Here is a 140,413-nt window from a genome sequence, read left to right on the forward strand (position 1 = left end):
ACCCACTTTCAGAATGTTTTCCTAGAAGATGAGGGCAGGAGAGGCAGTTGTAAATAAAACAGAACAACGTTCATCCTGAAAGAAACAAAAGATGAGCACTGAGCTTGTCTGGATTTGATCTGCGATCCTGTACTTAACGATAGAAGAGTCTGTCCTACACAGGCTGCTGACAGCGGAGAGGGGCGCGCCTAAGGTGGAGGAGAAACTCGGAGATCCCTGCTGCGCACGCGCATTTGGTCTCCCGCGAGCGCAAAGCTCCACTAAGTCGGAAACCTTACGTCAAATTCTACGTTGAAAAAACGTAGCGAGGAAAAAAAAGTTGGCTCTCGGATCACGTGATGCAGCCGGCGTGTCGTAGACACCTCCTTCTCCAAGATGGCGTCTCTGCTGCAGTCGGAGCGGGTTCTGTACCTAGTCCAGGGAGAGAAGAAGGTCCGGGCCCCTCTCTCGCAGCTCTACTTCTGCCGCTATTGTAGCGAGCTGCGGTCGCTGGAATGTGTGTCTCACGAGGTAACGCAGTCGTCCCACGAAGAGTATGTGTGTTGGGGGAGGGGAAGAGGAGTTCATACTAGTCACCGCATCGGGCGGGGAGGTTCTGGGAGCATGCTGATTGGCTTCTTTTCCGTCACTCAGTTCTTGCCTGAGCTTTAATTTGCTTGTCGTTTGTCACTTGGAAAGGAGGAGCGGCCTTGGGTGGGGCTGAGCGGATTTTCTGGTTCCAGAGCACCATTTGATTGGACAAACTTGGCTTTAGGACCCTCGCCTTCTCGTGGGGGATTGACAGTAGGGTGGGTAGGAAAGAAAAGGGCGTGGGCATGCTTAGTTCACGCCACTTGAGTGGCGAGATACTGTCTTTCAGGGTTGATTTGCGAGGAGTGGAAGGAGGCTTTGTCACTCATGCCCCTCCCATCTGGGAAGTTCTGCCTCTACTTTGGCCAGAAACTGGGCCCACCTCCGACTCTGTCCGGCGTCAGGCCAAGGCCTGCAGCAGGGAAGAGGTTGGGATGGGGGAGCTGAGCAAAAATCGTTTAGAAAAGGGCAGGTCCTGTAAGAAGCTGAGAGTGTTCTGTTAATGGTGCATTCCCGGAGGCTGGGGTGCTATCGTCGTTCACAACAAATAGACGTTGGTGGTGGGATTTCTCAGAAGGTAAAAGACCCCACCCTGTAAAAGAAATCACCAGATCAATAAACTCAGAACTTCTGCAGCGCTTCACTCATCCCATTTGTTACAGTAAACTTTGGGGATTAAAAGATGAGCAAGACATAAATCCTGTGCTGGAGTAGCTCAAAGTCTCAGGAAGGAAAAGCTGATAGTAATAATAGATACAGTTAATTGAGAACTTTCTACATGCCATATGCTTTACATAATCTCTTTTAATTTTCCCTGCAACCCGATGGAAGAAGAAAAGATACCTTTTTAAAAAAGAAAGTTATTTTACAGGTAAAGAAATGGTTGCCCTAGGTCACAGAGCCAGACATTTGGGGGTCGGAGGGAGAACCAAGATTTGAAAATGAGCTGAGTGACTCAGAACTTGGGTGAAGATCCCTGGACTGTTAAAAATGCATGTGAAAAGCATGTCTGATATTATAAGCCACTTTACATATTATTAATAATTTTTTATTGGGGTATTTTTCACAATATTAAGAATAGTCTGGGAAAGCATTTAAATAATAGAAGAAAGCCCTGCCTGATGTAGCTCAATGAATTAAGCATGGGCCTGAAAACCAAAGGGTCGCTGGTTCGATTCCCGGAGGGGGTACATACATGCGTGGGTTGTGGGCCAGATTTCCAGTAGGGGGTGTGAGGGGCAGCCACACATTGATGTTTCGTTCCCTCTCTTTCTCCTTCTCTTTCCCTCTCTCTAAAGGTAAATAAAATCTTTTAAAAATAGTAGAAGAAAAATAAACGTCTATATGTATAATATGGCACTGATTTTTCATGGATTTTTTTCTCTGATAACACTTTCTGTGTGTGCGTATCTCCTCAGGTCCTTTCTTTTTGAGATGCTTCCCTGTTCCAGCTCCATCCTTACAGTGTACTGGATTAGATTTTCATTTGGCAGTGACTAGGGAGTGCAGTCTTTATGCTGTCTAAGGACGTCTTCAGTTACGCCATTCAGCCTGTAGCTGCACCTTTAACACACCGTTGTGTATCTGTGAGATAGAGGCTGGTAGGGCTTGGGAAAGGATGAGACTGGTGAGGACTGGAGGGTCCGGAAAGTTCCCGCGGAGAACCTGGATTGGAGCTGCATGTGAAGGGATGAGTGTAATTTGGAAAGGGGCCCCAAGGAATGATTTATATTTTGCCTTTTATGATGAGTTAGTGCAAATATGAGTTAGCAATACTGTATTTTATATTTGGGGGGATTTTTAAGCTGCAGTTTTACTAATCTTTCAAAGATGGTCCTGTTCATAGCAGGTGATGAAAAGAAGAAGCCAGTTTTTATCATAGTGTCTCTGTTCAAGGGACTCGTCTTCCCTTCTGCAGACTAGAATTCTAGGATTGTCAAATACGATCAATTTACATTTAACCAAATAATCATTCAGACCTTAAAAATGCAATGAATTTAGTTTTTATACAAATTTTTAGCTGTATTTTAAAACACAGCTAAATCGAGTTAAATACATTAGTAGTTCGGCTTAGTGGTTTAATTTTTCATTTGAGTATCTCTGATTGGCTGACTAGCTGATTTTGTAAATGATCGTTTAGACTGTTCTTCAGTGAACATGTATTGCTTCAGTCATGAGCAAACTTTTTAAGTCTCACAATTTAAATGTGCTCAAACCACTACAATTCAATGAAGCTAAACTAGATAGAAGGAGATTTGAGTACAGTTTTACAAATTAGGTTACTTTATTAATCTGTTCTTTAGATTATTATGGAGTTCTTCTTTTACGTAGAGAGTTCTTAACAAATCTAATTAATAAAATCCTGATGAAAGGGAAAAGGAAAGATCAGAAAGGAAAAATAGAAGGGTTTCCGAAAGTCTGGATGGTTAAAACAAACAGGTGATTGAGGAATAAACCTTAAGCTGAAAACACTTAGGTTCTTCGCCAGATCAGTGGCCTCTCACCTTCTGCTTCAGTGTAATGCACTTTGTTTTACTATTCGGCAGAGATATGTGCGCAAGCTGAATTGAGTTTCTTTTCCTCTGATTTTTTAATTTCTTGTTTCTTTCTAGGTGGACTCCCACTATTGTCCCAGTTGTTTAGAAAATATGCCATCAGCTGAAGCCAAACTAAAAAAGAACAGGTAAGACCAGGATTCATTTTTTTTGTTTTCCTTAACTATTTTTGTACTAGCTGGTAAGAAAACACCTATAATGAACTTTACTTTTTAACTAGCTTTTTTCTTTTTTTTTCTTTTGCATCATGCGTGACAAAGATAAAATGTCCTTTGACCCTTTAAATAAATGTTCCGTTTTAGACTTAAGAATTATTGTGAAGATGAGTCAAAGAATTCCCATGTACCCAGTCTTCCCTATTTTTTAAAATTGATTTTAGAGAGAGGGAGAGAGGGAAAGGGGGAAGGAGAGAGGGAGGGACAATAAAAAGACAAACATCAATTTGTCGTTCCATTTATTTCTGCATTCATTGGTTGACTCTTGTATGTATGCTGACCAGGTATTGAACTCATGACCTTGGAGTATTGGGAGGATACTCTAACCAGCTGAGCTACTTGGCCAGGGCCTCCCTGTTGTTAACATCTTACATTAGTATGGAATGTTTGTCTCATTAATGAACAACACTGGTACATTATTATTAAATAAGCAACACATTTTATTAAGATTTCTTTCGTTTTTTCCTAATTTCCTTTTTCTGTTCCAGGATCCTATTCAGGATATTCACATTTTGTTTAATACTTACGTCTCCTCAGGCTCCTATTGTGGTGACATTCTCTTAGACTTTCCTGGGTTTCGATGACCTTAAAAGTTTTAAGGAGTGATGGTTGGATGTATTGTAGGATGTCCTTCAGGTGGAATTTTTCTGATGTTTTTCTCATCAGCTAGGGGAATGTGTTGGGGCAGGAGGACCACAGAGGTCAAGGGAACACACTCTCAGTGTGACCGTCACTGTTGACACTGAGCTGGAGAATCAGTCTGGCTTTAGCTGGTGCTTGTCGGGTTTCTCCCATGTGAAGTTACTCGGTGGCCCCCCCCCACCCCTCCTCCTTTCTCACGCTGTACTCTTTAGAAGGAAATCACTGTCACAGCCCACACTGAAACAGTGACGAGTTTTGCTCCCTCTCTGTGAGGGCTATTTACATAAATTATTTGGGATTACTTTACATGAAAGCTTTTTCTCCCCCACTTATTTATTTAACCATTGACTTAAAGCAGAATTGGCTCATAGATATTTATTTTACACTTTAGTTTATAATCCAGTGATTTTTTATTTTTTGCTCAAAGTGGTCCACCTTTGGCCATTGACCATTCAGTAGACTCTTGTATCCATTTGACTTACCCCAGTTGTTGTATGAGGGATTGTTTGTTTATTCTTCAGAGAACTTTCTTTGCAGTAGTATAAGATATTCTGGGTTCATTCTGTATATTCTCTGCCTCAACCCTGGAATGAGCCATTTTTCCAGGAAGCCTTGGTTTCTTTTATTGGAAAGTGGTATCAAAAAACCGAGACCTGGGTGGTAGGTGTGCTCATCGTCCCTGGCTGCCATGTGGTGTTTCTCTTGGTGTGAAAGCCCTTTGCCACCAGTCATGCTCCCACCACCCAGCGGATGCAAAACATTATTTGTCTTTCGTATCTCTGAGAAATCCCTCTGGTAAGCCATATAGTTTTGTATACTGTCCACACGTTAATTGTATCATTTAATCCTGAAAATATCTCTGTGAGGTGGATACTATTACGACCCTTATTTGAGCATATTATCCAGATGACAAAATGTCACAGTTAATTGGAGTGATGGAATGGAACTTCAGACCAAGACCAGGACTGCTGGTGAATCTTGGTGATCTCAGGTGTGGGGAACTTTAAAGCAACAGGGTGTCAGGGCCGTGGAAGAGGGAATGTTGGCCGAGCACTCGGAGGGCAGTGCCAGAAAGCCCTGAAAGTGCAGCGCTGCTGAACCGTCCCAGTTCGAGAGCATGGCGCGGTGCCTCCTTCAGCTCTCCAGCACAGCAAGGAAGCAGTTGTCTTCCAGACCAATTTCACAGATCGCGTATTGTTGCCATTATTTTCCCTTGTGCGGGTTGGTCTGCTGCCTCTCAAGGCAGGAGCTCCGACGTTTCTGTTGTCCTCCAAACTCCTTGTGTCCTGGACGAGTGTGAAAGGAGTCTGAAAGTAGTTAACTGCAGATCGTTAGCACTGATTCCCTCTGTGGAGGCTCTAATTCTTCAGAAACTTTGGTGATGATTGCTTTTTCTTTTTTAAATAATGAACATATAATACTTTTGAAATTTTAAAACAAAGTTTGCAAGAGTTGCAAAAATACTTTGTTCTTTGTGTTTAAGAGATATTTCTCCTTTAATTTCTAATAATTTCTAATCTCTCTTGAGTTTCTAACACCTAGAACAATATCTGGTACTAGTAGGTGCTTGGTAATACTTGTTGAGTGAATGAATTATATTTTTTTCTATCACAGGTGTGCCAACTGCTTTGACTGTCCCGGATGCATGCACACGCTCTCCACCCGGGCAACCAGCATCTCCACACAGCTTCCAGATGACCCAGCCAAGACCACCATGAAGAAAGCCTATTACCTGGCCTGTGGGTTTTGTCGCTGGACATCTAGAGACGTGGGCATGGCAGACAAGTCTGTGGGTGAGTGACGAAGACCTCGACCTGAGATGTGAAATTAGCAGTGCTGTAATGGTCCATAGATGATTATTTGTTACCTCGTGGGTAGTAGGAGCTAAATTTAGAGTATATTGTCAGTAAATCTTTTCCATTCCCAAATTCTCATGTTTATGGATAATATTTCATCTAAGACTAGGTTAATTAGTTTTCTTAGAGTTGGTAAAATAGCTTTTATAAATCTGACATTTTCTCAATCTCAAAATATGGATGCTTTTTATAAAAAATAAACGCTCCTGCCCTGGCTGGTGTGGCTCAGTGGATTGAGCGTGGACCTGCGAACCAAAGGGTCTCCAGTTTGATTCCCAGTCAGGGCACATGCCTGGGTTGTAGGCCAGGTCCCCAGTGGGGGTCACATGAGAGACAACCATACATTGACGTTTTTTCTCCCTCTCTTCCTCCCTCCCTTCCCCTCTCTCTAAAAATAAATAAATAAAAATCTTTTTAAAAAATATTCCTGATGACAAAACCAGCCAGGGCTCATTTCTTGCACTTTAGAAAGTAGAAACACTCTTTATACAATCAGTTCAAAATCTTGAGTTGCCATGTAATTTTTATATAAATAGTATCATTGCTAACTCTCTGCTGTCTTCCTTCTTTCTGAATTCCATTTAATTTTCTGAAAACTTTTAGACATTAAAAATTCACCACTTATGAATTTTCATAAAAGATTTTTGTTTATTAAACTATGAGGAAGCTCATAACAAACTCGTTAGGTCATATGATAGAACTAAAATGAAGATGGATAATTCTTACACAATATGAAAGCAAATATGGATGATGTTTCTTTAGATGCAGCACTGTTCTTAAAAATTTAATCCTTGGAGGACTTCCGCCAAGATGGAGGTGCAGGTGGAAACACTTTGCATCCTCTCACAACCAAACCTAAAAACAACAAAGTTTTAACAACAATAAACACAATCAAACCACACAGTAAATCGACAATACGGAGTTCAAAAACAATGAAATGCTCAGCTAAACCAGTGAGGGGCAATGCAGCAGCAGAGTGGGTCGGGCACAAAAGATCCCCCGACCTGGGCGGTGCACAGGCAGCCCAGGGTGCAGATCCCAGGTGCGGGCTGCCTAGGGGCAGACCCAGGGAAGCATTTGCGCGCAGATAAACCAGTGAAGAGGTGAGCATTGAGACTGCACGGTGCAGGGCGGCGGGCTCGCACATTTCTGCTCAGATAAACAGGCGGGGGCGAGTGGTGGGACGGACTGGGCTAGTGGAGAGGACCACCATTGCTCCCTTTCTGACCCCGCCCCCACATACAGCATCACAAACCAGCGACCTGGGTGGCGCGACTTGGGTGGCCCGCCTTGGTGAACACCTAAGACGCCTCTCCTCATACATAACAGGCACAAACAGATAAAAACATGGCTCAAGAAGAACTCAGAGCCCCAGAGCCAATAAATCTAAGCAATGAAGAAATAGCCAAACTTTCAGATGCACAGTTCAAAACACCGGTGATCAGGATGCTCACAGAACTGGGTAATTTTAGTCACAAATTAGAGGAACATATGAAGGCTAAACTAATTGAAATGAATGGTAATGCACAGGAAACCAATAGTAATGGAAAGGAAACTGGGATTTAAATCAAGGGAGTAGACCAGAAGGAAGGAAAAAATGACCGAAGAGAAAAGAATGAAGAAACTAGAATTCAAAAAAATGAGGAGAGGCTTAGGAACCTCCAGGACATCTTTAAACGTTCCAACATTTGAATTATAGGGGTACCAGAAGGGGAAGAGGAACAGTCATAAGTGGAAATCTTATTTAAACAAATAATAAAAGAATTTCCCCATTCTGGCAAAGGAAATAGACTTCCAGGAAATCCAGGAAGCTCAGAGTCTCCCAAAGAAGTTGGACCCAAGAAGGAACACACCAAGGCACATCATAATTATATTAGCCAAGATTAAAATGAAGGAGAGAATCCTAGAAGCAGCAAGACATAAGGGGACAGTCACCTACAAAGGAGTTCCCATCAGACTGTCAGCAGATTTCTCAAAAGAGACCTTACAGGCAAGAAGGGGCTGGAAGGAAGTATTCCAAGTCATGAAATCCAAAGACGTACAACCAAGATTACTCTATTCAGCAAAGCTTTCATTTAGAATGGAAGGACAGATAAAGTGCTTCTCAGATAAGATCAAATTCAAGGAGTTCATCATCACCAAGCCCTTATTATATGAAATGTTAAAGGGACTTACCTAAGAAAAAGAAGATTAAAAAAGATGAACAGTGAAAGGACAGCAAACTCACAGTTATCAACAACCACACCTAAAACAAAAGCAAATTAAGAGGACAGCTAGATCAGGAGTGAACCATAGCAATGAAGATCACATGGAGGGTTAGCAACAGGGGAGTGGAAGGAGGAGAAGGGGGGAGAAGGTACAGAAAATAAGTAGCATAGACAGTAGATAGAAAATAGATGGGGGGAGGGTAAGAATAGTAGGGGAAGTACAGAATCTAAAGAACTTGAGACACGTGTTCATGAACTAAAGGGAGGGGAATGGTGGGGGAGGGGTGTGCAGGGTGGAGGGGAACGGAAGGGGGGAAATAGAACAAATGTAATGGCATAATCAATAAAATAAAAAATATATATTTAAAAAAATTTAATCCTTGGGCCCTGGCTGGTGTAGCTCAGTGGATTGAGCACGGGCCTGTGAAGCAAAGGGTCGCCAGTTCGATTCCCAGTCAGGGCACGTGCCTGGGTTGCAGGCCAGGTCCCCTGTAGGGGACACATGAGAGGCAACCACACAATGATGTTTCTCTCCCTCTCTTTCTCCTTCCCTTTCCCTCTCTCTAAAAATAAATAAATAAAATGTTAAAAAAAAAAATTTAATCCTTGGTCCTGGCTGGCGCGGCTCAGTGGATTGAGCGCCGGCCTGTGAACCAGAGGGTCGCAGGATCTGTTCCCAGTCTGAGTACACGCCTGGGTTGCACTCCAGGTCCCCTGCTGGGGGTGTTTGAGAGGCAACCACACATTGATGTTTCTGTCCCTCTCTTTCTCCTTCTCTTCTCCTCTTTCTAAAAATAAATTTTAAAAATATTTTAAAATTTTTAATCCTTAATTCTGTTTACTTTGCCTCTTGGCTCAGTTGTTCTTTTGACTTTGAACATTAAGTTGATAAAATATTCTTCAAAAACAAAAAAATGTTAACTAAACAAGCATATCTTAGTTCCTTAAAAATGCTGGTTGGTGGGTAGGTATTTCCTGACGTGATTTATTTTTAAATGACTTCATAGCAGCTCTTTAGATTTTGAGTAAATATTTGTACATATATGTTTTAATTTCAATGTAGCAAGTGAGTTGTTTGAATTTATGAATTTAAGTTAAACATTTTTAAAAAACCCTCAAAGTGGCAAGTATAGTATATGCCTCAGTGAGTTAAAGTGTATATTTCCATGTTTGTATTTGTCTCATTTTAGCAAATTAAAGAAACAAAACCCACAAATACAAACGGATTTCTCAGTTTGGTCCTCTGTAAGTGAATATTTATGCCTTTTCGATTTTGAGCCTTTAAGACTGGAGAATTTTTCAGAACTTAAAGTCTTAGTGCTTGCTTCTAGAAAATCTCTTTCTTCTAGGGGACTTGACAATGATATTTGAGTTGGAGCTCTTAAAAGAGCACAGATAATTTTATTTTTTCATGATGTGGTCTGCGTCTAGGAGCTTTAAATCCACTTCAGTGGGTTCCATTTGTTTTTAAGTGAGCCGTTGTGTCAGCAATGCGCAAGGGAAACTTACAGTGGTATCTTTACGTCTCCTTAATGACTTTTCAGAGTTAATCACCAGTTCTACAGAAGCAATTAGGTAGCACATTCAGATTTTTAAAGATACTACAACTAAAACATTTCTTCTGCATAATTATTTTTCCTGGTTGCCTTAAGTAGACAATCTTTAAAATATGAATAATGTACAGAAGGATGTTTTTGCTGCCATTTCTTACAAGTATATTGGCACCTGCAGCAAGAGTCCTTTTTGTTTTGAAAAAAGTTATTTTAACTTACACAGATAATCCACATTCATGTGTTTATCATCCAGCTTAAGAAAGTAAATACAACCAAACAGCTGAAAGCCTTTCTGTTGCCCCTACCGCATCCCCCCACCCCCCCGCCTCCTGGAGAGAGGTGGTCATCACTTCTCGGCGTCCACGTGTGCCTTTACGCTTCTCTACCTGTGTGTTTAGCCACCAGCGAGTAATGTTTTCCAGTGTGCGCCAAATGGAGACTTGCTGTATGTGTCCTGCTGCAGCCCCTCTCCATCAGTGTTGCGCTCATAGTAGTAGTTGGTTTTGTGCGTGACTTACCGCAGTTGACTTACTTAGACCCCCTTAGTGGACATTTAGGTGGCTGTCAGTTTTTCCCTTTCAACAACAGTGCCGTCAAAAATATTCCTGTCTGTGTCTCCTGAATCCCAGGAGTAAGGGTTCTCTGCGTAACTAAAATTGCTGTACACCTTCAGCTCTGTGAAGTTGTTGTGTACACCTTCAGCTCTGTGTACACCTTCAGCTCTGTGTACACCTTCAGCTCTGTGAAATTTAAGTTGCATACACCTTCAGCTCTGTGAAATTGTTTACCAGTTTTTCCCCCACAAGTAATGTGTGAGAACAGACTACCCCTTGCTTTAGGTCCTTGGAGGTCCTTAGTATTGTTTTTCCAGATGGTTGTGAAATGGTATCTCATTATAGTTTATTTTTTTCAGTTTTTTTGATTAGCTTTGTTGAGGTATCGCTCAGCAGTTTTAAGTGTAGGCTTCTGTGGTTTTTGACAGATACGTGTGCTTGCGTAGCCACTGCCACGGTCCTGTTGCAGACCAACCCCAGCACGCCAGAGTTCCCTCGGGCCCCTTTGTAGTCAGTCTCTTCCCTGACTCCCTGGATCCTGGCCCCTGATTCGCTGTCACTGTCATTTTGCCTGTTTTAGAAGTTTATATAATTGGAGTCTTCTAATACGTACTCTTTGGTGTCTAACTTTTTTCACTTAGTCTAATACTTTGGAGGTTCACACACGTTTTTGTTTTTTAGTGTTGAGTAGTATATCTGTTGTGTGGATGTATTGGGTTGGCCAGAAAGTCTCTATAGTACTCCATAAAATAAAAGTCACATTTTTCATTTTCAGATAACTCGATTGATTTGGATATTTTGAGTATGTTGGCTATCTCCTGCATGGTCTAACATTGATTGTTCTCAGTAAATGTCTGGATTTTATGACTCGCAACTTCAGCTGGTCTACTCAACCTTGGAGCAGTGTCCAGTGAGAAATCTCCAGCACGAAACTTCACAAACCACTTTGGACACATTCCATCAGTCACAGAACTTTCTCCATACCCTGCATGAATATGTTTTTGCTTTTTTAACCTTCTTGAAATAAGGAAGCGTGATATGCCAAAAATGTTGCATATTTTCTTCCATCTTCAATATTAAAATGTCTACACAACAATTCACCTATTTTGGTGACTTTTAATACACGCTGGTATGACAGCTGTTATAATACAATCTAACAAAACTTATTTTTTTGGATGAAGTTAAAAACAACTAAGTGCTATGAGAACCATCTTAGGGAAGAAAACGTACAAGCTTTTTAGCCAACCCAATACCACAGTTTCTCCAGTAATGGACATCTGGTTTTTTTCCAGTTTTGGTCTCATGAATATAACTGTTAGGAACCTTTGTCTACAAGTCTTAGTGTGGACATGTTTTCATTTTCCTTGCTCAGATACCCAGGAGTGGAATTGCTGGGTCATAGGGCGAGGGTATGTTCAACTACTAGAAAATGCCAACTGTTTTCTGGAGTGGCTGTCCCTTTTCGGACCCTCAGTGTGCAATGTAAGGAGAATTTCAGTTTGTCAGCGACCCTCAGTGTTGGGATGCTTTTTCACTCTGGCCATACCAGTGGGTGTGTAGTGCTTCACTTTACCATGGTTTTAATGTGCATTTTCTTAATGGGCTTATTTGCTATATATGGATATATATATGTGTATATATGTGTGTGAAATGTTTGTACAAGTTTTTTGCTAATTTTAAAGCTGAGGTTTAAAGCTGAGGTAAAGTCTGTGTCTTTTTATTGAGTTGTAACAGTTGTGTATTCTACATAAAAATCCTTTGTTCATTATATGTTTTGCAGATACTTTCTCTCAGTCTGTGACTTGCTGTTTTATTTTCTCAGCAGTGTCCTTCGAAGACTCTGCTAATTTTGATGAGGTCCAATTTATCAATTTTTTCTTTCACAGTTTGTGTCTTTTGTATCTTAGCGAAGAAACTTAGCTTGACACAAGGTCACTAAGATTTTCACTGGAGTTTTCATCTAGAAAGGTTACAGTTTTAGCTCTTAGTATAAAAGTCTGTTGTGCGTTTCAGGGTAAGATTTGTATGTTTAGTGAGGAAGGTTAGAGGTTCTTTTTTTTTTTTGTATAATGGTATCCAGTTGTTGCAGCAGCACCATTTGTTGAAAGTATTCATTACGGTTTTACTTCAGCTTTCTGGCGTAACCTTTTCCTTTATGATTTCTGCTGTTTGTTTCTCATGTAAGATTTTTTTTTTCCAAACCAGGGTCATAAAACAGAAATTGCACAGTGTTGCATATAAGAGCAGGGTCTCGGGCGTCAGTTCGAATCCTGGCTTTCCTACTTCCTAACAGTGTGGCTTTGGGCAAGTTATTTAACTCTCTGAGCCTCTGTTTTTTCATTTGTAAAAGAAGGCTAATATTTTGATGAAAGTCCCCCCTCGCAGGGTTGTTACGAGGATAAAATGAAGTGAAACTTGTTACTTGTGCTGGTGATCATTATCACCATTTAAAGAAAAAACTTTATTCCGAGCATTGTGGTCTATATAATTTTTAAACTCTTTCTTGGAAGTTCTGTGATTTTATGTTTTCAATTTTATATTGTGGCCTGCAGGTGACTTACTTTTGTGAAAACAAAATAATCAAATTATAAAGTTCTTATTTAATGCTCCTTTATTTTGCAGCTAGTGGTGGTTGGCAGGAGCCTGAAAACCCTCACACTCAGCGGGTGAGTAAAAGGTCATTAGCCAGGCCGTGAAATAAGAAAAGGTGGGGAAGACTGAGACCTTCTGTTTTATCAGTGGGTGTGGCCTGTGCTTAGAAGTCCTTGACGTTTATTTTGCTGCCTGTTACACATGGAAAGTGTTCCTCATTGTAGAGCATTAAATCACGATGGCAGTTTTTTCCATTAGGTTCATAGAGAAGCCTGGGTATAGTTTTAGTTCTGTGCTCAAGTTGTGAATTGGAAAAAAAGGAAATACGTTTTTGTTTTTCACATACCCACCAACTAAGTTGAGGATCCTTTTCTTCTCACATACTCTTGGAATTATCATCAACATACAGGCATCTAACTCCTGGAAACAGCTCTAGTTTAGAAGATGCCCTCTGACTCAGTAGTGGTTGTTTATAGAGTCATGACTAGCACGTCCCTTAACAGTTCACAGAGAACTGATTTCTGTGGAGTATGTTAGAGCTGACTTGTTTTGCCCCTGAAAGTAGAATGTGAATAAGATAATGAAATACTATTGAAATGAAGTATGTACAGTCAAATTGCATGTTAAACAATATAATTATCCACTTATGACATCAACAAAAATTACAAATACTGAAAATATACCGGATGATAGTGTGGGGAATTGTACCTTTTTACATATATTGTTGTTAGTGTAAATTAGTACCAATTTCTTGAGCTCTCAGCAGTACCTACTTCCTAGATTCAGACCTACAAAAATACTTACACTTAAGCACAAAAATATATATTAATTCATCACACATTTATCAAGCACTTACTGTGTGCCAGAGACTGTCCTGAGCAATAGGAATCCATGGTCCCTACCCTCGAGGGAAAACAAAATCAAATAATCCCCAGGTAAAGGAAGAACTAAGCATAAAGGAGAGAAGTTGTGCCATGTGGATAGTTATTGGGAGTAGTTATGTCCCCATCTAAGGGTGTCGCTAAGGTTCCAGGACGGCAGGCACAGAAGGGAAAGGCTTCAAGGCAGGGGGCAGCATACGCCAGGAGCTTATAAGTAGGAGAAGCAGAGCAAGGTGTAGACAAGGTGAGTGTGATGAGCGGAGCACAGCGTCGAGCGACTGGCGAGAAGTATTTGCTGTCTGGCCCTGTAGAACCATGTAGGCCAAGGTAAGGAGTCTGAGAATCCTTTAAAGGGTTTAAGCAAAGACCTGACAGGGTCAGATTAGTGTTTCCCAAACATAATTGCTACTGAATTGAGAGGACAGGAGTGGGTACCAGGAAACCATTAAGTCCTATCATAGGAAATGATTAAATATCTGCACTGTGTAATAAGATGTAGCTTTTAAAAAGAATGAGGTAGGTGATGGGATGTTTATAATACTTTCGGTGGAAAAGAATGTTACAACTTGTTTTCTTTTTTTAAAGATTTTTTATTTACTTTTAGAGAGAGGGGGAGGGAAGGAGAGAAACCTCGATGTGCAAGTGATTGGTTGCCTCCTGCACACTCCCAACTGGGGGCCTGGCCCACAGCCCAGGCGTGTCCCTGACTGGGAATCGAATGGGCGACCTTTCGGTGCACAGGCTGGTGCTCAGTCTACTGAGCCACACCAGCCAGGAAGTTTTTCTCTTACATGAAAAATAAAAAGACCTGTATTTATTTTTATGCATATAAAAGCTGTGTGTCCATGCATTTTTTTTTTAATGTTTGAAAAATATAATATCAGACCTTTACCTGTAAGTGTGCAAGAAAGATATCTACACTCTAATAGTGGGTACCTCTGGTGAGGACAGACTAGATTTGGGCACAAGAGATAAAAGAGAAGGTTCACTTATTTTTGTTTGTGGATTTTTTGAATTCTTCACAATTAACATATTTTATTATTAAAATATATTATGAAAATGAAAATGTATGAAGGGATGGGGGAGAAAATAGAGGGTGAAATAGCACATTCTTAGAAATAGATGGTCCTGTGGCCATCAGGAAAAAATAGCGTTTGCGAGGGGAAAGAAGTAATGAAGCAAAAGAGCAGTGAATAGAGAGCATGACGTTTCCAGGTCTTTTCACTGCCCAGGTCTTTCTGTTTCTGAGCTTGAAAGTTCTTTTCAATTCCAAAGTAGATCACATAATGAAGATAAATTCTCTTTGAAGAAAAGGGCAAACCTGCCACCTTAATTTGTCTTTTCTATTTATTATATGTCTAGTCAGTATAGTTGATTAATTTTTTATGCTTCCTGTTAGTTTTTTTCTGAAAGAAATACTGAGTCTTTGATCTGTTACAGATGAACAAACTGATTGAATATTACCAGCAGCTTGCTCAGAAAGAGAAGGTGGAGCGAGATCGCAAGAAACTGGCACGGCGTAGAAACTACATGCCTTTGGCTTTTTCGGTGAGGGCTTTTAGTGCAAAGAGGAGTTTGCCTTTCGTTGATCAGGACCTCTGCAGCATGAAAACAGGGACTGTTTCAGAAGGGGCCATTGTCCCCAGGTTCTGAAGGATGGGTAACAGAGAAAGGCTCCTCAAATTAGAGGGGTTTAAGTCCAGCAGTTACACGTTTACCATTTCAGTAGTTGTCTTTGAGTGTTGAGGACATTCGTGGTTATTTCTCTGTCATTCCCCTTTCTCTTCTGATCATCCTCCAAAGAGGCTGGACTTCAGTCTGTGAGCACCACCGAAACATGACAGTTTTTGCATATTAGAAACCCAGAAGTGGTTTTCCATCTCTGGTTACAGTTTTGGGGCACCTTCCCATTATTTCTTTAGTATAAAAAACACTGACTTTATACAGCATATTAGTGTGGTTAAATAAATAGTAATATATGCAAGCGTGGTTTTTAATAGGAAGTATTTATTGAAGTCATTCTTTACTAGTCTATATGCTACCGATCGGAAGCAAGAAATAGGGATTTGGAGCTTTTGTTGTTGCCCCCAAGTTCTGTTTGCTCCCACAGAACAGTTTGTTTTCTGTGTGTTTGCTTGGAGCCAAGTAGGTTGGCATTTTGTAAATACCATTTGTGAATGGTAGTAAGTGATGTGTCAGGCGCTGTGCTAAGCACTTAATTGTCACAACAGTCCTGTGGAATAGGTGGTATATCCCCATTTTACACTGGAGGAAACAAGATCCGTAAAGGTTAAATCATTTGTTTGACTGCTTTTGCATGAGGATTAGTTAGGCCACCAAAACCCTATGAATTGGTGAGGCCCATATAAAAATATCTAGAATATTTTAATCAATATTCTACAAAAGCACTTACAAAACACCTACAAAACTCACAAAGCACCTACATTTGCCAAAGAGTTTAATGAAGTTGTAATGAGTTTTTCTGTATAGTCCAATGGTACATACGGCATATGCCCCAGTATATTTAGGAAAGGGATATGAATTAAATGCATCATTCTTCCAACTTTCCCACATGACCTGCCTGCTGTATGAGTTTGCTTCTATCTTATGCTGCATTTTTTTGTCTCTGTTGCAACCTGCTGCTATTTTGGGGCCTACAGCAACACACTATTCATGTAGTGGTAAGTTCTCTTTTATGATTCTTGCTAACCCTGAAGAAGTTAGCAGATGATCACTGGTGTTCCAAGAAGACGTAGATCATGTGTCTTAGACACTCCACATAGTTCTTATCTGAACCATAGCTTAGATATGTTCAGATTAATAGTAAAAAAAATCACATTGTGTTCAGTTTTACTATATTCATGTAGTTTTAGTCTCCATATTTGGTGCTTTTATTATTTTAAGAATAAGATGGTGTTGGGCTACAAATTCCTCTCTTTAAAGGAAGCTTTCAAATTAGTTTCTTTTGGTTTTGTTTGTTTTTTGCTTATTTCCCTGAGCTTCTCATGCTGTCCCACCCGAAATTCTTTAGTTTTGATAAGTAGGATGTTTAAAGGTGGGATTTCTAATAGGAATTTATGAACTCTGTTTAGGACAAATACGGTCTCGGAACAAGGCTTCAGCGACCACGAGCTGGTGCGACCATCAGTACCCTTGCTGGACTTTCGTAAGTTTGGACGTTAAGTGTCTTTGAAGAAAACAAACAGGTATCAAAATGAATATTGAAAGAATGTGATTTTTACATAAATAAGGAGCAGTTGCCAATGGTGAAGAAGATCCTCATACCTAGAAAAGACCTAAGCAGAAAGAATAGTCTGTAATGGAGGAATACTTCAATTTGTGGTATCATAGACTTGAAAGGTAATCAGTGGCCCCTTGAAAATGCCTGCTTTTTCTCTTTTAGCCTTAAAGAAGGAGAGGACCAGAAAGAGGTAAAGATTGAGCCAGCTCAAGCTGTAGATGAAGTGGAGCCTCTACCTGAAGACTATTATACAAGACCAGTAAATTTAACAGAGGGTAATTTTACACATGATTGTACTTTGTTTATGTTTTATAACTAATTCTGCTTTTGTTACTTTTATTCCTTGTGATTTGAAATTTTTCCTAGCATAGAAAGTAGTAAAATAAATCATGTCGAAAATGAAATAGATTTGATAGAAGCAGTAATTTGAAGAACTTTCAAATGTCCAATTTGCATATGGTAGCTTTTTGAAGAACACTATTCACAAAAGCAATGTTGTTTTATGTAATTCCCCGTAAGTCTGATTTTGAGCAAGTTCCTAAACTGAGTCTGGTTTCTGCCTTTCATGCTAGTAACCACCCTTCAGCAGCGCCTCTTGCAGCCTGACTTCCAGCCGATCTGTGCTTCTCAGCTCTACCCTCGTCACAAACATCTTCTGATTAAACGGTCCCTGCGCTGCCGGGTAGGTCCTGCCTTCTGTAGAGTTGCTGTTGGTACCAGGGAAAGCACACATACAGTAAACAGGATTGGTAGCTGGCCAGTGTCAAAACCTCTGGAATGCAGTAAATAACAGAGAGTACGTGGGTGCCCCGGCAGTATTTTAAATGCTTTCAACATAAACCCAACCTTCACAACTCTGTGAGGTAGGTGCTATCGTTACCTCTGTTGTACAGGTGTGGAAACTGAGGTGTCTAGAAATTAGGCTCATAACACTAACCCCTAAAAGAATAGTGAAGAATATATAGCCATTAGTTTAGTAGAGAAGAAACAGAGGACTAGTAAAAGATAAAATAAGAAAGAAGAAAAATTAGTAAAATCCAGGCTCTGGGAATCTATAGAAGAAACAACAGAATTTCTTCAATAAATAAATAAAAAAAAGAAACCTTTTAGATCAGTCATATCTAATAGAATTTCTTGTGATAATGAAAGTGTTCTGTATCACTGTCTGTCATGGTTGCCAGTAGTCACATGTGGTTACTGAGCACTCAAGATGTGATAGTGCAACTGAGGAACTAAACCTTTCATCTTAATTCATTTAAATTCCCACATGTGACAAGTGGCTACTGTTAACAAATGACAGTGTGAGATTAGAAGAGACTTAAGATTGACACCTCAAACAGTGTATAGACTTTAACTCCTGATTCAAACAAAACGAAAAAAGAAGGGGGCCAGAGAAGAAGGAAGGAAGGGAAAGAAGGCAAAGAATGAGGAAGGAATGAAACATTTATGAAACCTTCGGGAAATTTAAATAGTGTCTATATTTTTTATGCTATTAAAAGAATTGTTTATTTTGGGGGGATAGTAATAATATTGTTACTTTAAAAATACTTTCATACTTTAGAGATACATATGAAAATATTTACAGATGAAATCACATAGTGTCATACTTGTTCAGAATAATCAAGCTTGGGGAGTGGATGATGCAGGTGAAACAAGACTGGCATTGTGACTAATAAACTGCTAATTGTTGAAGCGGGGTGATGGTGGCACTGAGGGATTTATGCTACTGTTCTGTATTTTTCCTTATATTAGAAAATTTCTATAATGGAAAACCATTTTTAAAAGAAAGGAAAAGCCTACTTTCAATATAAAGACACATACAGATTAAAAGTAAATGGATGCAGAAAAATAATACCATGCTAACACTGATCCAAAGAAAGCAAGAGTAGCCATGTTGATTTCAGGCAGATCATATTCCACAGTAAGGATGGATAGTTGTCATGGATAAAGAAGGGCATACATAATAGAAAACAGGTCAGTTCTCCAAGATAGTAACAGTTCTTAATTGTATATGCCGAACAATAGAGTGTCAAACCCTGTGAGGCAGAAACTGATAGAGCTACACAAGGAATTCGCTGTCATAGTTGGAGACTTCCACACCCCTCTCAGAAAGAGAATAGAAGTCAGAGAGTATCTGCTCTCAGATCAAAATGGGATTAAACTGAAAATCAGTAACAGAAAGATCACTGGAAAATCCCCAAACACATGGAGATTAAAGAATTTATTTCTAAATAACACATGGGTCAAAGAAGAAACCTTGAGACATTTTAAAATATTTTTAATTAAATGAGAATGAAAACACAACTTACCAAAATTTGTTGGACGCAACAAAAGCAGTGGTTATAGAGATTTATAGTACTGGATGCATATATTAGAAAAGTAGAGCCCTGCCTGGTGTGGCTCAGTGGATTGAGCACCGGCCTGCAAACCCAAGGGTCACTGGTTCGATTCCCAGGGCGTATGCCTGGGTTGCAGGCCAGTTCCCAGTAGGGGACACATGAGAGGCAACCACACATTGCTGTTTCTCTCCCTCTCTCCTTCCCTTCCCCTTTCTCTCCTTCCCTTCCCCTTTCTCTAAAAACAAATTAAATAAATAAGTAAATTTAAAAAGAAGAAAGATCTAAAATCAGAAATCTAAGCTTTTTCTTTAGGAAACTATGAAAAGAAGAGCAAATTAAATCCAAAGTAAGCAGAGGAAAAGAAATAAGAATCAGAGCAGGAATCAGTGAAATTGAAAATGAAATCATTAGAGAAAAGCAATGAAACCCAAAACTGGTTTTTTTTGAAAGACCAATGAAATTAAGAAGTCTCTAGCAAAGCTAACTAAGAAAAGCAGAGAGAGGACACAAATTACTAATATCAGAATTGAAAGCGGGGGGAACATCACCACAGTTCCATGGAAATGAGAAGGATACTAAAGACCGAACAACTCTATGCCCACAAATTTGATAACTTAGATGAAATGGACCAATTTCTTAAAAGGCACAGTCTGCCAAAATTCGCTCAAGAAATAGACTGTCTAATAGATCTATATCAGTTAGGAAATTGAGTTAATAACCTCAATAGACTGAAATAGACTGTCTAATAGATCTATATCAGTTAGGAAATTGAGTTAATAACCTCAATAGACTGAAATAGACTGTCTAATAGATCTATATCAGTTAGGAAATTGAGTTAATAACCTCAATAGACTGAAATAGACTGTCTAATAGATCTATATCAGTTAGGAAATTGAGTTAATAACCTCAATAGACTGAAATAGACTGTCTAATAGATCTATATCAGTTAGGAAATTGAGTTAATAACCTCAATAGACTGAAATAGACTGTCTAATAGATCTATATCCGTTAGGAAATGGAGTTAATAACCTCAATAGACTGAAATAGACTGTCTAATAGATCTATATCAGTTAGGAAATTGAGTTAATAACCTTCCAAAACAGAAAGCACCAGGGCAAGATGTGCTCGTTGGTGAATCTTGCTAAAGATTTAAGGAAGAAATTATGACGGTTCTCTGTAATCTCTTTGAGAAGATAGAGGCAAAGGGACCACTTCCTAACTCATACTTAATAGGTCAGCTTTACCCTAATACTAAAACCAGACAGATAAGTGACACAAAAATCTACTGGAAGTAAACAGGCTGGATGTCCTGCTGACCTATCAGCCTCACTTCCAGTAACCTGCCCTGAAGACTCACCTGTACAAGCACAAACCAAAATGTGCAGAGATTCGGGTTCCTCCATGCAGTGAGTGCTGCAAGTCTGTGAAAAAGAATACACTAACATGGGATGTATTTTTAAATGTAAAACACAGGTTGCACAGCAGCTACTCAACTTTGTATGAGAAAGGAGGGAAAATATATGTATAAACATAAAAAATAAGAAAACACACATGTTAGATTAAAACTATCCTATTAGAACTTAATAGAAAGCAGAAAGACGCATGCATGTGAGGAAACTTGATTTTACTAAATACGGCATTGCAGATCATGGGGGAGATAGCCTGTTAAGTTTTGCTAGGCCGCATGATTATATGAAGAAAAAAACAGACTTAGCTCTCTACCTCACACAATACACAAAAGTAAATTTCAGGAACATTGGAAACTTTATAAAGAGTAAATATGGAGAGCAAAACTTCTAGAAAGAAATATAAGAGAATATCGTCATGACTTTGGGGTAAGGAAATACTCTGTAAGTAAGACAAATAAGCACAGCTATAAAGGAAAAAGTTTTATATTTGACACATTAAAAGTCAAACTTGTACCCCCACTCCAGAGAAAAACGTAACAAATGAAAATATAGACCATATACTAAGGAAAGGCATTTGTAAGGTACATAATTAACAGAGGATTCGTATCCAGCATGTATAAAAAAACTTCAGTCCTGACCAGGTAGCCTGGTTGGTTGGAGCATCGTCCCGTACACCGGAAGGTTGCGGGTTCAGTCTCTGGTCGGGGCACGTACCTGAATTACAGGTTTGATCCCCAGTGGGAGGCAGCCAGTTGGAGTTTCCGACACTGATGTTTCTCTCTCTCCCCTTCCATCCCCCCACCTTCATCTCTAAAATCAGTAAACATATCCTTGAATGAAGATCAAAAAAATAAAGAACTTCAGCAAATCTGGAAGGAAGAGAGATCTTAGTATGGAAACCAGCAGTAGATTCTAACATACTAGTCATGGCAGAGGAACTCTCCAAATCCAATAAATAGGAAAAATGCTCAAACTTACACAGTAATGAGGGAAATGCACCTTAAAACTGCAGCGAGATACCATTTCATAAACTATCAGATTGGCAGAAGTTAGCAATTTGGCACTATCAAAATAACATGTACATACCCATTGATCCACTTTTAAGAAATTATTCCACCGATGCACTTGGACATGTGGAAAACGATTTGATGTATGAAAATACTTACTGCGGCATCCTTTGTAGTAGCAGAGCCATGGAAATACCCCTCAGTTTGGATCTGGTTCAGTAAGTTACAGAAGTCATTACAGTAGGGGACAGGCCCCACTGTGTATGCTGGTGTGGAAGTCCACAACAGACTAAATGAAAAAAACCAAAGGGCAGGAGAGTATATAAAATGCTGTCTTTTGTGTTGCTGTGAAAAAGAAAGTTGATGTGTGCATATAAATTCATGTGCATGGACTTTCTGGGAGAAAACTCATGAGAAACTAGTCAGCTCAGGAGAGGAACCAGGGGACAAGTAATGGGGACCTTTACACTGTACCTTTTTGTAGTGTTAAATGTTTTTATAAACTAGGTGCGCGTTGTACCCATTCAAGAAATTAGTAAATAATTGTTACTGTGTTTTAAAGCCCGGGTACGGGAATCACACTACTTGGATTTCAATCCCAGCTCCAGTTTTCACTGGCTCCAGGAAGCTGTACAGATTACCTACTCTTCCAGTGCCCCATTTTCACTACCTGGGGAATGGCGACGGTGATACACCTACCTCCTAAGTTGTGTGATATTTAAATTTACTTAGAGCAAGGATGGGTACCTTCTAGAGCAGTAGAAGAGGAAATAAGGACTTAAAAAACAATATAAAAGAAAACATGAAGAAAAAAACTAGCAAAATCTACATTGTTTAGCACACATAGTAAGTGATCAGTATGTGTTTTATTAAGTTTCGAAACACTGCAAAGGTATAACAGTATTTGATAGTGTGGTTGTTTGTATCTTAAAGTTGAAGACATCTTTTGTATATTTTGGTTATCTGTAGCATATACTATTTCAAAACATAGTTTTGCAGCAAAATAAAACAAAACTCTAGTAAATGGTATCCTTTTGAATTTAGTAGCTCCCTGGATTAGCATAGTATATTCTTGTTTTCCTCTGATACATATTATATATTTTTTTCTTTTTAGAAATGTGAACATAATTTGAGCAAGCCAGAATTTAATCCAACATCTATCAAATTTAAAATCCAGCTGGTTGCTGTGTGAGTATTTGGGGATTGGTGTCTTTGGTTACTGTTTTGGGGGTTCTTTTTTATTGTGAAATGTGCTTACTCTTCTTGGCTTAAAAAAGAAAAAAACTGCATCACAGTAGTCTTGCTGTTCTGTCCTAGTGCAGCCTTTGAATTGTACACCCTGAAGTTCAAGGCAGGTGTGTAGACAGACTGCAGGGTGTGTCTGCATCAGTGTCACGGGGTGGTGTGGTCTGGGGCCACAGGTGTGTTGGTTATGGGATGAAGAGTCACTTGTCACTCATTACAAATTATAAAGTACCAAAGTTTGGAAATCATCTTTTAAACACTAAAAAAAATTAATAAGCAGTATGTAACGAAGAGTATCCCTGTAACAGGGTTCATTTTATGTAACTGTTCTAATAACGCTTCACTGCATGGTATAAAAGTGATTAGGGTTAACGCACTGAGACTTGTCAGTAGAAAGGGAATTTTTGTGTATGAAAATCACCAGCCAAACAAGAAAAATATTTTGAAAAATTAGGAAAATACTGTCTTGACTTTAAGGTGAGAGAATCCATCCTAAGTAAGGCAGGAAGCTCAGAAGCCACAACAACAAAGTCCTGGGACAGTAGAACAGAAAAGAGCATTTGCCATTTCATTACAAGTAAAAGTCTAATACCTCAAAATGCAGAATCCCTATAAATCGGAAAGGATTTGAGTAGGTGGCTCACAGAAGAGGAATTCCAGGTGGACCAGTAAATGCTGTATGGAAAGATGCTGAGACTTGTTAGGAAAAGCTTGAAAAGATAAAGAGCATCTGGTGCTTGTAACAACAGGCAGATGTTTGCACACATTGACGAAAGGCTTGCGTCTCCTGGTCTTGTTGGGGGGCGGTCTGGAAGATCAAGACGAAGTGACATAGACTTTTTAATCCAGCAGTGCCATCCCAGAAATCTATTCTGGAGAAGCAAAAGCACCAGTGTGTAAAGCTACATTTATAAGGATGTATATTGCAGCATTTTACTGACAGAAGCTGGAAATGATTTCATTGACAAGCTGACCCACCATTAACAAAGAAATAGTTGACTGTCGAGATGACACTAGTACCACAGGATGTGACATAGCAGTTAAAGCGCCACCGGCAGTCGAAGGGCACAGTCGAAAGGCGAAGGAGTGCCAGTCTGCCGAGGTAGGAGGAGGGAACCAAAGGGGCCTAGCAGGGGCCCGTCACCTGCTCTGGCAGACTGACTTCCCTCATCTCAGATGGGAACACCAGTACGGCCTCGTGCTCAGGGTTGTGAGAGGAATCAACTGAGCTGCTGTGTTTGCAAACGCTTTATAACTATAAATCACCAGAAAGTATGTTCCGTGTTCCTACTATTTAATCCATGACTGGTTAGCAAGGAAGAAAACTGTGAAAATGGTCCATGTGAAGCCCTGGTGTGAATGCCTTAAGAATTATGCTCATGATAGAAACCCTGAATGGCGGGTTGTACCTAGCATTAATTTCTTGAGCTTGCTTTGAGGAAAAGTGCTTTTCTCTGACATCATGGCAGTATGGCCTGGGAATCTCAATACATATGCTCTGCCAAATCCAAATCCTTGATAATGGGGCCTTTGGATTTGTATGAAGTTATTCGGGTAATCCTGATGGCCAGCATGAAAGAATATCTAGTCCGAAGCTAAAATACCTTATTGCCTCTATTTTAAAGTTCACTTTCCCCTCCATCCCACTTTTAGTGTCTGCAGATTTTGTCTTATGTTAATATATGCACAAGTACTAGCATTTATGAGTACTTTGTTCTCAAGTACTTTTACATATATTATTTCATGTATTCTTCACAATAACCTCAAGATGTAGTACTATTAATGTCCTCATTTTAAAATTGAGAAAACCAAAACACAATAAGGTAAATATCTTGCCCTGGCCTTTACAAAGGAGTATCTTGGTATATAAACACTGAACTGGGGTTTGAACCTGGACAGCTTTGAGTCCAGAACAGACACATGTGAGTACAATTCATTGGTCTCATTTAGAAAGGCAGCACAGCACGACGGGTAAGGGCAAGGACCCTGGAGCCCGACTGCCCGGGTTTGAATCTTGGCCATTTACCAGCAGGTTATGTCTCCTTCTAAGCCTAGTTGCTTCATCTTTATAATGGGGGTAATAGTAATGCTTGTCTCGGGCAGTTGCAGTGAAGAGTACATGAGTTCGTATTTGTAAAGTGCTTCAAACATTGCCTGGCACATAGTAAGTACTATGTAAAAGTATGTGGTACGGTTTTTACACTCCTACAATGTGTGATTAAGTCATAATCTCAAAAACATTTATAATAGATACATAGGGAAGATATCGTCCATGATACTCATACATCTATAAGCTCTGAGCCAGAAGTGTACATAAGATTTCAGAAAGAACTCATTACCAGTTTAGTCAGTGTCTTAAGTTCTTACTGTAGTGGTGATACAGTTCTCTAAAATTCTTTTTATTTGATGTTTTAATTAACATGAAGAAATCTTTGCTGCACTAGCTAAAAAAAAAGTAATAATTTTATGAGACTCCATTGACCATTAATGCATTTTTTATTGATGCACAGCAATTATATCCCAGAAGTGAGAATTATGTCAATTCCCAACCTTCGCTACATGAAGGTTAGTACTTTGCTTTGTTAATAGGAAAAGAAAGAATTGACCGAAGATGTGTGTGGGTGGTTGTTTGTATTTGGCATGGGATGCAAACTGTAGAAAAGAAGAAAGTTTGGAGTAATAAAGGAATTGAGACTTTAAATTTCTTTAAGCTGGGAGTCTTGACAAGGACATCTGTGAGTGGGGTGCTGTGCACGTCCAGAGAGGGGGAGTCGTGGGTGGCGAGGAGAAAGAGGTTGAACCCCACAGGCCTCTGTAGCTCTTCTCCATCATCTCGTGTGCGCTGTAGCAGATACCAGGAATCACCCAAATTTCTTTACCACCGCCCCACTGTGCTTTGAGATCTTTATCTATTCCCCTTCCTCCCACCACTCTCCCCTGATGAATTGTAGAATATTCTGCAGCAGCCTCTTTAGTTCTTTCCTTCTGTAGTGCCCATGAAGACATTTATAAAGTCCCCGTTCATTTTAATGCTATTTTTTGCTGATCTCCAGAGTGTGCAAAACACGGGCAAACAAAAAATCTTAAAAGTCTTCTCTAGTCTTGATGTGCCATTTTTTCTTTGGTGTTAATCTAACAAGCCTGTGGCTCTTGTATTTTATTTTTGAGGGCTTCCTTCCATTTAGGCCTTAAGTGGAGGACTAGGTAGAGCAAGAGTTATAAACTTTAAATAATAACTTAGATATATACATTCCTTAGAATTTCTGGATCTAGTAACTGGCCCTTTCTATGGGATCTGTCTCATTTCCTCAGTGAAAGAGCAACTCTAGAGAGTATATGGCCTAACATATAAATAATAGACTCAGGAATGAGTGAGCACTTTGAGAAAGTGGTGATAGAAAGGTGTGGGTGGGTGTTCTTGCTCAGGAGTAATTGGGGAAGGTGGGTGAGGATTTTGTGCAATATTTGGTGTAGCAACTAAGAAAATGGACCGATGGCAGTAGTAGAACATGTCTGAGAGGTGCTTTTCCCGTTTCACAGGAGAGCCAGGTCCTCCTGACTCTTACAAATCCAGTGGAGAACCTCACCCACGTGACACTGCTGGAGTGCGACGAGGGGGACCCCGATAATATCAACAGCACTGCTAAGGTAAGAACACTGTGCCTTACCCTGCCTGACCCTGAGCAGCCTCATTTGACCTGGTTTAAAGGACTCCCCACTCTCATTCCCACATCCAAGCAGTCTCCAGTTCTAATTCTGCCTCCTAAGGTTTTACTTTATCTGCAAACAACTGCCACTACCCTAGTTGAAGCACTCCTTGTTTCTCACCTGGACAGTAGCTTCCTAACTGACCTCACTGTTCTGGGGCCACCCCTGCTTCCTTTCACATCGTTGGTCTTGCCACCAGGGTGGTCTTTCTAAAATCTAACTTTGACCATGACATGCTGATTATTTGGTATTCCTCTGACTTTGAGATGAAATTCAAATTCTTTGGCCTAGCAGATGAGCTCCGTAATGGACTCACCTCTGTTCTATCAGGTGCTCTTCCCCCAGGTCCGCAAATCTGGCATTCCCAGATCATGCATAGTAATGACTGTGCTCCAGGCAGGACCAGTGGATTGTGAGCTTTCACGCTGGAGAATTGCATGTGCTGTTTGTTTTATTAGAATGCCTCCCTCCTGTCCCCACTCCCCTGGCACACGTGCCCTCTCCTCTCCTTCAGTCTAATGCACATGCATTCTTCCAGACTCCCAGGAAATAACATCGCCTCTGTGAGCCGCTGTGGCTCCTCGAGGTGCCTTCGGCTTGCACAGCGGGTACATAGCACTGACTAAATATTAAAAGAGGTGATTTTGACTCTCAGTGTTAGTTTGAATGAAATGTGACCTTTCTTTATTTCACTATTTGGTGATTAATTTGGTATTCGAAATTTTAGATCAAAAACTTGTCTGTGTAGACTGTCTATTAACTGACTCATAATTCTGTGTGATATTCATTAATAAAAATTGGTAGAAAGGATACCTGTCTTTGATTCCTGTAATTCAAATAATATTAGTAAAAGATTTCTTTATCCCTTTTTTCTTTTTTCCTTGTGCTTTATTAATGAGGGCTTCCTTCCTTTTAGTCCTTAAGTGGAGGACTTATCATTTCACTTATTAGCATTACTTCCTGAGAGACAGAACACACATCTCTCCTTGGTCTTTTTTTTTAGATAACACCAAGCTGGTCTAATAATGATAAAGACAGAAGTAAGTGCCTGATGGAAATGCTCAGCTTGTGGATTTTCTATTTTCATTTCTCTTTCCACCTCCCCAGCCACATCTGCACCCATAATTAGAAATGAAGTTGGCCCTGTTATGTTACCTGTGACCTGGCGAAGTTGAAGCCTGATCAGCACACACGGACAGGCCTGAAGAGCGTCCAGGGCCACACACACACGTACCCAACACCCAGTGCTTCACCTCTTGCGTTTTTCTTTTCAGCTCTAAGCTCACCCTGTATACATCAGGGATGTCAAACTTACTCTCACTGGGGGCTATATCAGCCTCGTGGTTGCCTTCAAAGGGCCAAATGTAATGAATGTAAAAAATAATGAAGCATTTTAGATACACCACAGAGTCTGAATAATAAGGTAGCAAATGTCCGTGTCCGTCTAAGTGACAGAATGCTATCTGTGTCTTGAGTCTTGCTAATTACTTCTGAGTATCTGGATCAGTGTCATGCTGTCCATGTTCTGCTGAATGAACGCTCCACAGTGCACTGGTCTCTTCTGAGGAAGGCCTGTCTCTGCTGCTCTCCAGGTGGCGGTGCCCCCCAAAGAGCTTGTGCTGGCTGGCAAGGACGCTGCGGCTGAGTACGACGAGCTGGCTGAGCCCCAGGACTTCCAGGATGACCCTGAGTGAGTGAGCTGCTTGTGACCCACACACCACAGTTGGCTGGCGTAGGAGACCCACTTTCACATCCATTTTTTAATCTGGATGTTTAAAAATAAATTTTCTTCTTATAAAATAATCACTGTAGAAATTTGGGAAATATATATAAAACCATGAAGAAGAAACCCAGCTGCCAGGGATGAGCATCATTAACATTTTGGTCTTTGTCCTTTTGTAGATTCCTTTCGTCAGTATCATTCTGTAAGCACATGGTTTGAACATTCGTTTTTTTCACGTCAGTGCATTTTCCCATGTGAATAAAAAAATTCCAGGTGCATGATTTATAGTGGCTGGGCACAGAATACAGGTTGGGAACCGAATGCAGCACCCTACAGATTTGTCGTTGGGTTTGTCCACCTCTACCCTGGCTCTCCTACAGTAATTAATAGATTTTACTCTCTCATATGTAACAACTGAAGAGTAAAAAACCAAACCTTTCCCTAATGGGGAATGCATCAGTCTGCATCCAGTCTAAAGGCAGAAATCACATTAGCTGAGCAGGGAGGATTTAATATAAAGAATTGTTAACTGGGTATCTTCAAAGGTTAAAAAGAACTCTGAAGTATCCTAGAGATGGCAATTTTGTGAACCAGCTACCACCCCAGGGCTGAGGGAATAAAGGGAGACAGATTCTTAAAATTGAGCAGCTTGAAGGAAGAGCCCCATGGAGCTAAACTTCAGACCTGTGGGGAAGTAAGAGAGGGGATGGTGTTTGGCAGGCGTGCACGATAAAGCTGGTTATATGGGAGTCAGAAAACTGCAGCTGGTTGCTGCCACTTTCTGGGTGAAGGAGTGTAGCTGGAGGGATGTTCATGGGAGCCGCTTACAGACAGAAAGCCCACAGGGAGCCCTTGCTTCCTGCAGGTTCTGGGCTCCCGTTGGAGCCCCCTGACGGGAACCCTACAGGGAGCCAGCCTACAGAGCAGAAAGGTGCTGTGCACAGTCCTGGGCCACAAAGCAAGATGGAGAGTACATGTGGCAAACACAACGCCCACAGGCCGAATCCTGCCCTCCGCCTTGTTTTATGCTGCCCGTACCATGTTTCTGCCTGGTGGCAGTGTGGAGCTCCTTGGCCCTACTTAAGGAGTAGTTACATTTATACAGTCCTAAAATTACACTCGGCCCTTTGAAGGCAGCCACGAGGCTGATACAGCCCCCAGTGAAAGTGAGTTTGACACCCCTGATGTGGAGGGTGACCTTAGAGCTGAAAAAGCAATAGTTTAATATCCTGGCACAGGAATACTTAAGGCTTTATAACAGAATGATCAAAAGCTCCCTTAGCAAGATATTGGAAAGAAGCGAGAACATAGGGTGGGTTGGGAAAATAAAGTGAGGGCACAGGCGAGATTAGTACAGTGCTTACCAAATGGGTTAAGTTGAGAAAGCACCAGGGTGGGTGGGTGCTTTGGTTTTGTAGAGTCCCATGCTCCACCCAGAGATTCTCTTCAGTAGGCCTAGGGGAGGCACCAGAAATCTGATTTTTGTTTTTTTAATCCTCACCTGAAGACCTGCTTACTGATTTTAGAGAGGGGGGAAGGGAGGAAAGAGAGGAGGAGAGAAACATCAATCAGTTGCCTGTCATACACACCCCGACTGGGTAATGGACCTGCAACTTAGGCATGTGTCCTGACTGGGAATTGAACCTGTGGCATTTTGATTTACAGGATGACACTCCCACCAACTGAGCCATACCAGCCAGGGCTGACTTTTTCTTTTCCTTTTTTCTTCCTTCCTCCCTTCCTTCCTCCCTCCCTCCCTCCCTCCCTCCCTCCCAGATGGCAGTGGTTGCCTGGGAAACTAAGAATAGAAAGATAGACTGACTTTTTCCTTTCTACCATCTTTAACTGAATTTAAAAAAATGAATCTGATACAAACCAAAGGTTTAATTAGTTAACTATAAAACAAACTGCATTCTCTGTAATCTTTTGTTTTATGTGGGTCCTTAAATTACAGTAATTTGGTACATAAATTCGTTGAGCCAGGGTCAATGTCTTGAAAAATCATCCGAGGTACCAAATTCCAGTTAATTACATGACAGACTGGTAAACTTGAATTAATTCTATTTCACATTACTGTACTTCATAGGATTTTTACATATCTATAAATATTATGTAATACTCTTTAAAGATGTAAATGTGTAATTTCAGTAACTTTTCTAAGACTTTTATTTGCATGGTAGATTAAATTGTTTATTTCATTACTTTTTGAAGCTAAGTTATTAAAGTACAAACTTCAAGTGCAAGTCAGAGAAAAGTGAAATGGAAACCTCAACTAAAGAGATTTTTTCCCTATTCTAAAAATTCCTAATTTACAGAGGTTATTTACAAAAACACTGATTTATGGTGTTCCAGAAATCCCTCTGGCTCTGAGTTATGATCAGTCTGTTCTGTAGAAACATCTCCACATGGGCACAGAAGTGACCGTGAGAGGGTTGGTGCAGCACCGTGTGTTTGTAACAGAGAAAGCTGGCAACAGTCCCCAGGCACGCCAGTCACGGCAAACGTGGATCAGAGGACTGGGCAGCCGCCGAGTGGGATGGACGCAGTCTCTGTGTCCCATGTGGGAATGTGTCTGTGATGGGCGGTGGGAAGAAGCAAGTTGCAGAATATAGTATGTCTCGTGTATGTTGGTTAAAAACTCAGAAAAGGACTTCCGCCAAGATGGAGGCGTAGGTGGAAACACCTTGAGTCTGCGCATAGCCAAATCTAAAAACAATAAAGTTTTAACAACAATAAACGCAACCAAACCACACAGATAATCGACAATACGGAGTCCAAAAAAAATGAAATGCTCAGCTAAACCAGTAAGACGGCGAAGTCAGCAGCGGAGCGGGTCGGGCAAAAAAGATCCCCTACCGGGGTGGTGCGCAGGCAGCCAAAGGCGCGGATCACAGGTGCGGGATAGCTACAGGCGGACACAGGGAAGAGGCGCAGCTGGCTGTCTGCACTCGGTCGAGCATTTGTGCACAGATAAACCAGTGAAGAGACGAGCATTGAGACCGCACGGTGCAGGGCGGCGGGCTTGCACATTTCCATGCAGATAAACAGGCAGGGGCGAGCGGTGAGGTGGACTGGGAGAGCAGAGAGGACCGCCACTGCTTCCTCTCTGACCCTGCCCCCACATACAGCATCACAAATGAGCAACCTAGGTGGCCCCGCCCAGGTAAACAACTAAGGCTCCGCTCCTCATATGTAACAGGCACAATCAGATAAAAACATGGCTCAAGAAGAACTCAGAGCCCCAGAGCCAATAAATCTAAGCAATGAAGAAATAGCCAAACTTTCAGATGCACAGTTCAAAACACTGGCGATCAGGATGCTCACAGAACTGGTTGATTTAGTCACAAATTAGAGGAACATATGAAGGCTAAACTAATTGAAATGAATGGTAATGCACAGCATACCAATAGTAATGGAAAGGAAACTGGGACTCAAATCAAGGGAGCAGACCAGAAGGAAGGAAAAAAATGACCAAAGAGAGAATGAAGAAACAAGAATTCAAAAAAAATGAGGAGAGGCTTAGGAACCGCCAGGACATCTTTAAACGTTCCAACATTTGAATTACAGGGGTACCAGAAGGGGAAGAGGAACAGTCACGAGTGGAAACCTTATTGAACAAATAATAAAAGAGAATTTCCCCATTCTGGCAAAGGAAATAGACTTCCAGGAAATCCAGGAAGCTCAGAGTCTCCCAAAGAAGTTGGACCCAAGAAGGAACACACCAAGGCACATCATTACATTAGCCAAGATTCAAATGAAGGAGAGAATCCTAGAAGCAGCAAGAGATAAGGGGACTGTCACCTACAAAGGAGTTCCCATCAGACTGTCAGCAGATTTCTCAAAAGAGACCTTACAGGCAAGAAGGGGCTGGAAAGAAGTATTCCAAGTCATGAAAACCAAAGACCTACAACCAAGACTGCTCTATCCAGCAAACTCACAGTTTTCATTTAGAATGAAAGAACAGATAAAGTTTTTATTTAGAATGGAAGGACAGATAAAGTGCTTCTTGGATAAGACCAAATTCAAGGAGTTCATCATCACCAAGCCCTTATTATATGAAATGTTAAAGGGACTTACCTAAGAGAAAGAAGACAAAAAATATGAACAGTGAAAGGACAGCAAACTCACAGTTATCAACAACCACACCTAAAACAAAAGCAAATTAAGAGGACAGCTAGATCAGGAGTGAACCATAGCAATGAAGATCACGTGGAGGATTAGCAACAGGGGAGTGGGAGGAGGAGAAGGGGGGAGAAGGTACAGAAAATAAGTAGCATAGACAGTAGATAGAAAATAGATGGGGGGTTAAGAATAGGGGAAATACAGAATCTAAAGAACTTGAGACACGTAGTCGTGAACTAAAGGGGGGAGGGTGGGCAGGGGTGTGGAGGGGAACGGAGGGGGGGAAATAGAACAAATGTAATGGCATGGTCAATAAAAAATACAATAAAACATTTAAAAAATGCAGAAAAATGTAAACAAAATATCTGGTCGTCGAAGAACCAAAGTGTTTGCAGTTTTTCTCTTCTGGTGAAGGGAAAAATAAAGGGAAGACTATTACTTTTTCTCATGACTATATTTTACTTTTGTAACATTTAAAAAATAAGGGGATCAACATTTTGGTGAGGAAACTCTTCATTGCTGATAAATGGGAGGGTGGTTGTATCTCGTCATCAAAGGTTTCTTGTTGAGCCATAAAATGTGACTGTAAGCCTCGGTGGCTTGGCTGACTTGTGACCTAATGCTGTGCTTGTCTCCTTCCACAGCATTATCGCCTTCAGAAAGGCCAACAAAGTGGGTATTTTCATCAAAGTGACCCCACAACGTGAGGAGGGCGAAGTGACCGTGTGCTTTAAGATGAAGCATGATTTTAAAAACCTGGCAGCCCCCATCCGCCCCATGGAGGAAAGTGACCAGGCCACTGAAGTCATCTGGCTCACGCAGCACGTGGAACTCAGTTTGGGCCCACTTCTTCCTTAAGAGGTCTCACTGGTGGGCAGATTCCAAAGGACGGTATCACTACAAACCCGTGTAAAACGCAGAAGCTGCTGTTTCATTAGGCCTTGTGTATTACGATGTACCCATGCACTATCGAATCCTGTTCCCAGGAGGGAGGGGCCAGGCGCGGCCTTGGAACACGGGGGAACTGCTGTTCCTCTTGCTCTCACTCTGTTAGCACCAGTAAATCCTGTCTCCCTCACTGAGCCCTGCACGTTGACCAACGACAGCACAGTTCCATCCCGAGAATGGGGGTGGCGTTAGATTTACACTTGAGAAACTTGACATACTGTCTCCTGATCTGACCACACAGAGGATCATACTCGCAGAAGAAACCTAAAATGATTACTGAAAGGAAGACCTGCTGGTCACGATCTGACATTGGCCTCAGTGTACCACCTGCTTTCTGCGTTCCATTAGATCGAACCTAGCAGTCTAAACGCGTCCTTTTGCTCACCATCGTGGCTCCCATCATGCCAGAGACTTCCATTTGACAAAAATAGAACTGCCACATTGTCTTTAGTTTCGTGATGATTGGAAAACCCTGAGAAGTTTTAAGGCGTTCTCATTTGCCCTTTTCTGAGTGAATACTTTTTTTATTGGTTGCTCTTAAAATTTTTCCCCAACAGAATATGGAACTTTTTTTTTTTTAAGAATTTGAGAAGTGGGCATTTACATGTCATGTCAAGGGGGCAGCAAATTTCATTTATTTTTAAGTGTTGCCACAGTATCCAGGGATTAATCCTTCCACGGGGAGGCAGTCTTTGTATGTCTTACTCCCTCCCCTTCTCTGCTCTGCCTCTTAAACTCAATAGATTGTTCTGAGTATTCGGGACCTGGAAAGAGCCCAAAGAAAACTGGTGGACAAGTTCACTTCTGGAATGCAGAAAACACTTCAAAGGTTAGGTTGTTAGCATGATCTGAACTAATGTTCTTTCCATTGATTTGAAGGGGAGATGAACAGTTATCTCCTGAACCCAAACTGGATATGAGGACAGAGGACCTTCCCCTTCCTGAGTGTGGCTGTTACTATGTGTGTCAAATGAGACCGTGTCAATTGTAAACCGTAACGCAGCTCAGCGAGTAGCCCCGAACACTCGCTGACAGCACACGTCGCATCCTGGAGTTGGGTTGTTCACTTAAGTTTTGTGATGTTCTCTAAAAGGAGGCTTGACAGAGTGGACCACCAGCTGCACCACCACATTTTCTGTAAATGCCTGTCAGCAAGCTGGAGGCTGGTGAAAGGAGAAGTTTCCTGTTCACCCTGGTTTCGTTTTTAAGTTCAAACCTTGAGTTTAAAAAGAAACAATTAAGATATATAGTAATCTAGAAATATAGATAGGACATTGTATCTTGTCAGCTCCCCTGGAATATTTAGGAAGCCTTTGAAAGACACTAAGTGATATTCCTAAAGTCAAGCCAATTTTGTGAAATAATGTTCCACAGAGTAATATACATGCTACAGTGTTAATGTAAGGTTTAACCTCTTAAAACTTGAGGCAGAGGTTGTGTAATTACAAATTTGCAGACTCTAGAAACAGTTTAATTTGTTGTGAGCCCACAGAGTGTCAAGTTAGTTTTTATTTCACTACCTGGTAGAATCGACTGCAAGGCCACTGCTCCCATTTGCCAGTGGAGGAAAGGGCACCACTGTAGAGAAGAAGTTTCCACGTTCGCAGGGACCGCACGCACTCTCTGCAGCACACTCATGGCACCTAGCCGGTATTGGTTCCCAAAAGGACTACTGTTGAAGGAATGGGTTTTGTCATCCCCTGTGACACACAAACACAAAAACACTTTTGATCATAAAATTTGTTTCCTTCAGAAGCCAAATTAACTGGCAGAGTGACAGCCATTGGTTTAGTACATTCTCAAGATAGTTTTCAATGCAAGCTGGTGTTCTCTGTGTTAGTGGAAATGGTGCAGCACCTGCAGCTGGTAAATTTGAAGTTTATTTGTTGCTTTTGTGTATTAGATGAGGTGCAAGATTTGTAATGCATTGTCGTTGTGCACCAGTGCAGGCCAATTAGAGGTCATTAGCACTAGAGACTACAGTTTGGGAACCTAAGACGAAATTAATTTGGATTTGTGATTTGATTAGCCCACCAAAATTTTATTGAGTGTGCTTGTAGGCGTAATGAGCTAAATGTCATGCATATTTGTGAAGAAACCTCCTTTTTGGTTCCTTGTCGGAATAAGAGGCACTCCTTGATCTTTATGAATTACAAATTCCTGTTTTGCCTTACTGCTTAACTTAATGTAGTCAAATAAAGCAGACAAAGCTTGAACGTCTTTGTTTGGTTGCATGAAGACCGACTGCAATAGCATGGTCAGAGTAAGAAGACAGGTGGAGTCCCGAGAGCTAGTACTAGAACCAGTGGGCTTTGCTCCCTTCTTCCATTTCTTTAAATGAACTAAGCTAAAACCTTACATTAAGTGGGTTCACTGTAACATCATATGGGTAGATGTTACCTGAACCATTCTGTAAATGTTACGTTGTTAGGTCTCTACCAGCTTCTGTCTGGGTCATGGCTCCCAAAGATAAACTTTAAAATATACAAAGCGTCCCAGCTCCAACAAGTAGCCCACTCACCCCACCTCTGTACTCATAGGACTCTTCCTCCTTTAACAGAAGCGAACTGTTCACGCCCCTGCCTGATGCCCCACCACTTAGCAGTACCAAGAATGAGCAGGTGCTCTATCCCATCCTCGTACCTGTTCAAGGGCCTGTTCTCCCCTCCCTCTCCTGCACTCTTATGATTTCTCTGACCTTAAAAAAGAACTGGACCTCACATCCCTGTTCAGCCCCATTTCTCTACTCCCTCAACACAGAGCCCCCACCCCCCTCGGTTCCTCTCCTCCCAGTCTCACCAGACCCCATAGCCCCACCACGTCACCAGCAGTCCACACTGTTAAATACAGTCAGTTCTCAGCCCCTTATCTGCTCACACTCAGTCTGGCTGTTGGTCTCTCATCCTAAAGCATGAGCCCCATAGCGCAGGGATTGCCGTCTTTTTAAAAGATTGCTGCATCTGCAGAGCCTGGTACCTACACCTGGCAAATAGTGGGTACCCAATACTTGTTGGATAATACTGTCATCCTTCTCCTTACTTAATAGAGCTCTTGATCTTTTATCTGTTTTAATATACATATGCCTCTTTGTCATAAGCCAAATATCTTACTTGACTTGAGCTTTCTTGTTCTGGTGTTTTCTCAATAGAGAATACTCTTCCCTTCCTTTGCACCTTCGGAATTACTTTCCTGCCCCATCTCTCCCTTACTCCCACATAGGTGGGACCCTAACCCACAGCACCGTACCCCTCCAGAGCATTTGCCTCTTCCTTGGGTGATGGGTGTTGTGTGCGCACAGCACACCCCTTCAGGGCCAAATCCAGTCCCCTTTGTCATCGCTTTCTCATGAGTTCCATTCAGAGGGCAGCCGGGAGCAAACGCAGATGCCCAGAACTAAGTCACTGGCACAGTTGCAATATAGTAGTCTCCCCACCCCATAATTTTCAGTTTCCTGTGGTCAGCAATATTAAATGGAAAATTCCAGAAATAACTCATAAATGTTTAATCGTGTGCTATTCTGTGTAGTGTGATAAAATCTGCCATACTAGTCCGTCCCACCCACTGTGTGAATTATCCCTTTGTCCGGCCATCCATGCTGTTAAGTGCCTGCTAGTCACTTAGGAGCTGACTTACCAGATGGAGTGTTGTAGTTTCTCAGTGCCCGTGTTCACCTAGTTTTCACAGTGGCCCCACAGCACAAGGGGAGTGAACTGGCATTGGGATATGCCGAGGAAAAGCCATAAAGTGCTTCCTTGAAGCGAAGAGGTGTGCAGGTACAGGAGAGAACGATACAGACGGCGTTCTGTGCCATCCGCGGCTTCGGGCCTCCGCCGCAGTCTGGGAAGGTGCCCGCACAGACGGGGGCTGCCGTACTCCAGTCGTCCTCATTTCCCTATGGTCAGGGGCATCTGTGGTGAAGTATATTTCACCTCGGTGCTAGACAGCTGCACAAGATAATGACCTCAGGTGAGAAAGGTGTTTCCTTCTCATGTCCCCCGGCCCCCATTCCTCCCGTTAAATAAAGGAAAAAGCATCAATACTCATAATTATGTTTGTCACATCTAATACTCATTCTCTTTTTAACACAGACCTCTGGCTGAGCCTTTGGCAAACAATAGTAGCTACTTACTGAAAACATGTTTCATTTTCCTTGTACTTGTTTTTAAGGCTACATCTAAACCTAACACTAATTCTCTATTAACAGAAGTGATTAAAGTTTCCTTTAAAATAAGAGTGACTGCTGCCTATGATGTAGAAACCTGGAAAGAGTGTCACCCCCCACTCCTAAAAAAAACCTGAAGGTAGATAGATGACAAAAATCATAAATTTTAGCGGGGCCATCAGAGCAGAGTAGTGGCAGAGCAGTCAAATATGCTGAATTGCTGAATTTCGAGGGACAGACCGACCCCTCTGGAAGAGAGGTCAGACCCGCAGGCTGGCTCACCTGTGTGTAGCAGAGCACGGGAGGAGGAAGCGGCGGCTGCCACATGAGCAGGTAAGAGGAAATCAACTTAAAATTAGTGAGGAAATGTTCAAGGCCAACTTTGGGCTAACATGGCAGGATAGAACTCCTGAGAGCTTCCGACACTGAAGCCTGCATGCACTCATGATGTCCACCAGGTGTCCACAAGAAGGACCTGTGGGGACAGGGAGCGGTGCCCCAGAGCCACAGAGCCTTCTTGGGTTCCGAGGCATGTGTGAGGGATCTGCCACCACGTCGGGGAAGGCACGAAACCTTGCCTCTCGCTGCCCAAGCCCTTCTCTCATAAGGAGTAAACAGGCCTAAGCCACTGGGGGAGGAGCAAAAGCTGGTTTCTCATTGCTGCTGGAGCAAGCTAAGAAAAAAATCTCAACCTGAGCCCCAGGATTCCATACCAATTCCATTAAAAATCTACCACTACAGGAAAGGCAGCAAACTCCTGCACAAGACCCGCTGCCCCTACAAGCCAGGGTTTGGCTGCCACAGAGAGGAGAAGCAGCAATACTGAGAAAAGACCAGTTCCCAAAACCTGGCCTAGAGGAACCTGTAAAGGATTGAGGCTGAATTAGAACAACAGCAACAGCAAAAAACCAACTCTGACCCCTCCCCTACCACTCACCTACCACGCTGCCAGGAACAAACCAGCTGCTGGGGGTGAGGGAGGGCAGAGACTGGCTGCCATGGTGCAGATGTACCAGACAGTTGGAAGGTAAGGATGAAATACGAACAGGTGAGAAAAAAGTTCTTCAGTTCCAACCTGAAGCAAAAAATAAGGCTGGAGGGTGAAAGCTGTGGGACATTAAAGGCAACCATAGCAACAACAAAACCCAAACCCAGCTCAATTCCTGACTAGATGGACCAAACCCCACACAAATAGCCTGACAAAAGAAGACACTTGTCCATTTCCAAGCATCACTACTATTTATCCAGTCACTGCTGTTATATAAGCACTGACTGGCAATCAAGAAAAAAAAAAGATACACAAAGAAAAACCAACCTGTTTTTCATCAACAATGAAACCATATACAGGTATGATTCAGATGTAGGAACTATCAAACAGGGACTTAAACTCTGACTAACATGTCGAAGGATCTAGTTAAAAGTGTGGGTAATGTGTGAGCAGAGTTCAGCAAAGATGTAGAAACTATGTAGGACAAATTGAAATAAAAAATAAGATCAGCCCTGGCTGGTGTAGCTCAGTGGATTGAGCACAGGCCTGCGAATCAAAGGATCATGGTTCGATTCCCATTCAGGGCACATGCCTGGGTTGCAGGCCAGTTCCCAGCAGGGGTACACGAAAGGCAACCATACATTGATTGATATTTCTCTCCCTCTCTCCTTCCCTTCCCCTCTTAATTAAAAAAAAATTTTAAAAACAAGATCAGAGATAAAGAATATCTTCTAGATATTGTAGACTTGTCATAGCTGAAGAATAATTAGGGAACTTGGAGATGGGTCAATAGATATTCACACTGAACTCTCCCTACCAAGACTGAAACAACAACCAAGTGTTCAAGACCTGTGGGACAATACCGAAGGGTCTAACGTGTATAACCGGAGCTCTAGATGGAGAAGAAACTGGGCAGAATGTTTGAACAGTTGACATCTAACAATTTTCAAAATATAATGAAAGACAAACCACAGATCCAAGAAGCTCAGATAAACCCAAGCACTTTCTCATACAGAAAAATACGTATTTACCACATGATCAAAGAATCCCACCCCTAGGTCTTTACAAACAAAAACCTGCATCCATACAACAACCCGTATATGAATGTTTATAATGGTTTTACTTACATTCATGGAAATCTGGAACAACTCCAATGTCTATCAACTGGCAAACGGATTTTTTTAACCCCCTGGTACATCCGTTCAATGGAATTCTTGGCAGTAAAAAGGAACACATTACTGATACGTGTAACAGTACAGTGAATCTCAAATACAATATTCTAAGGAAAAGAAGACCCCAAAAGCTATATAGGATTTCACTTAGGACATTCTGGAAAAGGCAAAACTATAGGGACAGAAGCCACACCAGTCGTTGGCCTCTAACAGTGTGTGTGGGGACAAGTGCATTGACTTGGGCACAAGGGGACTTCTTGGCATGGAAGTAGTCTACCTTTGTGGTGAATGTATGTAAAATTTCCTAACTATACAATGAGAAGCTACACTGTACATATTTAAATAAACCTCATTTTTTAAAATTAGGGGACAAATGTTTTAGGTAGTTTGATCAGATATATCAAGAATTATAAAGTTCGTACCAGAATGCTTGAAATTCATAAAATATTGGCAAAGTGGGTATAACTTGCTCCCAAAACGATATAGCTAAGCCTGTGTCGATCCTTAAGACACTTCATTTCAGAAGTTGAAAAAATAGTACTATTGATAGATCTGATCAGACCACTGGAGAGAAGTAGGGAGGGGCCTCAGGAGGAGTTTGCCGAGGCAATGGTAAATGGTCTAGGACAGGATTGGCTGAGAAACTGACGCCTCCAGACAGCATCTGGCTCGTGGGCTCATCTTCCTCGCAGATGCCTGGATGATGTGCAGCAGCTGCCTGCGTTTTCAACCGACAGACCGTATTTTGGAGGGTAAGGAACCCCCGGCACAGCCTAGGATGGGGCTGGCCTGGCAGAGGGCGGCAGGTTTATTGTTTGGGTGTTCTAGAGGGGACCAGCTCTGAGGCAGAAGCCTGCCATTCTTCCAAAATTATGTTAACATTTGTACCTCATGTTGTTTTAGTTTGTAAACTAACCCTATAGAAATAGTGTAACTAAAAACAGGAGAATGTTAGAACCCACGGTGTTAAGAGTTTAGCCTTAATTGATAGGTTTAAGTGAATAAAGCGGTAATAAAGAGTTAAAGAGATTAGCATTAACTGATAGGTTGATGGGCTTAAGTGACTAATGCAAGTGGAAACCTATTATTCCAAACTCACGAAGCTTTATTTAAAAAAGGATTCCTTTCCTTATCACCAAACTTTGCCTATGGAATTTTGCCTGCAGGGTGGCGGTGGGCAGCAGGACCCCAATCGCTGTTCGGTAACAATTTTAGTATAAATGCCTGGCACATATTTATAACTACAACATGGTTCGTTAGGTGAAATTCAGATTTTAACTAGGCGTTCTGTTTTTTGCTTGCTAACTCAGGCAGCCCTGCAAGTTACTGTGAGATCTAAAAAAGATACTGGCACAGCGAGACGTCCGCCCAGCGTTTGACAAAGTGAGCGCTCAGTTGGAGCTAACCCTGCTTTAATCCCACCCCCTCAATCATTACTTGTTCCTTTATTCTTTCACTCATTTTTAAATAAACCAGATGTCCTTATGGCTCTTCATCCCAACCAGGAACCAACTCAAGAGAAGCACGGAAACTTCACACACTACCATTCCAAACGTAAAGCGGAGACGTCCCGAGTGCGTGCCTTCCGGGCGCGCAGGCCCCGCCCCAGGGCCGCGCCAGGCGCGCAAATACGACGTAACAGGCCGGGAACCGGCCCCGGGCCTGACGGGATTGTGGCGGTCCGCTCCCCACTCGGAAGCTTCCGCTGCCCGCGGACGCTCTCAAGATGGCGACTTCTCTGGGTTCCAACACTTACAACAGGCAGAACTGGGAGGATGCGGTGAGTGTGCCCGCCGGAGCGGGACGGAGAGGGGCGCCGAGGCCGGGCCTCCTGCGGGCGGGCACGGCCGTGGCTGCAGTGAGGCCGAGGGGTTCCCGGGGAGGAGCCAGCGCCGCGGCCTAGCTCGGCCGGAGCTGGAGGCTGGAGGGAGGGGGCTTAGCCAGGGTCCGAGACCAGCCGCCTTTCCGTGGTGTCCCCCTCCGCTCTTTTTGTGCTGGTCTTTTCTCCCGCCGGAAGAGCAGGGCGCCCCCTCTCCCGCGACCGGGCCCGTGCTGGACCGTGGTTCCTGCCCTGTTCCCCACCTCTCTCCTCGCACTCATACCCCCCCACTCCCGTTACCCACAAGAGTGGGGTTGAGATCGCAGGGTCCTCGGAGCCTGGCTCTCAACCAGATTTCCCAACTTCACCAGGATTTCCCCATTCTGTGCCAGACGTGTCTTGGAGAAAACCCATATATCCGAATGGTGAGTGACCGTGTGTGAAGCGGAAATTATTCATATTGTCAGCGTGGTGGTACTTGCACACTTAGCCAGCTAGAAGTAACGGTGCTTCTTTACTGGCCCAAAGCCTATGGCCATTAGCAAAGGACTGTCGTGTTTATTCTGTCACTTTGGAACTCAGCAACAGTCCTGTGATGTAGGAGCTGTAATAATAGCTTGGATTTGTTGAGCATTTACCTGGGAGATCGATGAACTAGAAACTTGAGCTTATGTCTTTTCATATACCAAGTAGTGATTGGAGCTGGGATTTAAATTTGGATTGTTTCACTCCAGGGACCTTAGCAAGTTAGAAGGAGAACCGGGACTATGACTAGGTTTCCTGACTCTTAATCAAATGGCTTTTGGCCGCTGCACCTTGTCTGTCTCTTTAATGTAAGGTGGCTGTGGCCCCTATTGTTATAAATAAGGGTAAAATTAGTAACCATTAACAATCAGTAATTAGGTCAGGACTGTACTTCGATCTGTCTCAGGTGTTGGTATATTGATACTTTCAAAATGTTAAACAGCTTATGGGAAAGGGGCATTTACTGTGGGGAGGAAGGGTATCAGCGCAACCTGTAGTAGTTACCTCGTGACTGACCTTTGTAAAGTGGGCTGGCCACAGCAGCGTCCTCTCTGATTGGGGGACTGTGGAAACCTAGGAATTTCAGGTCTTGGGAGAGAACTGGGGAGACAGTAGTGAACCCAGGACTTGTGGCTCACAACTCCTGTGGAAAGGTACGTGCTCACCTGATGTTAGGTCCCTGAGATTCTTAGGAGATTATAACTCATAGTGGGTGATTTGAATATATACTGTGCGCCACCCCAAAACGTGTTTCCCCTACCCCCCATTTAAAATGCCAGGGACACATTTCCTGGGTTGTATTTGGGGAAGAAGCAGACATCGGGTCTTTTTTTTTCTTGGAACTTTAGTTCTTTTCTGTTTCTTTTCTGTTTCAGACCAAAGAAAAGTATGGGAAAGAATGCAAAGTAAGTATGTCTGTTAAAGAGTAATGATTTCATTTTCTTTTCCTTTTTTTTTTTTTCAACTTGTGGGCTTTGCGGTCCTCCAGTAAAAGTCAGTGCGACACAGTTTTCATGTATCGTTTATATACTCATTGACTATTTCGTGTGTGAGGTTAAGAAAACGAGCCCTTTGACCAGCTAACATGGAGGCGTAGGTGGAAACACTGTACCTCCTCACACAACCAGAACAGACAGAAAGTTGAACTGTACGGAAGTCCGACAACCATTCAACCAGACTGGTAAGAGGGGCGGAGTCAACGGCTGGTGGAGAGGGGTTGCTGCAGGAAAGGTGGACCTGGGAGTGCAGACTGCGTGGGGCTGACTGCGGTCATACATTCATACGCAGATAAACTAGGCAGAAATGGGCATCAACACAGACTGTGCAACCCAGGGCCCCAGTGCCAGAAAATAAAGCCTAAAGGCACCAATTGAAAAGGTGCCAGGAGAAACTCCCGGCTCCACAAGAGAGTTCATTGGAGAGACCCACAGGGTCCTAGAACGTACACTAGCCCACCCACCCAGGAACCAGCACCAGAAGGGCCCAATTTGCTTGTGAGAAGTTGCAGATGGGACTGAAATCCAAGAGAGAGCAGAACAAGCACCATTGTTCCCTCTCTGACCCTGAGCCCACATACAGCATCATAAGCCAGCCACTGGGGTGCCCCGCCCTGGTGAACATCTAAGGCTCCACCCCTCATACACAACAGGTGCAACCTGACCAAAACTGGCTCAAACAGAACAAATCAAAGCTCCAGAGCCAATACTTTTAAGCGACCAAGAGATAGCCAACCTATCAGATGCATAGTTCAAAACACTGGTGATCAGGATGCTTACAGAACTGGTTGATTCTGGTCGCAAATTAGATGAAAAAATGAAGGCTACACTAAGTGAAATGAAGGAAAATGCACAGAGAACCAGTAGTGATGGAAAGAAAACTGGGACTCAAATCAATGGAGTGGACCAGAAGGAAGAAAAAAACAACCAAACAGAAAAGGGAATGAAGAAACGAGAATTCAAAAAAAATGAAGAGAGGCTTAGGAACTCAGGTTGAATAAATAATAGAGAACTTCCCCAATCTGGCAAAGGAAATAGACTTCCTGGAAGCTCAGAGAGTCCCAAAGAAGGTAGACCCAAGGAGGAACACACCAAGGCACATCATAAATTATATTACCCAAGATTAAAATGAAAGAACCCTAGAAGCAGCAAGAGATAAGGGGACAGTCACCTACAGAGAGTTCCCATCAGACTGCAGATTTGTCCAAAGAGAACTTACAGGCAAGAAGGGGCTGGAAAGAAGTATTCCAGGTCATGAAAGGCAAGGATGTACATCCAAGATTGCTCCATCCAGCAAAGCTTTCATTGAGAATGGAAGGACAGATAAAGTGCTTCTCAGATAAGGTCAAATTCAAGGAGTTCATCATTACCAAGCCCTTATTACATGAAATGTTAAAGGGGCTTATCTAAGAAAAAGAAGATAAAAAAGATGAACGGTGGGAGGACAGGAAACTCACAGTTATTAACAACCACACCCAAAACAAAAGCAAACTAAGCAGATAGCTAAAACAGGAGCGGAGCCACAGAAATGGAGATCACATGGAGGGTTAGCAACGGGAGTGGGAGGAGGAGAAGGTGGGAGAAGGTACAGAGAATAAGTAGCGCAGGCTGTGGGGAGAAAATAGGGAGGGCAAGAGTAGTGTGGGAAATGTAGAAGCTAAAGAACTTCTGACACATGGACATGAACTAAAGGCGGGGAACATGGGTGGGAAAGGATATGCAGGGTAGAGGGGAGTAAAGGGGGGGAAATGGAACTACTGTAATGGCATAATCAATAAAATATATTATTTTTTAAAAAAATAAAATGAATGAGCCCTTGAATCTTAACCTAGTGTCGATGGGTGGGCTTTGAACACCCTGAGGTTGTACAACAAGTGTTGATCAGCTATACACATGAGAATTGTAACTAAGGAGGAAGCTCAGTGCTGATGTAAGATTCTCAAAGGAGCATATGACACTCTCCATCCCCCCCGAAAAGATTACAGGTCAGATTGTTAATGGTGGTTACCTCTGGGGTGGAGAGGACTTTGACTTTTGAGTATTTCATTTCTGTACTATGTGAATTTTTTATTTCTGTGGCAGGGTGTTGTAGATATGATGGAAATATCTGGTTACATTTAGACTAAATGATTGTGAAGGTCTCTCGTAAACAAGCCCTGGATTTGGAGATCCTTCCTTTGCATTCGCCCCTTGCTGTAGAGTTTCCTGGATTGATTGTCCAGGTCAGGACCGTTCACCCCTTGTGGCTTATTTTGTGTTAAAGATCTGTGCCAGGCCGTTCACAGTGTTTCGCTGGTGCCCCGGGGTTCGCATGCGTTTCAAGAAGACCGAAGTGTGCCAGACCTGCAGTAAACTGAAGAATGTCTGTCAGACCTGCCTTTTGGATCTGGAGTATGGTATGTTTGCTGTGTCTAGTAGACCTGAACGTGTGTTGGTGCCCCAGACGGCCCACCAGTCCTTCTGTCTCCCATGTCTGCCCTACCTCAGTTTTGACCCCCCTTTGGAATGTCTGCTGTGCTCTGCTTTTCCTGGTAAGGGAACCATATTGGGATATCCTAGAGTCCTCCTGAACCACAGCAGGAACTTAAGGAAAAGCTGGGAATTAATTAGAACCGGCCTAAGACTCCCTTCCATACACATCCCTGTAGCAGAGGCAAGAACAGGCATCGTCCTGTTGTAGGTAATTTCCTCGTCTTGGACTTCTTTCTAGGTCCAGAACTTTTTTCCAGAGTCCCTACCAGAAGCTCATAGGCTAATAATGCTTTATGTTTTGTCTCAACAGTATTGTTAGGACTGATACACTGCTACCAGCTCAGAGTAACTGCTCTTTTTTTTTAACTGAAGGTGACTTGTTCATGAGAAAATGGTTTTTCAACAAGAGTTTGGACTATACAATAAAGGAGGAAAGTAGGAGTTTGTGAATGTTAAATTCAGAGTGACTCTGCTTCTCAGAGTCCTGGTCACGTATTATGTGTTTGTTAAGGAGGTGTTCTGGTTCTAGCATATAATGACCCAACTTGACCATAACTGTCCAGAGGACCTATAGGACCAGCCTAAAAACCACTTTTCATGATTAAGTGGTGTTGTAATAAAAGTTGGATATGTTATTAATTTGTAGGTCAAGTGTGACTGTTCCTAAAGTCTGTTCATCTAAAAGATTTTCTAAAACATTTGTTTCAAAATCAGGACAGCTCAGAAATTAGAACAGTTCTTAGAATGCTTTATAGCAGTATTTGTCTGGTGGTGCTAAAGATTTTGAGTAAAAATATAGTAAAGCCTTTGGTACCAGATAAGAAAGTGGAGAAGGAATGATACTGTATTCTGTAAGTATATTTAGTAGTAATTAAAAATATGCCTGAGTGTTTTTTCCCTCCTTCCCTCGTGCCAGGCCTGCCCATCCAGGTTCGTGACGCAGGGCTGTCTTTCAAGGATGACATGCCGAAGTCCGATGTCAACAAAGAGTACTACACACAGAACATGGAGAGGGAGGTACACAGCCGCTTCCTCGATATGGTCTTATATTGGATAAGAGAACCCTAGTGGGCTGACACAGTTTGCATAATTTATCTTGTGGATTTGCCACCCCTGCGTAGATTTCTAACTCTGATGGGACACGGCCAGTTGGCATGCTGGGCAAAGCCGCATCCACCAGTGACATGCTGCTCAAACTGGCCCGGACCACACCCTACTATAAGAGGAACCGGCCCCACATTTGCTCCTTCTGGGTGAAGGGGGAGTGTAAGAGAGGAGAGGAGTGTCCATACAGGTAGGAGCCACAGTGCGTGTTCAGCATTTGCTTTCAGATGGTTTGTCAGCTAAGAAGTAGGAGGTGGTAGCTTAAACTATTTCTGCTTTAAAATCTAAAAGTTTATACAGCTACTGTGGTAATACAACTAATGTAGAATAGCTCATGTCTTAAGGCTGTTAAGTCTAGAAAGGCTTGATGAAACTGTTGTGTTTACTATAACGGAACTGTTACTTACGACTGAGCCTCGGGAAGCTAAGCTGCTGTGCTGTGTGACACAGATGTTGACCCTGAGAGTTTCTACCTGACACATACGTCTTCACTGTCTTGGTATCACTGTCTCGAATCACAGCGTATAGCTGAGGTCAGTTAATGTCAGGCGCCCGAGGGGGTGTGTGTGTTTCAGATGGACCGCCGGACATCTGGATTAGGGGCTCGTAACTTGGGTTGGTTACTCCTGGCCCTGCCAAAAAAAAAATCCCTTCCATTTTCTGGGGCTTTGCTAGGGCTGGGTTATAGCTTTAATCAGACTCTCAGTGGAATACAAGACCCCAAATACTTGAAGAACCAGTAGCCTAGAGAGGGGTAACACTGTTTTGGTTGCCCTTTACTTTGGGGTGCCAGTGTTTCTGTCTAAGGAAACTCTGCCATCCTAGTGGCCATCGAAATTGCTTTTAGGAGGCTATCAAGTCCTTGGGCTGCTGTAAATTACTTGGTATTAGCTATTTTGCAAATTATGTTTTGGTACAACCAAGGTTATAGTTTAGAAGCATTTTAGGCTATGTATTTGGGATTTAACGTAGCTGCTGTTGGGTGATAGCTATAAATTTCTTCCTTTGTTTCACCTCTGTGCACTGTTCTTGAACCGTAGACATGAGAAGCCTACAGATCCGGATGACCCCCTTGCCGATCAGAACATTAAAGACCGGTATTATGGAATCAACGACCCTGTGGCAGATAAGCTTTTAAAGCGTGCCTCTACAATGCCTCGTCTGGACCCACCAGAGGACAAGACTATCACCACGCTCTATGTTGGTGGTCTGGGCGACACCATTACTGAGACAGATCTAAGGTCTGTGGGTAGAATTTTATGAGCTCTTTTTGTATTTAACTGCCCTGGAATAATTTTGGGGGGAAAAAAGCAGGCAAGCAAGATAGTTCTTTACAAAGTACATTTTTTCTTTAACCAGTCCACAGTCAGGAAATACCATGCTGACTAGAAGTTTTATAAAACTGTTGTCGATGATGCCAAAGTAGAATGTTCATCAATAGTGCTTATTTCATACTTGCTTGCATACAGTGGTAATTACATGAGATTCTCTTTGACCTAATAGCCGATTAGAGTTTTTAGAATAGGGTACACATGCAAGTAGACTTCATTAGGTGAGGGAGGGAGAGCTTTGCAGTTACAACACTTACATGGTTTGAATTGTTGGCTTTTTTAAGAGATTGGCATTTGGTAAGTTTGTATGCTTCTTGACTTGTATTTTGGTCAGCTAGATGAGACAGCTGGGCAGAGAGTGGGAGTACGTTCCCCTTCCAAAGAGATTAAGTGGAGAAGAGGCTCCTCTAAGTTTATGACCAGCCCTTGGCAGCCTGCCTCCACTAAACTCTGACTGAGTGAGTCAGACAACCCCCAGAGGGTGGCAGACTTCTTCTCTTCTCCACTTTCTTACTCCCTTTAAAATTTTTTTAAACATTCTTGGTACCTGGGCCATAGGGGCCGTATTTGGCCAGCCCTTTATCTGGGATTTAGGGTCCTTAAATATCTTACTGGAGCCCCCTTTTCTCCATGAAAAAAAACCCCTGAGATGCTCTCACCTGTATTTGCTCATTATTTCACTTTCCCTGTCAATACGTAGCTCCCTCAGTAAGGTATTGGGGGTCACTGGCATGTAGTCGGGCAGATAACCACGGGCCGTGTTCCTTGTGCGACCTGTGAGCCTCCTGGGAAGGGCTGAGTGTAAACGCTCGGTCCTCTCCGCCTGCGTCCCTCCAGAAACCACTTCTACCAGTTCGGAGAGATCCGCACGATCACCGTGGTGCAGAGACAGCAGTGTGCGTTCATCCAGTTCGCCACGAGACAGGCCGCGGAGGTGGCTGCGGAGAAGTCCTTCAACAAGTTGATCGTCAACGGCCGCAGACTCAACGTGAAGTGGGGGAGGTGAGAATGGACCGTTTTTAAAACATCTTCGAGATTTTCAAGAAAACTGTTCACTACCTGGGGCTATAAGCCTTTGGCGAATGGACTGAAAAGAATTTTTAATTCTCCAACATTCATTCCTGTGGCCGTCGTGATCATCCTGAGTTTGGGAATTTATTCAGGGGTTCGGCGTGGTAATGCTCTTTTGAGGGCTCTGTTTTTGTGACCGGCCCTTTTGGCCAAGTATTGTGCTGGGGCCTGAAAGGTGGCTTTGGGAGTTTACACGGTGAATTAATTAGACCCAGGTTCTGTCCTCTGCAGGCTGAGTGTCCAGTGGGGAAAGATAGCTAATTAATAGCTAATCTGAAAGTGCTGCAATGCCCCGAAGTTCAAAGGAACAATGTGTCTCCAACTTGGGAGCAGGGAGGAGACTGCTGCTGGCAGCAGGGCCCCGCGTGGCGTGCTCCCCGCGTGGCGTGCTCCCCGCGTGGCGTGCTCCCCGCGTGGCGTGCTCCCTGCGTGGCATGCTCCCTGGGAGCCGGTTAGCTTCTGTGCCGGGCACATGGAGGCGGCCTCTTCTCCTTACAGCAGTTCTTACAGATTTTGAACCCAGGTCTTTCTGGCTTCAGAAACTTTGCTCTTATTTACTCTGCACTGGGGCGATTAAGGAGAAAGTGCGGAAGAGGAGGCAAGGAGTGAAGGAACTCCATGTAACTGAGAAGTAGAGGTGCGAGAAAAGGGACAGAGTGCTGATGTCCTGTGTCTCTGTCCCAGGTCCCAAGCAGCCAGAGGAAAAGAGAAAGAGAAGGACGGAACCACGGAGTCCGGGATCAAGCTGGAGCCCGTTCCAGGCCTGCCGGGGGGTGAGTGCGTCTGCCTGTGTAGCGGCGGCACCAGGTGGCCAGACCGCGATGACATTCCTCAGGTGTTGGACCCAGGTCTCTGGCTCCAGGGAGGAACTTCAGATTTAAAGGTGGCGGAGCCCTGGCTGCTGTGGCTCAGTTGGCTGGGCATCGTTCCGTGCAAAGCGAAGGGTCACCAGTTCAATTCCTGGTCAGGGCACCTGCCTGGGTTGCGGCAGGTTCCTGGTTGGGGGTGTGTGAGAGGCGACCACACGTTGATGTTTCTCTTCCTCCCTGCCCCTCTCTCTAAAAATAAATAAAATCTTTTTTATAAAGATTTTATTTAAAAGATTTTATTTATTTTTAGAGAGAGGGGAAGGAAAGGAGAAAGAAAGAGAAGGAGAGAAACATCAACGTGTGGTTGCCTCTCATGCACCCAAACTGGGGACCCAGCCTGCAACCCAGGCACATGCCCTGACTGGGAATCGAACCAGCAATCCTTTGGTTCTCAGGCCAGTGCTCAGTCCACTGACCTACACCAGCCAGGGCTAAATAAAATCTTTTAAAAACAAATCTGTGAGAAAAACTTTATAGAAGTAAAAAAAATCTTTAAAAACCAGAAAAAGGCTAGAACAGCAGTGCACAGTGGTCTTCCCCTTTAACTGTTGGTGGTTTTCTCTTCTCCAGCTCTTCCTCCTCCTCCCGCAGCAGAAGAAGAAGCCTCTGCCAACTACTTCAACCTGCCCCCCAGCGGCCCTCCCGCTGTGGTGAACATTGCCCTGCCCCCGCCCCCTGGCATTGCTCCGCCGCCACCTCCAGGTAACTTCAGCCTGCCACTCTGAGTAGCTCAGTCTGACTTAGCCCAGGATGTCCTTGGGAAAGTTTTGTCTCTACACCTGTCAGGTCTAACAGTCTGAGCCCTGTGTGTTTGCCCCATAGAATTCCTCAGGTAAATCTGACCTGACACTCCCGTTTCTTCCTGTCCTGCTAAGGAGGGGAAGGTTGCCAGTTTCCTAGAGATCTGAGTACGTACGTGTAACTCAGAACGGGACCTACTGGGTTACGGAGACCCATCACCAGTCTGTTCCTGTTCTCACACAATCCTGATGCCCTGGAGCACTGTTGCTTAAGGTGTGGGCTGTGAACCTTTGCCATTTCACAAAGTGTTACTGCCTGTTTGCAACAAGATAAGCAGCTTGTGCCAGAATGTAAATTGATTAAGAAAGTCTTGTTACAAAAGATTACCGATGCACTGAACAGTGCACTTGATGGTGTGATTAGTTCTATTTGACTCATGGTCTTAACCTTGTTGGTGGCCAGTAAGAAACAGTTCAGGGACCAGCAGGCACTTTGTATAGTGCTGTCTGGAAACTGTCAGTGACGGTGCCCGCAGTGTCTGTGAGTCCCGGGAGCCAGCGCTCCTGTGGCAGCGTTCCCGTGCTCCTTGAAGGAAGTCCTGGTGTCCGGACATCCTCTGTTCTGGTGTAAGTCATTACGGTTAAGGAAGACAGCGCTGTCCATCATCTGAGTCCATCACATCCGGGTCTGCCTGATCTCCCCTCACCTCCCCAGTCCTGACTGAGTCCCGCTTTGATACGACTGGGTAGTGTGACAGCCAGCAGGGGCTCAGGCGACCTACCGGCACATACCTTGAGTCCTGTGGAGTTTTCTTTTAATCTGGACTGAGAGAAGTGGTTTCTCCAACTAAGGAAGAAATGCAGGGAGACATTCCTAAAGAAGTCTTATAAACTGATAGTTTTTGAAGCCCCTGTCATTTGGTTTATGTGAGTGGTGTTGACCTTCGAAAGATTCAGAGGTTTGAAAGGTGTCAGGAAAACCGCAAGCCTAATACATTTGTTCTCCCCTACCTACAGGTTTTGGGCCGCACATGTTCCACCCAATGGGACCACCTCCTCCTTTCATGAGGGCTCCGGGACCAATCCACTACCCTTCTCAGGACCCTCAGAGAATGGGAGCTCACGCGGGGAAGCACAGCAGCCCCTAGCAGACTGTCACCAGGCCGGGGCTCTGCGGAAGACAGGGCGCTTCAGGGTCCCAGGAAACGGATCTTGGAGTAAACGTATTTTTCCTTCCTTTGTAGTTTCCGTGGTAGCTAAATGTGTTCAGATGTGGGCAGTCGAAGAACGACAGCCGTGATTGGATTGCTGGACCTCAATAAGCTGCCATTAACACATCTGGCTACTACTATCACTTACTAATAAAACTGAATGCCTTTTCCCCTTACCTCAATGGGGAACAAGCAGTGGGGTGAATTGGAACGTCCCAACGGAGTTACCCTCCCAACTATATGTTCATTTTCTATTTTTGGGGGGAAAAGAAAATTGACCTGCGGTAAAAACCTTTTGACCATTTTTATGTCCCTTGGGTATTTTCCTTTCCATCGTCTGAAAAAAGATGACCAGTACTAATCATTGTAGTGGCTCGAGTGTGATTTGACACCTCCGCAGTCGCACCCGAGAAAGACACATGGAAACCTGCAGCCCGCGCCTCCGGTCGCTCCCCTGCCCACTCGTGGAAGGGGTCTGGCTGACACTTCACTTCTCCGTGCTACCGAAAAGGACAAAAACAGAAATTCTTTTTCTTCCTGTTGACTGGGTGGAAACAAATGTCACGAAGTTGTGCATCATTGAAGAAACCTGGTGTCTGGGGTGAGATTGTTTTGAAGAACTGTACGGCACTTGAACAGACTGTGAAGCAGAAAGCGCCGGCGTGCGTGTGAGGGGAAGATGGTGACGCCGGCAGGGCTTTGGCCTTCTGCTCTCGCCGCGTGTCTCGTTTTGATTCCCCGCCTCTGGGCAGGGCACTCGGTTTGGTCTTAGAGTGCTCGGGTGTAACTGAGTTGTAAATGGTAAAATTTGATGTTGTGGGGGGGGGTTGTTTTTAAAAAATTAAAATGGGTCAATTTTCCAAATGTCATAGACTTATTTCTAGATTTCTGTTTTCTTTATTCTTTGGTAGCTGAACTTGAGGTCAGTGGAAGTTAGAAACAAGTTATTTTTGCCTTGGACTTGATTTCTATCTCTGTTCACTTTGATAATAAAAGGGCCCACAGCCTGCCATGTGCTGGCTGATAAATGGTAGCTTTGAAAAGTCATTTTAAAAGGAAATATGTGAAATTTATCTATGAAGCCAGTTCCATGTCATTTGTATCTAAAATCTATGCATATGGGATGGACACACCCCATGTAACGAACACCCTTTTGTAGCTTCATGGAGAACTCTGTTTTCCTCTAGAGGACTTCATCTTCCCCCTTTTTTTTTTTTTTAAAGATTTAAGAATCTAGCAACAAATTTGATTTTATTTCCGTAATAGAGGGTAATTCTAATATTTTGGCACCATGTTGGGTAGGGTTTTGGGGGTGGTTTTTTGTCTACTTTTGAGGATGTAAAAGATTTTTAGTCCATTTGTGAGTAAGATGTGAAGCAGTAATGTTTGAACAATTGCCAAATTTGAATACACACACCCACGCAAAGGTGTGACTACCCAATTCCATATTCTTGCCTTTTTGAGAAGGAAGAGATTCTAAATTTTGACACTGTCTTAGTTGTTGAGAAGCATAAGCCAGTATACAGTGACGTGTAGAATAGATGCGCAGTCCTTCTTGAGGACATCAGAACTGGGAGCAGTGAGGTCATCTGTTTTACACAAACATGGAGCTGCTCGTCAGACTGTTCTCTTCTCTTCTAGGGCAAAGGGCTGGGGGTACCTTTGTCGTTCCCAGACCTGGTCTGTGAAAACACCTCACCCAGCCCTGTGAGCTTTGCCCCCATCCAGCTACGTGAGCAGAACGGTCTTGCAAGATGATGATCACACAACCGGAGGACCCTAGGCTCCTCTGTCACTGCTGTGGCAGGGCTTTTGATAGGAGGGCTTTCGTCATAGTAAGCCTTTGAGACCTGGGGGTGGTTCTGGTAGTCAACTCTGATCACGTGGAAAAAAATAAAACTTGTTTATACTGAGTAATGATTTAAACCCTCGGGAGCTAGATTACCTGAGTTCGAATCCTCACTTCAGCACCTCCTAGCTGTGTGACCTTGGGCATGTCACTTAACCTCTTTCTGGTCCATGATGCCTCACCTCCTAACCCTCCTCACTCCCCTACCTGCAGTATTTTGAGCTGCTCCCCGGTGGAGAAGGCTCAGAGGGAACAGCAGCATAACAACTAAAGGACGGCGGTGCCTGCCTGTGGGGCAAAGAGTAGGATGTGACAGATTTGTGGAAGTCACGTTCCAGTGAGACACTGGAACCCAAAATAAATGGAGGTAGAAGTGTAAAGTGACCCCTGCACCCGGATCTCTGGCTTCGTCACTTGGTCAGGGGGTGTCTTTCAGGTTTCTTTGTAAAGGCGCTACTTCCCTCCTCTGCTCTGTTCTCCCATCTAGAATCCGTGGGCGGGGCGCCATGCTCCCCTCCTGAAGGAGTGCAGGGAGATCCGTTTTCCCCGTTGAGTCACTTATTATGCCACTACGGATTCGTGGATATATACTTTATCCTTTGCGTTATAATCTCTTCTGTGAGTTGCCTTTTCACTCTCTTGACAGTGTCCTTTGATGCATAAAAGTTTGTGATTTTTTTTTAAATGTCTCATAGGTGGTTGGAAATAATGAGTATTCTCTAATTTGGTGGTGCAGGATTCTAAATTTTCATTTTATTCAAATTTCCCGTACCCTTACTCATTATTTGTTTGATAACTGATCAATAATTGAAAAAACTTAAATTTTTCACTATGATTACGGGTTTATCATTATGTAAGTATCCTTATCCAGTAATGCTTTTTGTCCAAAAGTCTACTTTGTCTATTAATGACTAGAACACATTTTCTTTAAAAAAAAATTTTTTTTTGCCCTGGCTCAATCCAGCTCAGTGGATTGAGCACAGGCCTGTGAAGCAAAGGGTTGCCAGTTCGATTCCCAATCAGGGCACATGCCTGGGTTGCAGGCCAGGTCCCCAGTGGAGGACACATGAGAGGCGGCCACACATTGATGTTTCTCTCCCATTCTTTCTCCTTCCCTTCCCCTCTCTCTAAAAATAAATAAATATATTTTAAAATAATAAAAAATTATTTTTCAATTATAGTTGATGTATATTAGTTTCAGGTATAAAACATAGTGGTTAGACATTTAGAGTATCTGAAGTCTTTACTAGACTTACTCACCCTGGTAAGTCTAGTACCCATCCAGCACCATTACATAGTTACTACAATATTAGTTTTTAAAGATTTTATTTTCAGAGAAAGAGGAAGGGATGGAAAAAGAGAAGGAAAGATGTGTGAGATTGATTGGTTGCCTCTTACACACCCCCAATTGGGGACCTGACCCACAACCCAGCCATGTGCCCTGACTGGGAATTGAACGTGTGATCTTCCAGTTCACAGTCTGGCACTCAATCCACTGAGCCACACCAGCCAGGGTATTAGAATATTATGGTCTATATTTGTGCTGTATTTCATGTCCACACAAATATTTCTATAACTGGCGATTTGTACTTCTAAATTCCTTTCACCCCTTTTGCCCATCCCTCCAACCCCCCTCCCATCTAGTGACCAATAGTTTTTTCTCTGTGTGACTTTGTTTCTGTTTTGTTTGTTCATTTATTTTTTTTTAAGATGCCACACGTAAGTGAAATCATATGGTTTTTGTCTTTCTCCATGTGACTTATTTCACTTAGCAAAATACCTTTTAGGTCGGTCTACCCATATTGTCACGAATGGCAAGATTTCATTCTTTTTAATGACCAAATAATATTCTACTATATATATGTACCACCTCTTTGATAATTTGTCTATTGATGGACACTTAGGTTGCTTCCATATCTTGACTATTATAAATAATGCCGCAGTGAACATAGGTACATATATCTTTTTGAATTAGTGTTTTCAATTTTTGTAGGTATATACCCAGAAGTGGAATTGCTGGGTCATATAGTTCTATTTTTGATTTTTTAAGGAACCGCCATACTGTTTTCCATGGCATTTGTACCAATTTATAACCCCACCAACAATGCCAGAGAGTAGAGCACATTTCTTCGGGATGGTATTTGCCTGGTTCGTCCTTTCTCACTTCTTTATTTTGCTTCTGTGTTGTCTTTGCAGGAAGGCTGCTTCCGGACAACACGGAGCTGGAGTCGCCTGTGACCGCATCTGCACATCTGTCTTTAACCTGGTGAGTCCTGTCCTGTGTTTATTGTGATGACTGATGCAGTTGAATGGGTTTATACCACTTCGTTTTATGTGCCTTTGCTTCTTTTTCATCTTTTCTGCTGTCCGTGAAATGGATTTCTCTGCTCATCATTGCTTCTAAGATTCTGTACTTTCTTTCTGGAGCTTTCCCAGAATATGTTCTTTTGTAGTTCTTGCAGGGGTGAGTGGGAAACTCTTAATACTTATTTGTCTGTAAATTATTTTGCTCCCACTGCTTAAAGATATATATTTTTCATTATTGCTGTTATTCTAAGGGTTGTTCCTTTGTAGGTAATCTAACTTTTTTATCTGGGTGTCTTGGACACTTCTCTGTGACTTTGGAGCTCCGGGGTTTTAGTACAGCGTTTCTGAAGGATTTAATTTGTCCTCATAACAGGGTGAAGATTATATGAATTTCTGTCTTTCACCACATCTGGAAAACCTCCAATCATTTTTAAACTCCTTCTGGAACCGCTATTAGTGGTGTTGGGCATTTCTATTTTATTGTCCATGTCCTTTAACTTCTCTCATATTTTCCATTTCTTTACTTCTCTGTGATGCTTTGTGGACACTCTCAGTCCACAAATTCTTTAGGTATATCTAATGTCATTTTTAGTTCACTAATTCTCTCTTCACATACATCCAATCTGCTATTAATCTATTAACTTTTTTTAAAAGGAAGCCTTGTCTTGGTAAAATATCACATAATGTACAGAAAGTGTACAAAACACAAATCACAGCTATATTAGATATTTCCAAGTGAATGTCTGTGTAACAATTACCCAGGTCCAGGAAGAGAAAGCCCCCAGTCTTCCCAGGAGCGTCCCTGCCCCTCACGACCACACGCCTTTCTTTCCACCCAGGTACCACCGTCCGACCTCGTGAAGGTCGTCCTCGCATCAGCAAGTGCAGACACCGGACCTGCCCGCCTCTGCCCCACTGTGCTCCCGACACGCCTCTGCGTTGTGCCCGTGACTGCGGTTCACGCACGGTCGTGGCTGCCGTGTCTGAGGTTTCCGGTGTCCGGCTGTTCTCGGTCCCTTTCCTTTCCTCGTCACTATATGATTTCATGTACATAAAGAGCCAAACAGGCAAAAGCAGAGAATTTCATATGAAGAGTCATTGGGACCCCGAATTACATGAAAGGTGAATGACCCGCTTTTGCAGGATCCAAAATTTACATTCTGTTGAATAAATCAGCAAAATACAGACTATATCCAGTACGATCCCATGAAAACATATCTTTGTACTTATGCAACTGTACACATACCCATATTTATTCAAATAACCCTAGCATTCTAGAAGGACCGAGCTGTTGCCAGTGGTCCCCTCTGGTGTGGGTGGGGCAGGGTGCGGGAAGGCCAGTGTCACAGGGGAGGGGCGATGTGGGCAGATGCCTTCACATTTTACTTCTTCCTTTGCTTGCTTATTTATCTATTTTCCAATAAGAATTCTTTTTTTTTCTTAAAAGAGTGTCAGTGAGAGTCATACTGTCTGAAGAAGGAAGGAATGAGACTTTGCTTTGGGCTCTGGCAGACGCCCCCCCCCCCCATTGCCAGGCTCTCCTCTGCTATGCTGTGGTGGCTGCCATCACCCTCCGGGTACAGCAGAGCTGACGCGAGCCTGTCCTAATCCTCTCTTGTATGTTTCAGACTCTTTCACGGCTGATTTTCAGTTCATGGAAACATGACTTTAAACGACAATGCCCAAATTCAGATGACACGCTGATGGCAAGCAATTATGAGTCAGGCCGTTGGCCCCTGGGACTGCGTGGGGCACAGGGAACATCCAGAGAAAAAGTGAAATGTGCCCCGGGGACCAGACAGATTCCTGACCTCATCTCCTCAAGGGAGGGGTCAGGGAAGAGGCAGCAAGAGGTGAGGTGGACAAGTAGTTCCCAGGCAAAGGGGCCCTGCAGTGATCAGGGGCTTCCCTTCCGGCCTCAGCTTCACTGACCTCCAGTCGCGCCCTAGCAGCCTGCTTCAGGCTGCATCCACTGCCAGAGCCTCTTTGCCAGCTAAGAGCAGTAGCTGCAGGAGTGTACTAATAATCCAGTGCTTACTATGCAGGTGTCCGTCGCTGCGCTCACAACAACCCCGTATGGGGGGGCCTGTCCTTGTCCTGTCCTTGTCCTCATCTTACAGATGACAGAGGCCCACAGGTGAGAAGTGGCTGGCAGTGGCAGGAGAGCCATCCCACCCGGTCCGACGCCCTGGGCCACAGTCTTAACCTCTGTACTCTAAGGCAGGTACCGTTATGAGGTGACACCAGAGTGAGTGGACACTGCTTGGCCACCCTATGCAGTAAAAAGTGATAGCCACTGGAATGGGACAGTTACCCTTTGGGTCTGGCCCTGGACAAGCCCCTGTCCCCCTTTGAGCTGGGACATCCACATCTGTAAAATGGGGCAATACTTCTCTTTTAGAGTTGAACTGAAAATCAGAAATTGGATAGGTAGAGAACCTACCACCAGCCCCAGTGCTGGGGCACCTAATACAAAGCAGCCATCCTCATCCTCATTGTCACTTGAACGAAGCCATTCCTTTCTCTCTTCTTCTTAATGAGCCACTCCAGTTGGAAACTGGGACAAGATCTCCCCAGGCCCACTCAGAGTGGGGAGCAGAAGGTAGGAAGAAGGGGTCTTTGTAAGTGCCCCACTCTGCATCTGTCCTGCAAGGTGCCCCCTTCTTCCCATCTCCATGGCCGCCCCCCTAGTCCAGGCCCTGTTCCTGGAAGGCTTCCTGGTTTCCTACCTCATTCCCCTGCAATATGTGCCCACATAGCGACCATGGAGACCCCTCGCTCCCCAGCTCCAGGCCCTCCCCCACTTTCTGAGCACAGCCCACCCCAACCTGGCCTTCTAAGGAGTCACCACCTCCTCTAACAGAGCCCTCTCCCTTCTCTGGAACACCCTGCACCTATGACAAGTCAGCAGCTCCCCAGCACATGCTGGTCCACTGGCCGGGAATGCACACCCTCACACCCTCTGCCCAAGACGGACTCTCACTCCCCCTCTGAGGCCCTGCTCCAAGCCTCTGGGAGGTTCGCACCCAGGGTTACAGACCCTCCTCTGCCTCACCGCACTGTGCTCCTCCCGTGCCGATGGGCAGGCTCTACGGAAAAGTACAGTGATCTCCTGCCTTACACATCTTCCTTCCCTACTATCTCTTCCTAGTCTACGTGGGGGCTGGGCCCCTCTGCCTGGGGCTGTCGCATAGTCTAGCACATAATAGGTACTTAATAAATATTTAGAACATGAATACATAAAGACCAGCTGCATCTCAGGAAAAGGAAAAACTTTCTAAACCCCACATTTGGGGACTACTGAACTTTGTGACCTTTGAGGCCATTTGCAATAGGTATTTGTGTGTGAAGGCCCTTTCGAAACTGTGAAGTGCTGTCCGTGAATCTCAGCTCTGGGTGTTCTCCGAACTCTGAGACCAGGGTATTGAAGCTTCTGGTCTCCGGGACTACAGATCCTCGGACTCCGGGAGGTTGCGGACCCAGCCCTGGGCCACTCTGTTGAAGTTGGGTCTGAGGCGGAGGAGTTCCAAGCCACTGGTGAGCTCCGGGATGAAGGGGGTGCCTGCCCTGGACATGATGTCCCCTGCCAGGGGTCCTCCAAAGGGCATGGGGGTCCTGGGGAGAGAAGAGCAGCAGGAGAGGTGGGCTGGGAGAGGCAGCCCACTGACATGGGGGTAATCAGGTGGGACCCCTCCCTGCCTCTCTCCAGGCCTCAGTTTACCCCTCTGTACAGCCAGGTTGTGTACGAAACCAGGTTTCTTCAGTTCTGCCCCTATTTGGAATGTCTTGTTACTTAGAAATAGCAGTGATGTTTTCAGAATTTGAATTGGCTTGTATTAGTCAAAACTCTAGGCTTCTCTCTACAAGTAAGCTCCTGGAGACGGTAGGGTTGGGTCAGGTTTTTTCCTTTGTCCTGTCCTCTCTCCTGAGAACATGGCACCACCTGCAGGGGAAGGGGTGAGTGAGAAAGAGCCGTGAAAACCAGGGGAGTGCGGATCACAGCGGCCCTGCGCTGCTGACCTGTAAGGCAGGTGAGAAGAAATAATTTGACGACAGGGCGGATTCTCACTCGTGCACCACTGCTGTGGGGTGGGGGTGGGGCACGGTGGGTGGAGGACAATTAAGCAGGATCCTTTAAACCGGCAAATGTGCAGATTCTGTTCACCTGCAAGCACGTGGCTTTGGGAGGCACGTGCACGTGTGCACAGGGAAGCAGACTGGAGCAGCGACAAGCCAGGACGACCCACTCGCTGTCCACTGGCAGGGGGGTGGATACGATGAATGTGCTACGGCCACACGCCGGGACCTTACACAGTGGCTTAAAGGCAACAAAAAGAGCTACATGTACTCAGTAGAGCTGAAAAGTATAGTGTTGAGTGAAACAAGCGAATTACAAAAAGAAGTGCAAAATACTAGCAGGCACACACGTACACACAGAACAATGCTATCCCTATGACAGCAATATCCGCGGGGGTCCGAGGCCCCCGGTGCGCCACGGGAAGATTCCGGACTAGTCAGGGCCTGCCCTCTTCCCTTCAGATGTCAACTAAAGGTGACAACAGCCACACAACAATAGCCGTCTGGTGTAGATGAATCAAAATTATACCAATTTTTTGTCAGATCAGCAAAAAAATATGTATTTTTGGTATACCACAGAATTTTAGCAATGAGTTTATGGTGCCAGGAGATGAAAAAGGTTGAAAACTGCTGCCCTATGTGTAGGTAGCTGCCCCTAGAGAATGTTCTGGAAACGTCCATACCAACCTTTGAGAAGGAACCTGGGCCCGGGGACTGTGACCATGGGAACCCCACCTGTTTGTAGCTGCACAGTGTGTTTACTTTTTTAAGAGACTATAAGTACGTGACTTTAAAACGATTTTTTTAATTTTAAGAGAAAGAAAAAGGCCCTGGCTGGCACAGGTCAGTGGATTGAGCGTGGGCTGCGAACCGAATGGTCGCCAGCTTGAGCCCCAGGCAGGGCACGTGCCTGGGTTGCGGGCCAGATCCCCCTGGGGGGGGGGGGGCACGTGAGAGGCAACCACATGTTGATTTTTCTCTCTCTCTTTTTCCCTCCCTTCCCCTCTCTCTAAAAATAAATAAAATATTTAAAAAAAGAAAAGGCACTGCGCATAGGATGTTTCCCCCATAGCCTGGGACCAATGGGAAGAGGAGACTGCTTGTCCCTGGGGTAGAAAAGTGAACCTGGGGCCAGAACCTGGGCTGCAGCCAGGGCAGGGCTTCTGCCTGGACCACCCCAGCTGTGGCATCAGCAGCCAGGCCCCACGGGGACGGGCTGGGATGGTTTTAAGCCTCACAGTCGGGCCCTTGACTGGGAGCCCAGAACCCTGGCTCCAGAGCCCAGCTTGGCCGCCAGCACTGCCGCTGCTCTCCTCACGCTGCCTCAGCTGGCCCTTCCACCCCAGCGTGATCTGGGCTCAGGGGTCCCCAAGACCCACCTTATGCTGGTGAGGATGTGCCTCAGGCTGTCACAGGAGGTGTCAGATGGGGCTGCAACCTGAGCTGGCCGGCCTGGAAGCTGGCTGTCAAGGCCAAATGTCTGCTGAGTGTTTTAAATAGCTGGGGAGGCAGGGTCTGCGGGCCCCAGGAGGTGAGAGCACAGTCCTGGCTGGCAGGAAACGCCAGGACATCTGCCAGGGCTCCTGGCTCCCACAGCGCTTGGGGGGGGGGGGGGGCGGTGAGGAGGCACGGGACACAATCTTTCCGGCAGGGCCCTCCTTGGCTTTGAGGGCAGTCACATCCAGCCCCCAGCAGTCTTTTATCGAAGCCCCTCACCCCCAGTTCCTGCAGCCCTCCCTGTGAGGCCCCCTCTGCAGGCCTAGCCAGGCCCCCCCCCCCCCCCCCATAGCCTTTGTGAGAGACACGGTCTGCCTGCGTGGTCTGAGCCAGAAGAGCCGGACCCAGCGAGGCCTCTCCGCAGACCCTCCGCACTCGCACGCACTGCAGCGAGGGCACGTTCCAGGGATGGCGTCAGGCTGAGGAGGCCAATGGCAACTGAGGTCCATGCCCCAGGCCAAGGCCTTCCTCCAGGGCTGAGTTCCGGTCTTGGCTGCTGTGATTTGTTTGGGGCCTCACAGGGCAAAATGTTAAATATATCCCTTTGTCCCCATTAGCCTTTCCAGCTAGCATTTCAACCTGTAAACAAGAATAATAGCCACTATTGTTTATGGAGAGCCTATTACTTGCCAGAAACTTTGCCTATGGCTTCTCACACCACCCTCACAACAATGTTTTGAAGTAGGTACTGTAGTAGTCTCATTTTACAGATGGGGAAATGGAGGCTCAGGGAGGTTGAGTCACTTTCCCAAGGCCACACAGCTGGCTGAGGAGCCTGATTTTACGCCCACATCGAGGCCCCATGCTCTAAACAGCACAAACCACTCCACTGTGGCCCCCACTCCCCGCTTTGGGGCAGCCTCCACGCTGCTTCCCAGATCACTGAGGAAAATGAGGAAAAGGCTGAGCTCCCCGGGACTGGCAAGGTCTGGGGCCCCCACCAGGGAAGGATGTGCCCCTCGATGCGCCTCATCTCTCACGTGGTAGTGACGGAGGACGAGAAGCCGGCCTCTGGGGCAGGCAGTCCAGACTCGGGCCCTAGCCCTGCCCTGCTTCCTTGCTTCGGAAACCTGGGCAGGTTGTGGATGTGCCTGAGCTGGTTTCTTCACAGGCAGAATAGGAAAAACTGGAGCACGGGCCGCCTCCGTAGTGCAGAGGATTCGACGGGAGGTGTGGCACATTCCCTGTACACTTACTGAGCACCTACTCTGTGCTGAGTAAAGAGTTCTAGTGAGTTCTAGCAAGAGCTCAGTCGCCGTTTATGACGTGTTCAGGTACAGCCTGTGCTCAGGAAATGCAGCCCCCGTAGTGGCCCCGACCGGCACCCGCACACCCTCCTGCGGGCTCTCCAAACTGCCCACCGACTTACTTGTTGAAATTTCGATACTCCGCAGGGCTGGGGGTGAGACTTCGGCCATCCCTCTGGTAGTCCCGGTAGCTGATGAACTCCTGCCACGGGCAGTGGTAGCCCTTGGGGATGACGGTGCAGTTGAACTTCTCTGGTGGGACACTCTTGAGTGGCTCAGCGTAGCCTGGAGGTGGAGCAGGGCACCTGGCTTCCTTTCCTCCCGGGACCCCACTCCCTCCGCCCACCCCGCGGATGTGTTTAGGGAGGGAAGGCCGACGCTGGGCAAGGGGAAGCAGGGCGGGGCGGAATGTGACACCCAAAGTCGACCCAGGGAAGGATACCCTGCCCCATCCCTGGAAACAAGGACTGGAGCAGGGGAATCACGGGTCGGGATGCAGATCCCAGTGTCGACGGGAACTCGAGTTCGCTGTGTGACCCGGGGCGCCGCACTGCTGCTGTTTGGGCTTGTGTTAGGTCCGTGGCCAGTGTGTGTTTGGGAAGGGAAGGAGGCAGACTAGTCGCTCTCTGGGTTCTCTTCTTGCCCCGCTGTGGCTTCTGGTCTTGGTCCCAGAGGCCGCTCACCTGGCGCCAGGGCGCTGGGGCTAGGGGCGCGCTCAGCCCGGGAAGCTGCGGGCCGGGCGTCTTCAGGGTCCCCGGGCGAGGCCGGGAAGATGTGGAGCTCAGAGCGGTAGTTCTGATCCTCCGGGCCGTTGGCAACCTGGGCACAGGGCGGGTGCTGAGAGGCGGCGGCCTTGGAGTCACTAAGTCCCATCCCCAGGGTCTCCCTGCTGTGAGTCTCCCTCCATCCTCACCTTCCCCTGCTGCTCTGTTCCTGTCACCTTCCCCCTGGTGCTTCCAGCTACCGACTGTGCAAGTTGAGTAGCAAATAAACAGCAGGGAAGCCAGCTTGGCAGGGGGCCAGGGATCACCCTCCACTGAACAAAGGAGGGCACCTGATCCTAGCACCCACCTCCCAGGGTTTTGGGAGGTATGAGTTACTAGTGCAGAGCCCTAAACCTGCTGCCTGGGACAGAGAGATGCTCTTATATACATTAGTTGCTATTATAATATTAACTCTGGGCAGATAAGCTCCCTGAACCTCAGTTTCCTTCTCTGTAAAATGGAGGTGATGATGCTAATAATATCACTTTCTGAGCAGACAAGGAGCTTATAACATGTAAAGTGACCAGCCAGCAGTGTCTTAGGTGCGTAGCAAGAGTAGGCATTCTGTCCTCTCTATTGTTCCGCCGTTTGACTCCTCGGTGGCTGCCGCCCCGCCCAGAAATGGGGTGGAGCGGGGATGAACTGCCCTGAGCTCAGCAGAAGTGCCTGAAGCTGCCTGCTGCCTTTCTGAAGCCTCAGGAAAAACAACCCTTCACCTCCTTTCCGTTCCACAGCCTTTTCCTCCTTCCAGCGGCAAGAAGAGAAAAAGGCATTCTGTGTTTCCTGTCTTAGGTCAAGTCTAATCTAAGTCTTGCTTGCTGCAGGTTCAGCCCAAGCACAGGACCGCTCATCGGCACTGTTTGCAGGAGCCACTGTCACCCCTTCGCTCCGCTTTGTGTTTTGTATCCGGAGCGAGGTGCCTGAAGAGGTGATAGTTTCCTGGGGTTGCACAGCAAGACGGGGGCCCAGTCTGATGGGGACGTCACAGCCTTCCCTAGCTGAAGCCTGCGGGACTCCCCAGGGACCCCGGGGTCCTCCCCTGGCTCACTGTTTGGGTTTAGGCAAACCACTGGCCTTCTCTGGACCCCAGTTTCCCTGTGAGCACAGTGGAACTTACCGGCCGCTGGCTGGCCGCAAACTCAAAGGTGAATTTCTGCACACGGCGCTGCCTCTTCTGGAAGAGGAGGGACCCCCGGTTGTTGCGCAGCGACAGCTCCTCCATCATTAAGTCCTGGGGCACGCTCAGCTTCTTGCCCAGGTCCAGCAGAGGCGCTGCGGGGGAGGCCAGAGGGAGCTCTTACTGCCTAGTGCTCAGGTTACTGGGAGCCACCTTCCAGGGGACCTCCTCACAGCACTGTCCGCTGTGTATGAGAATCACGGCTTCTCCCCGCACAGGGCATAGGCCAGCACCAAGTGTCATCATTCAGGGGACTCTGCCCACCTGGGGGGCAGAAATGATGCCTCAGAGTTTAATTTGCCTGTTTGGCGCTCAGTGAAATTGAACGCTGTTTCACGGGCTCTTTGGCCGTTTGTATTTCTTTATTCCATGGATTTCCTGGGCATCTCTTTGCCCACAGAGGTGGAGGTAGTGTGAAATGGTCAGATTCTAGGTATCTTTTAAAGGTGGGCCATGGTTGGGGGCGTGAGAGAGAGGGGTGGAGGATGCTGGCAGGCTTTGTGGCCTGGGCCTCTGGAGGGACCGAGCGGCTACTTCGGAGGACGGGGAGGGTCTGGAGGAGGAGAAGGTGTGGGAGAGCCGGGGGTTCAGTTTTACACGTGTTCCTATAACTTTGAAATAGCCTTTTATGATGATAAAACATTATATATCTGTATTGAAGAAAGTTAGAAAATACAGATATAATCCCTGGCTGGTGTAGCTCAATGGATTGAGCGCAGGCCTGCAAACCAGATCATGGTTTGATTCCCAGTCAGGGCACATGCCTGGGTTGCAGACCAGTTCCCGGCAGAGGATGCATGAGAGGCAACCATATATCTCTCTCCCTCTCTCCCTCCCTTCTAAAGATAAATAAATAAAAATTTAAAAAAGAAAATTCAGATATAAGAGAAGGAAAAATGCCATTTTTATATCACTCAGAGATTGCCACTATTAACATCTTAGTATACATCCTTTGATGTATTTTTTATGACTATATGTTCATATGAGTTTTAAACTGAAATGAAATCATAGCCTGCGTGCTTTGTAGCTTCTTTAATCGACTAAAGGTCTCCACCTTTCCAAGGTAACAAATTTTTGCTTTCTATAATGCTTACTCCCTACTCCAAGCCCTCTGATTTTCCCCACAGTCGGGTACACATGCAAGCGGAGAGTCTCATGTCCCTGGGAGAAGGCTGACCTGAGGCGGAGATCCGGCCATCGTGAGTGGTCGGTGGTATTTGTTGTGCTGTTTGCAGTGAAGAGCATCGCATTTCTTTCTTTTTTTACAGTTAGGACCACAGCAGGTTTACACCCTGGGGCCCCCAACCTTTGGACTGAGGAAGTGAGACCCCAGACCTGGGGGCCAAGCAGGAGCACCCAGAGAGGCAGAAGGAAATCTGGGGTGTGGTGTCCCGGACCCCGAATGACGAGCGCGTTTGGGGAGGTGGGTGACCCACGCAGTCAGGAGCTGCTGGTGTGTGGGGTGAGACGACGCTACATCGGTCACGATCTTTACTGATGTGCTTACTCTTGGTGATCCTCACAGAAGCAGTTGCTGGGGAGTGTTTGGGTGCACAGGGCTTATTGGAAGGAGTTCCAGCGAAAATGGATGGAGGAGCAGTTTGACCACCAGGGAGCAACGAGCCACATCTAGGAGGTGGAACCTTCATGGGGCAGCTGGCCTGGCTCCTTCGAAGGAGTGAATGCCATGGAAAATAAGTGAGGGTTGTTTTAGATTAAAGGGGACTTAAGAGACATAGCAACCAAATAAAAACAGTGGCCCTTGTTTTGATCTTCACTAACAAAATAGAAAATTGGAGACGGCTGAATATGAGACCGGTTATTAGGCAGTATTCTATCCATATTGATAATTCTGTCCCTCCATGTCTTTGTGGCATGTAGGGAAATGTCCTTTTGATGCTTTTGATGGACTCAGAAATATTCAGAGCATGAAATGACATGCACTTTTGGATTTGCTTTGGATTCCAGGAATAAAAGGAGGGCCACGGGGATTTGCACTCTGTACTTTTATGTGTGTTTGGAAGTCACCTTGATAAGGTATTAAAAAAAGAGGAAGAGGAGCGGAAGAAAGTAGAGGTGGCTGCTTTGAGGGGCTGTGCCCCACATGGCTTTGGCAGAAGGCAGGTGTGGAATCAAGAGTGATATTTGTTTGCTTGTGCGTTTGTTTTTAAAGAAGGAGAAATAACTGCGTGTTTGTGAGCTGACGGGAAAACTTAACAGCACAATGTACAGAGAGGATTCTTGAGCTGGGGACTCCTCCCAGCTCAAGGGCATCTGGTGCCCACCTAGAAGGGTGGGCTTCAGACAGGGGCAAGGAGGTTCATCTACCACATCAGGAAGGACAACTGGGAATGTGGACCCAGGGACAAGCAAGTGGACAGACGTGAGGGAGGCAGCCTGCAGATGTTCCCTTTTGGTGACTGGACTTTCCTCAGTGGAAGAAGAACGAAGGTCATTCACTGAGAATGAAGATGGAGGAGGAGATACTGGATGCTTGAGGAGAGAGGTTGACAAGGTTGCCTGACAGCAGTGTGACAAGGGGCCAGGTCAGAGATGGGTGCGGCCACCAGGCGGACCCGAGGCTGTTCAGGGTCTGTGACTCAGTCCATTCAAGGCTGGACTGCTACATGGTCTTTTTAAAAAAGAGGTTAAGGGTCTTTTCATTCTTTCAGCAAAGTTAGAGAGAGCACCATCTACATGTTGAGGGCACAGAGAAGTCTACTGTAGGTCCAAAGCAGGGAAAGTGAGTTTCAGAAGAATTTGTATTCTGAGGTCCCACTCATATCTTTTATTTTATTTAATTTTTAAAAAATATATTATTTATTTATAGAGAGAGGAGAAGGGAGGGAGAAAGAGAAAGAGAGAAACATCAATGTGTGGTTGCCTTTCAGGCGCTCCCACCGGGGACCTGGACTGGGAATCAAATCAGAGGCCCTTTGGTTCACAGGCCCACACTCAGTCCATTGAGCCTCACCAGCCAGGATCCACTCATATATTTTATTTTTATTTATTTTAAAGATTTTATTTATTTATCTTTAGAGGGGAAGGGAAGGAGAGAGGGAGAGAACTATCAATGTATGGTTGCCTCTCATGTGTTCCCTGCTGGGAACTGGCCTGCAACCCAGGCATGTGCCCTGACTGGGAATTGAATTGCAATCCTCTGGTTCGTAGGCCCATGCTCAATCCACTGAGCTACACCAGCCAGGGCCCACTCATATATTAAAAAAAATAAATATATGCTCATGCACACATTGAAAAACCCACAGGGAGATAGATATACCTAATATTAGCAGTGATGGCTTGTGGGACATAGGAAGGGGGAGGTCTGGAAATTGCACTGTTTTTTTTTAATAGAAAACGGAGAACAAAATTTCTCTCCTCTCTCCTTCCCTTCCCCTCTAAAAATAAATAAATAAAATCTTTAAAATAAATAAAAATAAATAAATAAATAAATAAATAAAAAAAGTGACCTAGAATCAATCCTTTTATACACCATAATATAAATAAAAATTTAAAAAAAAGAAAATTTATTGCACATGTGAAAATATAAGAGACTATACATAAATGCATAACAATAATGGTGTTTTTATTATTATTCCTCTACAATGGGTGTCTTTTGGTAGCAAAGCCGTGATTTTTTATTCTCTTTCTAGTTTTCTTTAGTTTCAAAATTGTGTTTACTTATTACACTAGCCATCGTCAGCAGTTTACATATTTCCAGTCTGGCATAAATGATGTGTGTTGATATTTGGGGGTCTAATGAATTACTTAGGCCCAAGAAGAGGGGATGCAGGGCCCAGTTCTTCTAGTTAGAGCGCCAGCACTTCACAGAGTTTGTGTATTTCAGCACACGCAATCATGGAATAAGGAAAAGAGACTTGACTCCAACAAAAGGAGGCAAGAACATGCAAAATAGGTTAAAAGGATGACTCACATATAAAGCCGTTCAACATGATTAAGTGCTTCTTAGGAGGCCAAACCTAGCAGTGGTCTTGGGTGAGGCTTCATCAGAGCACGGTTCATGGGCCCCATCGCCCGCCCCCTCAGCCCCCAACACCCCCTCAGGGGAATCACCTGGGCACCTGTCTGAAAGGCAAATGGATGGCTCCTCCAGGGCCACTGAATCAGAATCCCTGGGGTGTGATCACTTCATAAGTTGCTTAAAATGCTGCAAATCCACATTTTAAGCAACTCCATGTCACTGTGATTCACATGAAAGTTTAAGAGCCCTGACTTAACTGAATTTGTTTTTAAAATACTTGAAATGCTCTAAATTAGGCCAAATAAACAGACTTTAAAATTATGACAAGAGCTCTGGAAGAGGTCTTAAAAAGTTGATAAACATGTATTTTAGATGATATATTCATTGGATGAGCCGGCTTTTAAATGAACTGGTTTGAGTTTGGTTGGGTAGCCTGCTCTAGCCAGCCTGCCCCGCTCTTCCTCACCCCTGTGTCCTGGCACAGGGGCTCCGTGGGGCGCACGGTTTCAATAAGCAAGGACAAGCGTGTGGGGAGCATGGGGCTCCAGCTAAGGCTGGATCTGGGACTGGAGCCTGCAGAACTCCGTATGGGACTGAGATAAGGGCGTAGCTGGGGCCAGGCCTGGTCTGGGGCCCAGGCGGCAGATTTCCCAGGCACTCCCTTGGGGCCGACCTGGAACTCACACCTGTTTTTGTGGGCTGGGGGCCAGAAGGCCCGAGTGGCTGCAATCTGGGACCAAGGAAGGATGGGGTCTGAGGAACGCACGAGGGCTGGGTCCACCTTACCTGGTCCAGCTTGGTCGCCCATGGCAGCCATCACTGGCTCCTTCTGCTCCTTGGGGATCATCCTGTAGATGAGATGATCCATGAATGGGCCAGGCTGCCTCCATTGCCCTCCCAGACCTCCTCCAGGTCCCCAGCCCATCCAACTCCAGCCCACCCCAAAGCCTCAGGCAAGGGCTGTCTGAGCTGGAAGGGCCTTTGGGGCCTCTCTGTGCAGAGGAGGAGGCTGAGGTCCAGGGAGGGTGGGGGAGATGTTCAATCTTCCTTACACTAGAGAAATGCTCTCTCTTCAGGGGTAATAATAGCTGGGGTGCTAAGGGTGGGGAAGGTGAGGGTCTCCAACTTTTCTTCTGCTGACTCGGGAGCTCTGATCAGTGGCTGAAAGAGGTGGGGGGGGACACGGGGTCGGGGTGGGTAGGCTGGGGTGACATGGGGGTCTGCAAGTCTGGCCCTCCCCCGCTGTCCCCAGTACTTGGCACTAAGGCATGAGGGCACAGGCTGATCCAAGGGAGCTGGGAAAGCCATCACCCCTTCCTCTGCTCAGACCTAACTTTCATGATGCTCTCTTTTATTTTAATATTTTTATTTTTAAATTATACTGGACATATAATAGGGTGATTAGGCATTTATACAACTTATGAAGCGATTGCCCCAATAAGCCTAGCACCCCATGGTGCTCTCTCCTTCCTCACCCCTCTCTTTCTCCTCCTCTGGGTCCCCATTTGTATCTCCTGGCACTTTCCAGGAAATTTACAAATGAGGTCCGGAGTCCCACCAAGCCCCTGAAGGCCCCGGTCCAAATCCCCTCACTTGTCCCCCAAAGAGAAGACAGAGCCCGTGAGCCCCCTGACCGACTACAGACCCCTGTGCCCGTCTGCTTTGCCTCCAGGTTTATTCCATGTTCCTTCCTTTAGAAAGACGATCTGCCTCCATCTGTTCCCCTGACGCCTGCTCCCAGCCTAGATCGGTGGGCGCTGAGCGGGGTGACCTGGCATCTGATCGGTACCCTGACTCCCTCTGTAATTGTTGTGAGCAAGTTGCTTTCCAGCTCTGTGACTCAGTTCCCCCATCTGTAACGTAGGGGGTTGGGCTAGATCATGGAGATCCATGGACAGGCTTCCAGAGCATCCACAGGCCCCTTAAACTGGGTGCAAACACGAGCAGTCTGCATGAGTTGGGGTGAAGGCCATGAGGTGGCTGAGAATGCTCCAGCTATGAGCACCAGGGCTCCGCAGTCTGCAGATCTGCTTCCTGATGGACACTGCCCCCAACACACACCGAAATTCACAGAGGCTCAGATGGGCCCCTCATTTTCCAGGCTGGGACCCTGCTTCCCTCCACGATGTAAAGATTTTGGAGTTCTAAGCAGAGCCATTACCTATCCCCACCTCGAATCCTGGCCACCTCTACCCCATTTAACCTGGAGTAATCTAGGGCTTAGATCCCCTCCTGCCCCAGCTCAGGACTCAGGTTTCCGCAAGGCCCCCCGCACTCCCCAGATCCTCTGCAGGAGGGCCTTTCCTCTGCTCCCCGTGACAGGAAGGGGCTCTGAGGATTAGCTCATCCCTCCGCCCACTCCCCACAGCTCCACAAGTTCCCCTCGGATGGTGGTACCTGAAAGGTGAGATCGCAGTGGCAGAGAGAGTGTGAGACCCTCAAGATTAACACCTCTGTTGGGAAGCTGCAAGTTGAATGGTCCGTGTTCCTACCTCGGTCAGACGGTCAGTGAGTGGAATGTGCCCTGCAGTCAGCTCCAGCCTCAGCTGACGAGAATCCTTCCTGCCTTGTCGTGGCTCACAGCCTTATTTCGGGCTGCAACAGGATCCAGGGACAGATGCTAAAAGCACCAGGCCCCAGGGAAGACAGGTGCCCCGCAGCAGGCCCTTGCCGACAGAAGGGTTTGGTGCACGTGTACACACACACACGTTCATATGCACACACCAAAGTCACCTGGAAATGCTGGGAGTCTCCAGTCACTTGAGCCTGCTAATTGTATCCTTAGTGCCTAGAAAGGGTCCTGATAGGATCACCATAGATATTTGTTGGATGGATGGATGGATGGATGGATGGATGGATGGATGGATGGATGGATGAATTGTCCTTCAATATCTTTGACTTACGTATTCTTTCTTTCCTTCCTTCACATCTTCCTTCTTCTTTCCCTCCTTCCTCTCTCCCTTCCTCCACCTTCTCACATTCTCTGAGCCTCTCTCTCTGGACTGAAAATAAATGAAGCAGGACTCTGTGCTGAACTCAGCCAGCCCGAGTCAGGCCCGTAAATAAGCCTTTGAGATGCATCATGGGAAATGCTCAGGGAGCATCCAGGGGACGGTGCCATCAGCTTGGCCTGAGGGTGGGGAAGGCTTCCCAGAGGAGGAGACATTTGAGCTGGGCCTTGAAGGCTGAGTGGGAGTTAACTGGGCAGAGAAAGGACACAGGAATTGCAGGCAAAGGCCGAGTCACGTACAAGGATGGTAGGGGATGGGCAAGCAGAACCAGAACTGGGAGGAGGGGGAGTGCTGAGAGATGAGGCCAGGCAGGTGGGCAGGGGCCAGATCATAGCAAGCTTTTCAAAAGGCAAGTGTGCTTTATAAAGAGCCGTTGAAGAGTTTAAAGTGGTGACATGGAGGGGTCAGGCTGGCATTTTTCCAGAGACGTCTCTGGCTGCCATATGGAAAGTGGAGGGGAGGGAGCCAGACGGGGCGGGCCTTCACCGTGATCAGGGGAGGGCTGGGGGTGGCTGGATGGGGCAGTAATGGGGGTGTCTGGAGGATGAGAGGGACTGGGGGGTCCTGGTGAGAGACTGAGTGCCGAGGTGAGGGGAGGGCCAGTCAGGGTCTGGCTCAGGTGACTAAGGAAGGTGACAGGAGAGGAGCGTGTAGAGTTGGGGACGAGGCAGATACTGAATCCATTTGGGATGAACTTATTTTGAGGTGTCTGGGGAGTAAGATCAGGAGGCAGGGGGATACTGTGTTCAGGGGAGGTTCCAGCTAAACATAAAGAGTGAGAGGCCCAGCAATCACTGCCTTGGAAAGGCAGGACCAGCAGGCCTGCCCTGGGTCCAGGGCAGGGAGCATCTGTACCTGTATGAAGGGACACGGTGCAAGGGCATACATGTCTGACAACTGCTTAGGAAGATGCCTGGACGCTGCTGTGGACTGCCTGAACTCGGCTTTCTGCCACTCGGGTTCCTCTGTCCAGCCTCTGCAGGGTCTCAGCTTCCAGACAGGAAGGTGAGGAATGAGCCCAGGGCAGGCGTGGCCTTCCCTGGGAGTGAGGTCACATCCCCTTCTCAGGAAGAAGGATGCCCCCATGAGGAGAGGAACACTCCAGTGGTTGAGGTCCTGAGCTCACTAGGATTGTCTGGACTTGGGTGTGATCTCCTCCCCCTGCCCAGAGCCCTGACCTGCCATGAGGAAGCAGCTCCAGAGCCCTGGGTCCTGCCCCAGCTTGGGCCTGCATGCTCTAGTGACAGTACCCTGTGGTCAGGGTCTGGGCCAACCCACCTAGACACATCACCTAACCCGGCTCACTCATTACGTAGACAGGGAAACTGAGGCCGGGAGAAGGAGTGGGCTTGCCCCGGGGCACCCGGCTAGTAGGCCACAGGACCGGGTCTTCAGCTCAGTGACTTCTTCTATGGCGCAGAGTTTTTCCATTGTTCCCTTTCTCTCCTCATGGCTGCTCCTTCCCATGTGTGTTACACATTCTCATCTATCCAGAGTCCCAGGGACTGTCCCGTGGTTGGGAAGAAGGGAAGGAGCAACCTTCCCTGGCCCTATGGAGAAGGGCTTTACACACAGCTGAAATTGACCCAGGAGGCAGAAGGTTGCAGGAAGCGTTTATTCAGGGCCAGAGCTGAATTCTATAGGAGGCAAGAGACGGACACCGGGGGAGAGGAGAGGACTAGGGGAGAAGGCAGTGAGGTGAGGGCATAGCCAGGCAGAACTGCAGCTAAGGCTGCTTCCTGCTGGCTCTTTGGGGATATGCAGGTAGAAATAGATATTCTATGCCACCACATCAGCTGGTGGCCTCAGCATCTCTTCTCTGAAACAGGCCTTAGCCTGTCTTCCATGCTACAAGGGACCCTAAAGCACATGAGGACTTTGGTAAATGTGGTCACTCGTCGCTGACCAAGCTGGAGCACCTGCTCATCTCCCCACCGACAGGGCCTTTGTTCCCAATCCTTGGACCCTTGGTACCCTCTGGGATCCCTTCTTTATTCCAAGCACTCCACCCACATCCTGACCCCCAGTTTCTCCTAGCCTCTCTTGAGGGTTCAAATGAGGAAGTAATTTGGGGTTAGGGTAAGTCTATCCCAAACCCCACACTCTGTCCTTCATCTTTAGCAACATCCTAGTTTCCTACATGCTTTTGATCCTCAGCCAATCCCAATAACCCTCCCCCGCCTGCACCCCTGCACTTAATATCCTCAAGCAGATATTCTGAACCTCTAGAGGGCACCACCAGCCAACTCTGGAAATGGTTGAACTACCGCCTCCCTCCCTTCCTAATACCGTAGAATGAGTTCCAGGACTGGAAGAGCCCTCAGAGGCCATCTGAGCCAAACCATTTTCCACTAGAAGCTCCTCTAGCATCCTGGCCACTGCTTGCATCCGTGCTGTAACAAGGAACTCTTTGTGTCCCTCTTTCCATGCTGGCAACCTCAAACCCAGGGCCATCAGGTAAAGCCGCAGGCTCGTAGAAAGCTCCATGTGCTGCTGAAAAGGTCACCATGAAAGGGCCCAGAAGAGATAGGTGGGTTGGAGGCACCTAGAGCAGGCCTGGAGGCTCAGCCCTGGGGGCAACCACTGCCTCATAGCCTCTTCTCTGGCTGCAGATAAGATGCCCTGGGCAGTCTGAGCTGGGGTGGAGAAAAACAGAGGGATGTGGGAGGAGGAATCTTCCCGCCTCTTCTGTCCAGAGGAGCCGGGCACCTTGAGCTGGCCTGGAAGACCTCTCTAAAGGTCACCATGGTAAAAATAGAGCTTGTCTGGGCAGGGATGGAAAACAGCTGCTACTGCCTGGGACTTGGAGCCAGGAAGGCAGACGGTCAGGCTGGGACCTGGGCAGGGAATTTAGGCCTAGGATCTTTTGAACACACCCCTCATTTGCCAGACTCCAGAGAGCAGAGCCAGGAAGGGAGGGAGGAGTATGGAACCCTGGGATGAAGCAAGTCCAGGGGTTCATGTACACAACACCCTGCCTTCTCCAAGGCATGTGTGCGTTGATGGGAGTGGGCATTTAGAGATTTGGAGATTACTTCAGCCAAAGTCCCAGTAAGCAGGTGGAAAAGCTGAGGGTCAGAGGAAGAGTCTTGCCCAGGTTCACACCAGGGCTGAGTGATAAGAGTTGGGGCTGTGTCAGTACCCCACCCTCAAGCCCAGAGCCTTCCTTCCTGGCCCTTTATTTCTAGGGCTGTCCAAACAAGCCAGACCCCTTGGGGACATGGTGCTGAAGTATCCCAAGTTTGAGGACTCTTCTTTCCGGCTGGGCCCTCCCGTGGTGGAGGATGCGTTGGAGGCGGGGGAGGTTTTAGGTGGTGCAGGAGGCCTCGGCGGGGAGGCTGCCACGCTTGAGCCTCAGGCTCCCGTTCCACCCGCGGGGACAGATGTTGTAGCCGAGGATGCCGGGCGACTTCGCCCCGGAGTCCTCGGAGTCGAGGGACACGTCCGAGTCCGTGGGTGAGCGGCGATAGGGGAAGGGCCTGGATGGTGCGGGAAGCGGGCTGCGGGGACTGGCACAAGGCGACGGCCCAGCCAGTAGCGGGCCCCGCTGAATTGGGGCGAACGTGGCCGCAGCGGTGGCTGCCGGGCCGGGGCGGGCAGGCTGCGGCGAGCGCATGCGCGGCGGCGGCGGCGGCGGCGCCCTGGGCGGGGAAAAGGGCCGCAGGCTCTCGGTGCCCGCCGGCCGCGGGGAGGCGCTCTTGCGCCGGGCCGCGTTGATTATGTTTCGCGCCAGGAGAGCCTGCAGCTGTCGGCTGGGGGGCCGCACTTCGGTCTCAGGTCGTTGCGGGGACACAGAGCGCTCGCTCCACGAAGGGGACATGGGTGGCGGCGGCGGCAGTGGCGGGGGGCTGCTCATGCTGCTCCCGCGGCCGGGCTCCCACGGCCGCGGGCTCACCCAGCCGTCCAGGCTGCTGGGGGGCCGGGACGTGCCCGGCGTCCAGGGCGGGGAGGTGGGCAGGCTCTCGCGGCGATCCTGTGGAGAGAGCAGAGACGGTGGGGGCAAGCGTTAGAGTTGGGGTCCTCCATACCGGAATTGCGGAAGGGTTCGAGTTTGATTTGTCTATTGTACAGTCAAGGAAGCCAGCGATCAAAGTCGGGTAGTGACTACAATAAAACGTAGGTGTCCCCAGTCTCAGTCCAGATGCTTAAAAAAACCCGTGCTGCCCGGCCCTGTGCTCAACAGGGAGGCAGGTGACTGGTGGTTAAGAACGCTCGCTTTGCAGACAGACCCCTGTACTTTCGGAATGAACTTGGGCAGTCGCTTCAATAGCAGAAGCAGCTGGAAACCTCTGGACTTCCTTTTCCTCCCTCTGTAAATAGGGTCTCATACCAGCACGTACCCTGTGGGGTTGTTGTGAGAATTAAATGCGGTAACTGATGTGAAAGACTATTCACGTGTTAGAAGGTTTCCTGGAAGGAAGAAAGTGCTCACTAGATGTTAGTTGCTATAAAGAAAGAAATACTGGAAGGATTCACATGAAACTAAGCAAAATGGTTCGTTAGAAACTGGGCAAGCCACAGGAGTGGGAATAAGGCTTTTAATGCATTATTTTTTAATGTAAGTTTAGGTTTTTGAACCTCATGGTACCATACTCCCAGGGTTCCATACTCCTATTCAAAAATTTTAAACAAAAACATTGATTTTTTTTTAAAGGTTGGATTTAAGACAAAGGCCATCCCAGCCCTCATTCCATTGCCATGGTTGCCTTCTAATTTCTCCTGGATGCCTTGAACAGGGAGTAAGTTCCCACTGACAGATGGAAACAAAAGGAAGTTGGGCCATTCCTCGCTAGGCAGCCTGTTCCCCTCAGGGGACTTCTTGCTGGCATGGGGTGGGACGGGGCAGGGGAGTGTGGACTTCTTTGAGGTTATAAAGCACTGCCCTGCTCTGTACCATCATATTTGTTTTCTACCTACTTAGGGACTTTCCAGTCCCCGAGGTTCAGTCTTATACTCTGTCTCCCACTAGGTCCTCACAACAGACTGGGGAGGTAGCTGGCATTATCGCACCCATTTTACAATGATGATGAAGTTCAGAGATATAAATAACTATCCCGTATGTTCTGCCCACCAGGAATGTGTGAGTGTGAGTGTGTGTGTGTGTGTGTGTGTGGCTATTTACTACTTGAAGAATACATCACATTTAATTTGAACTGGTATGAAAGGTCAGGGTGTGGGATCCATGCCTAGTATGTATCTGCTAGACTATCCAACTGTTCACCCAGTCAGATTCCAGCAAGAAACCAGTCCACTCAGCCTTCAGTCCAATCCAAATTCACCACCAATCATCCCTCAGAGTCCAGAACTAGCCAGTCCATTCACTGCTTCCTACCCAATCAAAACCTAGAGCCATTCATAACCATTCTCTAATCCAATCAGTAATTAATCACAGCCAAGCCATTCAGCCTCTCATCCAATCAGAATCTAATTTCTCCCAATCAAAAGGAAGCAATAAACAAAGTATATGTTTTCTTCAAGGCAGCAGCTGCTAGATGAGCAGACTTAGAATTTGAGCCCATTAACCTGAAGAGAAATGCTGTGCAGCTGTTTTGCCTGGGGTGGTGATGCTGGAGTGACCCGAGACCCCAGTCATCAAGTAGGAAGGTTCAAGCTCTGTACAGGATCCACCCCTTGTACTCTCAAGTTCATAGCTGTGTATACATGAGCCAGGGACACCGGGAGGTGCTCTATCTGCACGACATCCCAGGAAGCTTGCGGTCCGCCCAGCTGAGGGAAGTGGGGCCGAGAGTTCATGATCAAAGCCCATCAAGAGCAACCTGGACTCTTCAGCCAGAAGAGTAGGCTGAGGCAGGGGGTATGTGAACTGTTGGAAGTCTCTAAGGCTTCATTGTCTCTAAGGGTTCCTTTGGTCACCACAAGGGGAAGGCTAAGGCCAGCAGCAGGTGGAAGGAGTAACAGGACTGACCGCTCAAGCCTGGACTGGAATGTTGGGGGCAGTGGCGAGTGGCTCCTCATCACTTGGAGATGGGCCAGAGCCTGACCTCACCAGAACTGCCATGGCTGGATACTGACTCTGGTGTGGGGGAGGGTGCACAAGACAAAAAGGCTGTGGGAAATCGGAGCTGTTCATTTTCTGGCACAGATCTCAATGCACCAGTATACACCAGAACTCCTGTGAAGTACACACAGGCGAAAATTCCAAAAGTACACCCACTTACCCCAGCACCAGCCCCAAAGCAGGGCACGTGTGTGGGGCGAAGGCTCGAGGAGGGCAGAGTCGGACAGGAGCTGGTGGGGAACCAGGCAGAGCTGGCTCCCACACTGCCTCTGTAGTCCTCTCATTGCACGGAGGGGGGACTGCGGCCCTGGGGCTCTCTAGGGCCACGCAAGGAGTCGGGTGCACATCTGGGACTGGAGCCTGGTTCCGACTCTCCATGGCAGTTCGTTCCTCTCTACCTGGGGCAGAGACCATGTTTCGCAGAGGCAGGCGGTGATGTGTAGGAAGTGGCCAGACTTAGAGAGCAGGGAGAGGAGGGGGCACCGCAGGGCACCCGAGGGTTTGGGCTCCAGCTAAAGGCATGTAAATTTTAAAGAACTCAACACCCCTGAACCATTAGAGGTTGTGGGTTTTCCCCATGCTCTATGGCCTTTTTGGCAAAACTCTGAAGGCAGTAGAAAGCAGAAGAATGTGTTTTCCATGGGGTTCTGGTTTCCGGGGAAGAAAGAGGGCACCTCACTTCCAGGCCAGCACACATCTGTCCCCACGGGTGATCCAGACGCACAGCAGATGCAGGCAGTACGGGGAGACACACCACGCATCCACACACAGTAACGGAGTCGCCCTGCCCCACTTCCCAGACCAGAATCAGGGAGGAGGGAGACAGCCCTCACCGCAGCCAGCGAGCATGGAAGAAAGAAAGAAGCAAGACAGGTTTGAGGCAGAGTGTATTGAGAACAGGAGAGAAAACAAAGTTGGGGGAAGAGCTCAGCCAGCCTGGCCGCAGGCACTGCAGGATGGAAGGTGGGCTCTTCCACACTGGCCCTGGGGAGTCAAGGAGAGCAGGGGTTTTAGGGGCAGGGGCTTCACTCTGTCCCGGGAGGCGTGAAGTTGCTGAGCTCACTCATGACTCCCTTCTCCATGCCCCCGCATTTTGGGCAGAATGAACTCACTGGGAAGGCACCCCCTGTTCCCATGGAGATGAGCCCAGAGCTCAGGAAAACTGCAGGCTCAGCCCGGCCTGGGCGCCACCCCCACCATGCCTCTCCCCACGGGGGAGCCCAGAAATAGGGCTGGGGAAGGGAAGTGGGTGGTGCTCAGGCCCCAGCCTTGGGGAGCTTCCATCTGAATTCTGCCTCTTGCGTCTATATTCTCTCAACCCCCACAAAGCCTGGTTTTGGGGAGCTGCAACACATCAAAGCTGTCAGAGGTGATGAGGCTCTCAGACTGCCTGGCTGAACACCCTCACTGCACTATGAATCTGAAGAGATACATGGGATCAGTCTCTTACATCCCAGCCTTTTCCTCAGAGCCTTTTAAGAGGTCTCCTCTGTCCCACGCACGGAGCGGCTGTGCTCCAGCCCCAGCCCTTGCCACGCTCCCACTTCCAGGCAATCCTGCACCTGCACCTGCACCATCCCAGCCGAGGATGCCCGAGCTCCTCTGGCCACACCCTTCCCAGAACACCCTAGCAGACACCTAATCTCCATCTGTCCTATGGCAACTGCCCCTGTCCTTCCCCTCTCTTCCCAGGGGACTGTCATCACTTACAAGGCCTTTCTCCAGAAGCACCAGCCTGTCCTCTCAGTCCTCACAGCTGCTCACAGCCAGGTAGAGCCCCCATTGTATAAATGAGAAAACAGGCCCAGAAAGGGAAAGCGACTTGGCCAAAGTCACACAGCAAATGAGAGGCTGAGATGGGACCAGAAACCTGCTCTGTGGCCTCCCTCCCTCCCCCTGCATGGAGATGGCTGCTTCCAGTTGGGCAGATCTCGGCTACAGCTTAAGAGAAAACAGCCAACATCGCCAGGGGCCTGTGCTCTCACTGCACACCCAGGCCTGCACATCCTTCTACAGGGCTCTCCATCTCTTGGGGTCCCCCGGACCTCCCCGAACCTAGAACAGTGAGGGCAAGCCCGGGAACTGGGGCGGAGGGCTGGGATGAACTGCCTGAGAGGTCCCTAGAGCAGAGTCAGGTTTTTGGAGAAGGTATGGAGGCAGCTGAGCACGAGGGCAGAAGAAAAGCATCAGACAGCAGTGGTGGGCTAAGTCTTCGTCCAGCAGAAGAAAACGTGGAGGCCGAGGCAAAGCTCTCTGAAGCAGTGGAGAGGAAACGACGTCCAGAAGGCAGAGGCGGAAGAGACAGACCCTGGAGGCGAGAATCCAGCAACAGGCAGAAAGGTGCTGGGAGCTGAGGCCCCATGAGGGTGGCCCCACTGGGGCTGCAGAGGAGGCAGCCCCTTGGCCGGCTGTCCCGCAGGCACTGGCAGGTTCTGTCTGCTCCAGAAGCCCCTGTTAGGGCCCCTTCTAGGCCACTCCCCAGCAAGACGCTGGCATCCCATTAGCTCACAACGGCCAGAGGAAGCCCCCAGCCTGGATCGGGCCTGCCTTGGGAGTTCTCTCCACGACCCTCCTCCCACCCAGAAGCAGACGTCGTAGCCCTCTGACAGGGAGTCCAACCACCCTTGTGACAGGAAATGGGCAGCTGCAGCTCGGGGGAGGTGACTTGTCCAACGTCACAAAGCTAGCTGGTAGCAGCGTCAGCCCTTGAGTCCCGCGTCCCCATACCCCTGACTCTCGGCCCTGGGCCGCTTCCTGCCACATCTGCTTTCCATCCTGCCCTCAGAGAGGGGGCCTTGATGGGCAGTGGGATCCCTGTGGGGTCTGTTACTTGAAGCAGAAGGAAGGCTTCCACACCTGAGCCTCGATCCCAACATTCCGGGTGGAGAAGGAGGGCCTCGGGGCCTGCTTGGCTCGGGGAGACCAGGCCCTGGAGGGAGACACGGGGGAGATATCGCTGCCATAGGTAGGGCTCACGGCAGTGGGCTGGAGGCCATCCTGGCCAGGGGCTGTGCAGAGGCCTGGCGATGGGCGGGAGGGCCGAGGCAGGGCAGGTGACCAAGGGAGGGTCGCCTTGGGCAGGCTGGGCACCAGGTCCAGGGAGCTCGGCTTGGCTGGCGAGGTGGCTCTCGGCGAGGCCTTGGTAGGCTCCTTGATGGGAGAGAGGACGAAGAGGGAGGGCCTCAGCTGGTAGGGCGGCTGTGACTGCTTGGTGGGTTCCGGGCGCAGGACCCCGTTCTCGGGCAGGTAGCCATGGTAGAGGGAGGCAGGCGGGGTCCGAGCTGGGCTTCGGGACGCCACCCGGAGACTGCCAGAGGAGTACTTCCAGGATGAAGGCAGGGACATAGTGGGTGAAGGGCAGCGGGCCAGCTCAGTGGGGCCCGAAGACTCGATGACGTACTTCTCCATGCGGGACTGGCGGCGGGCGTAGAGCTCAGCCCCTTTCCCAGAGGCCTCGGACAGGTTCTGGTTGGGTTTGGGCTTCGGCTTGGCCTGAATTCGCGGGGACTTGAGGCACGAGGCCCACTCGGGGAGGACGTTCTCAGCCCCAGTGGGGCTGTCCCTGTCCCTGGGCGCTGGCTCCTGCTGGAAGTTGGACGCCTCGGCCCCCAGCGCGAAGGGCTCCTCCTCCGCACCGGCCTCCCCCTGGTCCCTCTGCCTCCGCTTCTCATCGGCCGTCTGCACCAGGTCCAGCAGGTCTGGATTCGGAGTCACCTTGGGCTTCTCCACAAAGGTGAACATGGATTTCCGGCTGCCCCTCCGGGCCATAGACTCCTCCAAAATCCCTGTCTTGCTGGTGGGAGTCCCCTGGCCCTTCAGATGGGAAGGCCTGGGGTCGGAGCTGGGGTACAGGGCGGAGTAAGATGGGGGAGACCTAACCCGGGAGGCCAGGGGCGCTGTGGACAAGGTCTCGGCGTAAGTGGGGGGTGGGGTGAAGTTCCCAAAGGGGCGTCTCTCCAAGGCTGGGCTTCGCTGTGCCATGGGCCTCCTCTCCACCATGGGACTGTGAGACATTACGTGCCTCTGCGGCCGAGGGCTCCTGTCAGCCATGCTGGAGGACTGGCCAGCTGGGGCCTTCCCCCCGAGGTGTCGCCTCTGCACCATGGGGCTCTGCTCCATCTGGCCAGTGCTCCCTGGAGCCTGGATCCCAAAGGGCCTGGCCGTCCTGTTGACCACGGAGGGGGGCTTGGCCAGCGTGAGGTGGACCTCGCTGTACAACTTGGTAGGTGTGGTGGCAGCTGCCCGCCCCAGCGTCTCTTGTTCTGCTGATACCGCTGCGGTGCCGGGCTGGACATCGATGAGCAGGGAGCTAGATATGAAATCCGGGGCTGGGGCCCCAGAGCTGGAGGTGAGAGTGGCTTCTCTGGGGAAGGCGCTGGTGGTGGTAGATGGAGCTGATACCTTATCAATTAGGAGGGTGCTGGACCGCACCTCTGCGGCCAGCTCCTGGGGTTGCCCAGCAGCACACAGGGTGCTGGGTTTGGAATCTGGTATGGTGCCATTTGGTGGGAGTTGTGGCTCTGAAGAACTCTGTTGGATGCTGGAAAGCGGCAGGCTCTGGGGGGTGACAGTGGCCGGCAGGTTCTGATTGACATCGGTGGCTGGCAGGTTGTGGTTGCTGGTGGACGCAGGTGTGACGAGTGCGGTGCTGGGTGAGGCAAGGTTCTGGTTGACATCCGCAGCTGGGCTGTGGGCCTCGGCTGGAGGTGGGGTTGGTGGGCTCTTCTGGGTTTCTCGGGTCTGGGACAGGTGCAGCCCATTGGCCGTCAGCAGGGCAGCGTTCTCCTTTAAATACACCACCAGTGGGACCTCTTCCTCCTCACTGGCCACCTTCTCCAGGTGCTGCAGTAAGCTGGCTTCCTCTGAGCACCCCTCCATGCTGTGACCAGAGACCCCTACGTCAAGGCTCTGGCCGTCAGGGCTCCTTGGAGGGCCTGGCTTGGGAAGTGAGGTGGGATTCAGGCAGGGCTCTGGGGCATGGCCTGTGCAGCTGGCAGGGGGCACTCTGAGGGACTCCTGGCTGGGCTTCTGTCCCCTCTGGCCTTGACTCTCCAAGGTGAACTCGTTTACCCTCTGCCGGCGCCTGTTGAAGAGCTGGACGCCTCGGGAGTTGGAGCTGGGAGGGGTGGTCAGCTGGGCTGCGATCTGCTGGCTCCTCGCCTTGGCCTCTTTCAGGTCCTTCTCAGTGAGGCTGGTGCTCCGGCCCAGCGCTGCAGGGAGGGACAGGGGCCCAGTTAGCAAGTGGGAATGCCAAGTCACACGGGTACCCAGACAGACAGACAGACAGACAGTCACCCATGACCCTCCTACAGATGATATTTTCCTCCGGCATTTGGTCTTTACTTAACTGTTTCCTGGAGTCCCCTCTCTTCATAAAGATCCCTGACCCAGACATCACGGCCCAATCCAAATGCCACCACCTGGGCAAGACCTTCCCCAACTGCCGCTGCTTCAGGGTTAACCGGCCCTTCACTTGCAGCCTGCAGGTTGCTGCTGTAGCACTTTACTGAGGTCAAGAAGAATGCCTGGCCCCAGTAGTCCAGCCCCATTCCACCCCCCACTCATCTGCCTTCTCCTCTCTCACCAGGCTCTGCCCTGCAGGCTTTCTTCTTGTCTCTTGAAAAGACTAAGTTTGTTCCTGCCCCAGGGCCTTTGCACATGCTTTTCCCCCTGTTTAGAATGATCTTTCCCAGGTGGAATTCCAGGTTGCTTCCTTCTTGCTATTCAGGGCTTGCTTGAATGTCACCTTCCTGGAGGGACCTTCCTCTGTAATGAGCCCTCCCCTTTCCTAGCCCATCTCTTTGTTTTATTTCCTCATAAGACTCAACACAATTCAGAATGATTTTCTTTCACGTGTTTCCTTGTTTACTCTCTGTCCCCCCACCTAGAACCTGAGCTCTAAGGGGGCAACGACCTTGCTTGACTTGTTTGGCACTCTCACCCTGGCCCCTGGGAGAGAGCCTGGTATAAAGAGGGTGCCCAGTGAACATGACTGAATGCACGAATGAACCCCCAGGACGTTGCTAGGTGCCTTTCTTAGGACACTGGACACCTTCGAACTTGGACAACAGTCATTTGATAACACAAACACAAACAGGAACAATCCTCTTTTAAGAATAGGCAATATAGTCACATGATCTTTAAAAAGTTAAAAACATGAAAAAGTATACAGTGTTCAAAAACAAAAAAAAGTGTACAGTGAAAAATGTCCCTTTCCTCTGAGCACCCCACACCACAAATCAGGTGAGGTCACAGCTGCCATTAGCTTCTTCTACGTCCTGGCAGACTTTCTTCCCATTTTAATTTAAACATTCATTTTAAAATGCTCATATTTTAAACTGATAAGAACAGATACCACACTTGAGTGTTTGGCTTCTTAGCCAAAAGGCCAAGAAGTGATAAAAATGCTCATATTTTAATGTTATAAAAGCAATAAATGGGGCTGATTTCAGTAGTGACTATACCAGAACATTGCATTAGTTTGTTTTATCTTCACCAGAACACCAGGAGACAAGCATTACTCACCCGTTTCACAGAAACGGAAAATGAGGTCCAGAGACATGTGAACGACGCAGCCAAAGTTGCACAGCAGAGGGGGGCAAAGCCGGGGTCAGAACCCATTCTCTTTGGGTCCACAGCCCATACTCGTTTCTAAAGGTCCATTTGGGACACACGGGGAACATAGTCATTAGGGTTTGGGGTTCAGTCTGGGGCTGGAGGCTGGGACCTGAGGTCAGGGGTCAGGCTGGGGTCAGACCCCTAGCCTTCCGTAAGTTCACTGCTGGCAGGCACACAATCGGTGCTGAGCTTATGCTATTGAACAGCGACTAAACAAATGGATGCCCGCACAAATGGGCCAGCAGACAGGTAGCTGGATGGGCTGTGGTCAGGGTTAGCAGCTCACTCAGTGGCTGAGAAAATTCCTCCCCAGCCCCTGCTGCCACTGAGGGAAGCTAATTAGTTCTGAAGGAATCTGACCTTGCCCTTCCTCCTCCCTTCCCCTCATTAGCACTGGCCGTGACATGCTGAGTGAGCGGCCAGGGACAGTTTTCTAGGCATCCGGCCAGCGAGGCTCAGAATTCACAGACTCAGAGCTGGAAGGGCCCTTACAAAGGTGCAATGTCACCACCACCCCCATTTTACAGATGAGGAAACTGAGCCCCAGAGCCTGGTGGCAGGCAGGGCTCCCACTAGGGTCAGCAGGGAGGCCACGCAGAGCAGAAAGGCTGCGGCAGCAGTTTCACTGGGACCAGGCCCAGCGGCCACAGGCCGTCTGGCCCCAATCCCATTCTTTCCCACTCCCATCAGGACCTGCGCCCACCTGTCCAGAGCAGTGAGGGCACACAGCCTGTGCCATGGTCCCCCAACACCCGCTCCCTCCTGCCTGGATCACCCCTCTGATGCAAGGTGAATGGTTTGGGGGCTTGGCCAGGCTGCTCCTGGGGGGAGGTGTGAAGGGCCCTGAGAGGTTGTTCAGCTCCACGCGGTGTCCATCTCCTCTGCGCTGAGCAGAAACCGGGCCTCTTGGCCCAGATCTAGGCTCTGCCACTTGCTACCTGGGTGGCCTGGGCAAGTCACCGCACCTCTCGGAGCCAGTTTCCTTAACTGAGCAGGTGACAAAGCACTGGGAGGCCACAGTGAGGTCACAGCTGCCAGGAGGTTCATGCTGCCCAGGCAGGAGGTGGGACTGGTGACCCCACTCTTCTCCCTGGAAGGGCTCAGACATTCTTCTAGCAAAGGAGAAGCACTGCTCAGGTCAGGGTCCTGAGAGAGGCGGCGACTCTCTGAAGCTCACACAGCAGGGCATTCCAGAACTCTGGGTCAGGGGTGGGGTGGGGGGGCATTACTGCCCCAAACTGCAGAACCTCAGCGACTTAGAAATGGCTGTCACCAGGTCCAATTCCTGCATCCCTAAAACTGTGCCTCAGAGGGCACAAGCCTCTGTTTAAACACTCGGCGGACAGGGAGGTCACTACCCTGAGAGGGGCCTTCTACTCATGAAGAGTCCTCAGCTATGAAGTTGTTCCTTACACTAACTTCTGCCCCCCGAATGCCACCCAGAGAAAATGCTTCCTTTTTCCAACCTGACAGCCCCGCAAGATTCCCAGACACAAAGCACATCCCCACGTGGCAGGGCCAGGGTCAACACCCCACCCCTACCGATGGGCCTCAGGACGCACAAGCAGCAAGAGCAGCGATCGCAGCTGACACTCACTGGGCTCGCACTGTGCACCTAGCCATGCGCCTCCCATGTGCCATCCGGGTGGATTCCCACGACATCCCTATGGAGCACGAACTATTATTATCTGCTTTTCAGCGATGAGAAAACCAAGGTTCACTGAGGTGAAGTCAGCTGCCCAAGGTCACAGAGCCAGAAAGCAGAGCAGCCCACTCACCCCTGACTCCAGAGAGCACCAAACCTTCCGGCTAGCAGAGTCCCAAATGTGAGGCTCATAATCCAGAACTGCAAACGGCCTCAACTTTTATAAATCCTCCCCACCCTTCTCTGCTTCGGTCCTATCTCCACACGGGTTCTGAAGGCCATGGGTTTAGAAAACTCTCAAATGGCAGAGCATGCAGGCCCTTGGGGACAAACTGGCCTGGTGGCTCAGAGAGGGAAACGGTTGCAGAGAGGGCGGTGGGGCACGACCTGGTCTGCTGATCCCCAGCCAGACTTGGAGCGTCCCCCACACCGCTGTTCTGAGACAGCAGGGACATGGCCCAAGAGGCCAGGAGGTGAGAGAGCCTGCCTCTGAGGAAGCTCCCGTGCCCTCCACCCCAGCCTGCAGTGACTCCATGGAAAAGGAATTTGGCAGGAGATTTGAAGAAGATTGAGCTAGCAGTCTGGATGGTTTCTGCCATCCCACATGAACGAAGCTGAGGGGACCCCAGAGCCCCTCACTGCAGGGCACCAGGGGAGACGGTTCCAACCGAAATTCCTCAGACTAGGGAACTGCCACCCCTGGCAATGCCCCAGCCAGTGGGTCCAAGAGCGTGCTCTCTGGTGTCAGAAAGGCAGGAGGTGCCCAAGGGCTGCAGGGGACAGGCACCTCACTGAGCCCTCAACCTGCCTGGTGACAGCCTGCACCTGTGCAAGTCACAGCATCCCCTCTTCTCTGAGCCTCTGCAGGGCTGGGCTGGGGTGCTGGCCCTGGAAAGCTCCAGCCTGGTCAATGGATCAGGAGCTCTGGTGACAGCCCTTCAGGAGAGGAAGGGGTGAGGGCAGGTGCAAGAAGAGCTGCCTGAGGTGGGGAGAGAGCTGGGGAGACCAGTGTCCACCAGGGTTCAGTCCCCAAGTCGGGGGGAGGGGGACAGGGAGCCCTGAGTACTGCCTTAGAACGAGGTCGGAATGGCTGCGGTCACTACTGAGCCCTCACTGCAGCCCAGGTGCTGTGCAACGTACCTTATTCTCATCACCTCTTTCAATCCTCCCAACCATCTCCAGAGATAATACTGTCCTTCCTCCCAGAAATCGGTGCTCAGAGAGACCTGCCCAGGATCATATGTCCTGCAAGTGGCAGGACAGAGATTCAAAACTCAGAGTCTAGCTGCTGAGTCACATTTCTCAACCACTCTGTCTTCCAGACCCTGACTCTGGAGGGAGGGGCACAGACAGAGGCTCTGGGGCTCCTGGACGATGGTCTGCAGAACCCTCTGCTTCCTCGCCTGGTGATCAGTGCACAGCAGCGCCCTCTCTCCCGCACGTTCATCTGCCTGGAACAACTCATGCTGTTCTGGGCTCACGAACTCAGGAGAAGAGCTGACAAACTCATTCATGCTAAGGCAGAAATGACTGCTAGGACATAAAAGACTAGTGGAGTGGAAAGAATGTGTGCTGGGAGTCGGAGACCTGAGTTCGAACTGTGCTCAGGTAGGGACGCGCCCTTCCTCCCACCCCCTCAGCTCAGTAGGCAGCTGCCCATTCTGCCCACCGTCAGGCCTGTCTGGACGAAGGATCCGAAGGAGGGAGGCGGGGCAGGCAGGGGAAGGGAGGCCAGAGCAGAAGGTCGGGACAGGGAGAGAATTCAAGGAAATGTTCCTTCACATGGCTGCCGTCAATGGGAGTATCCAGGCCCGGGAAGGGTGGAGCGGGACAGGGAGCCAGTGGTGGGAATAGAGACTGGCTGGAAGCAGCCCACTCTGGCCACTTGGGAGTCTTGGCAATGGGACAGGTAAACAGGCTGGGTAAACTGCCCCCCTAGTGGGGTCAGGAAGAAACCAATGGATGGCCGCCGCACAACCTCTGGCTCAGCTGGGGGCAGGAAGATGAACTTGGCCTGAGTAATGGTCTGGCTACCTTGCCAGCCCCTGCCCTATATCCTCCCTGCTGAAAGGAGGAAATGACACAGCCTCCGTTCTCCAGAGAGTTCTCCATCCATGCCAAAGTCCTGGTGAGTGCAACCTGACTGAGTCTCGACAGACTGCCAGAGCTCCTCTCTGAAGGAGAATAATTCAGACTAAGGTGGGAAGGGCTGCCAGGACATGAGAAATGCATAGGAACAAGAGCGGGGAGCCCCAGACCTAGCTCCAGCCTTGCCACCAACAAGGCCAGGAGAAGCCACAGTAGGCCTCTCCCTGGATGCCCAGAGGGGAACTGAGACCAGAGAGGGATGCTATAGGCCCTAAGCCACACCCCCCAAATCACAAAGGCACCTGAGTGCTCATCTTACTCACTCTGGCTGGGTCTTCCCTTGCAGCCCAGTTTCCCCTTGGGTGCTGAGCCGGCCTTGGTTCTCCAAGCCTCTGGGAGAGGCAGCCAATTGCCTCACTGACAGAAAGGAAAATCCCACATCCACAGCAACGCAGAGGAGCTGGATGTGACTTCTCTCCTCCACGGATGACTCAGCGCAGCTCTTTATCAGGAAAACTGATTTTGCAACAGCCTTTTAAATGGCCTCTCCGCCCCCAGCCTCTTCCCCCGCCAATCTACCCGCCCCACTAGGCCAGATTCATCCTCGTGCCTTTCTCCTGCCTCCCCAGGACGTGGAGAACCAAGCAGCAAGCCCTCGGGGTGGCATTCAGAGCCCCTGACGTCAGGGCTGCTCAAGAGCTTGCTGGCCGCCCTGCTCCCAGCGCACTCAGCAGTGGCCGGAGGGAGTCCAACGGCCTGTGGCTCCCACACCCGTGCTGCGAGCTCCTACCTCTGCTGTGGGGTTGGCACAGACACCTCCCCTGGAACCCTTTTCTGTCTAAATCCTTTCTGCAGGCCCCGGCCTTCCCACCCAACTCAAAAGCCACCAAATCCTCCAAAGCCTCCCCGGCAGCAGTGAATCTGCGGTATTCAATTACCTCACCACTTGCACATTGTTCGCTTTACTGAGAGTTACCCTTCAGGCTGTGCTCACGGCATGCCAGGCTCTGGCCCCAGTCACAGCAGTCCTCCAGGTCAGTGCCCCTCACCTCTGTGCTAGAGAGGAAGCAGCTCAGAGGGACGAGGTGACCTGCCCAAGGGGGCACAGCTGGTCAGAGGCAGAGCTGGGATTCAAACCCGTGGTGGCCCCGAGGGCAAGTCCAGTGCTTATCCCGTGGGCCAGGCTGCTCCGCAGCAGTCTGGGACTGAATCTAATTTCCCCCAGGAAGCTTGGGGGCAGGGCTCCCCACACCTTCCGTGGTGCTCACAGAATAAGGATGAAGCCGATGAGGATGACGACAGCCAACATGTAAGGAGCACCAGATGCTGCCAAGCTCAGAGTTCAGCATGTATTTTCTCACCGATTCCTCACAGCACCTCATAAGGGAGGCTCCCTTACCTCCACTGGACAGGCGAGGAAAACGAGGTCCGAAGAATCAGTGAACTCACCCAGGCCCCACAGCCAGCAAGGGGCAGGCAGAGTGGAGTTGCAGCTGGGAGTCTGACTGATCCCAAGCCTGGGCACATCCTCCTCAAGAGCTCTGCCCACAAAGCACACTCATTTCCCCACCCAGTGTCCCAGGCCCAGCTTCACTGCCACTTCCTCCAGGAAGCCCTTATCAATCCGTTCAGACTTCTAGATCAATGCTCCTCCCCTGCTCAACCTGGCTCAGGGGCTTCAGAGCAGGAAGACTGGATGGCAGAGACAATAGGTTGGGAAAGCTCACAAACCAAGGCTGGAGGGGAAGGAAGCCAGGCCTGGCCCAACTCCTGGTATATCCCTGCTGACCGTGGGTTGAGATTAGGCAGAGCAGGATGGGTGGGTTGGAGGGAACCTAAGACAAGGGCTCCCAAGTTGGCCGTGGCCTTGGCTGGCAGCCATCTCTATAGGCTGCAAGCACTGCTCACTGCTGGCCTAAACATTAATCTACAACTAGATTTTCAGGGACTTGGAAATGGTGATGCAGAGAGAGAGGCAGGCTCAGCCCTGGGTGCACAGCAAACAGGAAAAGGCTGGTTCGCCGAGAGCCAAATTCAGGCCCAGGATCCGACCTCCAGGTCCACCCCTGCTCAGGCTGCCCCTGCTAAGCCCTCCCCGGCTGCCTCAGCTTCCACGGTCCTAGCCGGGGAGCCTTGGGAACACAGTACTGCCACACCTCCCGTCCAGAGGAAGCCCTTATCCCAGGTGACAAAAAGGGTGGCAAACCAGGGCGGGGTAGTGATGGTTCCCCTAAACTATGCCTCTGCCAGGGGCAGGGCTGGGCCTAGGCCATTTCTGGCTCCCCAGCCCCTGCCCCAGCCTGACACACTCTGGGCCCTCTACAAAGATGTCACTCCTCCCCTCGGCCCTCTGGCAGCCTGGGACGGCGGCTGGTCTCCATCCTCAGCTGAGGCCATCACCCAGCAGGGAGTTCATAGGTGTGGACCAGACACATGGCTGTAGAATGAGCACCCCCGCGGTCCAAATGTACCTGCGTCCAGGGACGTGCGTTCTAGATTCATCTGGATCCCGGGTCCGTCTAGACTCCACAGCAGGGATCTAGTGGGTGGTTCGTGGGGACTGAGGGTGGGGGGACCCAACAAGTCTGTGGGGGAAGAGGGAGATGACCTAAGAGGCAGACTATTCTTACCTGCTGGGAGAATATAGAGCCTAAGGGCAAGATGAATTCGGATGAGGCAATCTGGGAAGTGTTCCTGGAGGCAGTGGCATATGCCCTAGGTCTGGAAAGACGGAGACGTGGAAGTAACTTGAAACACTAAGCCAAAAGAATACACGTGCCCCCATGTTCACTGCAACATTATTTACAATCGCCAAGATATGGAAGCAGCCCAAGGGCCCATCTGTAGATGAACGGATAAAACAACCATGGTACATTTACAGAATGAAATACTACTCAGCAATAAAAAAAGAAAATCTTACTCTCTGTGACAGCACTGACGGATGTGGAGAGCACTGTGCTAAGTGAGACGAGCCAGCCAGAGACAGACAGGTCCTGTATGATGACTCATATGTGGAAACTAATGCACGAACTGAACAAACCACCAAACAGAGACAGACTCACGGACAGAGAGCAGGCAGAAAGCTCCAGGGTGGGGGTGTTGATGGGTGGAGGGAGGGAGAAAAATGGAAAAGAACTCAGGAGCACAGACAACAGTGCGGTGACTGCCGAAGTGGGTGGTGTGGAAGTGGAAGAGTGTATTGGGGGATAATTGGTAGGAAAGATGCAATAAAAAACAAACTATTAGAGAGAGAAAAAGGAAAAAAGGAGAAAGAAAAAAAGAAAGGGAGAGAGAGATGTGAAGGTATTCCAAGTAATGAGACAGCGCAGCAGAGGCTGGGAAGCTCAAGGCAATCCCCCGCCCTGCTCTATTCCCCTACCCACACCCACCATGCCCCAGTTCAAGACCAGGTGGACAGAAAGGCACCCATCAGAGGAACACACCTGCCGGGCTTTCCCGGAGGCTGAAGGTGAACGGGCTGGTCCACGTGTAGCTCCAATGGGCCTCTGACGTCTCCAGGCTCACGCCCAGAGGCTGGGAGCACTGCACTGGCTGCCTTAAGCCTCCAGGCCGGTTACATAACCGCCCCACTCCCCGGGCCACTGATTCAGCGGGGACCCTCCGCCGCCTCCGCCTCCGCCTCCGCAGCCATAGCCATCTGTCTCAACTGCTTCCCTCTTATAGAAGAGCCACCCAGCAGCCAAAAGCGAAGGCCAGCGCCCTGTGGTAAATTCCCCACATTCCTTCCGCACAGAAAAATAAATAACTGGGGGGAAAAAACGCAGGAGGAATGGTAATGACGTCCCAGGCACGCTGGAGTCAGAGCGGACAGCAGGGCGCAGACAGCGGAGGAGGGAGCCCGTCTAGGCTGAGCCTTTACCCTCCTGCTGCGCAAGGAGGGTCTCACGGTGGGGGCGGGGGGGGGGCGGGACACACAGCCCCGCCCCCAACAGCTCTCCCAGCTCCTCCAGGCGGTGCTCACTCTCTGGGGTCTCAGGCTCCCAGGCATTTGCAAGAGAAGGCCTGGGAGCAGGTGGCCTTGGTAGGCAAACTTGTCAGAGGCCAGGTGCACTTCCCTTTTATTACTCAGGTTGCTTCTTATGTTCCTGGCATTTGATTTCAGTATTATCATTATTTTATTATATTGTTTTGTTTTATTTTGCAATCTGTGACCCGAGAGCACTGTTATGCCCATCGTACAGATGAGGGAACTGGGGCTCAGCAAGGTTTTCTGAGCCACCGAAGTTATCTCAACCTCCAGCTGTTTGCAGGCTTTGCTCCCGCTTCTCACTTCCACATTCATTCAGCCGGCCTGCCTGCCTTCCCACCTCCCAGACAGCCAGCCCTCCTTTACCAAACCCAGCTACGGGTGCGGCCTCTTCCCAAGGCATCCTGTGCAGCCTTTAGTAAATCATTCCTCTCTCTGAACCCCAACTTCCTCATCAGTAAAACAAGATGATGTCTGCCCAGCAGAGCCAACAAGACACAGAAACGGTCTCTCCAGTGTACAGCACTGTGCACGACTGAGCACAAACGAGCCTCTGTTTAAGTCTATCAGGCTAGGGCTCTGTCTGCCTCCCTCCCTTCCGAAGCCCTCTCTGGGGCTGGTCTCTCTCTAGTTCAGCCCCATCCGGCACAGCCCAACTACCTCCACCCTCACTCCCTCACCCCCTAGAATGTTCACTGCAAGGGGACCCCAGCATCAGTGTCTAGCCAGTGTGCTGTACTGGCTTGAGACACCAGGGTTTGAATTCCAAGTCTGCCTCTTGCTAGATGTGAGCGCCAGGTCCAAGACTCCTGGGAGGGAAGGTACAGCTGAGGTTGGCCGCCATCGCTGGGTACACAGCCCTTCAGCCAGAAGGGCACTGAGGCCCTGTGCATGCCAGGGGCTGGACCCTGCTGTGCCCTCCATGCCATGTACCAATTCCCAGGCCTGTCTGGCTCTCCTCCAGCTGGAGAAGCCTGTGCTACAGGAGAGGCTGAATCATCCAGCCCCACCTTCCCCTTGTCCCTGCAACTGCAAAAGAAGACTGGGGTCATGAGATTTGGTTCCAGGGTGCATCCTGTCACACATGGGGTGACACATTGGACTAATTCCTGACCCTCTGTGGGCTTCAGTCTGTTCGTGTGTTCTAAGAGAGGACTGGCCTGGACCCTTGATTCCTAGAGGATGATGGCCCCACACCTCTAGTGAAGTGAAAGGGGTTAGGTGATACCCTGATCATCGAAACCTTCATAGTTACGGAAATTGCAGAAGCATATTGGGAAAGGAACATCATAAACACACCAATCCTGTGAAAGGCATATTACTGCTCAGGGCGAGGTAAAAATGGATACGGCAGTAACGAAAGTTAGACAGCCCAAAGAACGTGAGTCAGGGGGTACAGAGACCCATTCATTAAACCCACATTTATTGCACACCAACCTCAGGCCAGGCACTGTTCACAGCCACGAAGAACGGCCTGCATTCCAATAGGAGGGGAGCAAGATGAATGGGCAAGTAACTAGACAAGTAAGTCAGGTGGTAAATGCTACAGAGGAAAAAAAAGGCAGGGACGGGAGATAAATAGAGGAGTGGTGTGCGAAGGTAAATACGATCACCCAAGCAGGCATCACGGAGAAGTCGCATCCAGGTGAAGAAGTGAAGAAGGTGAGGAAGTGAGTGAAGCACGTGCGTGTCCTAGGGAAAGAGACCAGGCAGAGGGAAGAGCTGGCGCTAAGGTCCCGCAGGGGCTGGTGCCGGGGTTTTGAGGAGGGTGCACGCAACGTGGTGGTGGGACACAAACGAGGAAAACCGGTTCTCTCGTGGGCCTCCGCCCTCTGCCCTTTGAGGTCTCAGGGACGCCCTGCATTGCCGTCATTTTTACACACACACACGTGCTCAACTGCTTCTCGATGCTGGCGAGAGCCTGGCCGGCAGCAGCGCAGCTTCCCCTGTACACACACACACACACACACACACACACACACACACACACGTGCTGCTCGCTTCACAGCTGCACTACCTGGAGCAGTGTGCACGTGCAGACCCAGAGACGCCGGAACCCACACACGAATGTGTGCACACTGAGCACCCACAGGTATGCAGATGGAGGCACACGAGTACTCAGGCGGCAGGCTGGCATGGAGGCGTGGCAGCAAGGACACACCGTGTGGGAGGGCACCGGTGCCTCCCTCCAGCCAGACTGCCCTGTCTCCAGGGAAGGGAGTTCCCCGGCAGCCTTTGCCCGGAGGGCACATGTTACCGGAGAATGGTTAAGTGCTCCAAGGTGCAGTTTCAAATTTAGTTCTCCAGCATCTCTGCGCCTCAGTCATGGTTTCTCTTTTCCAGGGGTACGTTAAAATCTGCCACCTGGTGCTCCAGTGTCCCAGGGGTTCCTGTTCCTGTGGAGAATGTCCCCTTTTCTATCATTACTGCAATTAATTGGATGAGCCATGTAAAATGTTTAAGACAGCATGTAAATGTTATAGCTGCTGCCAGCATCCTTGCTCACTGCAGTCATCCCCATCCCTGGCTTCATCCCTTTAGGATGCTCCAGGCAGCTGAAGAGTAGGAGGAAAGGGTGGGCTGAGAGCACAGGCCTGGATTTCAGTCTCCAGCTCACTGGGAGGCCTCCGGCAAGTACTGTTCCTGATCCAGCTCAAATCAGAAACCTGCAGTGCTCCTGAACCCGTCAGGGAGTACGTCCAAAATGCAGATTCCCGGGCTCCATCCCAGACCCAGGACCACAGAATATGCATGTGAACAGCCTCCCTGAAGGCTTTAGAGCACATGATTTTATAAATGTTTTTATAAGCAGATGAACATGTAAGAAATGCATAATGTTAAAAAATACACTTAAGAAAATACAGGGTCTGGCAGAAGTAAGGCCTGCTGGAGTGTGGTTGGTAGGGCAATAATATGGGTGTAAAAATGTATAGTCTTAATTTGAACATTTAACCTAAAATGTCATGTGTTGTGCTTGAGTATGGCATTGTTATGTTACAGAATTACATGCTTATGATTTTGTAATAAAAGGGGCATTATTTGTGCTGGACCCTGTATATTTATATACAGAAATATATATACTGATTATCTACCATCCCTGGAATGTGCACAACATTTTTGACATAGTTCTCCTGGCACTGTCACACCCGTGAGAGACAGAGCAGGGACTGCCACACTGTCCGACAGAGCAGAAAACTGATGCACGAAAGACTCAGGTCTTTGGCTCAGCCTCAGGAGATGTGCTACCCGGGGCCTTGTCACCTCCTCCCATAAGATTCTACTATCCTTTTACTCCAGGTTTACAAAAACCCTGGACACACAAGACCTCTTCAATAACTCAAGGTTCACAGAGGATGGGACGACCTCAGCCGGTTAATGTTCTTCCAGTCTTGAGGGGGTCTCCTCACTGGGCAGGGCAGGGACTTCCCAAGGCCCTAACACTCCATGTGCCACTTGATCTGAAATGGTCCTTCTGTTTGAGCCAACCTGAGTTCAAGTCCCAGCTGGGCCGACCACTGGCAATGGTGACCTTCAGCAAGCCTTGTACATGCTGAGCCTCAGTTTCCTCTACTGTAGAAGAGTCTCCTAAATCCCCACCCTGTCTCAAAGGTGCCAAGTACCCGGCCTCAGGCCTGGCGCGTGCCCGCCTGGGACAACGAAATGCCACTGGCTCGCAGGCTAAGGTGTGAGCCCCTGGAAGGCAGGGATTCTGTCCCAGCCATCGGCGTCCTGACACCTATCGCGTGTGCAGCACGTGCTGGATAAGAACATGCCGATGAATGAAGGAGTGACCTCACCAAAGCAGCTCTCTGCTAGTCCCAGCTTGTCTTGTGTTCCACGGTCCATCTCCCAGTTCGGGGGCCCGAGGCCCTGAGCGGGAACGGTCAAGCCAGAGGGATGGCTTATGGTTCCTGGGAGGTGCCCTACCTGCCAAGGCAGGGATGAAGGGAGGGTCATGTTCCGGGAGCCCTGAACGTAATCCTGTTGACTCAGAGGCATAAATAATGCACTAGCATGTTCTCTTCTCGCCACTCTGTCACGCTAAGAATAGCACCGGCTACCCTTTCAGGGATTCCACGGGCAAGAGAGCAGGACCTCAAGATGGGGACAAGCAGGGAGAGACATCACTGGGCTATGGACTGTCAAGCACCCTCCCTCCAAACTCGTCTTTCCAAACCAGCGAGACAGAGGACCCTGGAGGTCAGAGCTGAAAGGCTCACCCAGGCTCCTGGCCGGGAGCTCTCAAAGCATGAAGGAGAGGCCTGAGAAGCCGAGTCGACCCCCTCCCTCCCCCAGAGCTGCTTTATCCTGCCTCCTCCCTTCTGATTCCCAGTCTAACCAAGTGCAGTCCTCTCACCTGCCCCTCCCCCCCCCTGCTCCCCTGTCGCTCAGTGAATAAATACAGAGTGGGTGCTTCCCCTGTTCTGTGTTTCTTAAGGAAAACTTTGGAGAGGGAAGATTCTATAGCTTTGGATGTTCGTTTTTTCCCTCAGTGTAAAAATGACTGATCTGGAACACTCATATTGTAGCGGACATAGTAATTACCCGGGTGCTCTTGAACTGCACATTCCGATTCAGGAAGTCAGGCTGGGCCTGAGAGTCTGTATTTCTAAGAAGCTTCTGGGTGATGCTGATATCGCCTCCAGGAGCCGTACACTGAGTATAGAAAAACTAGAGTATTTCTCTATAAAACGGCTGGAGAAACCAAGGCCCAGAGAGGAAAGGGGATGTGCCAGGAGCATACGACGGAGCTGGACTCAGAACACAGGCCTCCTGATTTCTGCAAGGGCTTGGTCTTGGGGGCTTTGGGGTTGAATGAAGGTGTCTGAAGTGGAAAAAGGCACCTTCAGCATAAGGCGGCAATTATAAGCAGTGGGAGTTAGTTCAGGGGCAGGTCTTTATTCAGCCGAAAGCTGAACCTCCTGGGTCCACAGGCTCCCACGAGGAATAAAAGGAAATAAAATTCGCCTGAACAGAGGCACTCATCCTGAGTGACTGCAGCCTCCCGCCCAAGAGCACGCCCTCGCCCGCTTGCATTTGAGGACTGATGGACCCAAACCCTCCCGGAAGGCAGGGTGCAACCAGTGGCTATTAAAACATGAAAAATCACGGAGAGGAAGAGATGGCCAAGCACCGTGCAGTCAGTCATCAGTGCAGCGTCTCGGGGAGGGCAAAGGGCCCACAGGCGACTCTATCAGGATGGACATCCAAAGAAAAGAAGGAAAGAAAGGAGGCCAGACCAGCCTCACAAACCAGCAGGCTCCCCCTTCCTAGGACCAGCCTGAAACCCCTTCTCAGGCTCCAGGTCCTGCCTGACGCCCCACTGCCCCTCCCCGGTGCCGCAGCTCCCCTCAGGGTGCTCCAGCCTCCAGCCACGCTGGCCCTTCTCCAAGTGCTCCCACAGGGGCCACACACCTCTCACCTCAGGGTCTAGCACTGCTGCGCTCTCGCTCGGACCCCTTCCTCCCCTCACCCCTCTGGCGTCCCTTTCTGACCATACTTTGCATCCTTCAGGACCGTCTGCAGGCCTAGGGAGCACCTGTCTGCCCTGGGAGGTCACATTCCTGTGCCCCAGCACCCTCAGGTTTGCAATTCCATCATTATTTGTTTTAGCACCAGTCTGCCCTGCCGGATGGTCAGCAGCCCCCAGAGGGCAGGGACCTAGGTCGTCATTTCTCTGCTGTCTCTGCCCCAACACCACAGCTGGGGCTCGATAAATATTTGCTGACTGAATGAAGGAATAAAGGAATAAAAACACGGCTCCCACTACTACCACAAAGCCCTCTCCCCTGTGCTTCCCGGTGACGTCGCTCGCCCCGGAGAAGTTGCACAGGACTGGGGTTTGCCACATTAGCTGGGAGTGTGGCCCTCTGCTCTGCTACCCTCCAGCTGAGTGGCCTTTCGGTCACAAGACCTCCTTGCATGGGGTCTCCTGCACTGTTGGTCAGGTCTACGTGAGAGGTGGCGTCTGAGAAAGCCTCTGAAAGCTGTAAGGAGCTTTAACCAGTAGCATCACTCTGTCCCTGTTTGAGGCTGAGAGAGGGAAAGGGTCTCCACACAGCCAGTATGTGGTCATGCCAGACGCGCCCCCCCCACCCCCGCCCCGGCACGGCTTAAAGCCAACAGCTGAGCTTCAGGCCCACCCAGGCTCAGTGAGGGCACCATCTGCCTGGAGGCTGGGCAGGGGTGGAGAAGGGAGAAGGGAGAAGAGAGGGTGGCTGGGAGCGTTCAGCCTCAGGCCCAGAGCCAGGGTGGGGTGGGTGGGGCCCCCAGCAGGAGCCCTGAGTGAGATCTGGCAGCCGGGCACGGGGGAGCCAACTGGCACCAGCTGGGTGGTAGCATGCTTGCTCCCCATGCGCGTGACATTCTATTTTTTAATCAGCACCCTTCCCATCCCCCAACTCCAAGTGCCCTCCCAAAAGGCCCCTTAATGGAAGTCATGTCTTGGCTGAGACCAGGGCCACCTTGGGGATGGGTAGTAGGGTCCCCAACTCCCACTCCCCATGGTACCCACAAGTACTAAGCAGCCCAGGGGCAGGACAGGAGACCCAGGGACAAGGGCGTCTTCTGCTTGTGACCTTGGGCCTGTCCCTGGACTCTCTGACCTCAGTTTCCCTATCTGTCCAGTGACGGGAGGCACACCAGACTCCATGGGAACTCTCAACAGCTCAGGCTCTTGGGAGCCACTCAAGGCCCACAACTCAAATGACGCCCACTTGCCAGGCCCTGGCAGAACCTCCCAGGGCCGCAATGCTTCCAGGGCACACTTGATCCTCCCGACCTATTCCCGGGGAGGGGGGAAGGGGAAGAAAAGAGGCTGAGCTGGCTCGAGGGCCAACCTCAGAACCCCAGCCCCAGCACTCAGAGGCTTCTCCTCCAAGGACCCGAGGGTCAGGCAGGACGAGGATCCCGGAGGAGTGCTGTGTGTTCTTAAGCAGGTGCTTGGCCCCTCTGAGCCTCTGGCACTCTGTCTAAAGCAGGAGGAGCTATGTTGTGCAGTAGTAGCATACTGGCTTTGGGCCAGACTGCCTGGGTTTCAATCTGGCCACTTACCAGCTGTGCGACCTTGGGAAGCTCACTTGACCTCTCTGTGCCTCAGTTTCCCATCTATAAAATGCTAATAATAACAGTAGTAGTTGACATGTAAAGAAAGTTGAACCCGGTCCCGGCTGGTGTAGCTCAGTGGATTGAGCACGGGCCTGTGAGGCAAAGGATGGCTGGTTCGATTCCCAGTCAGGGCACATGGCTGGGTTGCAGGCCAGGTCCCCAGTAGGGGACGCATGAGAGGCAACCACACATTGATGTTTCTTTCCCACTCTTTCTCCTTCCCTTCCCCTCTCTCTAAAAATAAATTTAAAAAATATTTTTTAAAAAAGTTGAATCCCCCTGGCACATGGTACTTAACCACAAACATTAACTATTTTCCCAGAAAACCAGCTCTTATCTTTTGAACTCTCTTAGCCTCCAAGAGACTTCTCCCAGAGGGTAAATGCCAGTCTCCGGGGAGCCCACTCTCCGGTCTGTGGGGGTCATCAGTCCTGCCCCCTGTGGCGAGAGCCCCTCCTGCTGGCTCCATGTTTTTGGAGTCTGTCGAGCTCTTCACCCCCACAAGCTCCACATCCTTCTTAGTCCATTTCACAGCCGCTCGGAACAGAGGTCTGAGTCCCAGAGGAAGCAAATAATTTGTCCGAGACCACCAACCAGTTAGCTAAGACTTGAAGTTCAAGTGTTGAAGTTCAAGTGCCTATTCCTGGAGCACAGGCCAGGCCCTTTTCCACTGTGCTGTGCCCATCCTCCCGCCCTCAAAACCTGTCCCTGGCCCAGCGTCAGAAAGTAACTTATCCTGAGACCTGAGCCTGGAGTGAATGAGCGTCTATCTCCTCAAGGGCTTGCTGTTTTAAAAGAGATCAGAACACGATAATACTATTTAATGAGTAACAGGTTTTTTTTTTTTTTAGCATATAATAATATCTCATTTAATTTTCAGAACAAGAGTACGGGGTAAGGCCTATTATTGTTTCTGTCTTATAGATGAGAAAACAGAAGCCTAGAGAGGTTATATAACATGCTCAAGATCTCCCAGATAGCCAGGACTAGAGCCCAGGGCTCCAGCCACGGAATCTGTGTATTAGCCGCGCAGGAGTAGGTTGGACGTGGTCCGTCTGCAGTGGCCCGGGAGGCGGGGCAGGGTAGCGTAGGGTCACACAGTACTATACAATACTGCCTCACCAAATGGAAAAGATGAAGCTAGGATGGTGGAATTTCAAGCCGTGGCCAGTTGGTAAAGATTTCATGCTGGAGAGAGACGGCTTTTGTAAGCCTCTGGCATCACAGGGCTGGGAGGCTGTCCCCACAGCGGCTCTTCTTCTGGCCACACTGGGTGGCAGTTGAGCCCCAGGGTCCAGGCACAGTTCAAAAAGACCTCTGAGCTCACATACACACTGGACTAGCTGGCCAGCCATCTGACCTGGTCACGGGCCCCACGGTCCTTTGGGTCTGCTGTCTGCAGCACTAAGGGATGAAGGCATCACAACTGCAGCCAATGCCCCGCACGCCACAGCCCCAGCTTCTAGTTTAGACCTTTACCACCCTCTGAAACACCTTCCTCCCAACCAAACCCCTCCCATTCTGGTCATACCTCCTCCACGAGCCTGCCGTGACCACACCTTCAAATACCACTCAGGCCTCTGCTCCAGTGTCACCTCCACAGAGAGCCCTTCCCCAGTCGCCACACAGCATGGCCCCCTCTCCATCTCAGCAGCACAACGTACTGCTTTTTGTGCCACTTTATCTATCTGAAATTACCTTGCTGATTTCTTTGCTTCCCTTTTTCTTGACTATCCCCTCGATCAAAATGCAACTCCTTGAGAGCAGGGACCTGACTATACCCCAATGCCTAAAGACCCTCCCCACCTCGTTGCTAGCCAGGGACCCACTGAGGTCCATAGAGAGCAAGGGATTCAGCCAAGGTCATATAGCGGGCAAGTGGCAGAGGTTGGCCAAGCACCTGGGTCTCTGCATTGCAGCCTGTCCCCATCCCCATCCCCGCTGACCCTCTGCTGGCTTATCATGTTCCCTGCGGCCACACTACAGTGGGGGCCAGAGTCCCTACTGTGGAAGTGGGGGCAGTCTTCCACAACAGCACCCCTCCACTTTCCCAGGGGCCCACAGCGCCCCAGTCTGGACAGTCCTGCCTGCTTCCCCCTCGGTCCCTCCCTTCCTGGCATCGGCAGCTCCGATGAGCTCACGTCTGGAGCCTGGGAGCTACTCTGAAGGGACAGGTGCCTCCCAGGCCAGGCCCCTAGGCCTGGAGGTGTGTTCGGCCTCGTGGGCTGACAGTGCTTGCAGGTGGAAGGAGGGGGCTGACCCCTGCCAAGCCCACTTCCCAGAGCTGTGAGGTGGGCTCAGGAGGACACATGGCAGCCATGGAGCTGGTACAAATGGGGGTGGGGGTGAAGAGGAGATGGGGAGAAGGCTCCTCTGCTATATGCGCCCTCTCCCACTTCGGGAGAAACAGCTGTCCCAAGGAAAGACAGCTCTGCTCACTTCCACTCACAGAATCACCCTGTGCAAATCTCCTCTCCTCTCCTGCCTCAGTCCCCCCAGCTCTGAAGTCGGGGCTTTAGGTACAATACTCACTGAGGGGCTAAGGATCAGTTGGGAACCAGGCCCCGACTGCCACTGGTCTTTTCCTTTTTCTTTTTTTATCCTTAGGGAAAAACAAGCTAACAAGGAGGGCGGAGTTAAAGGCCTGTATTAACTATGTAAATGCTGATTCCAACCACAGCTGCATAGAGGTACTAGTCTGGGAGGTGGGGGGAAGTTGGCAGCAGGCCCATGGCCTGCAAAGAGCGGCGAGGGGGCCAGGGTGGCAGAGCAGCAAACACTGTGCTTTGGGGAAGTTCTCTGAGTATCACACTGATCCTTGGGCAGCCCCCTCATTGCACTATGGGAAAACCGAGGACCAGAGGAGGAAACGACCCAAGATCTCACACGAAGACTAGAGCCAGGGGACCACCTGCAAGAGCAGGGCATTTTCAGCTCCCCAGAGGAGTCCCATTCCACTGCCCGAGGTGTATGGCAAGTAGTGAGGAGAGAAAGTCATGGGTTTGTGGCTCTGCTCCAACACAAGATGGGGACCAGGCCTGGGGTTGGTGGCAGGCAGGCTGGCACCAGCAGGTCGGGTCCCTTACTCTGGCATACCCCAGTCCCTCTGATCAGCATCCCTTCTCATTCTCTACCTTGCGACACGACCGGTGGACACCCACGGTGGACACGCACGGACCACTCCTACACCTACCACGAGCACTGCTGTCTCCTATGCAGCTGACCCCTGTGCGGACCCCTTTCCCATCCCTCTCACTGGGAGCCAGAGAGGGAAAGGGGCCTTGCTCCAAGATCACCCAGCAAGTTGGTTTATTCCAGGGCCACCCACCACTCTGGATAGGGTGGGGAGTGGGGCAGGTGCTGCTTCCCTGCTTGCTCTCCTTCCTTGTAGGCAACCGTGTTGGAACACGGCGTGGGGCGGGGAGGTCTTGATGGAACCCTGAATGGGGCCCCTGATTTCACTGTGTGGTGGTTAGAGAGGAGCCCCACCCTCCACTCATGTTACCTCCGTGCTCACCTGGCAAATGGGAACGAGTAGCAATGTGAGAATTAGATGTGAAGCTCTTAGGACAGTTCCCCTTCTCCCCTAGAAGCTCAGGAAAGGCTTCGATTTCCTCAGGCAGGCCAGCAGTGGTCCCCGCGATAGGAAGGTTCCACGTCCTGCGTGACTCGCCTGCACAGCCTCAACCCCGCGCTGCTCGCCCCGCCCGCGGGAAGGGGGGCCATGGGCCCAGCACATGCCGTCCCGCTGCCCCACAGGCGCCCATGTTGGTCAACCCCGGGCAGAGTCCAACTCGCCGTTTTCCTGAGCCCAGCTGACCCGATCTTTCCCAGAGCGGACCGCGGGGCGCAGACCTCCGGCTGCTGCCCACCCCTGAGCCCGGGGCTGCCCCAGTCCCGAATTGGCTTGCGGGTTGGGGCTCTGGAGCGCCCACGCAGCCCTGTGGAGTAGCTTCCCGTCATGGGGAGACCTCCCGCTCCTAAGCTGCTCCTGACCCTCGAGATTTCCCCGGCCCGCCCCCCACCTCACCGTACAGATGAGGAAACTGAGGCCCACAGTATAGAAGCAACTTGGCCAAGGTCTCCCTGCATGGGGGGGGGGGGACTGGAGCCAAGAGGTGCCACCTCCAACCAGGCAGTGCCGGGAACAGCACAGGTGGGAAGGGGCGAGGTGCAGTCGGCGCCAGCACCCCAGCCGGCCAGCGCCCCTCACTCACCTCCAGCCTCCGCGCGTGGTCCCCGAGCTCACCAGCGCCGCCACCTCTGCGCACCTGGCCGCGTCTGTCAGGGCGCCCCGCCCCGAGACCCCCGCCACTCCCGCCCCACCGCAGCCACCTCCACCGGCTAGCGGGTTGCTCCGGGACCGGGAGCCGGGAGGGCTGGGTGGGTGACTGCGGGCTGCTCCTCCGGGCCCTAGCGCCGCCCCTCCCGCCCGCCCCGCCCAGCCCCGCCCAGCCCCGCCCTCGGAGGTGCGACTCCCCACCGCCGCCCCGCCCCCCACGGGTTCGGCCTCCGGTCTCCCGGAGGGTCCCCTCTTCCCCCTTCTTCCTCCCTCTCTCCTCCCCCTTTGCCTCATCCTCTGCTGCCTGGTTGTCTGCCTCTCTGTTTCTTGCTCATTTTTACATCCCCCAGGTCGTTCCCTAAACGCTTTTTCTTCTATTCCACGCAGTTTCATGTCTCCCCATCTACCTCATCTCCACCACTTTTCTCTATCCTTGTCCCCCGCCTCGTCCCCCGCCGTTTAAATCTGTCTTCGTGAGTCTTTCCCCATAACTGGCACCGCCTCCCATTTCTCTAGCCCCAGGGGCAGTACCCTCTCTGGCCCCAGTAACTAGAATAACTGTGGGCCTTAGGCAGATGGAGAATTTAGGCGGTTGGAGACAAAGCTAGGTTGTCACCTCCCAGCAGCCTGGGGCCATGCCCTGACTTAACTGGTGGGCCAGCAACACCACAGGCAGTGATGCTGGGTGTCTCCTGGCCTGCAGTTCCCCACCTTTTCATTGAACTAAACCCCATTCAGACTGAGCTCAGCAGAGCCCCATGCCTGCAGGCAGTGAGCATCAGAATCACCCTGCATGCTGTTCAAAGTTGAGGTTCCCACTTTCTGGTACCCCCTCCCAGTGTAGAGGAGACTTGGTGGGCTTGAAAACAGGACGAATAACAAGCACCCTTCACACTCCCAACAATTTTGAAACAAAACTACACTTGGAAAAAATGCTGGCCTGGGTTTTCACCAAAGTTTCCCTGAGTTCCAAGTACCCCACCCTTCCAACCAGGGTGGTTCCACTTTCATCTGTCTTGTATGCCAAGGTTCTTTCTGTGTTTAGATTTCTGCTAAAGGAAGTCAGAGATGTGCTGATGTGAACCCAGACCTAGAGCTGCAGGTGGAGGGCTTTGGGGACACCCCCTGCCTCCAGTGGGCAGGCTCAGAATGCAGGACATTAGGGGACAGAGGGGACAAACCCTCCCTGACTGCTCTGCCTCATGGGTCACAGAGAACCCTTTGGCACTGTGGATGCTCATGTACGGAGGCTGCCCCTGGTGGGGGTGGGAGGCACAGAGAGGGTCCTGGGGATTGGCATCAGGGTGGGTATTGCCTGCCCTGTGAGTGAATGTGCTCAAAAAATGGCTGCAGGCCAGCCTATGGCAAACCAGGAAACGAACTGTGTGGGTGAGAGAGAGAGAAGAGAGAAAGGCCAGGATTACTGTGTGGGTGGGTATGAAAGAGAAAGAGATGGGAAAAGGAAGCAGGACAGAAAGTGGTTCAGTCTGAACGTAGGTGTGTCGCAGTGGGCGTGCAAGAGGGGATATGCCTGTAAAAGAAAGTGTGTGTATATGCAAGAGAGATTTCAAAGTGTAGGTATGTGAGCAGGAGAAAAGGGAGTGAAGAGCATGCTTTTAACCTGTGTCTAAGGGAGGGAGTCTGTGTGCTGGCATGTTCCGGCGGGACTACAGCTGTGTATGCAAATCTGATTAGGCAGGTGTGGGTCAGGGCGCTCTGTGGGAGGGTGTGTGTGGATGCACACCCATGCACAATGTCTGGGTGTCTGAGGGCATGCACATATGTGCAGGTGTGAGTGTACACATGAGTTTGCATAACAACATGGTGTGCATGCACCATATGTGTTTTCATGCATGTTTATGAGGGTGTCAGTGTACATGTGTGAGTACATGTGAGGTGTACATGAACCTGTGATCCCTGTTCCTAAACCATCACCCTCCTATTATGGTCACCACAGTGGGGGTGTGGGGAGAGGTGTGGGTGGTGCCCTGGCTTCTCTGACTGCCTTTTCTCCCACAGGGCTGAGGGTCAGGGGCATGTCCTTGGCCCAATGACCACTGTCAGCCTTCATCATGGGCACAGATTCCTCAGCCTCAGCTAGACAGGCATGGCCAAGGGAGGGCTCAGCTGACAACCCAGATCCACACCCTTGTTCCCACCCCGGAGGTTCCTGCAGTGTCTTCCAGATACCCCAAGCCCCCAGTAACAAGTGGCCTGCTGGGGAAGGAAGGTAGCTTTTCCACAACCACGAGGGGAGGAGGAGCTAAGTGTCCCTGAGCATCTCCAAGGGGGAGGGAAGATGGTTTGGCAGAAGCCCCCAGCATCCCCCAGAGCCTGAACAACCTTTTCCCAGCCCCAGGTGGGTGGAAGAACACAGCCTGCTGCCTCGTCTCCATGGAGACAAGGCAGCACAGAGGGCGGTGGAAAGCATGGCCAGACCTCCGAGCTCCTCTACCCACAGGCCTGAGACTTAGGACAAGGGACTTAAACTCAGTTTGCCTTAGTTTCCTCATCTGTGAAACAGAGATAAGAAAAGTATGAAATGAAGTAACCCATGCAAAGCATTTAGCACCAGGGTCTGGCAGCTGAGCTGGGAGGCAGAGGTCCTGGGTTCTAGCTCTAGCCTTGCCGCCAATATACTATTGACCTTGGACTAATTACTTCTCATATCTGGGCTTCAGAGTCGCCACAAGATGATCTACGCAGTCATCTCAATGAGCCCTTCCAGTATGGCCCACTGAGACTTCGCTGAGAGGACAGCTGTAGCGTGGGGCTCTCTTGGTGAGCTGTGGACTTAGTAGTGCTGCCTGAGGCCTGACTGTGAGCCCCACCGGACACCTTCCTCCCCACATATATTCTCCCAAGTCGGCAGCCGCTGATGGCAGAGAACTTGAGCTGCGCCCACCTCATCTCTCTCTATTGCCTGACCATTCGGCCTGCCAAGGACCGAATTCTGCTCTGCTCCGCTGGTACTCAGGCCTTAGAGAAATGGCCCTGGTACCCACCCACCCCAAGTGGTGGGTGTCCAAGGCAGAAGATGTCATGGCCCATACTTAAAGCTGTCAGGGAGCACTGAAGGGAGGCAGTTATAATGTGGAAGGCTGGGTGTAATTGTCTGAAGATGCTTATAATCCCCTGGCAGTAATGGAAGGAAGCTTTAAAAGGAAGCCCTAATCCGCTAATAACCTGGCAGCTCCTCAGGCCTCTTCCCTCCGGTCTCTGGGCAGAAAGAAGGTGTCCTGGCCACTCTCTCTCCCAGGGAGGAGAGGGCCAGTGCGGGCTCTGACCCTAGAGCACCCGATTTCTACTCTCCCGAGAGACCCAGCTTCCTTCCTGCTTCTACCTCCTGAGATCACTTCTGTCTCCTCTGTCCCTGGAGATGCTCAGGCCAGAACTGGATAACCGTCTGGCCGCATGTTCACGAGAGGAATGAACCAGGCTGTGTGGCAAGAAGAATGTGATCATCGTCTCAGCTCCCACTCTGACTGTGACCTTGTACCAGGGACTTCGATCTCTGAGCCTCAGCTGTGTCATCTGTTCAAGGGGGGAATCCCTGCCTTGAGAGGCGGCAGTAAGACCAATGAGAACATGATACTATGAAGTGACCTGGCTCCACGTAGTCCGTTCTTCTTCCTCCACCATGTCTCTTCCACACCAGGTGCTGGCAGACACTTTCCCCTTGTAAACCCAGAATAAAGTGGTGGCTAGGGCCAAAGCCCCTTATTTCAAAAAAGCTGTGACTGAATCATGGCTTAGCAGCTTGCTAGCCCTGAGTCTCGGACAACTCACTCCCATTCTCTGATCCTCAGTCTCCTCATCTGTGTGAAGGAGATACTGACAGCATGTCCCTAAGGGGGTCGTGATGAGTGTAAATGAAATGACCTGTGTAAAGCTCTTAGCACAGAGGGCTTGGCAAATACAGGCTTAGCAAATAATTGCTATTGTATTCCTGAGCTGATGATGAGCATTTTAATGATTGTCAACATCTTCACATGCTTTTCTAGATTACTCTAAAATTTCCAAAACATTGCCACGTCTAAGATCACTGCAACCTCACAACAGCTTTGTGGAGTCGATAGGGCCCATGTGTTTATTTTATTTTGACAGATGAAACTAAAGCTCACCAAGGAGAAGGGGTTTGCTGGGATTTGGCTAGCTGATATCAGTTATAGAACCAGCTACCCATGTCTTCCGGCTCCCAGCCGTGGACTATGAGAGGGAAGGAGGCAAGCCCTGGCTTTCAGGCTCTAGGGAAACTGAATTCGGGATGACTCTGGTGCGAGGGCCCTCCTCCTTGCTGCCTCAGGTTCACTGAAGGCCCCTCCTTGCTTTTGCCCAGCTCCCTGTCTGACCCGAGTGTGGAGGTGGTGGGGGTGGCCATGGGGGTGGCCATGGGGGGAGATCAGAGGCTGGAGAGAATTATTTCAGAAAAAAAGAGTGGGCAGGATGGCTGGTGAGATGCCAGCCAGGGCGTCAGCAACGCCTGCAGAGAAATGAAGTGTTCCTTCAGCATCTGACGCACGAGCCCTCCCAGGTCTGCGCACGCACGGCCTGGCTCACATCCTCCCCATCTGGACCCACTTCAGGGTTTCCAGGGCCAGGCGGTGGAGGTGATTCAGTGTGATGTCCCTGACCCCCTGCTCCACTGACTCCTGCCACCTATTATCACCCTCCCTTCTTTTCTCCCTCCCTTCAGGGCCACTCCCACAGAGCTCTCCCCTACCCGTGGGGGTCGGGTCCTCACTGCAGCCCAGGGGTCCTGCCTCTGTCATCTCTAACAGATGGAAAACTGAGGCCTGGGTGAGGAACGTGGGTCTAGCTCTATCACCAACAGGCCGAGTGACCTGGTCCTTAACTTCCTCACTCTTGGTCTCTGTTTCCCACCTGAGAAATTCGGCAGAGTAGATCAGTCCGCAGTCTCCACTCCTAAGCTCCATGAGGGCAGCAGCCAGGTGTGTGTTGCCCAGTACCGTGTGCCCAGCACCCTCAAGTAGCTGGCACTCAGTACGTTCCATGAGGCAGCCCCGCCCCATCAGCTGTTCACACCCCACCGTCGTTTGTTAGCACCAGTGATAAAAGGGCAGACAAAAGCGAGAGGTGGACTTGTCTCCAACCAAGCAGGATAGCACGGCTTTCTCTCCCGGCCTTTTCACATGCCCTCTTCAGTGGACAGACTGACGGGCTTAGATGTGGGGCAGCTGGAACTGCACGTAGCTCACAGCCTCCCTGTGTGTCCAGGGCTGTCAGTCTGGACATGCCCGTGGGACTGTGATGGACTGTTACGCATCATGGGAAAATATGGTCAGGAGCCCCTGAGTTAAGGACCTGTGGGGTCCCCTGTGATCCTGGCGGTCCAGAAGAAAAGGGACATGAGCTTACCTGGTTTCTGAGGAATCCTGGGCCCGGAGCTGGGGCTGGGGCTGGGGCTGGCTGTTATCACCTGCCGGGCCTTCACCAAATCCCAGTCCTGGACGGCCCTGTCGGCACGCTGGGGGCCCCTCCGTGCCTCCTTGGGGCAGCTGGGTGGCTGGATGCCCAGGGCTTTGGGCAACTCTGGTGCTCCTTTCGTGGCTCTGAAGGCAGAGCTGTCCCCACTCCCGCTGGCTGTCTTGTCCTCCTCCATGTCCATGAGCCCTGCCTCTCCCTGTAGGCCCTCCTCACCACCGCTCTCCTCGGCTTCCAAGGCCAGACACCTGTAGCTCCCATCGGGGATCCGGAAGGTGCAGGGAGTAGGCCTGCCTTCGCTGGGCCCCAGGGGTGGGGGTGGGAGGTGGGGGCCCAGCATGGTGCTGCCTCGGCTCAGGGGCGCAGAGAAGCTGGCGCCCAGGCTGGGGCTGGGGTGCCCGCCTGCGCCCTGGTCTCGTCTTCTCTCCAGGTCTCCTCTGGCTCTCTGCAGCTTGACTTCCTTGGGCGACTCACAGAGCTGGGTGATGGCCAGCGGCGGGCCTCCCGGGGCTGAGTGGTCCCCTAAGCCCTCCTTCTTAACCTGTCTCTGGTCAGTGAGGTCCCCGCTTCAAGACAATCTATCTGCACAGAGAGAAGAGAAGCAGCACGTGAGACAGCTCACTGGTCGTTTGGGGCTGAATTTCTGAGGCCTATCTGTTCACCTGAGGGCCGCCCCTCGACCTGGCTGGGCCTTGGGGTCCAGGTCCCATGCACATTCACGGGAAAGTCTCCAGCTTCAGCCACTCAGTGTCTCCGGGTTTTGCCATATCCTTATGCCATTTGATACTTTGTTTGCTCAGTATTTTTCTGTAAATCCACTTTAAATAACTTACTTCTATTACTTTGGACTTAAGCAATAATTGCAGGAAAACCACAAGTATGTTGTGCAAAGTCATTTTTCCCAATACACATTAAATAAATAGCTAGTTATTTAAAAATACTTATCTGGGCACCCCCTAGAAAGAATTGTTTCACATGCCACCAAAGGTACACACACCGCGGGAATCTCAGGAACAGTGGAGCGGAGGGCACCGGACTGAGGACAGGGACACCTCGGAAGGCTGGCCACCAAGGGAGACGATGCAGCTACATGACAAGCTCTCAGCTGGAATCCCAGCGCTGCCGCTCGTGTGACGGGCAGCTAGCCATGCGCCCTCTCTGAGCCTCAGCTTTCCCAACTGTAAAACAGGCACTACAGCATCTCCAGTGTGTGTAGCATTGAAAACTCAGTGAGAAAAATGCACGCAGAGGACTTAGCACAGTTTCTGAGATGCAACTTAATACGTTGGCTATTCTTTGATTTTACACAATTTCTTGTGCTCCTATCACATTTCAGACACTATAAAAAGCACAGGGTGTACAAGTGGGGATAAAGAAGACATGACGCTCTGGCTCACAGAGACTTAAAATCTGGTGGTGCGGGAAGCATGATTATTTAGAATGTTAACTATGATAATAATCCGGGTGAGAGGGGAGGGGGGCTTCCTAGCGGGACTCGAGGAGGGAATGGATAGGAGAGAAACTTGGGTGGAAGAACTGGCTGGGCTGGGAAGCAGATGGAGAGTGGGTGTGGAGGAAGGGGGCGGGGTCTGGGCTGCAGCTCTGGTGACAGTGAGGCTTCGTGCCTTTCATTAACAGAGATCAGCAATAAATGGGAAGCAGCCGTGGAGCAGGTGTTCAGGGGAGCAGGGAGATGAAATCGATCTGGGATTTCCAGGGGAGATGGGCCTACAGTCGCCTCCACCTGGGGGCCTGGAGCGCAGGGGGCAGTTCCAGGCTGGAGACAATGGTGTGCAGATCATTTTCGGAGGCACAGGAGGTGGACGAGATGCCCCAAGACAGGCAGGTAGGGCTTAAGACAGGGCCAATGGGAGGGACCCTCGGAATTTGCAGAGCTCATTGAACAGATCTTAATTCCACTGCTTCTTAGCCCTGAGAACTCTGCCAAGTGCAAACATGCTGAATCTCACCCTGCTGCAGACAGGGAGAGGAGAACCCCGCACACACTCGTGCCCTGGCTGCCCCATGGGCACTGAGAAGCCCGGGAACTGTGAGCATCTGTGGACATTGGTGACCTCAGGGCCTGGACCGACCTTGGCTGCGGTGGTACTTGACCTGGAGGCCACACCTCCATCTCCAGGCACTCCACCCCCACTCTGGCTGGCGGGGCCTAGGCCTCAGCTTCTGGTTGGAGCTGTGCCAGGAAGAGCTGGTAGGCACAAGGAAAGATAAGCGCATTACCAGGCCCTGAGGAAAATCAGTGCCAACCAGGGGAAAGCAAACAAGTATCGGATGGGAAAGATAACAGGCACCTGTTACTGTAGCCTCGGGACAAAGAAATCACCGCAGAGAAGCCGACCTTCTGCCTGAAGGAGAATGGGCACTCACCAGATCGAACACCTGTCCCCTGCTGGGTTGTTCGCTTTGGTTATCAAAGTGAACGCTCAGGCCAGCCCTGAGAGGGGCACTGTTATCATTATCCCATTTTAGACAGGAGGAAGTTGAGGCTCAGGTAGGCAACGTGACTTTTGGCCTAAGTCGCAGAGCGACAGGGCCGGGGGCTGACCCCTGCTCTGACTCCGTGGCTGTGACGGCCAGCACAGAAGAGAGCTCCAGGGCCTCATTCCTCCAAATTCTTTCTCACCAGCTGCTGCCAGATTTCTGCCATCAGAATCTTAAAAGCTCACAGAGGGCCAATGAATTCTGAAAATCCCTTACTGGCTGTGTGACCTCGGTTGGGTGTCTCCTGCACTTTGGAGTCAAGTTTGCCCAAAGGCACAATGGTGGGGTTGAGAGGAAGGGTGTCGTGGGGGGTTCCGTCTGGCCCTGGCATTGCAGGGTGCCGTGATTCTAAGCACTCGGAGTCCCCCACCCTGCCGCCCACAGCACCACAGGGACAGATGGCAGGAGGCAGAAGGAGTGGGCGGGTGGGGCAGGGCCCCCTCTGACGCCCCACAGGGGCCCCACCATTCTCTGTTCCTGCTTCTGTTTTGCTGTATTTGATGGTGGCCACGGTTTCCAGGAAAGAAGAGAGAGGCGGAAAAGCTAACTTTCCGCCACCCACACAAATATTTTTGGCCGGCGTTATCTTCATGTTGCCAAGCGTGGAGAGGGGGTTGGCAGGAGCTCTTCAATTCAAGTCTCCCTCTGGGTGGGGGGGCCTGGGCGGGCCCCGTGTGGGCCCGAGACCTGGAACACCCACCCTGCTCAGGAGCCGGGGCTAGGTGCAGGTGGGGAGAGCTGCGGTGTAACTCAGCCGCAGCTGCCGCTTTCTCAGCGTCTGCCAGTGCTGGGCCAAACCTATTACCTAACACTCCTCGTGGGGCCAGTGGGTGAGTGCTGTCTACAGATGGGGAAACCGAGGCATGGAAGGGCACATTCGCACCCAGAGCCACACCGACGGTGAGTGTAGAGCAGGGGTAACTTGAGCCACTGGGCCCTGGGCCCTCACGCCTTGCTCATTGCAGACTGACTCTGGGGACCCCCATAGCCCCCGAGGTTGCAGGTCAGACACAGCACACATGTCTGTGTGGGCACATTTTCACTGTGGACAGCCTCAGCCGAAATGAGAGGGGGTCCTCTAATGCTAGCTCCCCCAAATCCACGTCCCTCATCTGGCCACAGGCTCTAGACTCGAGCCTGGGCAGGAGGGCTGATAGAGTCCAGCCGACTCTCGGCCCCACCCCAGAGAGGTGGAAAGGCTCACCCAGGCTGCACGGCAAGTCAGACTCAGGCCTGGCACTCGAACCCAGGAGCCCAGCCACTCTCTCCTGCTCCTCACGTAAGCCCTGCTCCCCGTGGGCCATCAGCTTCCCCTCCTCACTCCCCTGAGCGTGGAGGAGCCCAAACAGGGTCCCCAGGACCAGAGGCCTCTCGGCAGGGCTGGAGGCAGGAAGACCAGGATGGAGGGCGAGAGGCTGGAACTTGCAGGGATCCGTGTGAGCGGAGCGTCTCAGACCGACTCCCTCTGCCCCTGGCACAGTGCCAGGCACACAATAACAATAACAACGATAACAGCTAATGTTCATGAAGTGTTCACTACGTCAGGTGCTGTTCCAGACACTTAGCGTACATCATCCGCTCCTCACCACAACCCTATAAGGAAGGTGCTATTATTACCACCATTTTTACAGATAGGAAATCAAGTTTACATGACTTGCCAAGTTCACACAGCCAGTAAGTGACTGAGTCAGGGTTCATATCCTGAGAGTCTGGTTGCAAATATCACTCCCACCCATAAGGCTGTGCTGCCTCAATAGTTTAAGCAGTTACTGAATGAATGAGTGAGTGGATGAATGAATGAATGAAGAATGAGAAGGAAGGATGGGAGGATCAGAGGATGGCAAAGTGAGAGGGAGGAAGTTATCTCCAGTGCCTGGTACATTGCTTGGCACATACTAGTCACTCAATAAATATTAATCAGGTAGAATGATGAATGCGGGGTGGCCAGGGCATTAACTGTGCGTGCAGCCTAGGGACAAAAATGGAGTTAACCTGGGGAAAGGTGTAACTCAGAACTGGTCTAGATGGCTCAGGGTGCACCTACCGAACCTGCCTGTCGGGCGGCACCTCGGCGTCAGGAGTGGGGTGCGGAGTAGTGTCTGGCCTGTCCAGAGCTGAGTTTTCCCTGCCACTAGGAAGGGAGCTTTCCTTGTCCCCAAGAATCTGAGCTAAGAGTATATGTTCCTGCCTTAATATTTCTCTCTCACGAGGGGATGGGAGCCAAGGTGGGTGGAGTCTCTTCCCCTGACTCCAAAGCTCCTCCACCCCACAGAACTGGCGAGCGCAAGGAAGCCTGGCATTGGTGATTACCTTGCTCTGTGTTCTTGGAGGAGTAGTCCCTTCCTTTCAATGGGCCTCGGTTTCCCCAGCTGAAAAAGACCTTGGGCAGAGTGGTTGGTGGGGCTGATAGTAACCAAGGCTGTTGTTCTTCCTGAGTCCCCTGGGACCTGCCCTCTCCCAGAATTTCCCAGAGTCAGACCCACAGGGATGTGCCAGCGTGACCCCACATGCCTGACCCCTCCTTCCAGTTCCACGAGACAAAATGACCAACCCTGGCCTCTTTCCTACCTGCCTCAGCCTCTAGCCACCACTGCTCGGGCTGCCCACTGGCCCTGACCTCTGCTCCTTCCTCCCTACTTCACTTCTCCCCCCTGTTCCTGTCCACCTCCTGGGCCAGAAGGGGCATCGGGTGAAGCTGGGGGAGCTCTGGATGCATCGGGAAACCAGTCCTTGGCAAGAGGTAGCTGGGAGTGGCGGGGAAGGACCAAGCCGGGACTCGGGGTGGTCCCAGGAGGGATGAGTGTGCAGCAGACCTCCGTTTAGCGTCATGACAGCTGGGTGACTTGGGACCATCACTCGTCTCACTGAATTTTAGTTGCCTTCTTGGTAGAATGGAGACTCAGACCTGGTCATGCCCTTATTCACTCACTCATTCAACACATGGTCCCTGAACGCCTCCCACTATTCTGAGAGCTGGCAATACACAGTGAACGGAAAGGGAAGGACCCCTGCCCACATGAAGTTCACGTGTTAGTTGGGGGAGACGGATAACAAATAAATTAAAAAGTATGTCAGATGGTGACAAGTGCAATGGAAAAATAATTAAGCAGAAAAGGGGGCCAAGGAGTATGGCGGATCATAAAACAGTGGTATTAATATAAAATCCTCGACAGACGCCATCCTGTGTTTTGAATGGCACATGCATTTCAAGTTCACTATTATGTTACCCTCTCATATGCGACTACGAACACATAAAACCAGCGTTAGGCGGCAAACCCAGGAGCACAGCCTTGCAGAGCCTGGGAGGTACATTTCTATGCTGACATCCTGACTGTCCAATCACTCACCACTTTAGAGTCTGGATGTCCACCGGGAACAGGCCTGCCATTTAAGACAGTATTTTTCATGATCTGGTATATAAAAGATCTGACTTCACATACTGGCATTATTTCTTTGAGAGCATTCTCTTCCGAGTCCCTTCCATTGCGTCTCCTCAGAGTCACACCCGGAGCTCACGACGAGGCGGGGATGAGAATGATGCCGCGTAGGGCTGTTGTGACGGTTAAATCAACTAACATTCGTTAATGCTCGGAAAGATACAACTTTCTTGGTAGAATGGACTTTATTGACATTATAGTTGTCATTTTTATCAAGGGGTGACTGAAGATATAATCAGAACAAGAGTGACTATTTATTAGGCATTGATTGTGTGCTGGACTCTGTACTGATACATAGCATGACCTTGTTTACTGCCCAAAATAACCTCACGAGGCCGGTCCCGACTATTATGCCCATTTAACAGACTTGGGGGTGGAGGCCCAGGGAGGATAACCCATGCCCAGGGTCCAAGAGCAGGAACACAACCAAGCCGGGACCTGGGGTGGGGGTCTGAGGAGAGGCCGTGTTGCACAGCCCGAGGAGTCCTTCGCTGGGGCCCTGGCTCTGCCACGTGCTCTGGGACTCGGCAAAGCCTCCGCTCCTGGGTCTCAGCGACCACCAACCGTATGGCTGGAGGGCCGGGCCTGGGGTCTCTACGCTCCCTTCCAGCTCTGGACTGCCCACAAGTCCTGGCAACCAGCATGCACGGGGACTCAAGCCTGGTCCAAATGGATGCCCCGAATCCAGCTCACTCACAAAATCGGCTAAATCCCCTGCACGTCACATCTATTTCTGCCCTGCTGGGTTATAAATATGTGGGCCAGGGAACCAGCTTCAGCAGAACTGGAGAGACTGAAGTCATGGCTATAAATACGGGTCAAGGCTGGCTGGGGTCGGGCTAGAGGTGGGGCAGGGTCAAAGCCAGCCTGGGAAGCCATGCCCCAGGCCTCTGTTCTCCTCCTGCGCACAGGAAAAGTGGAGGCCCAGAGGGGGTGGGGACTGGCCCAGGGCCACAGGGCCTGCCTGTGAGTGTCGGAGGTGGGCCGGGGCACAGGCTCCTGGCTCTGAGAAGGTGCGATTCTCCTGCTACCTGCTGCCCATGCTCACCAATCCTTCTCACCCCATCTAAGGGGTCAAACTGGTCTCGCCCAGTTTGAACAGGAGCAAGACAGTATGATTTAAGTTTATAAAATACACCTCTACTGATAACATACAGCTTTTTCCCTGTTGGGTATATTGAGGTTCTCAAATTTTCATGTGAGAGAGGGTTCTATGACTAAAGATTCAGACGATTGCCGACCACATCCACCTCCCACTCAATAGGACCTTCTGTTCACCACGCAGAGTGGCCCAGCTGTGCGCTGGGGCCACCAAACTGACCCTGCAGCCGATTGTGGGAATCGCTTCCCAACTTCCGTAGCTTAGGATCGGCCAGAGTAGGAGTCCTTACACCACGCAGACGGGCAAATGCTGCAAGAAAAAGCGGGACTTTTCCTTCCTCCCAGAGAGCCAGCTGTTAAGCGTTTATCAGCACATCACTGATCAAGACCTTGGCTGGTGAATGCCTACCATGCCTACTTCCTGGCTTCCTGGCTGGCTGAACTTGGGCTGCGAGCCTCCACCTTCCCATCTGCAAAGTGGGAACCGTAGCCACGCCTGCACTGCAGCTGCCAGGAGGCTAAGTGAGCTCGTGCCCCTAGGGGGGTTAATACAGCAGTTTCCAAATTTGCCTACGTTTAGATCACCGGAGGGTCTCTGACACATTCCAAAGCCCTGGCCGCACTTTGGACCATTCAGGCACAACCTCTGGGGGCACCAGTGTATTTCTGAAATTTTCCAGGTGATCCCAGCGTGCAGACAGGTTTGGGAGCTGCTGGCTCACAGGGCCTGCCTCTTTGCAAGCCCTCGACAGCCGTCTGGGAACCACAGAGAGCTGGGGGCAGCATGGAGCCCTCGTTCCTGCTTCATTTAACTCACTGGGGTTAATTGTATTAAAACAGTGGTGGGGACATGTTTGTTTGCTCTGCGTAAAGGCCTAATCTTCCTAAAGTGTGCAGGAGGTGCTGCTTCCAGGGACCACAGAAGGAAGGGCTTGGGCCTCTCCCCTCCAGATGTGCGCCTGGCCACCCCACACGCTCCAGGCAGATGGGCCACGGGTTTATAAACCCCAAAGAGGCCTCAGTTCATGTGGTGCTCAGCTGGCTGGCTGGGGAGATGCAGAGACTTCAGTCTGGTCTCTCTCTCTCCTCTCAGAAAGAGTTCGGCCACCTCCTCTCAGAGGCTAAGGGCTCCCAGCTTGGCTCAGCCTGAGGGCCATCCAGCTGCTGGCTTGGAGGACTCAGATTAAGAATAGAAACATCAAGCCCTGGTTGGTGTAGCTCAGTGGATTGAGCACAGGCCTATGAACCAAAGGATCTCAGTTCAATTCCCAGTCAGGGCACATGCCTGGGTTGCAGGCAGTTCCCGGCAGGGGACACACAAGACACAACCACACATTGATATTTCTCTCCATATCTCCTTCCCTTCCCCTCTAAAGATAAATAAATAAAATCTTAAAAAAAAATAGAAACATCAGTTTCTGGAAGCCTCAGCCCAGCTTCCCCCTATACCATCATCAACAACAGCCGTGATAAAAAGTAATCACAAGAGTGTCTAACATGTATCGCACTCTTCCTGTTCACTAGGATACAGCACAGTAAGCCCCTTAAAGACAGTCTAGTGCGGAACTGCGCGGCCCGGAACGGCGCCCCAGCCGCAGGCGCTACTGAGCGCTTGTCGCGAGTTCCCATTGAGATGTGCTGGAAATAGAGAGTGCGACATGCACACTGGATTTCCAAGACTCAGTACCCAAAGAAGAGTGTAAAAGGTCTCATTAGTGACATTTTTCAGATTTATTACATGTTAAAATACTGCTGCTTTGGATTTAAATACATGTATTACTAAAATAAATTTCAGAGCTTTCTTTTTTCACCTGTTCCTTTTTCCCTTTTCCTCGTGGCTGCTAGAACACTTAAAATGACACACAGACTCGCACTGACGTTGCTGGGTGGCGCCAGCCCGGAGGCTGGGACGGCCGCTGTCTGGTGCTCCCTGGGGCTGCACCCGGGCTGCGAGTCGTACTCTGCCTTCTGCTGCTTACCAGCTGTGAGACCCTGGGCAAGTTACATGACCCTCCGTGCCTCGGTTTCCTCATCTGTAAGACTAGGATAATAATTGTACTGGCCTCTTGGTTTTGGTGTGGATTCGATGTGCCTGGCACCGAGAAAGCACTCAGTGAAGATCAGCTATCAGGGGGCCATTTGGCACTCAGCTGAGTTAGTTCACTGGATTACCTCATGCCTCTCAATAGGGGCTGAGCTGCCTGTCACTGGCAGTGAACAAGCAGAGCCTGGGAAACTCCTTGGCAAGCTAGTCCAGAGGGAGTCCAAAAATTGAGTGTGGGTGGGGGAGGCATTGAGTGGGGTGGTCTTCGAAGATGGCGCCCAGCCATCTTCACTGAATTATGCTTCTGTCTGCCCTTGACTTGGTGCTCCCCACTGATCCTCTCTTCTCTGCTATATTCTCCCTTTCTTTCCCAAAGTTGCATTCGGCCCAGCTGAATGTAATAAACACTCACTGGTGCCACTGGAGGCCCGCGTCTCGAAAGACACCACACAGAGAACAGAGGGAAAACAGAAGTGGCTCCTGCCATCAGGAGTCTGGTGTGGGCAGCAGGGCCTAAGACAGGGCCTGGAATATCCATAATACAAGGTGGGGGAGACCAGGGCCACGAGGAGCAATTTAGCCTGCCTAAGCCTCAACTTCCCCATCTGAAAAAGGGGACCAATAATTCTACCATCTCCTAGGCATTGATGTGGGGATATAAGGACGGGACATGGGAGAAGTCCCAGGCTGGTGCCAGGCACACGGGACGGGCTCAGGAAGCACTGGTCATGATTCTGATTCCTCCAGGGCTGGCGCTGAGTCTGTTTTGCTCGGCATTCATTCCCTCAGCAAGAAGCTTTGAGCCCGATGAGGGCTCTGGTATGTTAGTTTGGCCCTCTGCTGCAAAGGACTCTCTGAGTGGTGGAGCCAAGATCAAAGGAAGTAATCAGCCCCTCCCCACCCCGCACACGGGCAGGAGGAAATAAAATAATGAAAGGGAAAGATGTTTTGTCAACAGTTATCCAGAGCTATTATTAAGGACATGCAGGGCACACTTGTTGAGGCAGTGACGCGCTGGCCAAACGAGTGTGAGGGCGCCACACACTGGACACGCAAGGCCCAGGGGATGGAGGCACAGACCCAGCTGTCGGACGGATGAGGAAAGGGGGCTACGGCAGAAGAAGCTGCAGGAGCTTCTGGGGGGCACTGAGCCTGACCCTGCGGAGGCCACGGTCTGTCCCACCCAGCTCCTGCCTCTCCTCACCACTACACGCAGCAGGACACCCGGCGCTGCGCCTCCACGCTCCGTGTCCTCGGCCCTCGCCTGGGCCTGAGAAAAGGGCAACATCACGCTGCTGCTTCACGTGACAGGGACAGTGTGGGTGACGGCGCTGATCCCAGTCCCTGGGCCAGAGCCCAGCGCCCTCAGAGACGGTGTAGGGCAGCAGTCCGCCAAGGGGCACTGGGGGCTGCTGAACCAATAACGTGACCTCAGGGAAGTCACTTCACCTCCCCGCGCCTGTTTTTCCATCTGCAAACCAGGGCTAATTACAGTGCCTGCCTCCTAGGGCTGTCGGGAGGATTAAACAAGTTTATATAAGTAAAGAGCTTAGAGCTCAAGGTGTGCACGGCTGGTGTTCCGGTGGCTGCAGCGAGGGGCCGTGCTGGTGTGTCGGTGACTGGGGGCCGGGTGGGGGGCGGCGAGGGGGGGCTGGAAGGAACCGCAGAAACCCTCCGCCCGGCACCGTGGGGCTTCCACGCCAGGTGCCTGTGCCTGTGCGTGGTATGCGTCTGCGGGCATGTGTGTGTTGTATGTGCGTGCGACCGCATGTGCATCTGGGTGGGTATGTGTGTGCACGCACACATGTGGTGGGGGGTGTGAGAGTCTGTCTGCAGAGCTGCTGGGAGCGGTCCAGGAGGTGGCTCAGCCAGACCAAACAATCCCAGCACTTCAAGCTCCAGGCTTTTCTCTGGCTGTTTGCTTTCTTTCCCTCCTTCCCGGTTCCCCTCTAACCAGTTCCTGCTCCCCGCGGGTGGGGAGGGAGGCCCTGGCAGGGTAGGTACAGGGCCTCCCCTTCCCCTCAGCCCACGGTGGTTTCCCAGTTTCCTGCCTCCACCCTCCAACATGGCCTCATTGCCACATGGACCCCACGCGGGCCCCCTCCCCTCTCCCAGCCTCAGTTACCTGGTTTCCTCCAGTAGGAAACCAGCCTGCACTCCTGCTGGCCATGGTCATGAATACCAAGTCCCTACTCTTCGTTGCCTGGCCACTGAGGCAGGGCACTCTCCCAGGAGGTGTCTGGTTGTGTTTGTGACAAGATCTGAAACTAGTGCCTGGGGCAGAAGCCCTCCTGGGGCTCCTGAGCCCCTGGTTTTACCATCCACAAAGGCTGTGGCCCTGATGGCGACCACAGAGACCATCTGAGAGGGTCAGCCCAAGGCCGGACCTCAGGTCGCCAGGTTCCCGTTCAGTGAGGTAGTATTCACTGAGCACCTACTACGTGCCAGGAGCTTTAGGGTGGCTCATTTAATCCCCACAGCCACCCTATGAGGTAGGTTCCATCTCTTTCCCAATTTTATAGATGAGGAAACTGAGACTCAGAGTGGTTAAGTCACCTTCTCCAGGTTACACAGCCAGGAGGGCGTGGCTGGGACTGGTGCCAAGGCCCGAGAACAAGTCGGCGCCTTTCGCTCACCTTAGGGCACGTCACTCAGAGTCATTCTCCCTGACATAAAATGACAGTGACACTCTCCCCTTCGATCAGCAGAGCTATTGACAGGCCCGATACCTTGGACCTGTTATTTAACAGGTGCCAGACACAGTGTATGCCAGCACTTGTGTGCATCATCTCTCGAATCTTCATGACAACCCATTTTATGGATCAGGCAAGTGGAGCTGAGGACACACACGGACCCGGCGCAGGCCCACGGCTGCAGTGGGAGCGGGGCGCAGGCCCCCTCGACCTCTCTGCTCCTTTACCTCTCTTCCTCCCCAGTGCAAACTCCAGCTCCCCGATGCCTGGAATCAATATCGTTGTCACCCATAGGCCTGGATGTGGCTCTGTAGACAAGCTGCTGTGTCACCAGCCCACTCTCGGCCTTTACAGAACTCAGGAAACAGAAAGCAAGGTGGAGTCTAATCCAGGGGAGCCCCAGGGCATCCCCATGAGTGGTGACCTAAGTTTAACTAGAGTCCCTGGCCTCCCTCTGAACTCAGGCTTAGCCCACCAAGGGTGACACATTTAAGGGACCACGGTCGTATAAACAGTTCCATTTTCCAACTGAGACTGTTTCACCAGGGAATGTTTCACTAAACCCACATCCCACCCTCTGAGCAGTGCCACCTCCCACTCCCTGGGCAGGCGGATCTCTCTAGAGCAATGCCCACAAAGCTGCCCAGTGCTTCATAAAGCCAGTCTCTGTTTGCCCTTGACCTGGGGTGTAGCTGCAGGGCCCACAAGGTTAGTTAGAATGTGATAAGTTCTGCAAGCCAGGAATGTGCCCCTGACCCTGGCCAGCTGCTTCCCCAGGATTTGAGACAGCTTTGAACCTGGGCCCACGAGTGCGGATGGCTCCATGTGACCCGCCCCACTCCAGGCAGCCTGGCCCTAAAGCTCACAGGGCTCTCCCTACCCCCCACCGAGGGGCAGGCACGATTCTAGAGACACAAGAACCCCCTAGAAATAGACAGATGTCACTCTATCCGAGGATGGTGCTAGAGGTTCCTTCAGCCTCACAGAGGACAATGTCTTCTGGGGCCAGAGGGAAGTCTGAGGCCCCAAGGCCCCAAGAGAGCAGGGATTTTGCCCTGGGCTCCTTCCTCTGTACCTGCTGCCTCCTCAAGAAGGGGTCACGAATTCATTCCCCACCCCAGGATGCCATCTCCATCCTTGAGCCAAAGTTTAGTGCCCTCTGCCTGTTGCAGGATGAGACCAGAAAAAACCGTCTGGGAAGCTGTACCCGCCACAGAAGGGCAGGGACGTGCTTGCCTAGAGAGCTGCAGAAGGGACCCGTCACCAGCGAAGGTCCCCAGATAAACAGTCGCCGTAACAATAAGAGCAAGAGCGGGCTGCTCAGTGAGGGGAGGCATGCAGGGGCAGGTCCTCGGTGACACCAGCTCCAACCAGCCCACCTTGGAGAAGTAACTGGGGGGCCTCCACATCCCTGCGCCCCTCCCAGGTCAGTCCTGGGTTGGCACGTAAAATGCAGCCAAGTGGCCAGGGAGCCAAGGCTGAATGGCAGGAAAGGCTGAAGCCAGGCTGGCCCCCGGCTTACTCACCCACCCTGGCAATTCAAAGCAAGGCGGACGTCGGCCAAAGCACTTAAAAATGTCAGTTAGAGAACAATCTTTTTCCCAAACTCCTTGCCTTTGACCTTGGGCACCCAGCCCTGATCACAGGGACAGGCTGATCTTTTTCCCAGCTCTGCCTATTCCATTCCTGGTCCCTTCCCACACATCAGGCACGCACACGCACACGCACACGCACCCGTACTCCGGGATGACAACTGAGCTTTTCTCTCTAATCACAGGATCACAGGGCTGCTGTTTTGTGGGGACCCAAAGAGGGTCTACACAGCAGATTGCATCTTGGGGTCCTTGACAGCCAGAACTGACTCTCCTGTGGTCACTTAAAATGGTCGAAGCCTAAAACCTAGACGCACAGGACCGGGGATCTTCCCGAGGCCCCAGTCTTCATTCATTCGGGTAGTTTACATTTTCTGGAATCCACTGGCTGGTCTGATGTGCTTCTGTATATTTTTCCCTAACATGGGTGAAACTAACAATCCTTCTTAAATGGCACCATGCCGTGAGCCACCAGAGAGGCGCTCACCGCCCTTTGGGACATGCGCTCTGGGCTCTCAGCCTTGCGTTGCAGAGATGGGGGGACCTGAGGTCTGGAGATTTGAGGAGACCTGTCCAGCACCCACAGAAGGCATGGCAGGGCCACCCCCAGAACCCAGAGCTCGGCTCCCAGCCAGTCTCGTTCCTTAGGGAGAGGAGACCCAGAACTGAGCTCCCCGGGGCCTCCATTTGCCACGGAACCTGAATGTAGCCTCCAGGCTGAGCCCATGTTCCAGCAAATCCTCTGACCTCCTCCGGGCCTGGACAGCCCCCAGAGTGTCTCCCTGACGCTGTAAGAAGCTGTCCCCTCTCTTGGGCTTGGTTTTCTCACCTTCTAGGGCTACCGTGAACACGCCACGCTCCCAGCGGTGAGCATTCTGAAAAAGATAAAAACAGACTTGGGAGGGGGATCGTTGGCAGCCCCTTGCTATCTGCCTCAACCTTTCTGGCTTGGAAATGGGTTGAAGTTTGGCAGGTGTGAGACGATGGAACTTGCTGGAGGAGAAAGAACAAAGGAGGATGGCGGCCACAGGGGAGTCCAGGGAAAAAAGGGCCGCCACCGCTGCCGTGCCTCCTTACCCTAGCGGACCCTCTCGGGGACCCAGCAGACGCCCAGGCTCTGGGTGACAGGTAGAATTCTGCCCAGGACGGAGGCCACAGGAGGCCAAGAAGAGGGCCAATTCAGTTCTGTGAGCGGGACACTCCACTGACCAGCAGACACACTTACATTTTCACACACGCACGCATCCATGCAACACACACACACACACACACACACTGAACTCAGACTGACACACTCTCTGACATGCTGTCACTTGTACAGATGCAAAAGACCCCCACCCTGCTAAGGGGGGCCCTTCACACACACACACACACCAAGGCACACGGTGGGGCCAGCCTGTGCCTCTCCTCCCCCCAGAGCCCCAAGCCTCAGGCTTGGCGGCGTCTCTGTCCCGCTGCCTAGAGACACATGTGGTTTCAGTTAGCAGCAGAGCGGGCATTTCCGTCCCAGACAGCGGGGCCCTGCCAGGGCCCCGGCCCCGGTGGCGCCCACAAGAAGGGCCACCTCGCCCGCACTCCTCCCCTGGCCATCCTGGGGACCCCCGAGACCCCTCTCCTCTGGAAGACTTTGCTGTCCTCCTCCGAGGCCTCCCCTCACCTGGAGCCAGCGTCCGCACGCATCCACGGAGGGCCCGGCTGTGCCCGGGCTCCGGCCACAGCTGCCCGCCTGCCTCCTCGATCCTGCTCCGTCTCCGGCAGGCTGAGCAGGATGGGAGGAGGGCAGGGTGTCAGGGGGGCGGGCGGGAGGGAGGGGAGGGGGCGTGTGGAAATGAAACTTTAATAACAGAGCCCCTTTTGTTTCCGAGCATATGGGATATTTCATACATACTGAAGACATTAGCCGTCTATATTTTTAAGGGCTCGGGCTAAAGGATGAATAAATACAGCCCATGTTCAGCTCGGCACACATGCACACGCACAGGCTGACTTCTGGAGCATTTCAAAACCTCAGAAAACGGCCCCAGTGACACCGGACACTTAAAAATAAATATGTTTCCAAAACCTCGGGCTTGCCTTGCCCCCTCGAACAGCCACCTGGAGGCCGCGGGCTCCTTTGCTCCCGCCGCCCTCCTTCTTCCCTTATGCCTCTGTCTCTGTAGCAGGAAAAGCAACTCCCTGGAATCCAGTCCCCACCACTCCATCCCAGTTCTCTCTCCCAGTATCCCCACCCCCAGCAGGATTCCAGAACATTAGTTAGGAAAGACCCTGAAACCTCTGCTTTCCTCATTTCAGAGACAAGAGACCAAGGCCCAGAAAGGGGCAGGGACTTGCCTGAGGTCACACAGCAAATCAGGATCTTGAGACCATGGGGCAGTGACTTCTTCTTGCAACAGGAGAGATCCCCCACTGTCCCACCTCAGGGTTGGGGGCGGGGGGACCCTAGAGCCCCAGAAGGAGGGCCAAGGTGTGGTCTGGGAGCCTGCTGCCTGCCTTTCCCATTGGACGGCTGCTCTGGGACCCCCCCAACTCTGGGCACCCGTCCAGGGGAGCCGGCAGCAGGGCTGGGAACTGGGCTGGTCCCAGGAAATCCCCTTCAGGCCGGCAGATCCCAACAGGCCTGGAGGCCTCAGTCAGGTATGGGGGCCTCCCTCCCTGGCAGCTTGGCTCCAGGTGTCTTGTGCCCTCCATGTGTCCTCCGGGAATTAACACAGAGGCCCAGGGAGGTCCACACCTTGGTCCAAGTCACAGAGCAAGACAGTGGCAGAGCAGAAAATTGAACCTGGGCCTTCCGAGCTTGCGCTTGCTGGCCTGCTTGATTCCCCAGCTGCCTCTGGTCAGCGCGCCTTCCCCAGCCTGCAGTTCGCTCCCCCCCCAGCCCCAGCCCCAGCAGTGGCCTCAGCTTCCCACTTCTGTTAGGGTTCAGCCCCCTCCTCACCATCTTCCTGACCATCCGTTTAGTTTAGTGAGCACAGTGCTGGACACATGGCTAGTGCCTGTAACAAACGTGAACAGCCCAAAAGGATGACATCGAGTGTCCAGCGCGCACCAAGCCCCATACAGGCGCCGGGGCTGCACCGTGAGACAAGTCCGTGCCCTCCACGACTCCCAGGAGAGGACTGCCTCTCTGCAGTCCTCTTCTCCCCATCTGGGGGAAACTGAGGCTCGGAGAGGTCCAGAAGCTTCCCAGGCCACACTGGCAGTAAGTAATGGAGTCGGTCCTTTAACCAGGACTTCCTGAGGCCAGAGTCGGTGGTCAGAATCTTCAGGGGACTCCCCGCTTGGCCCCAGCCCTGTTCCCGAGGCTGCCAGCTCTGTGCCCCACCGCGCACCTCTACGTTTCCAGTGAACGGTCAGGCAGGGCGCCCTGGTCCCTCTGTTTAAAACAGGGCTTTGACGCAGGAGCGGGAGAACTGGGTTCTTGGCCTCAATCTGCCACTGACCAGGTGAGGTCCCCTGTCTAGGGACACAGTGTCTCTCCTCTGTGAAGTGGCGATAAGCTGTTACTGATCGAGGCAGGCTCTGTGAACTAAAGGGTGTGGTGTGTCCCCTGTCTGGGGCTTCATGTTGTGGACGGACCCAGCGTTAATTCTGTCCGGGTTCCAACAGGCCGTGCCTGGCCCCACCTCCAGCGGTGCCCCTCAGTGAGCACAGCGTCAGCCCACAGAGACAGCTTCCCGAAGAAGCCCTCGCATCTTGTCGCCTCTCCTCAGTGACCCCATAGCAGGTCCCCATTGCCCAAGTGCCGGCAGCAAGTTAGAGAGACATTCAAGATTCCCGGGAACCTGGTCCCCACCTGAGTGCTCCCGCCTTTCTTGAGCCAGTGCCAGTTGCGATCCTCAGGCCTCCGGAAGCCTTCCTGTCCCCCTGCGATCTGAGCTACCACCACTGTCATCTGCGCCCCTCCTATCATCAGCTCACTGATGAGACAGGTCCGTGAACTTGGATGCATGAACTTGCCCCTCCAGTGGGGACAGCCCAGAGGCCTTTTCAGAAGGAGGGTTCATATGAGTTCTCGGCTGGGTTCTGCATCAGACAGTTTCCGGGTAAGTGAGAGGTTGTTGTCTCAGTGCTAATTTTTTCATGAGATGATAATGACAGCCTTTCGAGGCGCGTGTGCTCTGTGCCAGACACTGTGCTGCAGCTCCATGGACGTTGCCTGCTTGCTCCGAGGAGGCTGGTAGGGAGGGCACACTGTTTGCCTGAACCCCCCCAGCCCGAACGTGACAGAGCCCAGAGCCAAGTGCTGCCTACCTGGCTGCAGCCCTGCTCTTCCCTGCCTTTTAGGTCGGTGTTTTCTCGCCCCGGACAGTACAAGCCCCTGGAAGGGTGAGATTCAGGCCCAGCCTTCCCATTGTCCCCCCATCAGAGCTGAGCATTAATGGACATTTGCTGGAATGAACACTGGAGTGGGCACGTGACCACCCGTGGCTCCCGGAGGGCAGGGGGCTCTCACAGGTGTGGCCCTTCTGTGATGTGCATGAGAATTCCGACCCCTTCTGTTTCCAGTCCGGCCCGATTCACCCCTGCCCCGTGGGCAGCCTGGTGGTCCCGCTCCCGGGAGGCCGCTCTGAGATGGGCGCCGTGCACTCCGGCCCAGAGCACCTGGGCCCAGGGGTCCCCCTGTGCGTGCAGATGGTGAGGGGTGGGGGCAGCAGTTCTTGAGTAACAGGCTCAGAAGAAGAGATGATAAATACAGGCCTTAAGAAACGAGAACCCTGAAGCCCACTGCCCCCTACTTAGCAGAAGCCTCAGGAAGACAGGAGAGATGACCTGAATTCCCAAGGAGGGGACACTAAGGCACTGCACTCAGTTCCCAAAACCTCACTGTCACAGCCCCGCAGGGAGGCCCCAGCCTCTACCACCTGGGCCCCCCTGCTAGGGAGCAGAACAGAAGACAAGTCACGAGGTTGCCACCCTCAGAGGCTCCCCTGGCTGGGCACCTGGCCGGGCCGGCTGGTGTAAAAGTCATACCCCACCTTCCTTGTCTCTCTGGCCTCGGGGTGCTGATTCAGGTCTTCAGTGAGTAGGGGGACTGAGACAGGGCAGGAGGTGGCAGCCCCTTTTGGGTCCCCAGCCCCAGTTCAGCAGGACATGGGTGACCGAGCTCTGTCTCCCCAGGGACCTCAGGAAGGCTCCCGGTGGTGGGAGGGGTGGAGCTCAGGCCCAGGCACCCTGGTATCTGGCAGAGCAACCTTCACCAGGGCCCCCGCTGACACATGAGCCGTACTGATCAGATCACCGGTAATTGAGTTGCTCTGGGGGGTAAATTCCATCCAGATGTGAAGAGCGGGGTTAACTTCCTGAGCGGAGCAGGGGCGGGGTCCTAATACACAGGGGCCATGCAGCCAACTTGCCACGAGCCCACTGGGACAGTGGGTCTTCTGAAAAAAAACCAAAGGTTGGATTTCAGGGCCAGGACATCTGAGTCCAACCTCCTTAGTGGGAAGATGGGGAAACTGAGGCCAAGAGCGTCTAGAGAGCAGAAGGGACTGCTCAAGCAGGAACTGGTAGGTCCTAGATCTCCTGTCGGGCCAGGTCTCTTAAGTCTGGGACTTTTAGACGGAAGCAGGTGGGGTGGCCGCTTCCCCAGAAATTCCTGGCAGGCCTTAGATTAGGGGACCAGGAGTGCCGGTCACTGAGTAGGGAGTCTGCAGGGGGGAAGGAACTAATCTCCTCTAGCTTAACCCCCAACCAGAGAGAGCTCTGCGCTTCGTTTTCAGAAATTGTGGGGGCAGGGAGAGAAGGTTCTAGGGGAATCCCATAGGAACACGTCCCCGCTGCTGCCCCCCTTGCACACCGTCTTGGGAGAGCGCAGGGCCTGGGCCTCTGTTCCCAGGGGAGGACCGCCACGCTTCTCTCCTTTGACCTCCTCTGGGCCACATACCTTCCTGGCTCCTTTGGGCTGACTTACTGGAAGGCAGGAAGAGGCCAGCCAGCCCCAGGGAGGTGGGGGGGGCACATGAGAACTTGGAGAGAATGAGAGGAAATGAGGGGGGAGTGGGCTGGGGAGGGGGAGATTAAGAGGGGAATTTTTTTCCTCCTGCCTCATGTTTTGGCTGGCTCAGTGCGAACATGTCTAGGTGCCTTATCTCGAAGACCAGTGTAGTCTGCACGAGAAAGAAAATAGTGTCTGCAGCGGGGAAACTACATCTTGATAAAAACATCCCTTTGCGATGGCATTGTGGGTCTCTTATCAGCAGGCGGCTGCACCCCACATACCTCTTGTCTGGCTGTGCCCAGGCCCCCAGCCTGCTCTCTTTCTTCCCCCTCCCCTGGCCCCCTACCTTGCTGCCCCTGTGTAACGTGGGCCGGGCCCAAACTGTCTGGAAAATTAGGAGACCCAAGTTCTATTCCTGTCTCTGTCTCAGATGCTGTGTAACCTGCACCAAATCCCTCTGCTTTCTGGGCCTCAGTTTCCCCTCAGTAAAGGGTGCGGAGGGAAGGCAGGTCCAGGTGGCTCTGAAGATCCTTCCAGCATCAACACTCTGTGGAGCTGACATCCACATACTTTGAGGTTCTGTGTGTTGTGAAAGTGTCCAACCTCCATTCAAAACCGTCACTGGCTAACTGTCTCCAGTCACAAGTCTGCAAATCCTCTTTATTGCCATCGGACACCTGACGCTCTTGCCTAAATCCCAGGAAAAGCTACATAACCCAGAACTTGCACAGCTGAGGAGGGGTCCTTCTTAGCTCCCACCTCAGAAGTCTTGGAAGAGCACGAGACTTACAGATGTAGGGGAGACAGGAATTTTTTCCCATGACACATCCTACATGGAAGTCCATGTAGAAAACCAGGTGAAGCAGTTGGGCTGGCCCTCTGGGGGTGTGCACACCACGGGCCTCAATTTCATTCTCTGGGAATTTGGGGGGCCAGTGTCCCTGTGCCCAGCCAGCCAGATGGCTGAGAGATAAACTAAAGGGAAAGTAGGGAAGTGCGCTGTAAACCATTAGAGCTTATTATCCTTGGCCAGAAGAGTCTGGGTTCCCAAATGTGAGAGCTGGGGGCTTTCGGAGGCCATCTGTCCAAGTCCTTCCCCATGCAGCTGGGGAGGCTGAGAGCCCGAGGGGTGGAAAGGGGCTAGGCGAAGGCCACGTGGTAAGATGCAGGAGAGCCAGGAAGGGGCCCAGGGGAGAGCTGGGGTGGTGGCGGGACCCCGCCCTTGACCGTGTCCAAAGGTAAGAGATGCCATCTGCCAGGAAGGCCTGTCCACAGGCTGGGGAGACGTCTTGAGTTTTAGGGGTCCTGCCCAGCTTGGGGCTTTCACACGAATGACCCTCTGAGATACTCAGAGCCTGGGCTTTCCCCCTGGCGGCCTCCCGACCCCGCGGGGAGAAAGCCCTTTTGTGCAGCGGCCAAGCCCCTGCTCTGACCCGAGTTTTTTTCCCCCGAAGACCTTCCCCTGGCAGAGAACCCCGGCTGCACTCCCCCACCCAGCCCTGCCAGGCTCCCGGCCGTCTCCCACACCACCCTCCAGCCTGAATCTTGGCCTGCTCACAGGATTCCACAGAGGGCCTCTGTCCTCTGACCGTCTGGGTGGCAGGGCGTGGGCAAACACTTGTGTGATAGTCCGCAGGCTGCAGAGGACGGGGCCAGGCCCATATAACCAGGCAGGGCACCTTCCTCCTCCCAGCGGGACAGCCCCTCCCATACCCGGCTGCGCCCATCATCTTGATTCATCTGGCTTGGTCTCCCCAGAACCACGCACCGCTGGAGCTGGCAGACCCCTCAAGGCCGCGACCGGCACATGTGCAGTTCCCCGACTGTCATCCCACCTCACACACGGCCTGTTTTCCCGTGGAACCCAGCCACTGCCTCAGAACGCTTCTCGTCACAGAACTCCAGACTTGGGCTCTCCAGCGCCAGTCGGTCAGAGCAGGCACAGAAGGTTTTACCCATGGGAATAGGCCGAACCACTCACAGTACCTAAGGCGGAGTGAAGACCAGAAAGGAGAAGCCATAGCAAACTAAGGACTGAGCAGGAAACAAAGCCCAGCTCTTCAGGGCTCTTCCTACAACTCCTACTGGTTCTCTCCTTGCCTCTGCTCCCGGCATTCCTCACAGGCAACCTTCCCCTGCTCCCTACCAGAAGATAGTACACAAGTCAGGGCCACCCAGGGCCACCCAGGCAGCAGCCCCAGTCCCAGGCCCTGGACCGGTTTCCCTGCAAATGAGGAATCTAGAAATCAACTTGTGAGTGGTACAGTTCAAAGAAATGGGCCTATTTTCTCAATGGGTCTAGAGTCCAGTGAACTATCATCAGAGCTGACAAATCTGTGAAGGACCATCCTGGGACGAAGGGAAACACTTTGTCAAACGAGGGGAACTGAATCTTCAGAGGTGGAAGGAAAGAATCTACTGTGATGGAAGGCTACAGGAAGGCAGGTTTCTGTTCATTTGAAGGAAGGGCTTTCTCACAGGCAATGCTGCCCAACCATGGAAAGAGCTACCTTGATAGATAGTGAGCTCCCTGTCACTGGAAGAATGCAAGCAAGTTTTAGATTCCCACATGGGGTAGGCAGGGGCACAAGGAGGTATTAGAGAAGATGCCCTCAAAAGCCCTTTTGTGTCCCGAGAGGGTGTGATCTGGGCAAACACATGCAGCCACTCACACTCACAAGTCACAGTTCCTCAAACACAAGCCCCTCTGTCCTCTGAGAGCAGGGTCAGGGCTTTATCCCAGAGGCATGTCCTCAGTCTCAAGCCCTGGGGTGGAAGGGGGGAAGGGTGTTCAGAGCTCCAAGATCGCTGCCCCAAACTCGAACGCGCTGGCCCTCGGGACCCAGCCGCAAAACCTCCTCCCTCTCCAGGGAGCCTCCGAGAATTTCCCCAGCCACTGCGCTCTTTCCTGCCTTCCAATTCCCACACTCATGTCTTTTGTTGGTTTAATTCCACCTTGAATCAGAACAGCCTTTCTCAAGATCATTTTTGTGGCACAGGATCACTGCATGCAAACATCTCATCTCCTGGCACTGAGAATGTTGTTCTTTTAAAACTGTCTGTCATTCATCAAGGATAGGGTGCCTAGATTTAGCAAATAAAAATACAGGATGCCCATAAATTTGAATTTCAGATGAACAACAAGTAACTTTTTTCAGTGTAAGTGTGGCCTATGCAATATTTAGGGCTTGCTTGTACTAAAATAATATTCATTGTTTACCTGAAAATTAAGTGAACTGGGCATCTTGTATCTCGTCCAGCAGCTCAGATCAAGGAGAAAGTCGGGTGCTAGCTTGCCTTTCTCTCCTGCCGGCTAATCTCCCCGTCTCCTTATTTGAGTCAAAGAGAGAGTGAGTCTCAGGCTCTATGTAGAATTTAACATTGTTTTGTTTTTATTGTATTGTGTTTATGAGGTTACTCTGTATGGGGAGTGACACGAGCCTTCTATTTACAGTAGCAGCATAGAGTTCCTCTTTAAAGAAATGCATTCAAGTTTTAAAAAGTGGGTCAATTTAAAAAACGTTATATAAGTAAAATCACATCCTGAACACAGATACGACAAAAAGAACCAGGGAGGTGGAACTCACAGGACAAGGCCTGAGGCTACGTGAAAAGGTGTCCCTTCCTTCCCCACCTGTGAGCTGCTAGGGGCAGGGTCCCTTCCTCCTCTTCCAGGTCCCCTGCGCACACAGGCGGACTCAGTGGCTGGAATTCTCCGGCCCCCAGGGCCGGCCTGGGGGAAGTGCAGAGGCTCGGCTGGCTGCATGTGTTGCAATTCTGGGGGAAAGGTTTCAGCCCTTTCTCCATCACTGAGGTCCCTGAGCCCCTTTATACAAAACAGCCTCCCCGGCCTGGGCTCAACTTCAGAGAGGCTGTTGCAGAGGAGGCAGCCTCCAGGGACTTCTCGAAGTGTTTCCAAGTCAAATCTGAAGCTTTTCAGCTTTGCCAGGAAACCAGCCCTCTTTCCCTCTCCGGCTGCCTCCTGGAGTTAGGCTGCAGGGCCACGGCCCAGATGCCCCACTCCCGCCTCCCAGCCTAGACCCCTCCGGGGGCCCCACCCCAGGCCTAGCCCCCTCTCCCCAGCCCTTTCCAGCTGAGACTCAGGGGAGAGACTTGGAGGAGGAGCAGAGAAGGGTCTAATTCCCTGGATTGCAGTGGCAGGCCCAGCCCTTCCTCAGAACATGACTGGACAGGGTGGGGACCTGCATTAGCAAGTCTGCTGCACACTAGCCCCTTCTCCTTGGAAACCCATCCGGCTCCTTTTTAAGGTCATGGAGAACAACAGTGATAAGAGCTATTCAGTTTGAGACTCTCCAAGTCTCAGGCACTGTGCTAAGTACTTTCCTGAATCTTCCCATTTCACCTTCACGAAGGCATTTTAGGGTGGGATTGTCATTATCCTAGTTTATTTTTTAAATATTTTATTTATTTATTTTTAGAGAGAGGGGAAAGGAAGGAGAAAGAGTGGGAGAGAAACATCAATGTGTGGCTGCCTCTCACATGTCCCCTACTGGGGACCTGGCCTACAACCTAAGCATGTGCCCCGACTGGGAATCGAACCCGCGACCCTTTGCTTCACAGGCCTGCGCTCAATCCACTGAGCTATACCAGCCAGGGCTTATCCTAGTTTACAGAAGAGAAAGTTGAGGTTCAGAGATGTTAAGGAACTGAGCAAGGTGACACAGCTAAAAGAAATAGACCCGGGACTTGAACTCAGGCAGGGTGACTACAGATACTGGCACTGAACCACCCACCTCAGCTGCCAGGAAAGGCTCTAGGGTGTTAGGTGGGGAAACCAAGACCAACAAACAAAGGCGGCCAGGCTCCATTGGCTCCCAGCAGAAATCTTTTTCACCACCTCCCCCAGTCCCGCTGACCTCTGGAGAGGGAGCGCCTCGCCAGTCCCCAGTGTGGCCTGGGGCAGCCTCTTGCCCTCTCTGGGCCTCTGTGTCCTTTTCTGGGCTCTAGCATAGGAGCCTTGGCCAGGCCGTGAGGGTCGCTCCGCAGCCTCCAGCAGCCTGCTGTCCTGGCTGGAAAGGAGCTGGGGAGCCCTTGGCTGGGAAAGCCTGGGACCATCTCAGCTTGACACCCGTCCGATCCTCAGCAAAGATACCTCTCCCCAGGCGGAGGCAGGCCGGCCCAGACATCAAAGGGCCTCCACCGCTGGCGCTTTTGTGGGAGCCTTGTAAAGTAATAGGAAACAGGAGATGACACTGTGCCCCAGCCCGGAGCGTAAGACTCGGGACGAGGAGAAGAAACCTTGGCAGCCCTCTGCACGGGCTTTGGCTGAACTCGGCCCCTTGCAGCTGCTGGCGGCCGGTCGTCTCCCCACCGGCTGCCTGCCTCCACCCCGGGGGAGCAGTCCGTGCACTGCTGGCTGCGCGGCTGGGGCCTCTCCCCAAAGAAAAGAGACATGTCCACGGGGGCCCCTTCCTCCCTCTCTCCGGGGAGCACCAGAGCTGAGAGCTCACAGACACCTGGCGTGAACCCTCAGTGGAAGATCCCTGTTCCTGTCTCAGACCTAAAGACTATGGGGCTCATCACCACATCCCTTACTCTGTCCACCCTTCCAAATGCACCAGGAGCCGCTGACTGGACCTGGGAGCCTGTCACTCCTCTGCTCAAAACCTCCCCAGGGGGCAGTTTGGGGGTGTTGAGCGCACATTGGGTGCATGGACCCTTCGACCCAGCAATGTCACTTCTGGGAATTTACCTGACACACACAGCGGCCCATTCGCTCAGAAGGGGACCCACAAGGACAGGACTGTTTGTGGAAGCAAAAGGCCGGAAAAAAAATGTCACTGTCCATCAGGAGGGACTGGGTAATGAGGTAATGAAGTGCAGAGCGTCCACGCAGCTGGACGGCACGTGGCGGTGAAATAGACGCCGAGAAGCGCACGGTGCAGCAGAACGGTGTGTGGAGCTGCTTCCCCGGCGGAGAGGGGGGTGGGTACGCTGAGTAGCTACAGGCGGGAGTATCTCCGCAGGACCTGAGACACCTGGCAGCAGGGGCACCTTCTGGGGAAGGGACTGGTCAAGCGGGGAGGGAAATTTATTTTTTACGACTGTGCGTAAGATTTCTTTTCCTTTCGTTTTTCGTGACAGCTTTTTGAAAAAAAAGTGGTTCCTCGCTCCAGAGGATAAAGTCCAAAGGCCTGAGCTGGGTTTTATGGCCCCAGGAGTCCTTGTGACTGCTGCCCCAGCCTCCTCTCGTCGGCAGCCCCGGCCCCCTCCCCACCCAACAGCTGTCACAGGGCGGGGAGCCTCCGCTCTCTCTGCTCTCTGTCTCTCCCTTTCACACGCACACGCGCACACACATGCACGCACAGAACGAGATCCCCTTCTCGTGAAAACCGCAGGCCTGGGTCCGGGGCCTCTGAGTGCGTTTAAGACCTACTTTCTCACAGGGCTGCCACGGGGGCCCCTTCCTTGCCAGCGAGCCCTTTTCCGCGGAGCTGACTGCAGGAGGAGTGCCCCCTCAAGCACGCTGTCCCCAGCTGCAGGGTCCGGGGCTGCATGAATAGTGAGAAAGCTCCAGGCAGGGCTTGTAGAGCCAGAAAATCATGAAGGGGCTCCTTCTACAAGCTGTATCGCCACTGCCCACCCCCCACTGCCCTGCTCCTCCATCTCTCCCCACCGCCGGGCTCACCTGGGAGTGGGAGCCACACCCTGAGATAGGGCTGACGGCCGGGCTGACTCAAAAGACAGGGAGCCTGGGCCCCCCACTCCAGACCTGGGGCCTCACGGCCACCGCAGAGGCCTGCTGTCCACCCCGACAACCCCACTGGGCTCTAAGGGGGTGTGGGGAGGGTCTCGGGACCGGGCCTGACAAATCCCAGCGGCGCTGGCCTTCCCCAGAATGTAGGGAAACCCTAGATTTCACGTTTTCTTTTAAAGAGAAAATGGAGGCCCACCCAGGTCACACAGAAAGCACAGATGAGATGGGACTAGAATGAGGGGATTCGGCCCCTCATTTTCCAAAGTCTGCTTGCACAGTGATTAGAAAGGACCCAGGGACTTGGGGTCACATGGTTTTCTGGGTGATTTGGACAAACCTACTTCACCTTTCTGAGTCTGCGTCTAGAGTTTCATGATTCTTAAGACTCTAAGAGTGTAACATTCCAAAGTTTTACCCATCCATCCTTCTACACCCACATCCATCCATCCATCCATCCATTTATCTACTCACCCCACCACTCACTCACCTACCACACACCCGTTCACTCAGCGGTCCACCTGTCTTCCCATCCATCCGTCATCTTCTCGTCTATCCGTTCATTTATACATGCATGTACCTGTCCACACCAATTTGTTCAACAAACGTCTCAGGGTTTTGCTGTACGTGAACGTGACAAACACCTTTCCTGACCTCTCCGAGCTCACAGCTAGAAGGCACACGGAATCTATCAGAAAACCTGTAAGTGAGAGCAGTAATTCCAAACTGAGCTCGAAGACACTCCGGCTCCAATAGTGCTCTTCTGGAGTTTGGCCGCACCTCCAGGTGTGAAGGGAGTCGGGGGGCAGGTATCAGGGCAGGCTTCTCTGAGGAGGGGTCACCTGAGCTGAGATGAAGGAGGGGGTAGTGGTTGACTAGAAAATGGGAAATCGGGGTACAAGGTGGATTCGCAGGCTGTGGTCTAGGAGGTTCCCGCCTGAATCACTCACTGCTTCGGCCGCCACACGCCCGACTCTGACCTCCGTGATTTGGGGGTGTGCCTGACTACTAGTGCAGCTGGGGCTCCCCTCCCCCACCCTCCCTTCTCCATTCTCCAGCCTCTGCTGGGCACTCACCTCTGCCAGCCTGGCACACTGGCCTGCAGTTGCCCCACATGCCAAGAAGCTTGAGACCAATGTGTCCCGAGGACCTTCACAGCCTTGCACCTGCCCCTACACCAGACAATATCCCTCTCTGGGGGTGGCCCGGCCTCCAGGGCCTCCTAGCTCTGCCCGCCGTGGGGCCTGGTTAGTGACGCCCAGGAGACCTTTGCCCAGCTCGGGACCTCTTGTGGCTCCTCTAGGACCAACCGTGGCAGAGTCCCCAGGATGACCTCAGGCCTGTCAGCCCCTTCTTCAGGAAGGAGTGTGAGAGATGCCAAGAGCTTGCCTGGCTCCCTGAGCCACCAGCCTCCCCTCCCCCCACCCCAGGGTCTGCTCCTCATTGGTGCTGGGGCTCATGGGTACCTTCCAGCCTCCGTATCTGGGCTACAGCCGTGCCCACTTCCTAGACTGCTCCTCTCTCTCCCTGTCCTGCTGCTCATCCTTGTGAATGCCTGCTCAGTCCCTGCTGACCCAAACCATCCCTGTGGGAGCCCCAGTCTTTTCCCCACTCAAGGCAGTGAGTACAGCTGGAGAGCTGGAGTTTTGGAGAAACAGCCCTGGGTTTGAGTTCTGACTCACTGGGAGCCTTGGTCTCTGTAACTGTAAAGTGGGGGAAAGTCGGTCATAATGCTATGGGCCTTATCAGGTTATCAGGAAGGTAACCGAGAGAGGCTTGTGAAGTACCCGGTGCACACGAGCGCCCAACACACTGGAGCTACGGTTTGCGTTAGTGCTGCTTTGAGCTCAAGTCCATGGCCACACTAAGCCATGCATTCAGAACACAGGACGAGCCTTACTTAGATCTCCTGGAGGATCTGGGCCGTCTCCTGTCCTTGGCTATTAAGCCTGGCTCTGCTGTCACCTCTTGTGCAACCTTGACCAATCCCGTCTCATGTGACTGGGTCTCATGTGACTGGCCGAGCTGTTATTCTCTTGAAGATGGGAACCCAGGCTGCCTTCCCACTGTAGCCTAGCATTGACCTCGGCAGGTCCTCAAGGTTGGCTTGAGAAGGCAGAGAGGAAGGGAGGTGGAGGCAGGGAGACCTACAGAAAAGTGCAGGACTCGGCACTGGGGTGGCTGGGGTGGGGGTATTTCCCCCTTCGTGCCTAGAGCAGGTCGGTTGGCGGGGGCGGGGGGTACTCTGCTCTGTGCAGGGGCCAAGAAAGCGGTTTACAGCCTGGGTTTACGGCGTCTCGGGCTGCCTGAGTCCGGACAAGCAAAGTCTGTTCAATTGTGTACCAAGGGCTGGGTGAGGAATTTTTGTGGTGAGCACCAAGGTGGGGGTCTCTGCTTACCAGCCCTGTGACCTTAGGCAAGTGACTTGTCTCAACTGTGCACGGGAGCAAGTGACAGCACCTGTGGTTGGGAGGGCTGGACGCAACCTGGGGAGTGCTTGGCACAGAGTAAATGCCCAGCAAATGTGTTATTAAAATTGTTCCTATTCTATTATTATCATTGTGTTTCTAAAAGTGATCACATGTGTGTGAGGCAATGAAGTATAGGCTTCAGTTGGTGTGTGTGTGCACATGTGTGAAGGGAAGAGAGGCCGGGACACTCTTGGGAGCAGCTGATGTGCAGGCCGGCGTGCGAAGTTGAAAGAGAGAGTGTGCGCATGGCTGTTCTGTGAAGTCCGTGGGATTCTTGGGGTCCAGGACCCCTTCGGGGGTCATTTCCATGTCTGTTCCTCTCCTCCGGTGCCTCTCAGAGAGGCCACAGCCCCTGCTGTGCTGTCCCACACTCCGAGGGCCCACGCAGGCTGCCAGGCCGCCCTCAGCAGCTGCTCTAAGGTTGCGCTGCCCACAGGAGCCTGGTCTTCTCGTGTCCGGCTGGTGGCGAGCAGGCCCGTCACTGCACAGGCCCGTCCGTGCCTGGGGTAGGCGCTCAGAAGATGACGTCCCGCCCTCAGGCCTGCCACAGTCTCCATGCATGTCTCGGAAGACCCTGCCCACTGTAGGGAAGGTGCTGTTCTTCACAGACCTGTGAACTGGACGAGAACTGTGAAGCCGGCGTCCCCAGCTTAAGACTTTGGCAAAGTGGGGCCCAGACAGGACCGACCCAAAGTCCAGGATTACCCCACCCACGGTACCCTCGAGGGAACAATGAGCAAGAATGTGTTTCTGGGCCCCACAGGGGACTCACCACTGGCACCACCTGCCACCTTCTCCCAAAGGTGGGGGCTGGGGCGAGGTGGACGTGGTGGTGGGCTCTAGGAGGAGCCTGTGAGCGGAGCTGGGGTATCCAGGGAACGAGGGCCTGTGTGTGCAAGTTAAATTGGTTCAGGCTTTCAGGAAGTCAGTTTGATCATCTGCTCCCTGAAGCCCCCATCCAAGAAACTCTTTGACCGACCAGTTTTACGCCTTGGAATTCCTCCTAAGGAAACGACCCACATGTGCACAAACAGCGTAGGTACAAAGAGATTCGGCGCTGCACGTCCATATTTGGAAAATTGTGGAAACCGTCCCAGAGCCAGTGACACGGGCAGCTGCACAATGCAAAGGCAGAAGCAGGCTCTGCACCTCCCGCTGCGAGTGGAGAAGGCGGGTCACACAGCCAGACGTGCACCATGAGCCCACTCGGGGAAATGTGCATGCATAGATGTTTATACTCATAGACCCGGAGTGTAAACACCAGGAGAACTCACACTGACGTGTTAGCAGTTAATCATTCTACACGGTGAATGGTGAGTCTGGGGGTGATGTTTAGGTCTCCTTCTTTGTTGTCCTATATACATATATATAAATGTATTTTTCTGTTCTTTTCTAATTCTTAAATGTTTAATGCCAAAAATCACCAGAAAGCTCAGAGATGATGCTGTGTAACTCTGCACAACCATGCTGCTTAATAGGAACATATGAGGCAATAGGCCTTGGGTCTTTTTCTTTTAATCTTCATCCAAGGAAATGTTTATTGAGAGAGAGGAAGGGATTGAGAGAGAGAGAGAGAGATGTAAGAGAGAAACATCAATTGGTTGCCTCTCATATACAACCTGACCGGGGATCAAATCTGCAACCTAGGAATGTGCCCTGACCAGGGATTGAACTTGCAGCCTTTGGATGCATGGGGTGACGCTCCAAGCAACTGAGCCAGCCAGCCATGGTCTGGGGTCTATCTTAACACCTGCTGGTGGAGCACCACCTTCTTGCCCTGAATCTGCCTTCAGACCCACTCTCCCAACCACGAATCCAGAGACCTCACCTGGATCTCCCCGCCCCATGGGGTGTTCAGGCCCCCATCACACCTCTCCCCGTGGCTCTGGCCAGAATGACACAAAAGCCCTAGGCAGGCGGGGCATTTTCCTCTTTAGAGCTTAAAGCCCTTTCCCAGGCAGCTGTGTGCCTCCTCTGTCAGGACAGGGTGAGCAAGGACCACCATCCCCAATTCTGAACAGTCATGGCTCGGGGACACAGGGCGCTGAGCCAAAGGTCAGGACTGATGCCACCTGAGCCCTGCTGCCAAGAAGGAAGGGGTGGAGGCTTGACATCTGGGCGGCTGACCCCTGGCCCACTGCCGACCTCCCTGCCCCCACTCCAGCTCCCCAAAGGCCGGGAACATCTGGCTGCTGGCCCGGCTCCAGGAGGGGCGAGTGGCGGAGGGGCCTCCTTCCGCCAGGCCCAGACGCTGCCGTGGCGCAAGCGCATCAATCAAGGCTGCAGGCTGGCTGGTGCTGGGAGGGGAGCGGGCTCCTTCCCGCCCCTTCCCCAGACATTCCTGCGTAATGGAATCTTTTTTCCTGTCCATGTATTACCAACACACGGAGCTCTACCAAGTCCAGTCTGCACATTCAAACCCCAGCAGCCCTGCTTTTTCCTGGGGAAAGGGGTTCCCAGGGGGCCCTGGGAGGAGCACCAGACCTTAATCCTCATTGGCATGTCTCACCCTGCCCTCTACCTTGTCCACAGGTCGGCTCAGGGGCCAGATCTAAGTGAAGCACTTCCCATAAGGGCCCCATGTATCTGCACATGTGAGATGAGCACTCTCCTGACACTCACGTTAACGGAGGAGAAAATGCAGGCTCAGAGAGGTTAAGTCACTTGCTCAAAGTCACAAAGCAAGATGATATGCACTGAGACAGCCTGATCCCTCAACCCCAGCTCTTTCCTCTTCTCTTGTTGTTGGAAAAAGGGGCCAAGATAAGGACGTCTGTCTGCTTTTGCTCTCACCATGGAACTGGAGCCGCTAGTCAGGTCACTTAGGTAAGAAAAAGAAAAGGCATCAGATTGAAAGGGAAGAAGTAAAACTCATCTCTATTTGCAGATGACATAATTTTGTGTATAAAAAACCCCATAGAATCCACCAAAACCTCTCACAACTAATAAACAAGTTCAGCACATTGGTGGGAAACAAAATCAATAGCCAAA

At 50.4% G+C, this 140,413-nt stretch overlaps 4 protein-coding genes, 1 long non-coding RNA gene and 1 pseudogene across 14 annotated transcripts; 2 read left to right on the forward strand and 4 right to left on the reverse strand.

Annotated features, from left to right (window-relative positions):
• The first annotated feature begins 334 nt into the window (after positions 1-334).
• Positions 335-35,583, forward strand: DCTN4 (dynactin subunit 4). The gene is made up of 13 exons (XM_037161856.2): positions 335-510; positions 3,183-3,253; positions 5,597-5,775; positions 12,775-12,818; positions 15,066-15,173; positions 16,718-16,791; positions 17,029-17,141; positions 17,439-17,548; positions 22,736-22,809; positions 25,377-25,431; positions 26,407-26,514; positions 28,167-28,264; positions 33,064-35,583. The coding sequence occupies exons 1-13, from the start codon at positions 376-378 to the stop codon at positions 33,275-33,277; spliced, it is 1,383 nt and encodes a 460-aa protein (XP_037017751.2). The 5' UTR covers positions 335-375; the 3' UTR covers positions 33,278-35,583.
• LOC128627542 (uncharacterized) lies at positions 34,984-38,556 on the reverse strand. Its single transcript, XR_008391768.1, has 3 exons — positions 38,467-38,556; positions 37,001-37,311; positions 34,984-35,067 (listed from the first exon to the last, which is right to left on the reverse strand). It is a non-coding gene; the product is annotated as an uncharacterized LOC128627542 (long non-coding RNA).
• Positions 38,557-41,323: 2,767 nt separating this feature from the next.
• RBM22 (RNA binding motif protein 22) lies at positions 41,324-53,139 on the forward strand. 2 transcript variants are annotated; one of them, XM_053665928.1, is made up of 11 exons: positions 41,324-41,469; positions 41,880-41,933; positions 42,909-42,938; positions 45,292-45,424; positions 46,417-46,517; positions 46,622-46,794; positions 47,645-47,845; positions 48,773-48,937; positions 49,691-49,779; positions 50,446-50,577; positions 51,633-53,139. In XM_053665928.1, the coding sequence occupies exons 1-11, from the start codon at positions 41,416-41,418 to the stop codon at positions 51,761-51,763; spliced, it is 1,263 nt and encodes a 420-aa protein (XP_053521903.1). In that variant the 5' UTR covers positions 41,324-41,415; the 3' UTR covers positions 51,764-53,139. The 2 variants fall into 2 exon arrangements, with proteins under 2 accessions (XP_053521903.1, XP_053521904.1); XM_053665929.1 differs by lacking the exons at positions 41,324-41,469; positions 41,880-41,933; positions 42,909-42,938 and adding an exon at positions 43,020-43,213.
• Positions 53,140-58,806: 5,667 nt separating this feature from the next.
• Positions 58,807-71,770, reverse strand: MYOZ3 (myozenin 3). 3 transcript variants are annotated; one of them, XM_053665931.1, is made up of 6 exons: positions 71,630-71,770; positions 69,513-69,574; positions 64,685-64,839; positions 63,487-63,622; positions 62,926-63,088; positions 58,807-59,597 (listed from the first exon to the last, which is right to left on the reverse strand). In XM_053665931.1, the coding sequence occupies exons 2-6, from the start codon at positions 69,571-69,573 to the stop codon at positions 59,429-59,431; spliced, it is 684 nt and encodes a 227-aa protein (XP_053521906.1). In that variant the 5' UTR covers position 69,574; positions 71,630-71,770; the 3' UTR covers positions 58,807-59,428. The 3 variants fall into 3 exon arrangements, with proteins under 3 accessions (XP_053521906.1, XP_053521907.1, XP_053521905.1); XM_053665932.1 differs by lacking the exon at positions 71,630-71,770 and adding an exon at positions 71,219-71,280; XM_053665930.1 differs by lacking the exon at positions 71,630-71,770 and adding an exon at positions 71,124-71,239.
• Positions 71,771-73,333: 1,563 nt separating this feature from the next.
• On the reverse strand, positions 73,334-109,492 carry SYNPO (synaptopodin). 7 transcript variants are annotated; one of them, XM_037161869.2, is made up of 3 exons: positions 108,864-109,492; positions 80,613-82,966; positions 73,334-75,710 (listed from the first exon to the last, which is right to left on the reverse strand). In XM_037161869.2, the coding sequence occupies exons 1-3, from the start codon at positions 109,267-109,269 to the stop codon at positions 75,045-75,047; spliced, it is 3,426 nt and encodes a 1,141-aa protein (XP_037017764.2). In that variant the 5' UTR covers positions 109,270-109,492; the 3' UTR covers positions 73,334-75,044. The 7 variants fall into 7 exon arrangements, 6 of the variants coding, with proteins under 6 accessions (XP_037017764.2, XP_053521885.1, XP_037017766.2 ...); XM_053665910.1 differs by lacking the exon at positions 108,864-109,492 and adding an exon at positions 102,720-102,854; XM_037161871.2 differs by lacking the exon at positions 108,864-109,492 and adding an exon at positions 91,551-91,659.
• LOC119061413 (uncharacterized) lies at positions 84,040-84,156 on the reverse strand (annotated as a pseudogene).
• Positions 109,493-140,413: the final 30,921 nt, after the last annotated feature.

Source organism: Artibeus jamaicensis, unplaced genomic scaffold (assembly GCF_021234435.1).
Source record: "Artibeus jamaicensis isolate MK-2021 breed Jamaican fruit bat unplaced genomic scaffold, CSHL_Jam_final contig_432, whole genome shotgun sequence".
Lineage (NCBI taxonomy): Eukaryota > Metazoa > Chordata > Mammalia > Chiroptera > Phyllostomidae > Artibeus > Artibeus jamaicensis.

Coding starts and splice junctions, on each gene's coding strand:
- RBM22 (XM_053665928.1), top strand. CDS start 41,416: ATGGCGACTTCTCTGGGTTCCAACACTTACAACAGGCAGAACTGGGAG. Junction 45,425..46,416: donor CCTTTTGGATCTGGAGTATG/GTATGTTTGCTG, acceptor CCCTCGTGCCAG/GCCTGCCCATCCAGGTTCGT. Junction 46,795..47,644: donor GGAGAGGAGTGTCCATACAG/GTAGGAGCCACA, acceptor CTTGAACCGTAG/ACATGAGAAGCCTACAGATC.
- MYOZ3 (XM_053665931.1), bottom strand. CDS start 69,573: ATGATCCCCAAGGAGCAGAAGGAGCCAGTGATGGCTGCCATGGGCGAC. Junction 63,089..63,486: donor CCCCAGCGCCCTGGCGCCAG/GTGAGCGGCCTC, acceptor CTCCACCTCCAG/GCTACGCTGAGCCACTCAAG. Junction 59,598..62,925: donor GAGTATCGAAATTTCAACAA/GTAAGTCGGTGG, acceptor TTCTCTCCCCAG/GACCCCCATGCCCTTTGGAG.
- DCTN4 (XM_037161856.2), top strand. CDS start 376: ATGGCGTCTCTGCTGCAGTCGGAGCGGGTTCTGTACCTAGTCCAGGGA. Junction 17,142..17,438: donor ACCAGTAAATTTAACAGAGG/GTAATTTTACAC, acceptor CTTTCATGCTAG/TAACCACCCTTCAGCAGCGC. Junction 17,549..22,735: donor AACGGTCCCTGCGCTGCCGG/GTAGGTCCTGCC, acceptor TTTTCTTTTTAG/AAATGTGAACATAATTTGAG.
- SYNPO (XM_037161869.2), bottom strand. CDS start 109,269: ATGCTGGGCCCCCACCTCCCACCCCCACCCCTGGGGCCCAGCGAAGGC. Junction 82,967..108,863: donor CAGGATTCCTCAGAAACCAG/GTAAGCTCATGT, acceptor CCCTCCCTGCAG/CGCTGGGCCGGAGCACCAGC. Junction 75,711..80,612: donor ATGTTGGGATCGAGGCTCAG/GTGTGGAAGCCT, acceptor CTCTCTCCACAG/GATCGCCGCGAGAGCCTGCC.